Source organism: Mytilus californianus, unplaced genomic scaffold, assembly GCF_021869535.1.
Source record: "Mytilus californianus isolate M0D057914Y unplaced genomic scaffold, xbMytCali1.0.p SCAF_11, whole genome shotgun sequence".
Taxonomy (NCBI): domain Eukaryota; kingdom Metazoa; phylum Mollusca; class Bivalvia; order Mytilida; family Mytilidae; genus Mytilus; species Mytilus californianus.
The window spans coordinates 9,786,461-9,930,639 of NW_026262593.1; the positions used below are offsets into that span (position 1 = coordinate 9,786,461).

The following is a 144,179-nucleotide window of genomic DNA, read 5'->3' on the forward strand; positions in this document are numbered from 1 at the left end:
AAGGAAAATGTACACAACATTATATTGCTTTCTCGAATGTCCACAATCTGTGCTTCGAATATCCTGGAGTTTTTCCAGCACTTTTAACTCAGATGGAGTCCGAATGTACTTTCCCGCGGATTTTTCTTTTTCAATGTTATAAGGCTGCTAATTTGGTTTCTGAGGAATTGGCCTTAATATCTAGAAAATAATTCGCAAAAGCGCATGCATAAGTAAACTATATATTTTCTTATGTATGAGCGTTCCTGGTGAAAGTTAATTCCGAAAAGTGCTTAAGACACATCAAATTGTTTTTATCTTCATATCGATGAAGATAGGTGAGTCATTCCTTATTTGTTCTTAATTATTTTCAATTTAAATCCATTGACCAGTTTATATGATATTCTTATGATCCAAACAACCATCGTATGTGTTTATCAACGAATAGTAACCATGTTGATAGATTATACCATTTATAATTGCAATTAATTGCCATGAAAGTAACAAACACCGTCATCTTTTAACCAAAAGTGCTTTAATAGAAGTGTTACGGATAAATATGTAAATCTGACACAAGAACATTAAAGCGAATTTTTTACTACTTTAACATGATAATCTAAAAGATTGGCTTGACAATTTATGTGTTTGCTTTATGTAAAACAATAAGAAATTAATTTGTGTTGATATAGTAAACGTCAGATAATCATTGTATCTGTTGATAAATTAAACATTTAATTTTGAAGTATTTTCTTAAACATCGATCATGTTTGACTGAACCCTATCCCCTGGAAAAAAAACTTTATATATTTCCTTGGTTAATCTGTGACAGTCTCTGTGGTCAGAAAACAGGATACATAATTTTAACAGGATTTCACTATGTCAAGCGGAACAGAGTATAATACGTTGGTGTTCAATGCTACAAAAACTTTGATTTATTGCACTAAGTAAAACCTTTTTACTATAGTATCCATATCAAAATATTATTGAAGTATACCAGATACATTTGGGGTGTACCTCGCCTGATAAATAATTCAGTATTGGTAGGCTAGCTTCGTTCTCCAAATTAGATTTGTTTAAATCTAATATCTCCATTTAAGTAAAATAGTTAATACTAGAAGTAAACACTCAGTTGACTTCATTGTGAAAAAAGTAAGATTGAAATATATTTATATATAATGATGACTATATTTGATTGTATAATAGCTGCCAACAAATGGCGTTGTAATAGATTTGCACAGAAAAAAAAGTATGCCTGCCATCCAAAAAAGTGACACAAAAAATACTCCTGCGAAACAAGTAATAAAAAGCCACGATAACTTAAAACTTTCAACTTATTATTCAAATGTACGTAGTACCGCTACTGTATACTGTTTTCTACAACGGACTTTGCACACTAATATTTGTCTACCGATGAGGGTCTGGATGGGGTTTACATAGAGAACAATAGGCCAAAATATAGAAGAGAGAAAAATTGAAAAAAAAAATAATAATAAATAGATAATAATGGGGTGCTAGAGAAAAATAACAAAAAAATAAATGCAAAAAAGGACCTTACAAGTAAAAAAATCAGATATGTAGACCCGTATCCAGATCCTCATATATGGTCGAACAACCAATGGTTAAGATGTTTTTCTGTTTTTGTTTTTGGTATTTTAAGATCCCCCATCATCTCTTATCATTGACGTATACATTAAATTTCTCGTTAATGTATACCTTAAATCTCTCATTGACATAATACAGTATACCCTTCATCTATTAATGGCATCTACCCTATATCTATAATTGACGCATAAGTCATATGATCTATTCTAAGTTAAAAAAAAACATAACAGGAAATGAACGTCCGAATGACCTCTTGGTAGGAGATCTTCTTTTTACTATGATGTATTCTGATCTTATTAAGTTCTAAAACAATTGTTCGACATTTATTAGCCATGCTGAGGCTACTTTATATTGGTTGAGCATACACACTATAAAACGTCTTACATCTCTTATTGACATATATAGTTTAAGTAAAATACAGCTAATGTACTTCAGAGTGATTTCTTGGTGGGAGATTGTTCCCGACTATCATGTATTCTTAGCTTAATAAAATATAAGGATAAATGTTGGGTACTAATTAAATATTTAAATAGAGTCTACTGTATTACTGTTACACAGCGGTTTAGCATTGAAAGTTAAACATTAACACTATGAAACGTCATGGAACGGACAATATTTGTTATTTGGATCTATGTATAATGCTTCATTTAATAATGTTTTAAACAGTACTGTACATTATAGTTGATTTAGTTATGTTTGTTTATTACAGGCAACATTCTGTAGAAGTATATTCAAATAGGTTATCCATAGTACTCTATACTATTTCATTTTACACAATAGTATAGGTTACTCTTTCAGCACTGCAAATAATGCAGATTTTAATCGCCAGTTTTTTTGTTGCCTACATCTTTATTTTGTTACGTCAACGAAATTTTCTGTCAACTGCTGTTTTAAGTTCTCAGTTCTTCTTCTTCGGTAAAAAAAAAAAATAAATAAAGAAGGCTTTTGTGATTTTGCTTTATATTATGGTGAATAGTTGTGTTAGGTATTTATACCACATTAAACTTTTCCTTATTTTTATATATATAGTAAACATTATACTATCATTTCAGCCCTGTCGTAGAGTTTTCCCACTATGCAGTATTTTGTAAACTCGGATAAAGCGTAATTTTCCGATTTTTTACTTTTTCATTATCAAACACTGGAACGCATATATTTAATGCCCGAATGACGATATTAGCAAATTTACTATAAAATCAAAGAGTAATGTATCAGTTTTCATTTAATATCAAAATTCATTATCACATGAAAATACATATTGAGTGAATTGGAAGAATTTCAATTGCATGTGACATTTTTTTCAATCTAACCGTCTGTCAAAGTATATCAAATTTCTTATATACATCACCCGTAGTCGATTTTGACAAGAAATAATGGAACAACCAATACTCAAGAAGTTTTAATGTATCAAAGTTTGAAGGAATATATCAATCAACTTTAAGAAGCCTTTTTATAATACTCATCATATAGCAGTTTACTATTCAATGTTCATCTCAATCAGTAAAGTTGCACTCCCTTTTCCTATTTTTCCCTGACTTATGAATTTCTGTGTTTTTCACAATGAATTAAATCATGTGCATTTTCTTAATTTTGGTGAAAAGGAATATAGATTTATATCAATGTTTGTGTCCAGATGTTTGACTTAGTACAGTTGTTAAGGTTTAATAACTTTTGAGGTGTTTTTATTCTTGTTGAGATTTTCGAATAGACTAATTTTAAACCACATTGGAACACATCCGAAATAATCCGGAAAATGATGGGCAGTCCTGATTCCATTAGAGTATATCATATGTCGTGTTATAAAGTCTATACATGTTCAAGAAGAATACAGTTTGATACATTTGAATTAGGGAAGTACCAATGCTCAACAGCGTGTGCAAAGCATTCCGCGGATGATTACACTTGCGTTAAAACACGGCCCATGGCATTACTATTATACTGGTCCAAATTTATATTCTGCAGACAAAAAACATGCAACATCGATCATGTTTGACTGAACCCTATCCCCTGGAAAAAAAACTTTATATATTTCCTTGGTTAATCTGTGACAGTCTCTGTGGTCAGAAAACAGGATACATAATTTTAACAGGATTTCACTATGTCAAGCGGAACAGAGTATAATACGTTGGTGTTCAATGCTACAAAAACTTTGATTTATTGCACTAAGTAAAACCTTTTTACTATAGTATCCATATCAAAATATTATTGAAGTATACCAGATACATTTGGGGTGTACCTCGCCTGATAAATAATTCAGTATTGGTAGGCTATCTATTACACATTGGAACACATCCGAAATAATCCGGAAAATGATGGGCAGTCCTGATTCCATTAGAGTATATCATATGTCGTGTTATAAAGTCTATACATGTTCAAGAAGAATACAGTTTGATACATTTGAATTAGGGAAGTACCAATGCTCAACAGCGTGTGCAAAGCATTCCGCGGATGATTACACTTGCGTTAAAACACGGCCCATGGCATTACTATTATACTGGTCCAAATTTATATTCTGCAGACAAAAACATGCAACAAGATAAGCAATTAAGGCATGTCGAGTCATTTGAGCGTTCCGATTATGTTTTATATGACGCAATTACCAGTCCGACAATCCAGTGGTAAGTTTACTTGCTATTGATTACCTCAAGGACAAGCCGCTGCATCATTCAGCATGCATTGTTAAAAACTTGCTGAAATGAAAAATTGAACTTGCTTCGGATGCTTCAAATCAGTCGGAGCATGATTTGCTTTCCAAAAACTAACAGAAAGTCTACACGATGATCTTTTTATGAAAAGAAAGCATTTGAGGTGTCGTATAATTTACTAGATACAAATTGATCCTTTCTTCCAGAACCTTCATGATGCGGAAAAAAAGCAGTTTTCGATCGTTGGAAATTTCAAATTATTACTATCCCTCTCATCAGAATTTAGTTTTTCTACAACTTTACAATTTATCCCTACCTCTCTGATAAATATTTTTGCCTGGTTACTAGATGAAAATTATATTTATATGGAGAATGATTACAATGCACTCTCATGTGGTACTGTACTGAAATGTAAACCTTTATCTAAGTGTGTGATATTCCTGCACTATAAACCAGTACACCCCTAATCAGAGATGGTATGAGTATTGTACAAATTCTTTAGATAAAAAGGTACATCAATTGTGGAGATTTGGCAAAGGACGACTTTAAAACTATTATAGCTTGTTTTGAAGACTTCGGGTGTTTCGTGGACGTGTTTCATCGGTATGATGTGTAACATTCTACAAAATCGACAGAAAGAATAAAGAGATCTATTTCATATGGTGGTAGATCTAAGGTTCTTCGAGTCATTGAAGGCAGATCAATGAGAGATTGTAATAAATTTCTTTGTGCGTCTGATAAAAAACAGGGGTTGAAAAGATTTGTAGATGACCGTTTGCGCTCCCGCTCAACAATGATTTTTATTTGCAAGACCATGACGAAATATTCCTAGCGGGATCTTTTCAAAATCTAGAGGCTGTAAAACAATGCTATGCCGAATCAATAAGTGACTGTAATCAGTTGTTCAGTATGCACAGAAAGAGGCAGATATAAGAAGTATTCTGACGTCTCTGTTTCCTAATGAACAGATGGTAAAAAGTAATTTCAGGGGTCGCATTGTAATAAAATAATCACACACTTATGATTTCCTCCTTGTATAAGGTATTTTCCTCAGATGTCAAACATGATGAATTGTGGTTTCGGACTGGATGTGTTTTTACAACTAAAGACGCGAGACGGTTTTTACCTGCATGTTCACGACATATGCAAAGTTATTGGACCAGTAATGTCTGGCACACTACCAGCTGCCCACGCTTTTACGGGATGCGACACGTCTTCTTTCTTCGGAACTGGCAAAAAAGACAGTCATAATGCGTCGAAACAAAACCCATACATTTTTAGGTTTATCAATCTAGCTGTTTCTAATATTGACACATCTTTTGCAGAGGAATATTAACTCACCGCGGATCTAGACCCTAGAAGCAATGCCCATTCAGTACATGGTTATCTCAATAAACTCAAGAGTGAAGTCGGAGCTATTTAATGATGCTTCTTTGGCGAGACTACCCCCTTCAGAGGTATCATTCAGACAGCACATTTTTCGAGTTTCACTTTAAGTGAACGTTTGGATGAATGCTATAGGAAATAGCTTCATAGATCCAGTATATTTTGACTTTTTACAGGACCTTGTTTGTACACGTAAAGTCAAAACAATTTGTAGCAAATCTTGCGTTTGCTACGAACAGAACTTGTCGTGCACAAGCATTTGTTGTTGTCAGGGCAATGGTGATTGTACAAACCAGCTTACTCATCAAATTGTTTTAAATGATTGCTACGATAAAGATTGTGACTAAACCAATAATCTCAATGCCTAATATTTCATTTTTTTCTGCTGCTAGTGGCCTCAGACTTGATGGAGTTAGGGACCTCTCTGTTTAAAAAAAACATAACCAAACCTGCCAGTGGTTTCCGATCTTGACGAGGTTGGTGCGCTTTCATACCAACTGGAGATATTGTTATATTGAATATTTAGGAAGTATTACATACCATGATATCCACATATTTTTTTATAGTATTCCGTTACCTTTTCAAATGAACGTGCATATTGATGTATAGAGTTAGTGTAATATATACATAGAAATCTTCCTTTTTAGCGTAATATCTCTGTGAATCGTGTTTGTTTGTAATTCACATATATATCGGACTCTAAAATCGGTTTTAGTCAAGTCTCTATATATTCCATTGTTTGTGTTGTTTTATAACAAAGGGGACACAAGTTTCCAATATGGTATTGCTCTTGTACTGATTGGCCTATTTGAATAAAAAAAAAACCTTCATATGCTATCGAGTTCATGATTACATTTATGCATTAAGACTATTTTTTATAGTTCAAATATTCTTTTGGGTTTAAATAATCAATAATGAATTTCATCATTTTTTTTTCATTGAATCATGAACCGGGTGTTAACTTCACAGTTCTTATTTCTTCTTTGTTCTTTATGGCATGTTAATAAATTTTACAAAAATATCTTTATATGTTATCATATATTATTGTATAGCTGAATATTAAATATATATATTTTTGTCGATAATTTTCAAAAAATTGCACCACTTTGGCACTCTTCGAAATGCCTTAATCAAAGGGTATTATATTTATCTTCAAAATAAGACCAAAATTAGCCGTGAGGTATTTCGGTCCATTAAATTTTGAAATTTACCTTACTTGTCACCGTACTAAAAGCAGGGTTAATATTTAGGGAGAGATGAATCCTACTTTGTACAAAATCACTCTGATTCTAACAAAAAATTTCTCTGAAACTTGCATTATCAAGATGCTTGATTTCTTGATTGACAACATATTTGCTACGTTTGGAGGACGTGTTTTTCAACAAGCAATCGGCATTCCCATGGGAACCAACTGTGTCCCTTTTCTTGCCAACTTGTTCCTTCATTAATATGACTTCATACAGGAACTTCTTAGGAAGAAAGAAAAGAAGTTAGCAGTATCCTTTAACTTTACTTTCCGCTACATAGATGATGTTCTCTCACTCAATAATTCAAAATTTGGTGACTATATTGAACGCATCTATCCCATCGAACTTGAGATAAAGGATACAACATATACAGTTAAGTTTGCCTCATATCTTGACTTACATTTAGAAATTGACAATGAGGGTCGGTTGAAAACAAACCTTTATGACAAAAGAGATGATTTCCAATTATGAACTTTCCATTTTTTTTTATGTACCAACATTCCAGCAGCGCCTGCATACGGAATATATATCTCCCAGTTGATACGATACTCCAGGGTTTGTATTTCATATCATGATTTCCTTGATAGACGGTTGCTGCTCACAAGGAAGCTATAAAACCAAGAGTTCCAAGTGGTGAAGTTATTCATCCCTTCGAAAATTTTACGGAGGCCATCACGAGTTGGTTGACCGTTACGGAATATCCGTTTCACAAATGATAGCGGATATATTCCTAAAGTCAAAACTACAATCTCTTTCCCATTTCCCGAACGTGACCTACCGAATTAGACTTATTACCGGGTGTGTACTAACATGAGCAACACGAAGGGTGCCACATGTGGAGCAGGATCTGCTTACCCTTTTGGAGCACCTGAGATCACCCCCAGTTTTTCTTTTTTTTGTAAGGCGTTTATTGGCAAAAACTACATATATAAATCATCATAGTAAGTAAGTCCATTGTACATCAGCAAAATCGAGACAAGTACATATAGTTAATATTTTGAATCATTTGTAAATAATAATAATGGTAAAAAAAGAGAAACTTACCTGGGCAGTTCAATTTGGACTTTTGAATATATCCATTTATTAAGTTCTTCCCAAACATCATCAAAAACCTTTGTGCATTTATTGTTTTGTGAGACTTTAATTTTGTAGAGTAATTTATTTGTTCCAAAAATTCTGTGATTAATCCTGTATTGGAGCCACTGAAATTTTGAATTTTTAGTAATGTAAAAAGGCAGTCTATATACTTTATCCCAAATAATATTATGTCTATTTAGGATTACGGACCACTTTTCCTGTGATGTGATATTTGTTATTTTTTCGTTTAAAACATTGTACATGTCTTTTGATCATTTCGTAGATTTCAAAAATATAGCAGTAGTAGTTAGTATAATTGGCACATAAAGCTTTAAAAGCTGATTACATTTAATATTAAGACTTTTCATTTAGGAATTAACTGCTGGGATTACTCCTTGAAATATAAGAAAGATGGTATCAGTATTATATGTTTTTTGAAATTCCGGCCAGTTCATTAGATGCCCATCATTATCAATTAAATAATTTATTAGCCAGACTCCCTTTTCAGTCCATTTTTTATACAGAGGGATTTGATTACCAATCTAAATTTGTTTATTATTCCAAAGATAAGATGCGGTAAAATCATATTCGTTCTTAACAGCTATTTAAGTTTGGAGTTCAGTCCAAGCATTACAAACCTCCTGCCAAAATGGATTTCTTACTTGTGTTCTTGGACCAACAAAGAGCAATTCATTTAATTTTTTTTTCAGAACAAGTTAGTAACTTACAATAATTATTAGTCTGTTTAATCATTCTTCTAATCCAAGTTAGTTTTAATCCTTTTATATATTGTTTTAGATTTAACATGTTAAGTCCACCCAGTTCATATATTTGAGCAATTGTTTCTCTTTTAATTTTGTCTGGTTTACCATCCCAAATAAAATAAATTATTTTTTTAATAAATTGATTAAGTAATCCATTGTTAAGATTTGGTAAAGTTAAAAATAAGTGATTGAGTTTTGAAATTATAAGACTTTTAATTATAGTAATTTTTCCAATTGGGGATAAATATTTGTTTGACCAACTTTTCATCTTTCTTTCTATCTCTTTAAGTTTGGGTTCGTAACTTAGTGTTTCCATTTCTTGTAAGTCAACCGAATATTTAATACTCAGGAGCGTAAATCTGTTGGAACCCCACTCCAATCCCCACTTTACACACATTGTATCTTGGCTATATTTCTTTTTCCCAATCCAAACTACCTTTGTTTTCTCTAAATTCATCTTGAGACCAGACCATTCAGCATATAATTCTAAAACACAAAGAGATGCATCTAAGGATTCTGATGAACCATCTAAAATAAGCGTGGTGTCATCAGCATATTGCGATATAAAAAATTCTGAGTTTTCAATAGTAATACCTTTAATATTTTCGTTTTTTCTAAGTAGTATTCCTAAAATTTCAGCGCATAACAAAAAGATGTAAGGGGATAAAGGATCACCTTGCCTGCAACCTCTCTCAATTGTAAAAAAGTTTGAAAGAAAAATATTCTGTGTTACTACTGATTTAGTATTTGTAAAAAAAAGTTTTAACCCAGTGTTTTATGGAATTTCCAAAGTTGAAAAAATCAAGAACCTGTTCTATGAAAATCCAGGAGATAGAATCAAAAGCCTTTTCAAAATCAATGAGGAGGAGAATGCCTGGGATATCATTTTCTTCGGTGTAGTGTAGTAAATCATATATCAATCTGGTATTTTCACCAATAAATTTACCAGGTATAAATCCTGTCTGATCATTATTTATTAAGACTGATAAAACCGATTTTATCCTTTCTGCAATGCAACTTGATGCTAATTTGTAAATAGTATTTAAAAGACTGATTGGACGCCAATTTTTCATGTATTGCTTTGGTTTGTCACCTTTTGGTAGTTATAATACCTTGTTTTTGGGTTATAGACATTTCTCCTTGATTATAACCATATTTAATTGATCTATGTACAAATTTACCTATATCTATCCAAAAAAAATTCAGGAATTCATTTGTGTATCCATCTGATCCAGGGCGTTTCTCATTTTTCATTCTTTTAATTGCATCAGTCAACTCTATAAATGATATTTCCCCTTCTAAGGACTCTTTCATATTATCCGATTATTTTGGTATATCTTTATGGGGTATAGCATTATTCAAATTAATAGATTTTACTGTCTCTTTTTTGGAATATAGATTTTTGTAATAATGTTTGGCTTCGTTTAGAATTTATTTTTGTTTTTAATTATGTTTCCTGATTTTTCAATTAATTTAGGATTTGTTGTATTTACGTAATTGTTTGTCTCTAAATTCATGAAATACTTTGATGGTTTCTCTCCTTCTTCTACCTTTTGTGTTTTAGACCTTATATATTGACCCCTCAACTTATTTTGTCTTAGAATTTTGAGATCTGTTTTCTTTTTTTCAATCTGTTCCAAAATTTCATCTGTTTGGGTTATTTCTTCCAACTTGTTTATATCTTCAGCTAGTAGATATTCTAATTTATTTGTTTCTTTCTTTTTAAATGAGGCAAATGATTTGTTTTCCCCCTTTCAGTAAATAATGTTTCTAACAATAATTGATCACTAATTGTGAACTCGATATCACTAGAGTCTACTAAGTTTAGGTTTTCTCTGTTATATACAAGAGAAGCATATTGCTCTTTAGTTTTAATTATAACCTCTTTAACAATATGGACATAATCTGGATCATACAGAAGAGAATTGTTAAATTTCCACAAACCCCTCCCAGTACTGAAGTTATTAAGTTTTATTTGTAAAATAATAGGCGAGTGATCTGATCTATAACTATTTTGTATCTTTAAGTCATGTATATTTGGGTAAAAGCTCTGTGAAACTAAAAAATAAATCATTCAGAGTATACATGACACATATGGTTTGATAACATACTTTAAATATAAAATGACTGAAAAATATCCCACACAACTGACAATAAGTAATGAATATCTAACCAATGTATGTTATGTAGTAATGGTCTGGTCTCTGATTCAAACATGATACTAATAGTAACCCTGCTGCTATGAGTTTCTATAACTATATTTGCCAATAAAATAATAAACAAAATAATAAAACATGGAAAAGAAAAGAAATGAAAAAAAATTGAGTAAAAAAATGAAAAAAAATGATAAATATGAGTAAGTTAAAAAATACAAAATATACCTGCAAAGGGTATAGTCACCCAGTTTACTGAAATTACCATTTATGCTCTGCTGGAGGTTTTTTTTGTAATACTTCCATCAAAGGTTAACCATACGAAGTGTACATTGAATTGACAATATAACTAGATTTATGAGTAAATCAGCTGCACTCTTCACATAATTCTTTTCAAGTTTCAATTTGTTGATATTTTTTAAATATACAACAACTCTTGTTTCAAATTTTTTTTCAAATTCAATTAATATTTTTCGAGTTATTTCCCTTTGATTTGAAAAAGTTAATTTGTGTTAAAATCCATTGTTCGTATATCAAAAATTTCAAGAAAAATCATTTGACCCATAAGCCTTTAGTTTCCGAAACAGCGAATTGTCAAGTTTATTAACAAACATGCTAAAGGCAAACGTAAAGCTAATAAAAAAAAAAAAATTTTGGTTCAGATAAAAAACAAAAAAAAGATAAAAGAAATTTGCAAGTCAAAATAAGCTAATAGCTATAATCAAAAAGCAGAAAAACAAACAAACAAAAAAGCAAAGAAAAAAACACAACTTAAATGGCTAAAAAAAAAGCGCACAACAAAAAAAACCAAAAAACAAACAATAAAAAAAAAAGAAAAAAGAAATGCAAAAACATAAAACAAGCACATTGTATACTCAACACGGTGTGTCACATTTTTACTTACTGTTCTTTTTTTAAAACCTGAAATATATATAATGAGTATGTTATTTTGGAAACATGCATACACATGTGTAGATCTAACTAGCTTGTGGGAAAACACTGCAAAAATTAAAATAAATAACAAGAGAGAGCATATATACATTGTATTCACTTTTTATTTAATAGATATAGGAAGATGTGGTATGAGTGCCAATGAGACAACTCTCAATCCAAGTTACAATTTATAAAAGTAAACCATTATAAATCAAGGTACGGCCTTCAACACGGAGCATTGGCTCACACCGAACAGCAAGCTATAAAGGGCCCCAAAAATCACTAGTGTAAAACCATTCAAACGGAAAAACCAACGGTCTAATCTATACAAAAACGAGAAACGAGAAACACGTATGAACTACATAAACAGACGACAACTACTGTAATCAGAATCCTGACTTAGGACAGGTGCAAACATTTGCAGCGGGATTTAACGTTTTAATGGTACCAAACCTTTTCCCTTTTCTGAACCAATAGTATAACATCACAATATAGAAAAACACACTATAAAATATCACTTGGAAGGCTTAACTCAATCATAAAACGTAAATTAACACACAATGAACGAATAAATTTGACCTGTTACACCTGAATGCAAATACACAGTTAATAAAAAATTACAAGGGATAAATAATAAAAGTCAAAAGTAAATAAACAGGTTTAAACAAAGTTAAAGTATGATATCACTGTGAAATTTCAAACAATTTATAGAAAATCATCACTTTTGAAGAAACCTGCGTCATATTATACACAGGTAAATGAAAATAATTTTGTTGTTAAGTATACCTCTTCTTCTGTGTGTATAAAATCTTCCGTTTAGGAATACCAAAAAATTTCTTAAATATCAATAAAACTAATCCAACACTTGGTACATATGGGGTAAATATCAACAATAAAAATATACAATTAGTGCTAGATAAAACTTCCTGTACAGGTCCAAGAACAGCATCTAAGGAAAAATGAAATAACTTTGATGTTCATAGTACGAAGAAGTGAAAATTTGTAGTAATGAAATACCAAATAATCAAAGCTGGTAAGTACATCTCAAAGATAGTCAATATATTTTCAAAAAGTAAATTAAGTGTAGCATGGAGGCAAAACAAAAAACTTAGTAAGGTAAGCAACAGAGAGCATCCCTCCTTAGAAACCAATTATCTTTTGAGTTTGTACGAGTTTGTAGGAGAATACGGGTCCCGATAACCTTGATTCTAGTTTGCAGATGTTCCTCATTCCTAATTTTGTAAGCCATCTTTGCAAGTTCATGCCTCGATTCTTTCATGACTGGGGGTAGATAAAAAACAATGCGCATTCGTTTGTCAGACAAATTGTAACCTTTAGATATGGCGTACTGTTTGTCTGCATAGTGCATAAAGCGGATTATAATAGAAGCAGGCCTTTTAGTTTGGTCAGATGTTTGCCTTGACGGAATACGATGGGTGTTGGCAATCGGGAAGCTATAAGCCTTTTCTTTATCGATTTTTAGGTCTTGAATGAAAAATGTATTAAGCACCTCGTATATATCTTCATTTTCACTTTCCGGTATTCCACGAACAAGGGCGTTGTATTTTCTTTCATGTTTTTCTAGCAAAACCTGTTGCACATGCAGAATTGCATTTTTTTTCTAGACTTTGTCTGAATAGATCCAACTTTACCCCCAGTTTTTGGTGGAGTTCGTGTTGCTCAGTCTTTAGTTTTCTATGTTGTGTTTTGTGTACTATTGCTTTTCTGTTGGTCTTTTTTTTTAGCCATGGCGTTGTCAGCTTATTTTTCGAGTTATGAGTTTGAATGTCCCTTTAGTATCTTTCGCCTCTCTTTTGTATTACAATAAATTTGCTCTTATCCGGAATATATTCATCTAATTTGCCGCCGGACGTTTAACAGCCATACATCCTTTGATACTTGTTTATATAGTTTTGGGTTGCTTTCTAAAAGAGGGGCGAAAGATACCAGAGGGAAATTCAAACTCATAAATCAAAAATAAACTGACAACGCCATGGCTAAAAAAGAAAAAAAGACAAACAATAGTACACAAAACACAGCATAGAAAACTAAAGACTAAGCAACACGAATCCCACAAAAAACTGGGGGTAAATTGTTCTGTTTCGTGTGCCGACCTAATTTGAAAGTGTTTAGTATGGGTCAGGATTGATTGTTGAACGTATATATGTAGAAGTAGAAGGGGTGCCAGAACAGAAAAGCTCTCACACATTATAACTCACTACTATCAACCTGCTGACTAAATAGGATGCCATTGTGTTCTGTAGTGGTTGCTGTACCTGTATATATATAGGATGAATGACCGGACAGACAGACAAACTGAATGCAATAAAGAGTGAGGGTATAATAAGGCATCAAGTAAAGGTCAGATGGTACCTCTAAGTAAAAGATCGAAGACACCTGCTCCTGTGGGGCGCGAACTTACAACGGTTAACCTCAGCGTTGAAAGGCTAGTGATAGCTTTATATGAACTTCTTAGACCACTCAGCCACCAAAGCCCATCCCGTTTTCTTAATTGTGGTATAATCATGATTAAGCATCAATCAAAGGTCCGATAGTACCCTTCAGTAAAGATATTCTAGCTCAAAAAGATCAATCTTAACCACTAATACAATTTGAATGACTTTAGTCAAAGAGTTTTTAGGTGAATCATTGTTAGATAATTTTTGTATATTGTTTAACAAAAAATAGCCTTCTAAACCCATATGTTGTGCTTGATAATCAAATGCAACTGTAGTTAGAGATGGATAAAATGAAGCAGAGAGAATTTCAAAACGGGGGAACCAAAAAACCATAAGTCGATTAAAAACAAACGAACACTAAACATAAGACTGAAGATTGAGCAACTCCCAACACAAACTGGTGGCGTACACAGTTTCTCAGTAAGGTTTAATAGTTCGAGCACCACTGGTGACACAAGCTTGGTTTATTTTTTCAAAATAAGAAGATGAATGAAATCGAATTATTTTATATTATACAATGTTGGATTGGTGGATTGTCTCTTGTGTAACCATTAGAAATCACAAAATGTATAAATAGCAATACAATGAAAATAGTTTATTTTCAATACTTGAAATATTTCAATACATGTAACAACATATAAATATTTTATTTACTTAAAAATAATAAACTTCCTGAATTAATACCTTATACCACATTGTACAATATTGTTAAAAATAATGTTTGTCTCATGTCCTAGTTTTGCTTCCTGCTTTTCATAAATGCCTCTGAACCGGCAAATCTGTTTTTTCATACACAAATGACAACATATTTATACAATAGATATAAAAAAATTAATACCCAGAAATTTAATTTGCACAAACAGACAAAATAAAACTGAGTAGAAATGAATCCAGTATCTACATGTATTAAGAGGTAATAGTACCAATTATCGGTCGTCCTATTGTCTGTATCACTTTGCTCATATGACGGTTTTTTGACGTCAAATACGTTGACCCGGCCTTAATAATTTAAGGACATATCGCTGACATCAAAATGAATGATTCGACTTGATAAGTTTGACCCGAACTTCCGGTTTGCTAGTGAAACAAAGAAAACACTTGATTTTTATGAACATTAAATGTGGCTATGTCATTTTCTTATATATATGCTCACACTTGTATACATTAAGTAATTCCTTTCGCAATCGTAAAGCAATTATGCCATACTATTCTGTTTGGGACTCCTATCTTTACCAGAATATATTTCAAAGTGACTTTGTGATATGACGACAACCATAAAACCATTCACAATACACCGATGTCCAGTTCCTTTTATGAATACGTTTACCCCACATAAATTGATGTAAATGACTTCATTCAATAATAGCATAAGCATTGGGACATTTGAGATGTTCAAAAATTCATGCTGATGAAAGTCGTCTATGAACAGACAAGAAAACATGGACCGTTTTAAAATGTTTAGTCCACTGCATCAATTATATCATATACGTCCTCCATATCTGGTGAATCTCTGATTGGATCCTCCGACAAGTAAGCTTCCTGAATGCCTTGTGGGAACAAAGGCTTCATGAACAGACTGTCGAAAAAGTTCTCATGCATTGTTTTCATATTTTGTTCCTTAGCACAAGTTGAGCATTTGGTATTTGAAGACATTTCTCCCAGAATTTCACAAAAACTACATAGAATTTTCTGTTCTTCGGTTTTAACGTCTTCTAACAGATAAGAAAATTGCTTTTGAACCACAGCTGATTGATTCATTTCATCCAATCTGTTCAAATCATCAGAAAGTACATCTTTCCTTGAATTAGTTTTTAAAGTATACTCCATCTTTATCCGTTCATTCATGTTAGCTTCTTTAATCCAGAAGCCATTTTTGGAATGTTTAAATTTCGTTGGATTCTTAACAAAGAAATAATAGAATTGACTGGTCAGATGTTGAGTCTGGTTCAGGACATTCTCAGATTCTGAGTCCTTGATTCTCTCGGAAAACTTTGACGATTGTGTATCCGACTCTTTCATTGAACTTCCTTTATTATCTGTACTCCTAGAATCACTGAGTGTTAGATCACTGGACGTAGAGCTTGTTGACTCCATGTCAACAGAACTGTCATTATAACCTGAATTTGCCAGCAAATGACATTCAGACTCGCTCTTCTTTTCCTGGTCATCCATTTCATCACCGACAAGAGAATCACATGTCTCAGAGAGACTATTATCGTCACCATTTCCTGATTTGGTAATTATTTTGTGTGTGGTATTTGATGCAGAAAATGATGTAAATGAGCACCTTAGTTTCTCACTGGCTTCAATTTCTCGAGAATCACTTGAACTATCGTCTTTAAACAGATCAGGGTCAATCATAAACAGGTAGTCAGCTTCTTCATCCTAAATAACATAAGGAACATTGTAGATACTCATATCATACTATCTAAATCAATCCCCCTCTTCCGAATTTTTTTTTTTTTTTTATAAAAGATACATTCAATACTTGAATAAAGCATACTTTGCGAAATTATGTTAAAATTGTTTCAAGTTTAACATTTATAAATCAAACTTTTTTTTTTGCTGTTTAGTATGTTTATTATTTGCATGTGACCTTCAAGCATACTGTTGACCTCCAATAATTATGCATACAATATATACCACAACCAATCAGGATGCTTTTATCCAATTCAAGCATTTCACATCATATCATACTGTAAATTCAGAAATTTTTCAATTTTTTATCAGTAAAGGTTTTGCAAAATCATAAAAAAAAACCAACAAAAATACCGAACTCCAAAGAAAATTCAAAACGGAAAGTCCCTTAATAACTGGCATTTCAAACTTTTGTATTCAGCATTTCTGGAATAAGAATTAATCCCCCATTTTTGTCTATTGTTCAACAATCGATATAACAGAACTAGATACAGACTGAATGCTGTAAGCGAGATGTCTATTGGTTATTTGTGTTGTTGGTTAGCTGTCTTATTGACATATAACCTACATCTTCTTTTATTCTTTACATTAAACTTACTTCTGTTGGTTCCTGACTTTTTTCTATATTTCTTTTTAATTCTTCCATTTGTTTTAGGACAACGTCAGATTGATTTAACAACTTTAAAGCATCCCGGTCTTCTTTCATAATTCTGTTGAATTTTCGTTTAGATACTATGTATCTCATTTGTATCCTCTCTACCCAGAGGACTCCAAACAGCCAAGGCGGGTCAGAGTGTCTCTTTCTGGGGACTGTGGCTGAAGCTTTAGATCCCTTTGCTTTTGAAATCTAAACAAACAAACAAACAAACAAATAGATAAATAAATTAGCATACTAAAATAAAAAATCGAATACAAATTACAGAAAATATGTATAAATTACTTGATTTTGATCTCAACTGATCACACAAAATTGAATATAAGTAATAATCACCCTAAATAAAGGGTTTGGTTAACTATATTTGTCATGAAAAGATAGGAGATATTTGGCTGTATCTATTGATTTTATTCACAAGGTTATTTGGGGCATAAATCTGAGACAACAATCATTAATTTTTGTTTATTCATATTAATCTATTCTTACCTCTTGGTTGTTACTAAGTTCCAGTAGGTACATCAAGGTTGAACTTGTGCTCTCTCCCGATGATGAATTCGAGATTGGCATTGGAGTGCTACCCATGTCGCTAGCCTGTGTAAATATCGCATAAAATAAACAAACAAACAAGTTTTACCCAGACCTTTGCAATAAGTTAAGTTATGAGAAATAATTCATGCATCTATACTATAGTTTGATTTTATTTTAAAGGGAGTGAAACGTTCAAGAAACAAGTTTAAAAATTTACATCTTCGTAAGTTTTTAGATTAATGGTATTGTCTGAATCTCATAGAAAGGTAAACATTTTAATCATCTGATTGGTTTTTGAAAGAAAAAAAAAGATATTAATTTATCAGGGTACCTTGTTCGTGAAAGCTGTAGCAATAAGGTAATAAATAAATAATTATCATAAAAAAAAAAAAAAGAAAAAAAAAACAATTGAAAGAGAAAATAACTTCCTTCTGATTGGTTGTTTAAAGAAAAGTAAATGTTTCTATCTTCTGATTAGTCATTTAAAGAAAGTGAAAAAATAAAGATCTTACACCAGAAAGGATGCAAGACTGAAATTTGAGAGAGCTTTGAGTAAGACCTCAATATATGATGGGGATGGTCTGTTAAGAGATGATAGGAAATCTAACCTTAGGATCAGTCATGTGTAATTAAGTTTGAATTGAATCAATAGTTCCCCAGTAGAAGACTTAAATTTGTTAATGACAGATTATCAACAGCAGCCAAGTTATGGCAATAGCTAATAAAGGACTTTTGGTCAGATGAGCTGAAACGTTTACCTTGTGTTTGGTTGTTGCCACGCCCCCTCTAGTATTTCCAGATGTCCACAAAGACATAGGGCATGATAAAACAGTCATCGGCTGATAAAATCCTCCCATCACTTGTGGGTAAAATGATAAACCTGTAATCAAAGGATAGAAATAATTAAAAAAAAACATGATCACAACATATAGCATGAATACGACAAAATGACATACTGGTAAAATCTTCTTAAAACGATAAAATTGTCATGACAAAAAAAATAATAATAGAAGCACATGTCTATACCTGTTGGCACCTTAGAAGCACGTAATAATGTATTTTTCATTTTACTATTTTTGACTTTTTCAAAGGTTTTGTCACTTTGATTTTGCCAAGAGAGATAACTTTAAAGCATACAATATTTCATTCAGGGGAAGATAATTAACCAATTAAACCACATTATACGTTTTCGTTGTATTTGTCAAAATGAATTCCTCCTATATTTCAATATAGCATTGGTTAATTTTGCACTTTATATTCAGTAAGTGAGTAATGGTATTTCATTGCAACCAACATAATAAAAACTAGATGTGACGCAATAAAAGCTTTGAACCATTAATAGGAGTGAGAATTTGAGAATGAAAGTCTGTATACATATTATTTTCAGGAAACCTGTAATTTCAGCAAAAATCAGCGGAGCGGAACAAAATGTAAACTTGATCTGTAACTTATCTTAATAAACTCACATATTAAAAATCAGCTGAATTTGTGAAGGCGTTTAGAAAAAAAGTCCGTATAGCTGTTATTTTCATGAAATTTTCAGTCTAAAGCCTGCAATTTCGGGAAAAATTCAGCGGTGCGGAACCATAAGTTAACTTGATCTGTGACTTATCATAGTAAACTTGCATACTAAAAATCAGCTCAATATGTGAAGGCGTTTAGAAAAAAGTACGTATAACTGCTATTTTCATTACATTTTCGAAGTCCAGAGCCCATAATTCCGGCAAAAATCAGTGGAGTGAAACCAAACGTTTTTTTCAACTAACCTGATTGTGGATAGTAGGGCCACTGCATGTTTCCTGGTTTGCCATCAGTGATTGGAGGTTGTTGTGACAACTGGACAACAGGCATGTGTCCACCGTGATACATTGCCCCTGTACCCTGTGTCAAACCAATTCCATACATGTTATTAAAGGCTATTTTGGGCTGTCCACTTGCTGGTTTCATTACGAGACCTGCTGTTGTCATAGGAAAAGGTGGAGACAACATACTTACATCCTCTGTTTTGAATGACTTAAATTTACGGGTTTCATCGAGATCAGTGAAATGTCCCCGTTTTAATCCCTTTGAAGATTCCTGTTGCACACTGTATTTACTGGTCATGTTGAGTAAAACCTGAATGCTATCTTGTTTTGCCTGTTCTAAATACATCTTTTCCTGTTGTTTTGTATGTTCCCGAAGTGTCTCCTGTGTCAATGACACGAGAACATTAGGTTCCTGAATGGCTGAATCTATTATCTGTGCTTCTCGACTGGTCTCCTCAACCATTTCGTCTGTGTGACAAGAAGGACTAAGGACCATATCTTCTTTCTCAGATACAAGAACCTGCAAGAAACAATTCTTCTTTGACAAAAGAGCTAACACGTAACTTCAAAACTACTACCTTTTGTAGTCTTTTGTTAGACTATTATTTAAAACAACACTTATTGTTAGGGATGGTTGAAAAAATAATCTCTATTCATTCTAATTTTTTCATAATCATCAAACTAAAATTCATATAAACAGCATTGAGATTGCTAAATCTATTTCAACATAAGCTAGTAGACTTAAGATGGCATTATTTTTGTGTCTCTTTTGCTAATACAGCTTGTCATGTTTTCAAAACCTTGTCCATTCTTGGCTTTAAATGTTTTGAGTCTGAGTCCTTCAGTCTCAATTTTTGACAATAATTGTATAAGTGACATTTGTACAAATCAATTAAGGTTTGAATTTCAGACAATCACTTTATAAGTGATATTTGTGAAATTAAGGTGTGAATTTAATACAATTACTGGATAAGTGATAAAAAAGTTTTAAATTGTATGAACTTTTGACTTGAACAAAGTGGGGTGCCAATAATCACACATTGAGAAAAGTTTATACAACTTAGGGTTGAGATCTCACAAAACATGTTTAACTCCGCCGCATGTTTGCGCCTGTGCCAAGTCAGGACCCTGTGGCCTTTGTTAGTCCTTTATGTTTTTTTAAATTTTAGTTCATTAATATGTTTCGGAGTTTAGTATGACGTCCATTTTCACTGAACTAGTACACATTGTTGTTTAGGGGTCAGCTGAAGCCCCCCTCCGGGTGCGGGATTTTCTCGATGTGTTGAAGATCCGTTGGTGGCCTTGGGCTGTATTCTGATCTTTGGTCGGGTTGTTTTCTCTTTGACACATTCTCCAATTCCATTCTCAATTTTATTAATGAGATCTAAAATTGACTATGGATGTGGAAAGAACAATCCAAAGAGGAAGAAGAATAAATTTGTGCAATTGTCAAGAACATATCATAAATGACCATTTGTAAACGTACTCCCAAAAGCAAGAATTCAATTTATTGCATAGCAATATAATATTTCCCACAGAAAGTAAACAAAATTTAGCGTGCAATAAGTATAGATTATTACATGGCATTTTTCATATCAGACCCTTTATCGGCCCTCGTTCATGATATCAGCCCAAGAGCCGTAGGCTCGAGGGCTGATATCATGAACGAGGGCCGATAAAGGGTCTGATATGATAAATGACATGTAATTATCTTTTTTTCATATACTTCAACAGAAGAAATACAGACAAGAACTATTAATTAAAATTTTGTCTTTCCATGAATTTTTAGATAATAATTTACAGACAACCAAATACAAATTTCTTAACTTTAATTATTTTTATTGATATTACAAGCATTTTATTTATCTTGTCACAACAGTTATCATGAACTTAGTTTGAAAATATGCTCCTCAACCATTTTGTGAAAAGTCTTAAATCACTTGCGGTTTTCCGCTCTGTGTTGTCGTTTTTGAACAAATTTCCGGAAATGCACGACCTTGCATGTGATAAACGTCACGGAAATTAACGGAAAGGCATGTGATAACATTCCGGAAGCAGTCAATAAAGGTTCCTTTATCAGCCCGCTGAGGAAATTCTTAGGAATCTGATCAATAAACCTAGTAATCCTTTCATAGCCTTTTAATATTTTTAAATGTTATTGAACTGTAAAATTTTAGTAATATTTTATACAAGTATATGATAAATTCTAATATTGCACTAGTGCAATAAATCTTAAAAATTTATGACGTCAACAACGACAAAATCTTAGTTTAAACCAATTTTTACTTTCAAATATTATATTGCTATACAATAAAAGGGTTATTGCATGAATATTGGGGAATATTGTCCCTCGTAGAACATATATTGCACTCGCAAGCTCGTGCAATATAAAATTCTACTCGGGACACCTATAATATTATTTCAATAACATTTCGCATGCAACAATTAATCAATCAATCTTAAATTGGTACAAAGTTTTTAATCGATTTTTGTTTTTTTAAATTTATAGATTTTCGTAGAACTAAGTTTACAAAGATGAGTCTCCATGTAAATTGATTGATTGCTGTTTTGTCAACGTATATGTGTTCCGCCTTACAGACTTTGTGATAAACTATGCCATATTATCTGTTCTTGTTGGAACAAATGTTCTATAACATTTATTCCGTAAGGAACAAATACTGTAATATTTGTTCCAGTGGAAATAATATTACAGAATATTTTTTCCACTTGGAACTTATATTATGAAGGAACTCATATTTTTTTGACAGCTTGCTTCGTGTCCAGTGTCCCAGATGATAGTGATAAAAAGCAGCAGGAATTTGGACTATCACTGTAAACAATGGTTATATCCATGGAGATAATCTATTGTAAATGTTAAGTCTTATTCCTAAAAAAAGTTATGGCCCAAAAACACAGCTATTTTCATAATGCATTTCTTTTAGACAATAAATTCAAATGAAAAAAATCGCTCCTGGTCTATCCCAAAAGATTTTTACAGTGTAGTGTACTACTTTTGGGACAAATAATATCAAAATTATAGAAAAGTCTGCCAGCTCTGACTCAAAATATGGACAGTTCTATGGGGTCAATAATTCAGTTTGACAGCTTCAGACATACTACTTTTTGACCTTTTTTTAACTGGACCAATTTATAACTTTACAAAAAAATTGATCATCTAAATTTTTTTTAAATTTTATCCCTCTACTTAATATTTCATGCATAAAATATCAATAATTAAATCTGGAAAGTGTATGAAAACAATTTGCAAATGATACACTGTCCACACTGGGGATTATATTTGTAGACAACGAAAATCAAATGACGATAACTATGGATTGGATAATTTTTTCCCCCTCAACTTTTAAACAAGGACAAATGTGACGAAATATAGATGACATCAATTCAGTAATCATTGTGAAGTTTTCAGTAATTTGAAAAATACAACTGGATAAATTTTTATATTACTCCAAACTACCATTCTAATATTTTTTTAATTTCTGCAATCTTTTTTTAATATAATATCCCATATTTTCATTCCATGAGGGATTGACACAAATCAATGCTCACATTATTTTGTGAATCTAGAGTTTTTACTTTATAAAAGTCATTAAAATCCTCATCACACTATATCATTCACTACTTCAAAAGTTTTTTGAATATAAAAAATACCTTAGTGCTGCTACAAAAACTAGGTGGTTTTGGATATGGAATGTCGACTCCAAAATCTGTTACTTCATCAGAATCTGTAAAGGTATCAAAACCATAACTATGCGGTGATTATGACTTTTAGAATAAAGAATAGCAATAAAACGTGTCAACTTGTTAAATATCAATAAGAAGATCTTTTAAGCGTAAATATTTATATTAAGTCTTATAAAAAAATCTTTGGGAATTCACCATTCCAAATTCTAATGCATTCTGGGTAATTAGGTGTACACCAAACCTTACGATTTGTTAACAGTGTGAAATCATTTTCCAAAAATCTTTTAGATTCTGAAATGGTGCACATATAAATTTCTATAAATATTATACCAAAAACATTATCAAAGTTTTCATTGTATAACTACTAAATTAGTTATACCAACCAATGAAATTACTTCCGTCTGTTTTACTGTCATTACCACTTCTTTTGTCTGATGATGATGATGATGATGATGAATAGGTTTTCGGTTGGCTCGTCAAAAATCTAAATATAAAAGACACGCTGACTTAAAAAATCTAATATATCTAAATTTGGATAAAATGTTCTTTATTGTTAACTTCTTGATTTTATATTGGACGTACTGGATGGCTTGTTTTAAAGCTTGGAAATTTAAAATTTAAGGGTGCATTTTCACAATTTAGCAAACATAGAAAGGCCTTTTGTGATGTTATATCTCTGAGAAACATCATAATTTCACAAAATGAAACTTTATTTAATCTTAAAGGACTAATCTGAAAATCATCAAAATCAAAATGACTCTTATCTTTTTTAAAACTTGCTATGTATACAAATTAGATAAGGATACATAAATGCAAACTTGAGTTATCATGAGACTTATGAATCAAAGTATGGGAGCACTTCAAAGACAGTTTCTGTCTACTCAATGGTTTTGTGCCTTCTATTTTCCCATCTTTATGCAATTGAATGACACCTGACAGGAGACTATTGTGATCTAATTCAGACTATTTACTTCATCATTTAAAAACTTTTCAAAAAAGGTTATCAAACATTGAAGTTTTGTAATTAAACTTTACATTCAGTAACACAGAAAAACGATTGTTTACTACAATTCTACATGGCATTTCAACTGCAAGTAAACAGCTGTACCAGGTGCCCTTTAATGTCAGTCACTTTTACATTTGACATTTGCAGTGGCCAGACAATTAACACTTATCTTAGTTGTGTCATACTTTCTTTGAAAAACGTTGCAAGTGAGACAATTGCAATTGTGAATATTTTACAACAATTTTACTTGTGTCATTCACAGTTCTTTACGCTTGTCTTTCGTCAAATCAAATGAAAGTCATCATTCTGTTATGAGTGACCTTTTGATTTGTTTGTGTAGCTAAATTGTTAGTTATGGCTTACGTTTTGATGTTGTTTGCGTAGCTAAGTTGTTCGTAAGTTCCTGTTAATTTGTCATCCAATATCGCATTAGACTGCTCATCTCTGGACGCAGACTGTAAACATAAAATCGGTTACGTCTTTGTTTATAATCTCAAATGAATAAATAGATAACCAATTGTATTTAACTAAGGGGTTATCCCTAATGGAAAATATTATGATATATTCTACTCTTTTATTTTGACAATTGACTTAGTAAATGCTGTTTCTGAATACATTGCAGGTGAAATTCTGCTAATTTATTTGACAATCTATTAGGTAAATTCTGTTTCTGAATAAAACGCAGGTGAAATTCTACTAAATCAGTTTGACAATCAGCTTTAATAGTAACTTCTGTTTCTGAATAAATGCCGGTGAAATTCTACTAGTTTATTTTGACAATTGACTTAGTAAATGCTGTTTCTGAATAAAACGCAGGTGAAATTCTTATTTTGACGATCAACTTTTATATGTTTATCAAGTGGAAGGAAATCACTGCATTTTGAATTAAACTACAAATTTGACTGGCAAAAATTACTCTTTTCAGACCCTTGATTGCTTTCATTTAATTTTCTTAAAAGGTACCACTGGCTATTGTTAAATCTTGCAGTTGTAATATATGAAAGAATGTACGTTTATTATGAAAATGGCATGACAGGTTATTTTTTACAAAATTACCTGAAATTTCTTTTTAGCTTCTTGTGTTTTGATTGAAGTCTCCTTCTTGCCACAATCTTAAATTAATCATTTTAGAAAATTAAAATAGCCTGACATTTTGAATCTTCAAGTACCAGAAATAAATGCTGGTCAACACAATTCACTCCTCCCTTTGTTATGTGAATGATGCTTTGTGTTTTCTCATTTCAATATAAGAATAAAAGAAATTTGAAGTATATAGATATAAGAAGATGTGTTATGAGTGCCAATGACACACCTCTCCATCCAAGTCACAATGTATAAAAGTAACCCATTATAGGTCAAAGAACGGTCTTCAACACGGAGCCTTGGCTCACACCGACAGCAAGCTATAAAGGGCCCCAAAAATTACTAGTGTAAAACCATTCAAACGGGAAAAACAACGGTCTAATCTATATAAAAAACGAGAAACGAGAAACACTTATGAACCACATCAACAAACGACAACTACTGAACATCAGATTCCTGACTAAGGACAGATGCAAACAATTGCAGCTGGTTTAAATGTTTTAATGGTACCTCACCTTCACCCTTATCTGAACCAATAGTGTAACATCACAACATAGAAAGACACACTATAAAATATCAATTGAAATGGATTTACTCAATCAAAAGACATATTAACACAAATCATAAACTGAACGAAAAAATTTGATCTATAATACAATGTAAATACAAAATCAATAAAATAAGGGATGAATAATTAAAGTAACAGTATTATACCGCTGTGAAATGTTAAACAATTTCACAAAAACAACAATAACCTTAAACAAAAATCCGCCATTTACAATAATATTATACACAGGTAAATGAAAATAACTTTGTAGTTAGGGATACTGTTTAAAAGAAGATAGGAAATATCTTTAAAAAATAAATAATTTTGATGGTTATAGTTCGAAGAAGTGAAAATCTATAGTAATACCATACACTTATCAAAACTGGTATAAAGACCAGATATAACCCTGAATAAGTAAACATTAAATAACAAAAAAGCATTACAAATAGTATCAACAGGTCAAATTAACAAGAAAGTACGATTTAACAGCTAGTTAAAAGCCAAAAAAAAATTAATAATAAAAAATCATGCATCAGAGACTAAAATCAACTAAAACACATCCAAGGGATTTAGTATTTTAACGTCATATACAGTCAAAGAAGACATGATTAGTGCAATGCCAAAAATAAATGTATCGACAGGATAAGTCATTTAGAAAACAACCTCATGACACAAATAAACTTAAGCAGCTAACCTCCAAAAATCATTCAGATTACAAAATGAAATAGGAAATGCACAATGACATAATGAAAGCGAGATTCTGTTGATGAAAATCAAATAATAATCCTGCAAGTAATTTAGCAGGAGTTACTCATACAAAATACTCCCTCTTAGTAACTATGGCAAGTATCAATACTGCTGTTACAATTACGAACAAAACGTAATAAAACAGGGCTCTCTAAGTAATCTTTTCTGTGCTACTGCTGCTGCTTAGGAATATTGTATAGCAGAGAAAATTTAAATAAAACGACTTTCAATTTAAAATAAATAAATTATGAAGAATATTTTCCTTACATAACAAACAGCTTTTTTACAAAAATTAAAACTTGAGAAATTAGAACTTTTCTTCTGAAAACTAACAAACTGAAAGTGCATGATAACCTTCTTTAGGAATATGTCATGACTAAATGGGGAAAACAAATTTTCATTGCATGACAATGGTTTAAAAATAGTTATTTTACTTAAATTCATTAAAACACATCAATCTGAGATAGGAGGTTGAAGTTGGAAGTTTTCCCCATATGTTTCGCTACCATGTATTGATTTATATTAAATGTTCGTTTGTTAATGACCTTACAGGACTTTACAGACTGGAAAGATTCCCCTTATGTACCTTTGTCATGTATTGGTTTTTGTTACGTGTTTGAATGTAAATAGCATTATCAGAACTTTGATTAACATATTAACATATTAAAAAGGTTCCCCATATGAACCCTTGTCATGTATTGTTTTTCTTAAGTGTTTGAATGTAAATAGCCTTACAAGGACTTTGATTAACATATTAAAAAGGTTCCCCATATGAACCCTTGTCACATATTGTTTTTTGTTTAAAAGTGTTTGTTTGCAATTGTTCATATATGGACTTTGATTAACAGATTGGAAAGGTTCCCCATATGTACCCTCATCATGTATTATTTTTTTAAGTGTTTTCTTTTGTAATTGCTCTTACCAGGAGTTGGACTAACAAATTGGAAAGGTTCCCCATATGTACCCTTATCATGTATTGTTTTTGTTATGTGTTTTTTTGCAATGGCTCATATATGGATTGACTAATAGACTGTAAAGGTTCCTCATATGGACCCACCGTCATCATGTGGTTTTTTTTCTGTTGTTATTGCTCTTACTAGGACTTGGACTAACAGATTGGAAAGGTTCCTATACATACCCTCGTCATATATTGTGTTTGTTAAGTGTTAGTTTGTAATTACTCTTACTAGGAGTTGAACTAACAGATTGGAAAGGTTCCCATATGTACCCTCCGCGTATATTGTATTTTGTTAAGTGTTTGTTTGTAATTGTTCTTACCAAGAGCTGGACTAACAGAAACTTCTTCAGTCGGTTCTTCTACAATGTTTAGGACCATAGATCTAGCTTCATCTACTACTGGCTGAAAATACAAATTATTTCTATATACAATGACCAGCAGCGTGTTTGTGACTTCTGTAAAATCGGTATTTTCTCATAGGGTTTGTTTTTAGATATTATAGTAAAAAATATCCTATTGTGTATAATTTGGATTTTTTTTACGAACGCTCAAAATCAAAGAAATAAAAATGTGAAAATAAAACTCACGAAACAGGTTTGGCCTTAAAATTGCAATTGATTTTACTTCAAATCCATGACATATAATCGACAAAAAGTATTTCAATCAATGATTGTTGTTCTAAATACTATAGCTGTTAATTAGCCTACGGGTTATGCGGCCCAGTAGTGACCTTGAAAAACAATCAACACAGATGCATGGAGCACATGAGAAATAAGTGAGAGGAAAGAGCAACCTTTTTTATTTTTTTTTTTATATTTTCTTGCGTTCCTTTTTATTTATTAATCTTTGGTATATCAGCTGTTAATTCATTAGTTGTGTTTGAAAGATTTCTTTCTGAATTGGTTAATACTATATTACTACCACAATGTTCTTTTTTCGTCACAGTACATCACTTTGCACTTGCAATGTGTTTGCTGGGTCATTGCATATGGAAAAAATTACTCACCTGTAGTAACAATTTTATGACTAATCAGTAATTTTTGTGATATTGTTCTTGATAAAAATTACTCACCTGTAGTAACAAGTTTCTGGTTAATCAGGGATTTTGTGATATTATTCGTGGTAAGAATTATTCACTTTTAGTAACAATTTTCTGATTAATCAGAGATTTTTGTGATATTGTTTTTTTAAGAGTGACTTACCTGTAATAACTATATTCTGATTAATCAGAGATTTTTGTGATATTGTTTTTTAAGAGTGACTTACCTGTAATAACAATTTTCTGATTAATCAGAGATTTTTGTGATATTGTTGTTTAAGAGTGACTCACCTTTAATAACAATTTTCTGATTGATCATAGATTTTAGTGATATTGTTTTTTAAGAGTGACTCACCTGTAATAGCAATGTTCTGATCAATCGGAGATTTTTGTGATACCGCTCTGGTTCCTCAGCAATACAATCCTGACGTGGTGGTGGTGGTGAAAAAACATCTATGTTTTGTGGTCCCCTGTTATAAAGCATTGATAATTTCATCTTTATGGCTAGTATGGCCACATGTGTAAAGAAATAGATGAAGTAAAATATCAGTAATAAACAATGAGAATGTTTTTAAGAGGAAAAACAAATGGGCGTTGATGTTTTTTATCTACTTGTTATAACACGTGCAAAAGTTGTTAATTTGATCTTTCTTTCTATTGGTTCCCTTCCATATTATCACTTATAGTTTTGACCTTTCCATACAGTTTCCTGTGAATGTAAGTATAATCAAAGCCTACGATCCTTGGTGTAAGTGTCTCCATGGCAATCATACCATAACTCCTAAATAGTTTGCACAATTGCATAAAAAAAGTGTTAGTAAACATCACAATAATTCATTAAAATTTTATCGACAAGCTTACTGCCTACATATGGCTGACCGTGTTTACTTTGACCCAAAGTTACATCTATGAACCTCGTAAAAATTGCTAATTTGTAAAAGTAAAAAATTAAGTGGTTTGGTCGATCAGATTGGCACGAAAGAGGAGTTTCCCATTAAACCCCAGCCTCCACAATTAATATGAAAGGAGATCTCTTATAGATTACTACACGTTAAGTAAAATTTCAAAGTTAATATACTTGGTTCCATGAAAGGGACCACCAACTACAATATATTTTCAAACCTACTTAATGACAGTATGCTGGCCGATGATAAATTCCAATCTTTTGGACCATGGATTAATAAAACTGGACCATTCTGTCTTTACATAACTCCAGTCCCCATTGTGGGTCCGAAATCTAATCTTTGGACTACTGATGGTTGTGCCCTTTGAGCTTATTACTACAGTAGAAAAAAACAAACAATGTACTCTTAAACTGACATTACTTCAAAAATCTTTAATACTTCTTTTATTTGGATCCACAAACATTTTTTTGCACTCAATACATTTAGTAATAAAAATTTTTGACCAGAGGACATTATGACACATTTATTAATACGAATCTGTGTCCAGATGAAATCATGCCACACTCAACACTATATTTCGATATTCAGTGAACAAGGATCAAATCAGCAGCCAAAAGATGGATCAAATTCACACTCACCTTGTCTATAAATATTATAAAGCTGTTCAAATTCCTCTGGATGATAGAAATCAAATATGGACATTCCAACCATATCTTGTGGTAAATATCCCAATAATGGTATGGCACTGAAAGTTACTAAGCAAATTCAAATGGACCTTTTCCCGATGTAAGCATTGAATGTGAATAGATCGAGAACAACACAAATAAATGTACAAAACTCAAGACGACCTTTTCTTTAAATTGTATGCACTAATAGTAAAAATGTTTTAACGGATAACCTACTTTATCAAAATATACATCTTTAATTTTTGAACCTGCACAGACAGATTTTGAATTGCTATATTCACGACAAGACAGCAATTCTATATTGAATGTCCACATGAAAAGAGCAGACCAGCGCACTCGAAAACTTAAATTTGACAAATAGGTGTTAAAAGTACAAATTCAAATGTCAATTGTAAGTAAAGGTAAAGTGTGTAATACTGTAGTGTGTATTTTGATGTATTTTATCAAACGTAAAACATTGGTGATGGAACATTGTAAACACAGGGCCCCTTGTGCATACTTTCCTGGGTTGTACAAGGTAAATTGTATTCAGGTGTTTTGCAATAAATGTATTTCAAGTAAAACAAAATGTGACAAATAGGTATATTTTCTGAAATTTGTAACATGGTAAGGACTTTGTGGAACACTCCGAAATTTGGTAAGCTAAAAGATCGTTAGATTTTGTATGTACATGATTTTTCCATTTTTTTTTATCATGAATATGCAGCAAAGATTAACATTATTTAGATGTCAAGTTCACAAGCTTCTAATGCAATTATCTCGATAAATACTGAAAATAAAGGATCATGTATTTGTATATATATTTCTAACAACACAGTTTAACGAATAATTTCTTTATAATATACGATTATTGTTTAGAAATAAATAATTTTAATCAGTATCGTCACCGGCATTGTTTTATCATTGATTTTCTTGATTTTTTCATAAAAAGAGTGAATTTTCTATTGTTCTCTGTCACTAGATTTCCCACCGTATGGAAGAAACAGATATCATACATTATGATACAAATAGTGACCTTAACTTGTTAAAAGACTGGTTTATATTTATAAGGGTTCATTTGAATTTTTTTACTTAACTCTGTATTGCTAGGTGTGTGAACATAATTATACATACTTTGGGTGTATATATGTGTAAGAACAGAAGAGACTATGTCTTGTACCAAAAGTTTTCTTCTCTGTAGACATTTCTGACCAATCTGTAAAATTGTATAAAAATAAAAAACTAAAAAATGTATTTATGTCACAGTACAATACTACCCATATGTAACCAAGGTAATGGCTGTTCATGAATTGACCTTACAGGATAATCTAGAATTTATTAGGATATACCTTTGCTATTATCCTTCACTTAAAATGTGTATGCCCAATATCCATTAAAAGTTAATCCCTTTGTTTAATTATTCTTTGAAATTTCAATCCTGAAAATTAGATTTAATGGCACCACACTGCTTGCACTATCACATTTATAAGTTCAGTGAACTGAGGAATCTGAGTCAAACCCTATTTAGGTATATATTTATTTGTAATTAACATCGTAATGAAGACATGTATGAGACCATAACTTCTTGATTAACTACCTTAATTAAAAATTTTAACCTACCGTATAGCAAAACTTAAACCGAATACAGTACAGACACAAGTATGAAGGGATAGATGGATTAACTTAAATAAGGATGCATATACAAGAACATATAATACCCCTGTTTTGGAGTTGAAAATTATTGTCTTAAAACATGTTGAAAAATACAAGAAAACACAACCACATAAAACAAGTTCAAGGGTCATAGTTTACGAAAGTATGTATTAGTAAAATAAGATGATATGGAAATTAAAAAGTATAAATATAAATAAGAAGATGTGGTAGGAGTGTAAAACTCATTATTTCAAAATTTTACTTAACATTCTCTCATTTCTCGCTAAAGGTAACCAATATTCAATCTTACTTTTATTATATGCAGAGTTCAAAGGTTGACACTCCAATAATAAGAAGTGCTTGGATTTGAATTTGTCTGAATTAAATTTCTTCATAGAAACTGATGCTTGAAATGATGTATACTGATCTTTCTTTTCAAGGTTGAAACCACTGTTCAGTGATTTGAAGTGCCTGAAATAAAATCAAAATAGCTTTTAGTTGTGCATTAAATAATAAAAAGAAAACTGGATTCCCTTCAAATTTGAGTAAAAATCAATTTCTGAGCTTTGCACATGTTATAGTGACCTCAGTTAATAAAAGTTTAACTGGTTCAAAATAATACTTCAGGGCTATACTGTAAACCAACTAATTTTCAGGATACCTATTTTTTCATGATTTGTAGTGCTTGAAATAAAATAAAAATAGCTTTTAGCTGTACATTGAATTATAAAAAAGAAAGAACAAAGACTTTTTTTCACATTTCTTTGGATTAAAAACAATTTTCAGAGCTTTGCACATTTTTTAGTGGCCTCAGTGAATAAGACCATTCAAGATTCTCTGGGTCAAAATAGTACTTCAGAGCTATACTGTAAACTTTTTTTCCAGATAATTTTTTCCATGATTAACCCTTTCTAATCTGTTCCGCAGCAATTTATGTTTTCATGATTTTTTAACTGTCTTGGTGTATTCATAGTAAGAAACGATCCAAGTTTGAAATAGTCACAATTTTAATTCTTACCAAAGTCACAAAAATAAATCGCTCACCACTATGAAGGATTACAGCATGTAAAATGAAATCGTTACAGCTGAAAAATATTTTGGTCTTAAATAAAACATGTGTCCTCATCAAAGGTGTTTTTTGTCAAAATACAACTATAGAGCTCTTGAGTCAAAACCGCACATAGCTTGGTTGTGTCTTTAAATCATTTACATATACTTTTTAAAAAAACAAAATTGCCCACCATTTCAACATTAGACGATGAAAAGAAGTCTTACCTTAATCTACAGTATAAAACCTTTGTAAGTGCTTCTGAGATGGCATTGCCATCTTCATCAACTAAAAAAACAAGTCGTGATAAAATATCCTTGTAATATTAATCAGTCAATATCTATCTCAATCAAATGGCATTGTTGAGCCAATCGGTCAATCTCTATAAAGTTAGCTTTTAATTATTCTTAAATGCATGATGATCACTCAGTTTAATGGTTATCTTAATGTTTATCTTATAATAGCAAGAATGGGTTTATTCCCCTATATTTGAAAGACAATCCTTTAACATGTTTAATTAATGAAATATTTCTTCTTTCTATATGAATTTGGTTAACATGTTATGGATGTGGGGTGTACATCAATGAGGTATAAATGTTAGGGGACAAAAAACCAATGTCTTTATAATATGTCAATCACACAAGTTATAGAGTTTTGAAAAGTTGTGAATAAATCTTAACAAACGATAACGAATCTGATATCAATTACCAATTGCCTTAAATGACACTAAAAAAGGTAAAAGGATATCTAATGACAAAAGCTTCTTAAGAATACCATCATGTCCTTTTTTAATCAGTTACAAATTTTAGAAACATTACTTTTATTGTTCATTCTTAAAATCCTATTATTGACAACAAAATCTGCCAGATAAATGAGCAGTTATATATTACACCTTGTATGATCTTGACATTTAACAACTATTAATTATATGACCAGCAATCCCCGACTACACCTTGTGTGATCTTGATATTCAACAACTGTTCATCATATGACCATCAATACCAGTCAAGCCACATTTATAAACATAGAAGGAAGTAAATTCAACCATGATGACCTATGCTGATCCTTTATTATTATTCTATCATAAGCTGTTTCACTGCCTTAACTGAAACTTATACAATTGCTAGCATCGCATTTTCTAGATCTGTTCATCATATCATTATTTAAAAATTACTAACTGTTGATTGATTGTTGGTATTCAATGTAACTTTTAGCTATATCCTGTGGGCCAAATTTCATTCGTGGAGGAAGCAGGTGTGCCTGGAGAGACCACCGGCAGGAAAACTGACAATCCTAGTCAATTAAGATTGGTGTCAAACGTACCTGCCATGTGCTGGGATCGAACGCACAACCTCAGTTCTGACAGACCAGTGGTGAAGTAGATTAACTTATAATACCACTCAACTACCGAGCATCCCTTTGAAAAATATCGCTTGTCTGTTGACCTGACAATGATGAGCAGGTAAACAAATCACAATAAGTGATCATTTATATCATAAAATACTACTATAAATGAACTTGAAAAAAAAATCTGTAAAAATAGAAAGAGCAGATACTTTTCCAACGAAAATATCTGAACAGAATTTTGAAATAGGGTAGTGTGTTTTGATATATATGAATCACAAAATTCAAATGAAATCATGAAACGTCAAAGCCTTACAGTGGCCTCATCTTCCGTTTTTAATTCACATTTTTAATAGATTTCGTGCACTAGAAAACTCCAACATATTAGGTATTCAGTCTGCCTCACTTGTCTAAATTTACGAATGCACCTGCCTTAATTTATCTGTAAATTAGTTAACAAAATCTGCTGGGTTCTAACAGTATCAGAAAACATTTTAAGTTTTAATAGGCTATTTGTAAAATATTTTGATTGAATTATGTAGAGCATAAGCGTTGCCATTATATTTTTTGGCCAGTGAATAGATAAACACAAACAAAGTTTCATCATTAAATATTTTTTGGGCGACAGTTGTACTCTATATCATTTTCAAGCACGCAAAAGTCAAATTGTCATCATTATGTGTAATTTCTGCATACTATAGCATTTATTGTCATTGTATGGCTGTTTAACTCATGAAAAAAGGTATATTTTGCCAAAAAAGCAATGTTTTATCAAAAAACATAATTCAACATTTACTTATGAAAATCAGATAATTTGAAATATGTTTAATTTGAGAGCCAATTTGGTCCCAAATCTAGCATCCTCCTCTAGAAAACAATATAGTTACATTTAAATGAAAAACATGTGTCAAATTTGTCAGGATCGTCTAGGACAAAACTGCTGTTTACAGTGACAACATCTTTTCTGTGTAAAAAACTGGTCAACTCTCGCCCAATCCAACTGTCCTGTAAATTAAAATAACACTTAATAAATATGGTACGTCTAAAAGAATTTTCTGGATTTACATTACCAAGGAACGCTTAAACCAAAAATTTGAAATTTAAAGAAGTTTAAATAGAGGGATACTCGAGGAGATAAATAATAAAAAAGCATCGAAAACTAAAAGTTAATTTTACGTTAGTGATATCAGTACTATCTTATAACACTTACCACAGGGTAACCTAGAATCTTCCTCAGACTTGGTGAGACCTGTACTATCTTCATTTCTTTTGTACTAACTAGAATCTGTAAGTCATCCTATAAAATAAAAGCATTTTTTACATTGGAATTTTAACATATTCAGAAAAAGATTCAAAAAGGAAAATTGTTTAAAGTCAATACTTAAGTAGCTGGTCAGTTTTCGACAAATAAATCCTTCTAAAAATTTATCACCCTACGACACTTCTATGAGATTTTATAAATGATAGGGTTTCATTACTTATACTGCTAAACCTTAGATTATCGAAAGTTAAACCATCATTATCATGTGACTTCCTGGCACTTACCTAGAAAAAATACAAAATCCAAATTTGTCTATCGACGATAATGGGATCTCTATGATGGCATGATGTTTCAAACATACAACAACTCATAATGATATGTTTTTCTACACTGAACAAAGAAGGAGAGATGATAATAAAAAAAACATAACAAATGGAAAAACGGACAACACCATGCCAAAAATAGTAACGACAAATTATGTAAATAACAACGTATTTACCCTATTCGCAATTATGTGCATTTTGTAACTAAGTAATTGCGTCTATCCAAAACATGTATCGTTAAGTGAGAAAGTAAAAGTAGCCTACCACAGCCTTGAGTGACAAGATATTCATTTCCAATTCACTTTCTGATGTACTACAAATACTGATACACCTCTCTGATGATACATTCTTGTCATCTGAAAATAAAAACATTCTACTAATAAGGCCAAACAAAAATATAAATGTGTTTAGAGTTTTTTCCTAAACATAAATAGGGTAGAGAAAACTTTTTATTACTTTATTTTTTTCACCCGAAGTTTATGGAAACCACATGTAATTTTGTTATGATTTACTATTAAAAAAATGCCAATAAAGAGTTAATGGGATTTTGAGACATAAAAAAGAAAAGGTATGAAAACCCTAAACACCGTGTTTTTAATTTTGGCCTTAGTTTAATTTCATCAATTTGCATACCTGCATACAGAAAAGAGTTAAAATATATAAGTTCATAAAGACAAAACTAAAACTAATTGGAACCATAAATCATGCCTTTTGCAATATTTTCTTTAGAACACATATTGTTTACCTTCATAAGCAAATATGTAGCCCCAGACTAAAGATACTGTTGACCATACACAGTTAGTTGATCTCTAAAAAGCAGATACAATTACCTTCCTTATTCTTTTGTATGGAGTTGATGACATGTCTTAATGCCCTAAGAGTTGACCCCTGGGCACCACTTTGTGCTGCAGGATAGACTATCTGTTTCAATTTTCTCAGATACTGCTTCAGTTTTTCTTTTGTCTTATCCTTCTGAGTGGTACTATTGGCAAAATCACTACTGCTCATTCAAAGAAAAAACAAACTATTGTCGACATAGAGTATTGATAACATATTAACGTCTGTGTTAAAAAGGCACCTACGTTTTAATATTGTATCTATATTGTGTTAAAGATCAAACTTATTCGTTCAGTGTATGTTTACTTGTTTTTGTTTAAATGTCTTTTAGATCGAGTTAAGCCATTTCAATTGATATGCTATAGTGTGTCTTTGTATGTTGTAATGTTACACTACTGTCTCAGGTAAGGGTGAAGGTTGGCGCCAGTGAAAACGTGTAAACCCGCTGCATTTTTATGCACCTGTCCTAATACAGGAGCCTGTTGTTCAGTGGTTGTCGTTTGTTGATGTGGTTCTTAAGTGTTTCTCGTTTTTTTATATAGATTAGACCGTTTGTTTTCTTGTTTGAATTGTTTTACACTAGTCATTTTGGGGGCCCTTTATAGCTTGCTGTTCGGTGTGAGCCAAGGCTCCATTTTGAATGCCGCAGTTTGACCTATAATTGTTAACTTTTTATACCTTGTGACTTGCATGGAGAGTTGTCGCATTGGCACTCATACAACAGCTTCTTATTTATATAGGTTACAGAAAAGACATCATTTAATATTTATTGCAAAAAAACAATAATAACAAATTATCAGTTGAAAATGTTGATATATATCACTGACATGTTAACAAGGTCCTACAACATTTTGTTTGAGGTTGAGAAAAAATTAATACTGATTATGATGCAAACAAAGCAGTACATGTTCATGAGGGTTTGGATTTTCATAAATTTTGACACATATAGAAATTCATTTTAACAAAAACTGAAGTTTTTTTCTGGATACTTACTATGGACACATATATACTTAAATAATATCTGTTGAGGCTTATCTGAAAACCCACTTCTTGGACAAACCTATATCCATTGGTTGAGGGAGGCTTCTTGAGATACTAAACTATTACATACCTACATCCACTGGTTGGTATAGGCTCATGAAGACACTCACTTAAATATTACATACCTACACCCACTGGTTGAGGGAGGCTCAAGAAGATACTCGCTTAAATATTACATACCTACATCCACTGGTTGATGGTGGCTCCTCTGGAAATTCACTATCACTGAGAGACATACTATATGAACCACTGTTACTGCTCATAAATCTGAAATCACACATTAAAAACATATTTAAATCTTCATGAAGGGTAAATCTTGCAAATATTTGTAGTCTGCATACATCTATCAAAAGGTAGTTGAATAAAAGTGTAGATGAGATGAAAAGTCAGTTTAAATTTTTAATGGGTTTCTTGGTGTTTCGCCTTCAATTTATGCTGTCAGTGTTAATGTAAATGTGTTATGTCGACTTCCACAAATTAAGTACATGAAATACAAAAGAAAGGAATAAAAAAAATAACAATTTTGATTGGGGAGCTATCTTCTGATTATGCAGGAGCTTTTGTTCATTTTTTTTTAATTCAAAGGTATGATAAACTTATTGATGTCTAAAAAACACTTTAATCCTAGACTGCTTCTAAACGTAAGTGCAAAGAAAGTCTAATTTTCAGTATAATATGAAGAGAGAAAAAACATAATCATTAAACATTTTGATCATGAAAGAAACTTCTATCCAGGTTCCATAACATTTTGTATTTAGACTTCTTTTTCTTGTCAAAGATTTACTTTTACCAGTATTTTGCATTTAATGGATGGTAAACCATTATACAATGTAGTTTTATATATCTTAACTGTTAGTTGGTGATATGGTGGAACATTGCTTTCCTAATTTAATCCATTTATAAAAAAACGACTAAATGAGTTAGCAATGAAAACAAAAACTTTATCATTCATATTTTCATTTACACTCGGATTTAAATATAGGTAACCAATCGGTCTCAATAATCAAACTGGTATGCTAGCTTACTATTGACATAAAACAGAAAAGTGAAAGTTTCAAGTTTTATTTAAAGTTAGAGCTGATTTTCTAATGCTTGCAGTGTAAGATTTTGGTTGTCTTGCTTGCTTTGGTTGTATAAACGTTTGCTCAAGCATTGTTTTTTAGATTGACATCTGCAAACAATATAGATAGGCGGAGTTAAATCTGCATACATTATATTTATATGTGTTTGGACATTATCATGGAGGTAAGGAACACCCAATTGTACATGTAAACATTACATGACAAATATTATTCACACATATTATATATATCTAATAAGCTGGATTTTATAACATAACAAAAATAATCATTTATATGGGAAATTGATACAGTCTGTTTGTTTACTTATTAAATAGGATTTAGACAGGCACTGCTTTGTTACCCTTTCTTGATAAATGTGACTTGGTATTTGGCCAAGTCAATTGCATGAATAAGTTTTGCAATTTAAACCAACCTGTACGATGATCTGGATGGGGTTTACAGAATAGAAAATAATGGGCAAAAAGTGCAGAGTACAGGGCAAATAAAATAAAAAAATATTATGATAATGGGGTGCTAAAATATAATTAATAGAGAATAATGGGCAAAATAAATAAAGAATAGAAAAAAAATGTTCTAAAAATTAAAGAGTACAGAAATAAAGGACCAGTCCCTCTATATAGTTTGGTATAGCTTCCCTATGGTAGGTTAGTATAGAAGATGGACAAAAGATACCAGAGGGACAGTCAAACTCATAGATCGAAAACAAACCGACAACGCCATGGCCAAAAATAAAAAGATAAACAGACAAACAATAGTACAGATGACACAACATAGAAAACCAAAGACTAAGCAACACGAACCCCACCAAAAACTGGGGGTGATCTCAGGTGCTCCGGAAGGGTAAGCAGATCCTGCTCCACATGTGGCACCCGTCGTGTTACTTATGTTATTACAAATCCGGTAAATAGTCTAATTCGGTAAGTTCGGTAGTATAGTTATCAACACAGATGTATTGTTTTTAAGAATACCCCAACACAAGAAAGAAATCAGATAGTTTTCATTGGGCCAAGATTGAAACTGTTATTTTCTAAAACTTGTCAAGTTATATTTTATGCATCTTACTTTTGGTGGTTTCATGAAATATCTATATCTATAAAGATGATCTCAATGATTTTTAATAGAAATAAAGCAAAAAAGCTTTTAAATGCAAAATTCAGCATGAATACGCCTGAGAACGTTATTATTGTACCAGATTGCAATACAATACTAAATGCAAATTTGTGTATATATATACATATAAGATTTTTGTATTCAAAAGATCAAAATTATTTCCTTCTCAAAATTGGTTCACAAACGATTATTTATCCAAAACATTATATTTGGTGCATTTATCATTGGTAAGAATATAAAGGTCAGCAAAGAATCATTCAGTTTTGGCTTTTTATTATTGTAAATTCAGAAATTATTTCGCGGATTATCGCAATAATAAGAAATCGCATCCTGATATCTGATACATATATCTCCATGCAGATTTTTATCAAATGGCAATAATTAATCTCGCAGTTTTGTTCATTCTTAAAACAACGCAATTATAAATGCATGCAATCATTTTTGAATTTAAAACAAGGTTCAGAACTTGCCTGAGAATTAATTAGAAATAATTAAAATGATAATGTATCTTATGTTAGAAAATCAAGCTTATTGGCATGACACGGGTTAGTTCTTCTCATATACTTTATGATGGTATAATACATGTACTAAACCCCTAACAGGAGGGATTGTGCCTGATATTCATATGATAAAGACATAATCTTTCAATCAGTTTAATTGAGGTCTGGAGCTGTCAGGTCAGTAACTGCTAGTAGTCTATTGTTATTTATGCATTATCGTCATTTTTTTTGTTTTTTTTTTTGTTTCCTATTCTGACATTGGACTCGGACTTCTCTTAAACTGGGTTTTACTGTGCGTACTGTTGTACGTTTGTTTTTTCTACATTGGCTAGAGGTATAGGGGGAGGGTTGAGATCTCAAAAAAACATGTTTAACCCCGCCGCAAGTCAGGAGCCTCTGGCCTTTGTTAGTCTTGTATCATTTTTAATTTTAGTTTCTTGTGTATAATTTGGAGTTTAGTATGACGTCCATTATCACTGAACTAGTATACATATTTGTTTAGGGGCCAGCTGAAGGACGCCTCCGGGTGCGGGAGTTTCTCGCTGCATTGAAGACCCATTGGTGGCCTTCGGCTGTTGTCTGCTCTATGGTCGGGTTGTTGTCTCTTTGACACATTCCCCATTTCCATTCTCAATTTTATTATTGAATATGTTTGAATAATATTTGTCCTGTAATATGTTTACATGTACAATTAGGTGTTCCTAACCTCCAGGTTAACATCCAATCAAATTTAAGTTTACAGTATACAGGTTTAACTCTGCCTATTTATATTGTTTGCAGGTGTCAATCTTAATTACAATGCTTGAGCAAACAAAGCAAGGAATCTACCAAAGTTTTACTCTACAAGCATTAGGAAATTAGCTCTAATGTGCATATAATAAGCCCTTAACTTGAATTGACTTCTGGCCATGAACCCAGGCTACTGCAAGAATATATAAATGTTCTAAAAATGGATTCAGACAATGGCAATATAGTCATTCCTTTTAAAAAAACATTAGCAGATATACAGTATTCGAAAGAATATATCCCCAAGTAAAACGGTCAATACTTTTTTTTCAATATAACAAATATTGTTTATTTACATTTATTTTGATGGTTTATCATATACAAGTAAGGAAGGGTGTTGTAACTGTCCATGAAGCACCTATCCCCTAAAGACCAACAAATCAGGATGTAAAATAAACTGTTGACACAGATATATGTCCCACCTGTATGTAATTGTGATAGAGAGAATTGCAAATGTTGAAATTCAAATAGCAGTACAGGGCCAAATAGTTGTCGAGGAAATGAGATATTACAATGCTAATACAACTACATACCAAATATCATTGACTTATTACGAGTCAGTTTCCCTTAAACTGACTTAATTACAAACTTTAACATGTATACTATGCTGAAGTTTCAAAGTCAATAGACCATGACTAAGGCGACATGGCCCCATGGAAATTAGATTAACCAATGCTTGTACAACTGAATACTAAATATCATTGACTTATCATATAACTAAATAATCTCCATGGCGATGAGATGCGCTTATGCTTATATACCTGCATACGGTAGTGACTCTAAAATAGCGGTCAAGGAAAATAACATGTCCCTATTTGTATATTGATACAATATACGAATTAAGAGATATTATTTCCCTTGACCCCCATTTTGGAAACTAAAATAGTTTAACTTTTTTACTTCACCAACCAAGCTGAAACACTTGGCACAAACAAGTCTAATAAGAGCTCCTAACTAGATTGAAGATAGAAATAAGAAGATGTGGTATGAGTGCCAATGCGACAACTCTCCATCCAAGTCACAATGTGTAACATTTAAACAATTATAGGTCAAAGTACGGCCTTCAACACGGATCTTTGGCTCACACCGAATAGCAAGCTATAAAGGGCCCCTAAATGAATAGTGTCAAAAAATTCAAAGAGGAAAACTAACGGTCTAATCTATATAAAAAACGAGAAACGAACCACTGAACAACAGGCTCCTGACTTAGGACAGGTGCAAACAAATGCAGCGGGTTAAAACGTTTAAACAGGCGCCAACCTCCACCCTAACCTGAAACAGTAGTGTAACATTACAACATAGAAAGACACACTTTGAAATATCAATTGAAAACTCGATCAAAAGACATATTAACAAAAACAAATAAACATACACTGAACGAATAAATTTGATCTATGACACAATATAAATACAATAGTAATAACAAAACGGGATGTAAAAAAGACAACTCTAACCTGGGACAAAATGGCGTTAAATACAATAATGTACACAGGTAAATATAAATATGATAATTTTGTTGTTAGGAGTACGGAAATATTTTTTACAAAATAAATAAATTTGTTGTTCATAGTACGATCACAGAAGTCAAAATTTATCGTCATACTTAATACTTATCATAGGTGGTACATATTAGAAATAGTGAGACAAGATATAACACAAAAGAATTAAATATTGAATAACAAAAATGCATTACAAATTGTGTCAGCAGGTCAAATTAACACGAAAGAACGATTTAAGAGTACTCGCAGTTAAGCTAGTTAAAAGCCGAAAACAATTAATAATAAAACAAAGCATGCATCAGGGACTTAAATCAATTAAAACACATCCCAGGGATTTAGTGTTTTAACGCCATGGTCAGTCAAAGAAGCCTTGACTTGTGCAATGCCAAAATAAAAGTATAGACAGGCAGTAGAATAGTAAGGATTTAACCTTAAAATAAACATATATAGATAAAGCAATCTCTATTTAGAAAATAAACGTGGATGTGCATCTAAAACCTCTAAAGAATTTTTAACACTCCAAAATAATAAATACCATTATTTTCATAAACATTATTACAAAAGTTAATAACAAGTTTTTTGATAGTAGTAAGGGGTTGTTTGTAATTTAGGTAACCAGTACATATTCGGGACTTTCAAATGTTCGGAAGAGGCTTTAAGCTGGGTTGTGGCAGTGATATGCTTGTTGACAATTTGACTTCTGTGGAGCGTACGGACCTGAATGAGGAAGAATCGATAATTTCGTTTTTGAGAACTTCCATGTAGTATATGCGTCACACCACCACTACATTGTTGACTGCTTTGTCTGCCGGTACGAACAAAAACCGCTTTGCGAGAACTTGGAATTTATTTTTTTTCATTCTAGAAATGGGTATATCATGAACCCTATTATTAATTTCAGAATTGTCTTCAAAATGAGATATACGAATATCAACAGTATTCATAATTTTATTCTGATAACTGTCTAGAGATTTTTTTATTATATTTTTCACGTTTACACCAATTTTTACAGTAGGCAGACAGATCGTCTTTAGTTACCTGATGACACTTTTTCTAATCTATAATAAATGGAGGACGATAGTTTGGTCCTTTCCTTTCTTAAGAAAAGTTTTGACCACAAGATCTGATTTAAGCAAGGCTTAAAGAAATTACAATTGTTCAGAAACAACCTTCCCCATTTCCATTCTCAATTTTATTTTCTATGGTCAGTGGTCAGTACAGTTGATATAGTGCACTTGGAACTTCAAAATGGTGATAAAAGGGAAATAACTCTTGCTCAAATTTCGTCAATCGAAAATTATCTTTACCCCTGGCACCCATTATTTTAATTATAGATAAAAAGTACAAAATTTCCTTCATTATGAGAGAAAAAATTCACTTATAATACATCACATACATGTAATGAAGACACGTCACATGGACTGTTTTTTTTTTTCTTCCGAAAAGGTGATAATTAATACGAGATGTTTCTTGAATCATTGGCCAATGGACAGAAACACATTTGTTAACATATGTTGCTGAAGGTCAGGACTACTGCAGAATCATATGATGACTTTTCTTACTGAAAGGGAGAAGCGGTTAGACTTAAAAGAGAAGTGATTGTTTGCTTGCGGTGTTGTATCATTATGTTTGATTTTTTACAATACCGGTAATGTATTTTGTAAAAATTTAGAATCGTTTGATGTACGCTCATGACCAAAAGTGAGAGAAAATACTTGAACTTGAATATCTGATTGAATGTTATTATTAAATTGCATAACATGGGCTCGATAGAATATAAGAAAAAATTCACCTAAACGCAATATATTGTTTGAACTACCAAAAGAAGAGATGAGACTTGGAAAATACAGCTAACAAGCTAGTTCATAAGGATTTTGATTGCATTAAGGCCAATATTTATACAATTACCCCAAAAAATAATGAGACACATGGAATATATATAGATTTATGTGGTCACTGCGACTTTGAGATGAGGAACAGCAATAAAAGCGTTGTTCCTTTGCCTTTTGTGTGTTTTTTGCTGTGCATGTGCTGATTTTGTGTCATGGATTGATACCCCATGTCCTTTTTTCTATCTTACAATTGGTTTTCTGTTTAAAATGCAAGAGAAGATTGATTGTTGATTACCTAAGGTCAAGTGGCAAATATTTAATGCAGAAAGACAACATAATTTTGTAAACTGCAAGTCAGGATTTCACATAATTTAATAACAGTTTTTCAACAGTGTTAATGGGTTGATATATAACCCAGATCTCCTTTTATTAAAACATATATCTTCTAAGATATGGAAATTTTGTTTGATACTGTGCAAAGGGAAATAATCCTGACAATATCAAAATGATTGTCTCCCCTGATAACATTCCATTGTTCTATATAATGTTATATCTTAATAATTGTATTGTCATAAAAATCATTAATTGATTGTATGAAATTACAAACCCTCAGTGTATAAAGATTTTTTTATTTCTATGTAAGATTATGTTAGGTTATATACCTCTTGTTCCTCAAACAGTAATGTTTTGTAATATTTTCTAAATTTCTAGCCCTGATCTTTCTCTTCCACCAAAAACGTTCAGCAAAGAAACAGTCCTCAGTTACACAAATTGAGTTCTACAATTATCTTTATTTACTTACCCACTGAAAGAGCTATAAGTTGAATCAATAATTTTGTGATTGTCCATGTAGCTAGATTATGTTCTAATGTCGGACACTTTAGTGAACCTAAAAAGACATAAACAAACTATTAGATATTTTATTTCACAAATAATTGAATAAATAAGATATCTCTCTCCTGTATGTTATTTTGATAGTACAATATAAATGTTGAAAATAAAAAGGCAATACTTTAACATGTGAAATATGAAAACAAAAACATTCAAAGTCGATAAAACATAATATTCGACTTTGAGCGTTCTTGTTGAAGATAAAGCCAGAAAAGCGCTTCGGACGCATGACATTTATAACTTGCTGATTTCATTTTTTAAAGTACTAAGTCAATATCTCTGCTGGTGGACTATCAGTCCCCAAACAAATCATCAGCCAAGTAGTCAGTACTTCGGTACTGACATGATTTATAACAAACCTTTCTAAAATTGTCCGTTAATAATTTTTTAAATGATTAGAAACTAAGGTTTCAACTCCTTCAGTCAAAGTTGACCTTTCAAATATTCGGCTTTGAGCGCTCCTGATGAAGGTAAATCCAGAAAAGCGCTTCGGACGCATGAAATTTATAACGTGTTGATTTTATTTTTTGATGGTATATGGGCAAATAATTTCCATGTAAATGATAATACCGATGCTAATACAACTGCGTACAAATCATTGACTTATGCACAAGTGGTTCCCCTTAAACTGTCCTAATCACATACTTTAGCATGTTAACAATCTAAACGTTTCATAAAAAGCAATGACAGACGGGGATGACTTACAGATGTCATACACACACACACACATACACATATATATAATATATATATAAAGATCCATTTTGTTACATCTTGTGATCCGTTTATTTGGCAATCGCCAATGGCAGGCAGCAGGGTTTAAGAACATCCGTTGTTCGACCTGTTAGTCAAATGCGTTTTGTTTAAATATACTTTTTCACTTTTTTTGGTCTTTTGGAAAATGTTGTTTGTGCTGTATTTAGACCCCTCTTCCAAGAAATTGTTTTGCATGCACACGTATGAAAATTTGAAATATTATACAAGCTTTGATTGGTTAGTGCTGTTTATTGGGAATGTATTTCCACGCAGTTCTTGTAACATCTTAACTGTAGTCACCTTTGGAATTTTAAAGTTGTGCAAGCTCATATCGCAAATTATTACTATTTTTATTTTAGGTATGTCGTTGCGCCGGGTTTGGAAATTTTAGAATTGTACTAGCGTCTCTATGATGTTCTGGTAAAACTGTTTTTTGTATAGAATTCAAAATTGATGTAGTTTTATAATCAGAATAGGTTGATAAGATTCATTTTACATCGTGATCATACTGATGAAGGATATCTGTTATAAATATTTATAGTTACATTTGTTCATTTTATTGTTATCTTTTGGTGATGTTGTACCCTTTTAGATTGGTTATATATACATAAATATATATAAAAGATAAGCATTAGCACTGTGTTTTGTGCTGTCTTATTTTCTAGCCAACTTAAATCGTAGTCAAGTTGCCTAGAAACTAAGACAGGAAAAAACACAGTACAAATGTATATTTTTTTTTTATCAAAGGCGAAAAAATAATTTCTCTAGAGATTGGATTCGACAAACAATTGAGGATCTTTGATTTTGTGGATTTTGTGGATTTGCCAAAGTATGCACACAAGACTACAGAAAGTTGGTACTTCGTTTAACATTTTTATTCATGGTTTACCTATTCCCACAAATTCCATAAAAATGTGTATCCCACGAATAATAATGAATACACAGGTTATAAACAAGGCTGTACACAAAACGTGTTAACATTATTTACGACAGTTGTAGAAATAGTATATCTACATCTAATTCATCCTTTCAAATCTCTGTCATACAATGTACATGAATATCTACACCTGGAAAAAAGTATAGCACCACCTAGATTTTTTCATAGTCCAAAATATTATATCAGACCCCCGAAAGTGAATATGAATTAGGCCATTTTGGTTTTGACAAGACCAAATGCATAAATAAATTAAATAAGTGAATAGTTACGATTAACACCCTTACACGACAACGTCCATACCGAGTGAAACCACCGTTCATACAAGTCATTAAGCCAACCATCCTCTCCTTCTATTAATAAACATTAAATGCGTTGTTGTGGTAGTATTTACATATCCTGCTGCAAACTCAAGCTAATTTTGAACAAGTGGTACTCTCCCGATTATCTATATCAAGATTTGCACAAGGAATAACAAAGACTCCTACGACAACACATGGAGAAAGCATCGTCGATTTTTGTGAACGGTGTGCAGGCTTCACTCGATATTGAACATTTTTGTGTTTATTGTTACCATGATACATATTGTTGTTTCCATTAAAACGGGAACTGTGAAATTGGAACTTTTGTTATTTTTTCAACCTTTTTATTTTATGCATGCCTGTGGTCTTGCCATCAACAGAATTGCATAATTCATTTACTTGAAGCCTTGAATAATATTATATGTTATATTTATAACATTTTAGTTTGTCAGAAACATCAGGACATACTTTTTCCAGATGTAGAAAGCTACAGTTGTAGAATGTCAAGATCGCACAAAGTGTCAGGGACTTTACTGGTATTGGTGCTAATATAATTTACAGTTATTGAATGTCAAGATTGCACAAAGTTTTGGGACATGCACTGATTATATAAATATATAATGTCAATACCATGATGAGCATTCCCCTTTCTTCTCAATTTTGTAACCGTGAAATAAGTTGAATCGAATAAAAAAAAGGTACACAGAAGAACATACAATCGTTACAGTAATAATCAATTCACCCTGTTCAAGAAAAGCATTTAACACTACAACATGTACAACATAAACAAATGTACAATATAGGTATCATTGGTATATAAATATGGCCTTCAAATGTTAAGGTTTCAGTCTATCTAATGAAGTGAAATCCAGATAAGAACAAAATTTATAAAGGCTTAGCATTTGGTCAATAACTCTGCTGGTGGACTATTAGTATCTAAGGGAATAATCAGATATAAGTGAGTCAGTGTTATAATACTGAAATGATTTGTAACTACATGTACGTTTATAATATTCCCCGTTATTAAATTAAGAAATAATTAAGAAACAAAGGTTCCAACCCCCTTGGGTAAAGTTGAGTTTAGACAATTTGACTTTTTATTTTAAGGACCTTTTGGTCTTATAGTTTCTAAAGTTTCATTGAACGTATCTATACATCCCTACACATTTATCTATTATTGTTGAAATGAGATCTCTTCTTTGTTTTATCTCCATAAAATCAATATCAGCATTATCAAATCCTTTACTCATTCATTGTCATTAGTTTCAGTCTTCTGCTAGAAAAACAAAGTCAGGGAAAATTAGATTTAGTTTACATGTACCTATTTCAATTATCAGACATTACTATTATGACGATTTCTATATTCATCTTATAACCTTATGCATGTTATATAGAATTTGTATGCAGCTTAAGACCCATCCGTTCAGAAATGGTGAGTCCAGATTTCAGAGATTACTAGAACACATTCGCGAAATCGCGGGTATTTAGAGCTTGGTTGAAAGTATGTAAACTGTTGTAGGATGAATTTTTGTAAAAGATTTTATGTCTGGAGAATTTCAGAAAAGGTATCAAACTGAGTCATAGGCACTTGGAGACAGGACAACTATTTTAAGCCCTTTTCCTTTTTTTAAAAGTCCGTTATTTTCTTGCTCTCTGTTAAATTCCATGATTTTCGCGTTTCTGTATACTATGAACATACATATAATATAAATAAAGTGTGTTTGCTTTTAACTATCATTTTCAAGTTTCTTCTCCAGCTACGGCGATCACTGCTATATTATATAGAGATTCTCTATATATTTTAGGATTATAAACATAGTATACATGCAGAATAACGCGAAAATAATTGTCCTGTCTCCGCGTAACTATGAAAATTATGTTTTAAGAGGGAAGTAAAGGGGGGTATCTGCACAGAAGAACGCGAAATAAAATTGCCATTTCACTATGAGCGAACAATTAAAAATTTCTTGCACATTGATCTTTTTATCGATTTCAAGAAACACGATGAATAACGAATCCTTTTCACGGCTGCACGTGAAATAAAAACTTGCAAAACACATTACACGATAATAACCCTTTACCCCCTCTTTTAAAGTTTAAAATTGGAAGTCTTGGGTATGACTTAAAAGTCGGTCTGATGACGGAAACAATATCCGGACGCCTTTTTCTTCGTTTTTCTCCCAAAATAACGCAAACTGAATAACCATAAGAGAGGATGACAAATGCGACTATGCATGGTACCTATAGGACACAAAGGCATGATGATTAGTTTATTGGGGAAGGAAGAGAAGCGACACACAAAATAAGGTCTTCTCGTTTAATAGTATAGATTCCTCCTTAATGAGAACAATCATATAATCACATGTTTATACACATGCGAGTTTTCTGGTATTGAATTTGATGGTAGTATAATTTATAGCTGTTATCTGTTGTGATATTCACACTGACAAATTTGTAGCTGAATAAATGCTTACAACGAGTTTAACCCGCCACATTCTGTAGTGGTTGTCATTTGTTTTGTTGCTGTGTAACAAATTTGTTTTTCGTTCATTATTTTGTACATAAGTTAGTTTTCTTGTTTAAATTAATTTATATTTGTCATTTCGGGGCCTTTTATAGCTGACTGTGCGTTATGGGCTTTACTCACTGTTGAAGGCCGTACGGTGATCTAAAGATGTTCATTTTGATGTCATTTGGTCTCTTGTGGAGGGTTGTCTCATTGACAATCATACCACCTCTTCTTATTTTTACATTTACATAATATCTATAAATATACTGGCAGGTGGTGTTGTTAATATTTCGATACCCTTCCTTTTTTAAATCTCAATTTATAATTACAAACAAACAAGTGTTCGTGATTATCATGATTAGCAACAAGTAGACCGGCCAAGGCGAGTGATAATTACAAAGTTAGCCTCTAACAAGTTTATTTAGAGAGAATTACAAGCCATTTATCATGTTTATACAATCGAAAACCATATTTATCAAACATTGCCTACTGTTACTAATAGCAAGCTCATTATACGTATTAGTGGACTGCTGACTTTAAATAATGCTCTCCAATACTCTAATATTAGCAGTTGTACTTCAGAGTAGAATTCATAAAGTCATAAACATGGTAGAGCATCTAAGATGACACATGACCTTGTACAATGGCAAAATTTGTACAGAATATTAATGCAAAAAAAATGATAGAACATTTTAGATTTTTAAAACTCTATTAATAACCAAACACATATACATTTTTGAGTTTGAATAGATAAACGTTTAGCCTTAGTTGACGTTACAGTATTGAGTAAATTACTTGACAGCTGTCATCATCCATTAAATTTAGAATGGTAACTTTGGTATCTACATGCATGTACCATGTGTATTCTGAGCTTGTTCAGGATAGTGAGTTAAAGAAAGATTCCTTTGTGAGAAATTAGAGCACTACCAATTCACTTAGGGATCTACTCTGGGAATGTTCAGGACAGTAAGATTATAAAAGAAAGATTACTTTGAGCAAAACAAGGGCAGAACCAAGTCACTTTTGGATCTTTATGTAAGATGTACTCTGAGCTTGTTCAGGACATTGAGATAATTAAAGAAAGAATACTTTGAGAGACATTAGAGCAATACCAAGTCACTAAGGGATATACTCTGAGAATATTCAGGACAATGACATAATTAAAGAAAGATTACTTTGAGCAAAACAAGAGCTTTGGGATCAACATGTTACATTTACTCTGAGTTTGTTCAGGGTTTGGATGAAAAAAGAGTAATACTTATTCTGAACCTGCACACTGCACATAATTTTAATTGAATATGAATAAAAATTTAGTTGGCATTTAGGGAGAAAGTCCTTTTGTCATATGTCACTTTGATTTTCCATTTCATCAATAGCACTATCATATTAATAGGCAACCCGTTCAACATGCTATTAAAATAAAAGATAAAAAGTACACTCAGGTAATCCTACCTAACCTGATTTATTTCATTGGGGTTAATGGTCATGTTACTGATTGATATACTGATACTGTTTCCCCTGCTACGCTTACAATGATCTGACAATACTCTGCACTACTTTCTGTTCTGGTACTTATTACATCTGCCAATAAAATGTCAGCCCTCAAATGGTTGAAGGCGTGTATCTTTACGTCAGGATCAGAGGGTCCCGAAAGGTCTTTTAAACAGAAGGTAGAATGTAGCATTGTCAGATTCTTGTAAGAGAAGTTTGGACACAGTATTTGTATTTCAATCAGATGTATGTCATGTACAGTTAAAGTCGTAATTGTTTCTCTATATTCTACATGTGTATATAAAAATAAAGTGGAAAAAATGTACCTTAATATATGTTTTTGTACCTCCTTTTGTTATATTCTATGAGAACCTAAACAGACAGTTGGCCTTATAACAATAAAAAAAAAATCCAGGTTAAAAGGGATGAATACTGTAACTATTGAACATGTTTTTAAATTGAAAAACTATCAACCAATTTCTACTTAATAAATTAAACATGTCAAAAAGGTATATTTTCTATACTAGTGAACAAAAGTAACGATACACAAGTTTGCACTCTAATCTATCATGAGATATAATTAATAAGAAAATCTGTTAAATTATTCAATGAAAAACATTCATTTTCAAAGCAAATTGGAAAGTGAAAAAATACCGTGTTATTGAACACAGGGGTCAAATTTATTTTGCAGAAAATAATGACAAAAGTCGGCACTTAATTTCGAAGATGAGAATTTAGTATTCAAATATCTGCAAAGGCATTCAAAATTTTAGGCAGACCATGTTTAAGTTTAAAGTTTTAAGTTCTAATATCGATTTTTGAATTTTTGGGTGAAAATACGATTTTTAAAATAACAATAATTGCAACAACAAAAAATTCGCGCATTTGCCATAAATCAATAATTTTGATAAGAAAATAACACTCTGTAAATATTAGACCAATTGGGCAATTATTTACCTTGGTACAGCGTATCCAATTTCATTATATATGGAAAATACATTGCCTTGTATCGTTTCTTTTGTTGACTAGTATATGTTCTACTTACCAGTACATTAACAAAATAAGACTTGGAATGTAAAGAAAAAACATTATACAGGTGCACGCAATGTCTGATATTGTACACATTTTCTAACAAAGTTTTGCAGTAAAATCCAGAACAATTACACAACATACAAATATGAGAGATATATCTTAAGCAACTTACCAGCATAAATATCTACTGACAATTCAGTAAGAATACTAAATTTCACAGTGTTTAACCCATGACTTAAAAAAGGTAGAGCGATAATTATATTTATCACTTTAAGGTTGAAAATCAGGTGCAAAAGGTGTAAATGAATTTGAAAAGGTCATCATATGAAGCTAAACAATATTAGCTTCTTGTGTAATTTGTTAAATGGACATGTAGCAACCTAATATACCATTATATATATTTTATTTCATAATCCTATATTCCTGTATTGATTCATGAAATATTGTTCCCCAAGACAATATTTCATGACTTTGTATCATAAAATCTCCTAGTCCCTATCTATGAAATAAAGCCCAGAGAAGGACAAATTTCGATATGAAATTTTGTCCATATACAGACAATATTTCATTGATGGGTAATATAAAATATTGTCTTATTAAAGGGAGGATATCCAAAGTTATTTATTGTGTATATTGAGATATTTCATAGATGAATTGTCATGAAATATTGTCACATGAAAGGGAGGTTATAAACATTTAATATTTTGGATTATGATATCATTAAGTTATTTTCATTAGATTGGTAATAACAAACAAACCTGCATAATTAATGTATGCATCAGTTTATGGTTATACACATACTTTTCTAGAAAAATAATTTAAAAATTCCAGAAAAGCAGAGGATTACTCAGGGAAGACATTACTGGATTAAGAAATATTTTCATGGACAGTATTTCACAGTAAAATATCGTCATTGACAGAATTTCACAGTGAAATATTGTCCAGAAGGAGAAGACAAAATTTCATGGACAAGGACATTATTTTCTGCTACATTCACTAGCCAGGGGATTATTACTTCAATTAGTGATTTCTTAAATCACTGATTCAAGTAACATTTTGTTTAGAAATGTTGCAATTAAGAGTTGTCTTTCTTTGATAATAACATATTTTAGTAGTACAAATAAATCACAAGACTAAGTGATTTCATTTTATTGTAGCTTTAAATATATGATATTTATGATTCTGGGACTAGTTATGGTGCTAAAATTATCAAAACTAATATCTATGTTTATAGGAAGACCGGTCATGTCAGGTGGTGAGATTCATGCGTCCCGGCTCGTGGCTACGTTAACTCTTCTGTGTATAAATAAAGCAAATGCAAAAAAACGTTTACTAAACATTTTTTTTTTACACGTTTTTATTGTTTGGGATGACATTTGTGTACAATTTAAATTATGAATTTCTTCCACAAATACCATGAATATTAAGTCGTATCCATATTAGACAATGAACACTTTGTTCAAGTTAAATATCTCTTTGGTTTTCTTTATAAATCCAATTTGATTGACAACGACTTATAACACAATGTTTAGCTATTCACATAGTACAAAATGCTATATGAAACGTGTTTACCAACGTAAATTGTCTTTGTTTACTTTTTCTTCTGTGGATCTTTACATCCTTTACGATAACCATACAATCTGATGTTCAATAGTTGTCGTTTGTTGATGTGGTTCATAAGTGTTTCTCGTTTCTCGTTTTTTATATAGATTAGACCGTTGGTTTTCCCGTTTGAATGGTTTTACATTAGTAATTTTTGGGGCCCTTTATAGCTTACTGTTCGGTGTGAGCCAAGGCTCCGTGTTGAAGACCGTACTGTGACCTATAATGGTTTACTTTTATAAATTTTGACTTGGATGGAGAGTTGTCTCATTGTCACTCATACCATTACTTATATCTAATCACATGATGTATATAGAACGGTTCCACCACCAATAACATACACACTATAAACTATTTACACTGGGAATTAATGTTTGGCTTCACTCATTATTTCAACACTTAAAACTGTGCATTTTCTTATTACACTTTTACACGTTTATAATAGATCTCGCATAAAACGCGAAAACTTTCAAAAGGCGAAACAGGTTGATTTATTAATCAAATTGCCATTTGGCAAGTATACGCAACAGTCAAGATTTTGTTTGAAATCGTACATAGCATGACAAATAAAAATTGTGTGACAATAAATCCCGTCGTTATTGCTGAAATAATTGGTCAACTCTTTATACATTTAATAGGAGTTATAATATTATAAATACAGCTTCAATTTAGTGTGACGTTACGCACAATACTGGTGTCACTTGACGTTACACGTAAAACGTCAATATTGCATGAAGTTGACGACGTTACTTTGATTTATAATACGAGCAATGCTAACACTATGATATGAAAAACTAAAATACAAAATAACACCTATATTTGTGACTATTTTAATTCATTTATACATTGTAAAATGCTGAGATGAATGTCCTCATGTAATTGAATATTTCTTGTGGCGTCAATTTCGGAACATATATAAACTATCGATTTTGTTGGAACAATTGCCTTTTTTTCGATACAAGTTTATATGATAGTGGTGATGATGTATTATTATCATAATACAATCCACTGATAACACTTGTCCCAGTTGGCAATATGGAGCCCCACGAATCTGTTGTGTCGACACCAAGAACGTGAGGACAATCCATAACTTTTATTAGGTAGTAATCATTGTCCGGGTCATCTGTGTAAACGGCAATGACTTGTCCTGAAGAGACAAGATCAGATAATTCTTCCGTCTCAATTTCGGGGTTTGTGTCTTCATTGTTATCAACTACTCTCGGGGTTTCATTAATCATTTTTACTTTCGTAAAACTCCCCGTGTTTGAAATGTTTTCACATTCTTCATAAAAATGACTGGCACATTTGTCACAAGAAAAACATGATAGTTCCCTGATTAAAATATCACCACGGTTATCCCTAACAATAACTTGGTGTACTAATCTTAGGTTTGATACAGGTTTGTAAGATAGGTTTGTATCCCTCGGGATTGTTTCCACAAATCTTATGTTTGATACAGGTTTGTAAGATAGGTTTGTCTCCCTCGGGATTGTTTCCACAAATCTTATGTTTGATACAGGTTTGTAAGATAGGTTTGTCTCCCTCGGGATTGTTTCCACAAATCTTATGTTTGATACAGGTTTGTAAGATAGGTTTGTATCCCTCGGGATTGTTTCCACAAATCTTATGTTTGATACAGGTTTGTAAGATAGGTTTGTATCCCTCGGGATTGTTTCCACAAATCTTATGTTTGATACAGGTTTGTAAGATAGGTTTGTCTCCCTCGGGATTGTTTCCACAAATCTTATGTTTGATACAGGTTTGTAAGATAGGTTTGTCTCCCTCGGGATTGTTTCCACAAATCTTATGTTTGATACAGGTTTGTAAGATAGGTTTGTATCCCTCGGGATTGTTTCCACAAATCTTATGTTTGATACAGGTTTGTAAGATAGGTTTGTATCCCTCGGGATTGTTTCCACAAATCTTATGTTTGATACAGGTTTGTAAGATAGATTTGTCTCCCTCGGGATTGTTTCCACAAATCTTATGTTTGATACAGGTTTGTAAGATAGGTTTGTATCCCTCGGGATTGTTTCCACAAATCTTATGTTTGATACAGGTTTGTAAGATAGATTTGTCTCCCTCGGGATTGTTTCCACAAATCTTATGTTTGATACAGGTTTGTAAGATAGGTTTGTATCCCTCGGGATTGTTTCCACTAATCTTATGTTTGTTACAGGTTTGTAAGATAGGTTTGTCTCCCTCGGGATTGTTTCCACAAATCTTATGTTTGATACAGGTTTGTAAGATAGGTTTGTCTCCCTCGGGATTGTTTCCACAAATCTTATGTTTGATACAGGTTTGTAAGATAGGTTTGTCTCCCTCGGGATTGTTTCCACAAATCTTATGTTTGATACAGGTTTGTAAGATAGGTTTGTATCCCTCGGGATTGATTCCACAAATCTTATGTTTGATACAGGTTTGTAAGATAGATTTGTCTCCCTCGGGATTGTTTCCACAAATCTTATGTTTGATACAGGTTTGTAAGATAGATTTGTCTCCCTCGGGATTGTTTCCACAAATCTTATGTTTGATACAGGTTTGTAAGATAGGTTTGTCTCCCTCGGGATTGTTTCCACAAATCTTATGTTTGATACAGGTTTGTAAGATAGATTTGTCTCCCTCGGGATTGTTTCCACAAATCTTATGTTTGATACAGGTTTGTAAGATAGGTTTGTATCCCTCGGGATTGTTTCCACTAATCTTATGTTTGTTACAGGTTTGTAAGATAGGTTTGTCTCCCTCGGGATTGTTTCCACAAATCTTATGTTTGATACAGGTTTGTAAGATAGGTTTGTATCCCTCGGGATTGTTTCCACAAATCTTATGTTTGTTACAGGTTTGTAAGATAGGTTTGTCTCCCTCGGGATTGTTTCCACTAATCTTAAGTTTGTTACAGGTTTGTAAGATAGATTTGTATCCCTCGGGATTGTTTCCACAAATCTTATGTTTGATACAGGTTTGTAAGATAGGTTTGTATCCCTCGGGATTGTTTCCACAAATCTTATGTTTGTTACAGGTTTGTAAGATAGGTTTGTCTCCCTCGGGATTGTTTCCACAAATCTTATGTTTGTTACAGGTTTGTAAGATAGGTTTGTCTCCCTCGGGATTGTTTCCACAAATCTTATGTTTGATACAGGTTTGTAAGATAGGTTTGTCTCCCTCGGGATTGTTTCCACAAATCTTATGTTTGATACAGGTTTGTAAGATAGGTTTGTCTCCCTCGGGATTGTTTCCACAAATCTTATGTTTGATACAGGTTTGTAAGATAGATTGTCTCCCTCGGGATTGTTTCCACAAATCTTATGTTTGATACAGGTTTGTAAGATAGGTTTGTCTCCCTCGGGATTGTTTCCACAAATCTTATGTTTGTTACAGGTTTGTAAGATAGGTTTGTATCCCTCGGGATTGTTTCCACAAATCTTATGTTTGATACAGGTTTGTAAGATAGGTTTGTCTCCCTCGGGATTGTTTCCACAAATCTTATGTTTGTTACAGGTTTGTAAGATAGGTTTGTATCCCTCGGGATTGTTTCCACAAATCTTATGTTTGATACAGGTTTGTAAGATAGGTTTGTCTCCCTCGGGATTGTTTCCACAAATCTTATGTTTGATACAGGTTTGTAAGATAGGTTTGTATCCCTCGGGATTGTTTCCACAAATCTTATGTTTGTTACAGGTTTGTAAGATAGGTTTGTCTCCCTCGGGATTGTTTCCACAAATCTTATGTTTGATACAAGTTTGTAAGATAGGTTTGTCTCCCTCGGGATTGTTTCCACAAATCTAAATAGTCTTCTTTTACAAACGGATTTAGTTTGTGTCATATGCATAACGGCAAAATCATATAGATCGGATGCATTTTGTATTGTCGTTCGTCCGCGTAAGACGGCTATATCTGCCTGTCGCTTTAGAAGTCCACCGGCGGCATCCTGGGGGCCTGAAAATATGAGGAAAATTACTTTATTATAATACCTGGACATTTTCTTATCTTCAGTTGCTATTTACAAAGACTGTCAATGTTTTAAGATGTAAAAGAAATGCGATTTTGACTCCTGTAAACATGCATACAATTTTCTGTTACAACACGAAAAGAAGTATGTCACCCGAGACGAAGTCGAATGTGATGTATGTTTGATTGTGGTTATCAACCTTATATATATTTGTATGATCCACATGTCTTCTTTGTATTAAATAATGTATCAATTGGTGCCTTTTTTATAATTATACAAAAAATAACTTTCTAGCTTTAATTGTTGATTCTAGTAGTATAGTCTCCTGATTTTCGATCATCAAAATTTATTTTTTTTGTTCTTCCGTTTATTTATTTGTTTAACTTTGAATAATGATGTGTCTTATCAGTGTTGTAACTTTTCTATTATGTACGACCACGTATCTCACGGAAGGTTATATTGCTATTTTATATCACCCGCTAAAATAACGACCATTGCCAAGCCAAAAATATAGTTCTGTTGGCTGAGCTTATTAATGTTGGATGAAAATGCAAACAATGCAAATAGCCTATTATCAAAGCATGACGCGTTCTTTGAAAAAATAAAAATATTAAAGTGTTAATAATTTCCCCCCAAAAAATATTACCTTTTGCATGTGCGGTTTCAAAATAATTTCGGGTGAAATTGCTGTATCCAAAATCCTTACAGGTCCGGCTTATATCACCAAAGCAGTGGCGACTTTTGTATTGTGCCGCACATCCATCCGTAAACTCGTGCATTGTATGGACCGGGTAAGAGATAGATTTTAAGTACTCTGTAATATTCTTTCGAACTTCATGAACAAAATGTTGATCATGCTGCTGGTCACTACTTTTCACAAAAAAATGTTCGGTAATTATTTCAGGAAACTCGGAGGTACTCTCAACACCGTCATATTCAAGTAAAGCGTGGCGATGTATTATTGTTACATGAATAGACACTTCCGTCTTTTGAAAATATGAACTTTGAAGTTCTTTTAAATCCGTACAGCGGTAATTTTCTGAAAAGTCATGTACACAGACGCAATGATTTTGTGGAAGATCAGTTAGAAGTGTTTGGTATTGTTTGTTTTGCCACGTTGCTCTATGCTGATGTAGTGGAAATGATTTTAGTTTGTTAATACCACATTCTCCACAATCTCTTTTAAGGCAAGATATTTTGTGGACATTATCTTCTTTGTTACATAATGTGACATCTACAATGTCGCTTATGTAATCATAAACATGAACATTATTTTCATCATATGCATCATTCTCGTTCAATAACTTTTTCCGAAAATTCATACAACTTTTAAATGCGCTTTTGGTTTCTACATGGTTCATGCAGCAACAGGTTTGTCTATCTTTCGGACGCAATTGACGAATGAAATACGGTTTACAATTTTCAAAAGAACGCTGGGACAATTTTATGCATGGATATTCAGCAGTAAGATCAATGTATACTTCTATATATATAGCATGCTAGCCAGTGCTTGTGTATCATCCATAGTGTCAAATGCACTTGCGATACCACACTGCTATCTTACTTGATGCTGACACGAGAACGACTTATTATATTTGATTATATCTTTGCATGAACCCCCTGAGGGGTTCACGCTTATATATTGGCGAGTTTTGGAAGTGTCTATGGGTCACTCGATATCCTTGGAATGACGATTCTCGGAATGTTTCGAAAATTTTCCATTATTTATACAGGTAGTTATTTATGTCTTTGATACGGTCCCTCTATGGATAGGCTACCACGTGACATTGTATATTTCAACAATCCGGCTAGGTTCATTTGTAGATTTGAAAGTAAGGTTGCATTCTAAAATTCAATTAAATATTCATTGTTAAGGTAAAACTGCGACTGAATTTGTCCCTTATAATTATAGAATAAAATTAATATTGTAATGCATACGTGCATTATGTCTCACAGGTTCGGACGCATGAAATTATTAAACGTGTTGTTTTCAATTTTTTTATCATTCATTACATTTATGAAAATTATATATGACGTATGAGCACCAATGAGCAGGGGTGCGTACCCAAAGTTAGCTAAATATCTAAATGTTAAACGGTCGTGAATGAACTTGCGTGCTTTCAATTCACAAGGGTTTTAAATCCTTGCATCTCATACATACAAAAACGTTATTAATATTTTACAATAATAACAAAATTAATTACTATTTATAAACTTTGACATTTTCAAAATGCCAAATCTTTTCTACCCAAAGAATAGATTACTTAACTTCGTACTTTATTTGGCCTTTTTAACTATTTTCATTCGAGTGTCACTGATGATTCTTTGTAGACTTAACTCGCGTCTGGTGTACAACATGTGAATCCTGGTATCTTTTCATATCTACATGTCTTTTTATATAAATTGGTTCTTTTGAGAGTATGTTCAGGTATTCATAAAACTTCTGAAAATAAGATATTGTTCAAAACAAAGTTTCCCTGTAGAATATTTGGATTGATTTAAGTAAAATCAGGAATTCATAAAAATTTGAGATGTTTTATGAGACCAGTCTGATTAAAATCAAACCTCTCAGTGCTAGATGTAGATAGAAAAAATAGTTATAATCAGACTGTTATCAGAACAAAATAAGTCTCTATAAGAGGTCCAAATGAAGCTGGTGTGTTACTCTCAAGAAAAATATACGAAACCTTCTTATAAGTTGCATGCCACAGGGTTTCACTTCACATGGAAATGGACTTTGAATTTATCTATACAACATGTACCATGAGTACAGACAACTTTAATAACGAGTTGAGAATATGAAGGCATTCATGTAGGAAACCAAATATAAAGATATGATAGATAAAATAAATGGATCCAGATTATAAAGCAAATGGAGTGCTTAGATTTATATTGCGATTGGTTTGTGCAATTTGCATTATACATCCGGTTTGTATAAACTGGGATTTACAATAGGATTATGAAAAAATGATGTACAATCCCAAGTATAAATGAAACAGTCGAGCTTAAAATGTATATTCAAATAGTAGCTGTATAAACACTTTTCTATTCACAACTATCCGGCACTGCTTTCAACTGACTTGTGTAAGAATGTACACACTATTACATATTTTAATAAAGGTAGTTTAACTTCATCATAATCACCTTCTATTCACAGTCAATTATTTCGATTCAAAAGCAAACAAAAAAAATCAGCAACAATCTTTTGGTGACCAGTCAGCGGTCTTAGGTTCACGTATTGCTTTTCTTTTTTTTAAAGAAAGCAACTTGTTTTATTTACATGAATATAATTATAAACCTAATATCAGCCACACTTGCATTGTGTATCATACTATCTTGAGCTGTTTAGATATTAACTTTTAAAAGAACATAAAAATGTGTTATCGCTTGTATTAAAATGTTTAAATCTCGAATCGGTGATTTTATTGTCATGTCAAATGTTGATTCCCATTGGAGATCTTGATTAGAATAAGATAGTGTTCTTCTTCTAAAGGTACACATGTTTAGATAAAATAGCTTTCTCTATGAATATCAGTATACCTGCATATATCCAAGATGCTATCTGTTAGTAACTTCAACAAAAAATTTGATAAAAAACTCTTGAATCTTATTCAAATAAATGTATGCACGAATATTGGCTATTATTGTTTAGGTCTTTTTTTAAGTTATATAGCTGTTCAATTGTTTCGGTTCTTATACATCCTAAAACACCCGTAACTTATCATTTCATCTAGACGTCTAGTATGTGTTATACATATGATAATCTTTCAGTGCTTTAGACTATTTTCTTATCTTTTTAATGAAATCAAACAAAATGTTTCCTATTTAATTAAATAGTAGTTTCAAAAATCTGATTGCAAATTTGTCTGCTGCAACTCATATAAAGCCTTTTTTGTAACGAAAAAGTTAATTATGCGAAAATACTGACTGGGAGTGTGATGAGATGATTAAAGCTGTAATTTTTTTCCTTGACAACATTTATGTACGTTTCGGCAATAAAGTGTATCGACAGGTTGTAGGTATTCCTATGGGCACCAATGGAACGCCTGTAATAGCAGACTTGTTTCCTGTGCATTTACTGTAACGAATCACAGTGCATGACCAAACTCAGTAAAGACCCTGCTAAATTCCATTTAATTGATAAATTAAATAACATTTACCGTTATCTGTGATATTTTTGTATACAATCTGTCGATAGCTATATTTTGGCACTGCATAAGGTAATGTTTTTCTCTGACTGTTAATGACGTCTTTACTCAAAATCCATTGAAAGTTGGATGTGTACTTATTGATATTTAAGTCTTAGATACATAATTTTTTTATTAGGTCTTATTGGCTTTGAACTAGCTTTCAGTAACTGCGAGTTCTCTCAAATCTGTACTTTGTGTCTTTTTTATTAGACGTTTTTGTTCTTTGTATCTATCTGATGAGTTAAACCCTTTTCAAATGATTTTTATAATTTATTCTCATGTTGTGTTGTTACATCACTGCCCCAGGCCAGGGGGTATTGGCTCGTCCGCAAAAATGTTTACACGACCACATTCGGTATGTACCTGTCCTGAGTTAGGAGCCTGTAATTTTTTTGCTGTGTAATAGTATCTGTTTTTCTATATTTTTTTTTTCGTTTGTTGTATTGCACATAAATCTATTAAGTTTACTTGTTTGAATTGTTTTACATTTTGTCATTTCAGGGCCTTTTATAGCTTACTATGCGGTATGGGTTTTGCTCATTGTCGTAGGCCGTATGGTGATCAATAGTTGCTAGCCTTCTACGTCATTTGATCTCTGGTGTAGAACTCTCATTGGCAATCATACCACATCTTCTCATTTTGATATCCAACGTACATTCCTGGTGATAATGATATGAAAAAAAGGTTAATAAAAATTAAACCAAAATTTGACTACATGGGTTCATAGCTGACATGAAGTTCAGTCAACTGTAGTAGTATGTAGGGAAAGTTCAGTTCGCTTTGTTGGGGTAGAGCCGTGACATCATCTCATTGATTTATTTTACTAGTATGTTATTTTATAAAACTATAATAGATAAAGAAATCAGAACAACAAAAATGACTAAAAAAAGAAATATGAATAATTCAACATGTCGATAAAAGAGAGGCTAAAGATACCAAAGGGACATTCAAACTCATAAGTCGAATATAAACTGACAACGTCATGCCCCCACCCCCCTTTCCAAAGAAAAACTATAAAAAGACAAACAACAGTATACAAAACACCACATTGAAAACTAAAGACTGAGCAACACGAACCCAAGCAAACCCGGTGGTGATGTTATGTGCTCCAGAAGGTTAAACAGATCCTGCACCACATGTGGCATCCGTCGTGTTTCTCATACAAGTACAAACCCGGTGATGAGTCTAATACGGTAGGTCACATTCGGGGTAAAGGAGGACGGGATTGTTGTTACGACTAGTGGAACATATCCGTCGTCATTTGCACAACAGATATTCCATAACGGTCAACCAACTAGTGATGGCGTCCGTAAAATTTTCGAAGGGACGACTTTAATTTCGATACTTGGAACTCTTAGTTTAATAGCTTCCTTGTGAGCAACAACCCTGAATCAATGAAGTCATGATATGAAACGCAAGCCATGGAATATTGTATCAACTGGGGAAATATAATTCATATGCAGGCGCTTTTGGACTTTTAGTTTCTGATGGAAACAAACACCCGGGGATAAAATTTTGCATAAATTTTCAAAAAATAAAAATTCTGCCAAATTTATGTAAAAACAATTTCAAAAAATTTCCCCCCCCCCCTCTCCAAGGCTCCGGGTTGAAGGCCGTACTTTGACCTATAATGGTTTACTTTTACATATTGTGACTTGGATGGAGAGTTGTCTCATTGGCACTCATACCACATCTTCTTATATCTATTTTGCTTCATAGCAATGGAAAGTTCACAATTGGGAAGCTGAAATCATCTCTTTTGTCGTAAAGTTTTGTTCTTAACCGACCCTTATTGTCAATTTCTAGATGGAAGTCAAAGTATGAGGCAGACTTCATTTTATCTCAAGTTCGATGGGATAGAAGCGTTCAACATAGTCACGAAATTTTTAAAATTATTTAGTAGTGATAGAACATCATCTATATAGCGGTAGGTGATGTTAACTTATTTTCTTTTTTTCCTAAGAAGTTCCTGAATGAAGTCAGCCTTGTATGAATAAAGAAAGATTCTGTTAACTTATGTGTTAGCCCCTCCTTCCCCCTCTAATCATCTTTTATCATTGATGTATACCCTATATCTCTAATGTATATCCTACAACTCTATATTGTATATCCTACATTTCTCATTGGCGTATTCCTACATTTCTCATTGGCGTATTCCTTACATCTCTGATTGACATAATGCAGTATACCATTTACCACTAATTGACATGTACCCTACATCTTTTATTGACGCATTGGACATTTGATCTAATTTAAGTAAAAACACATTGAAAGTACGTCCGAGTGACCTCTTGGCGGGAGATTTTTCTTTTAATATGATGTATTCTTAGCTTAATAAAATCTAAAACAAAATGTTTGGCACCTATTTACCATAATGAGGCTACTTTATAGTGGTTTAGTATTCACACTATACTGATGACAACTCTCATTGACGTCTATATAATTTAAGTAAAATACAGCACATCTACATCAGAGTGACCTCTTGGTGGGAGATTTTTCCTGATTATGATGTATTCTTAGCTTAATAAAATCTAAAACAAAATGTTTGGCACCTATTTACCATAATGAGCTACTTTATAGTGGTTTAGTATTCACACTTTACTGGTGATAACTCTTATTGACGTCTATATGATTTAAGTAAAATACAGCACATCTACGTCAGAGTGACCTCTTGGCGAAAGATTGTTCCTGACTATGATGTATTCTTAGCTTAATAAAATCTCAAACAAAATTAAAACTTTCGACACTAATTTAAAGTGCTGAGGTTACGTTACAATCGTCACGTTGGATCAGACAGAAAACTGGAAAGCTGCAATGAATGTTTATGTGTTTTATCACAAGATAATATCACTTTAGATAATGTTGAAGTTGAAAAACTTCTTGGAATTCATATTGATAAAAATCTATCATGGTCAAATTAAATTGATAAAATATGTGAAACTATTTCAACCAGAATATATACCTGTTAAAAAGGTTGAAACGTTATTTACCGTCAAAGGGTCTTATTCCTTTTTACAATAGCTATATATTACCCATTATTGACTAATGTTGTACAGTATGGGGTCTTACCACAAACTGTAATCTGGAGAGGATACATAAGCTCCAAAAACGTGCTGCAAGATTAGTTTTATCTGTTTCTTTTGATTTTCCATCAACATTAATGTTTAAAAAGCATGAATGGATGACTATATTTACAAGAATACAATATTTTCAAGCTGTGTTAATGTTTAAATGTATGAATGGTCTAGGACCTGATTATCTATCTATTAAATTTACTGCTTTTACTGATCTTTATAATTATTGTCTCAGGTCGACAACATCAAGACTTCATTCTGAATTTTTAAAATGAACATTTAAATATTCTGGTCTTATTACCTGGAATAATTTACCAAATAATATTAAAGAAATAAATAATTTAGATACATTTAAGATCAAATGTTCAAACTATTTTCTAACTAACTGTACAGAATGAAGATGCTTTATTCTAATGTATTTTTTCTTCTTCTATTGAATGCATATATACTTATTCAATATTTAAGCTGCTATGTATAACAGTATTATGTATTTTATTTTGTTTGTATTTTTTTTTCTTTTTTCTTTTCTATTTGTATTAATAGTTTTTGAAGGCCTCATGGGAGATTAACATGTAATTGTTAAATGTGTTACCTTCGTTAAATAAAGAATTTTATTAATTATTATTTACGTTCATGTTTAGTAACAACGCAGTACAATCACACCTTGTTTTTCTAATAAATTCGTCACATCTCAAATACTCCCTCTGTTAACCCCTTTTATGTCTTTCATTATGAAGAAATTCAATTTCAATAGACAGTGAAATATGTTTGGTCAGATAAATGTAGTAACACCCCAAAGAGTAACACTTTCAGTTTTATATAAATGAATAACTGATAAAAAGTAACATATTGCTGTTCCCTCTTAAAGGACGCTGACACTATGGAATTTCTTTTAATAATTGTTATCATGTTTCATGTATACAAACTTTTGAATGTTAATTAGGTGCAAATGTGTAAATAATCGGATTTATAGCATCTATACTAGCATCAGTGGAAATACCACATTTGAAGATAAATAGAGATTAATTGGTTTGACAAATAACTGATGCATTTACGACTGTGGTTTAACCACCATCTAAAATAAATACTGACGTCTCAGCCGATTAGTTTCAAATACTTATGATATAATCAAGCAAGTGATAATATCAACCTAATGATATATTTAATCTGAATTTCTCACCCTTTTCATATATCATGGAGCAAGAAATAGTCACCTATTCCAGCGGCTCATCCCGATTTTTTCGCCGATTATATGTGCTTTCTATACAAATGTTCACCTATTTTGAAAAAAAAATCAATCACTTATATTTCAGAAAATAAAAGAGGTAATTACATTATTTTTTGGATTTTAAGTTAAAGTTATGCAAAATTTTAACAAAACCTGTGACACAGCCCATTTACTGTTACTTGGCCTTAATGCACATTTCCAAGATGTATGACGTTGATTTTGGAAGAGTAGGACATAGCTGACAAGCTTTAACAGAAATTGGACCAAAAACTGAAGAGAGAAAAGGCATAAAAGAGATTTTTTTTTTTCAATTTCATTTCAAAGATTTTAAGCTACCTCATAATGTTTTTATGGGAGCTGATGTAAACCTTTATCCATAAATTTCCCAAAACTTTGACGAGAAATGCTAACAGTGTTGATTTCCAATTTCAAGGGGCATGAGTTTCACAAAAATAATCGTACAGCCAAGATTTTTGAATTCATCCCAAGATAATGCCTGTGTAACCAATTAACATATTTTCCCTTAATTTGATTAAGACTGTAGGCGAGGGACTGCTCTCAACGTTGCATGGACGGACATTAACATTTCAATAGTCAATGCTATGCTTCATGGCGGTTAACAAAAAATCAAAATGAATCATTCAAATCCTGTCAATGGGTTGTTAGATTCATCTGCATTTTTCAAGGCTGATAGAACTTGACCTAATGAACGCCTCATGTCAAGTTTGCTCTAAATGCTTTAGTTTTTGAGATATAAGCCAAAAACTGCATTTTACCCCTATGTTCTGTTTTTAGCCATAGCCGTCATGTTTTTTGACGAAACAGAAAATTAAACACAAACTTCATTCTAGATACCCTAAGGTTCATTCAGCTTAAGTTTGGTTGGAATTGGTTCAATAGTTTCAGAGGGGAAGATGTTTGAAATAGTTTACACTGGACGGACGACGCCGGGCGCCAAGTGATGGCATAAGCTCACCGTTCCGAAGGTGAGCTAAAAAGAAAAGCCATCAGATCACCTATTTAGCATTGTTACACACTTAAGGGACAAGTCCTTCAAAGATCTAAAATTACCAAATTCTTTAGAGCTGATATTGAATTTAACCTGTCCTGGAAACAACATATCCACAGAGTCTACCAAAAAATAAAAAAAAAAAAAAAAGTATGCTAGGATTCTTAAAGTCATAAGAAACGAGTTTTTTGAAATTTTAATGTTATCGAAATTATTGAAGCAATGCATGCATATATTCTACATTAAATCTTGTATGCACGTTTTTTTTTTTAATATTTATTACGAATCTATAGCGTATTATCGACAAATAATATTTCATTCAATGATTGTTGATAGCAAGCTAATTAACTTTCGAGCTTGTTGTCGAAGTTTACCGGGTCGTGACATTGATAAACAATAAACACAGAGCACGTGGAAAATTTGACAAATAAGTGAATTGAAAGAACCAAGACATTTGTTTTTATATTTTATAATGCGTTCCCATTTTATCAATTAAACTTTTCCTTAACAGTTGTCGTCTGTTTATGTAGTTCATACGTGTTTCTCGTTTTTATATAGATTAGACCGTTGGTTTTTCCGTTTGAATGGTTTTACACTAGTAATTTTTTTGGGGCCCTTAATAGCTTGCTGTTCGGTGTGAGCCAATGCTCCGTGTTGAAGGCCGTACCTTGACCTATAATGGTTTACTTTTATAAATTGTAACTTGGATGGAGAGTTGTCTCATTGGCACTCATACCACATCTTCCTATATCTAGTTAAATGATTTGTTGTATTAAATTTGTTTTTTAAAAATCTGTTATTACTATTTACCTTCCAGAGCACGTGTGTTTTACATTCTTTCATCACGGTTTCCCCCTCGCACTTGCGCTGTGCGGTATCCAAAGTTATAACGAGAGGTTTCGTGGTTGAGGTCACTGCATACGGGAAAATATCGACGAATTAGTGTCTGGGAAGTCAATAATTCAATATCGGTACATTTATGCAGATTTTGATAATATAAAGGATTTTCTTTAAAAAGAAAGTTCACGTTCACTTTTTTTATAGTAAAACGTAGCCATGAAAAACATATTTTTTTTTAATTTGAAGTTTCATATGACTTTAAGATTTAAACGTAGAACATCAAACAATGATACAAAGACGAATACGTTACAATAGTCACATTTAATTTCACGGCCGACACTCGGCTAACCGAGAGATTGATCGGTTAATCTATATTGAGTATGCGGCTATATGGGCGGTTGGTCTGTTAATCGGGTCGGTTATACGTCTGTTAAGAGTAAAACGCACAATTTAAATGTTCAACTCTGTTAAATATACAGATTTTTGGCATATTATAAAAACCAAATAAAAAAAAAAAAAAAGTGTCTGACAAAATGTTATCTATCATAGAACATTTTCCACATGTAAAAACATTTCATAGTCTGCGCAAACTTCAGTAAAACTAAAAGGCGTTGCGCAAGTATGTGGTATTTATGCTTATACGCATAGCAATTGTTTTAATAAAAGGCGAAACAAAAAATTTTAAATATCATTTAAAGGACACAAAATAGTACTTTGGTTCTAAAAAATAAATTGACATTAGTAAATATTTCATAATTGTAATATAACGTGAGTAATACCACGTTTTAATGACTATTAGGAGAATAAAGTCTGTTAATGGGTTGGACAATTAAAATTGTGTCAGTTAAGAGTTATTTAGCCACGACAATAGTTTTGCTACCTTTATAATTTCCCATTAAAAAAGTTAAGAATGAGATGTACTTGAGTAAATAAAAATGACAATACGGTGCAACAGTATCCTTGTAGTAAGGCCATTTTTATTTTGACTTTCTTTGCTATTTATTGAAAGGTGTGTCACTGTAATATAGCGTGATATGGATTGGCCGCTGGAATATGCATGAATTTATTATTAATGTTTTCAATCAGCCTTGATTTTTGTGTCTGTTCAAAAAAGCACGTTCAAAAATCTGACTGAAAGTGTCTGTCTTATACAACACCGGGTACATATAACGTGTTGTCGTTCTCATATGGACATGATATTTGCCACTGGACGTTAAACTCTAATTCGTCAGCATCATCCAATTAGTTCTTTTGTTCTATTACTTAATCATATGTTGTTTACAAAACATTCTAAAGAAGTAAATGGAAAGAAGCGAATGCAGCTACATTTGATTGTCTTAAGTTTTAATTCATTTTATTTCGTTTAGTTCCTTTCTATATATACATAAGTGCAGAGGAGAACTGCAGTTGTGCGCTTGTAAAATTCTAGCATTTGTCACCAAATTGAGTACATCGCAATCCGTTACTGTTTCAACCACCCCCTCCCCCTGAAATTTTGTTTTGTTTGCACTTTACAATATTTACTGAGCTATCAGATTCAGCGGTTGACAGGAGGCCAATGTTTATCGGACTCCAGTCTCAAATAACATATAAAGTGATATACAGTAAAAAAATTGCAAAGCATCTATATAGACATCTTCGCTAGCCAAGGGTTACGATCCCCTTCCCTCCTCTCCAGCCAAGGGTTACGATCCACTTCCCTCCTCTCCAGGAGAGGAGGGAAGTGGATCGTAACCCTTGGCTAGCGAAGATGCTATATAGATATCGTTGTCTATACTATTAATTTAAAAATAAGGAGATGTGGAATAAATGCCAAAATTGTTTTAACAATCATCTTGGAGGGTCTAAATAGTAAAAAGGGGTGTTTCATGCCTGTATTCTTAAACAATTGTTATTTTTCTCTCTTTTTTAGCAATGCATCACTCTCTACTGTCCTTATCTATTATTCTATATTCTGCGTCTCCATCCAGATTCTCGTGTATACCATGAGGGTCCGGATTAGGGGTGTTGTTTATTTCTGTATTCTTTAAATTGTTATGTCACTTTTCTCTACATTTTATTTATTTTTCTCATTATTCTTTCTCTATTCTTTAAATTTTAGCATCCCAATATATTTTACTTACTGATGTTTAGTTACATTACGACGTTTATCTCTGATATAAAAAGCAGATGTGGTATGATTGCCAATGAGACAACTCTCCACAAGAGACAAAAATGACACAGAAATTAACAACTATAGGTCACCGTACGGCCTTCAACAATGAGCAAAGCCCATACCGCATAGTTAGCTATGAAAGGCCCCGAAATGACAATGTAAAACAATTCAAACGAGAAAACTAACGGACTTATTTATATATAAAAAAAAATGAACGAAAAACAAATATGTAACACATAAACAAACGACAACCACTGATTTACAGGCTCCTGACTTGGGACAGGCACAAACATACATAATGTGGCGGGGTTAAACATGTTAGCGGGATCCCAACCCTCCCCTAACCTGGGACGGTGGTATAACAGTACAACATAAGAACGAACTATAAAAATGATGTATATACTGGTTACCAATGTAGATGACAAATTGGTGTCATTCGTAACAACGAAACAGAATTCACATGATATATGCGACCATTCTTGAATGAAATTAATATTACTTTAATATTAGGGGACGACCATTTGATATTCTGGGGGGGGGGGGGGGGGGGGCCAGGAGGATTTTGAAAATAAATAACTCAGCCTTGATAATCACAAAAATAAATGGTTTGTTCTGCGGTAGTTTGAAAATAAATTACCTGACTTGCAATGTATTGAAAATAAATAACTCAGCAGGTCTAATTGAAAGTATGAGATGGCACCAGATTCTTCATAAATTCATCTTTTTTCCAAAAAAAAAAAAATCGGGAAACACTTCCCATATCTTTTAATAATAAAAGTATAAGTTATAGATATTTCATATCTTTTGGATAGTTTTGCGGTGTTTCGTAAATTATACCATAGCTTTTGTTGAAACCCCCGGCAATAACCTCACGAGACGAAGTCGAGTGAGGTTGCCGAGGGGTTTCAACAAAAAACTATGGTATAATTTACGAAACAACGCAAAACTATCCAAAAAATATGGAATATCTGTTTTAACCTATCGCATCTTTTGTTGTTTAAAATTGTATATTTCATATATTTTTGTTTGTTTACTTTAAAAATAGTTTTGATAAGAATCAGTTAAATAACCCTTTTCGGGCCTTACACATAAAGCTCCGCCTACTTTCTAAAATAAGCACGGGCTTCTGAAACAGCGGGAAAATCAGTAAGACGAGATGTTTCAACAGAGATGGATGCACATTTACATTGGTGACGGATAATGTTACAGACGAACAAATATTAAAGGAATTAGATGTTCTGGATATGGACGCAAGAGACCACAGATTAAAAGTTGAACTGCAACGGGTTAGTTTTTTTTATTTTATCAAAATGTTTGAATGTTTTAATTTTTTAATATTCATATATAATTCTGAGGAAAGTAATTTCACAAGAATCTTTTTGAGAGTTTGGATGAATCATTCTACATTTTAATTTGTACCTGAAGCCCAAGTCGTACATAAATTAAAACGGATTTCAAAATGTTCATAATTAAAATCACTTGTTTACTAGCAATAATTTACATAAAAAAGTAAGCTTCATTTAGAAAAACCAGACGCCATCTAATTTTAACATTTCAACATTATTGTTATTACTTGAGCAACCTCGTTAAAGTCTAGATGTCAGCAATGTATAACACATCGGGTGCGGGTCCAGGATTCTGAAAGGGGGATCTAGCAAGCCAACATTTTGAGTAATACAATGAAAAAGTCTATGCATTTACCAAATATGAAGCTCCTTAAAAGGGGCTTGCTCCCTGCCCTCCCTCCAAAAGCCGTCTCGGTAAATTCAAATCTATACATGTAGCTGTAAAGTGAAGCCTATGGAATACATTCCAAGTATAAATCTCAATAACCGAAAATCAACTTATATTTTCCAGTATAATATATACACATTTATATATTTTTTTAAACTTTATTTGTTTGTTTATTTGTTCTAGGAGCGATTTTTTTTTCATTTAAAATATAGGACAACAGAGTTGGTGTACGTGGGTTCGATTCCCACCCTAGGCATTCATTTATATCGGCTGGTGCAAAGCGGGCAGTTTAGCTTAGTGGCCCCGCACTGACTCTGTTGTTCAAATGTCAAAAAATTCAGACAGCCAGGTCTTGCTATCTTTCTTTTTCTCGAAGACCCTATACAACAAAACCATGGTATAATTGTGAAAATTATACCATAGATATCTATGGTATAAATTTCGGTTATTGAGATTTATACTCGGGTTGCATTCCCAAGGTTCCATTGCACAGCTATAGGTTAAATATTATTTAAATATACTTGAAATGTCAGAAAATTGGTTTCATTTAACCTGAGGTTAATTGTCTCAGGAACACTTACCTCACTTTTATTAAATCAGGGCCGTAACTACATAGAGACAAATGCCTCATGTAGGAAATTTCAAAACCAAACGCTTGTCTCCATATCAAATTGTGTTCACCGTGAGTGCCTTGCAAGAAGCAAGTTCTGTTCTCCCTCAGATGTAGCCCCTGATTTTTCGGGATCAATGTTTCTTATCTATTTGTCTTTTGTTCATTGATTGCCCTTCTGTATTCTGTTAGTGTTGCATTCATTTTGTAATTTAGTAATTTTATTATTAACTTGATCATGAGTTTAAAAAAACACAGCAGCCACAGACTTAACTATGTGAATTACATTATTGCTTTATCATACATATTTGTCTTTTGATGTTGTCCCTAGAAACTTAAGTCTTACACTGAATCTATAACGTGATTTTGCTTTGAGACCAAAATATTGTCAAAAAATTATTAAAACAGAACTTGCATTTTCAGTTTAAGAAAGGGTCTGGGGAACACCCAGAAAGCATATTGCATCATTTGTTCTATAGCTTCTTGGGCCTTCAGCGGTTCAAAAACCCTTCAAAAAAAATGTTTGCCAATACTTTTAAAAGAGCCTTAGTTACAGCCAAACTTTAATACTGTGTATGTATGCAATACATGTATATGCATTGGGGAATATAGAAGATTCATTTCTGAAGAGGATAATAATTAATTCTGATTAAATGGTACATAATGACTGGACTATACATGTATTATTTATAATTAACCTATAGCTGTGCAATGGAACCTTGGGAATGCAACCCGAGTATAAATCTCAATAACCGAAATTTATACCATAGATATCTATGGTATAATTTTCACAATTATACCATGGTTTTGTTGTATAGGGTCTTCGAGAAAAAGAAAGATAGCAAGACCTGGCTGTCTGAATTTTTTGACATTTGAACAACAGAGTCAGTGCGGGGCCACTAAGCTAAACTGCCCGCTTTGCACCAGCCGATATAAATGAATGCCTAGGATGGGAATCGAACCCACGTACACCAACTCTGTTGTCCTATATTTTAAATGAAAAAAAAATCGCTCCTAGAACAAATAAACAAACAAATAAAGTTAAAAAAAATATATAAATGTGTATATATTATACTGGAAAATATAAGTTGATTTTCGGTTATTGAGATTTATACTTGGAATGTATTCCATAGGCTTCACTTTACAGCTACATGTATAGATTTGAATTTACCGAGACGGCTTTTGGAGGGAGGGCAGGGAGCAAGCCCCTTTTAAGGAGCTTCATATTTGGTAAATGCATAGACTTTTTCATTGTATTACTCAAAATGTTGGCTTGCTAGATCCCCCTTTCAGAATCCTGGACCCGCACCCGATGTGTTATACATTGCTGACATCTAGACTTTAACGAGGTTGCTCAAGTAATAACAATAATGTTGAAATGTTAAAATTAGATGGCGTCTGGTTTTTCTAAATGAAGCTTACTTTTTTATGTAAATTATTGCTAGTAAACAAGTGATTTTAATTATGAACATTTTGAAATCCGTTTTAATTTATGTACGACTTGGGCTTCAGGTACAAATTAAAATGTAGAATGATTCATCCAAACTCTCAAAAAGATTCTTGTGAAATTACTTTCCTCAGAATTATATATGAATATTAAAAAATTAAAACATTCAAACATTTTGATAAAATAAAAAAACCTAACCCGTTGCAGTTCAACTTTTAATCTGTGGTCTCTTGCGTCCATATCCAGAACATCTAATTCCTTTAATATTTGTTCGTCTGTAACATTATCCGTCACCAATGTAAATGTGCATCCATCTCTGTTGAAACATCTCGTCTTACTGATTTTCCCGCTGTTTCAGAAGCCCGTGCTTATTTTAGAAAGTAGGCGGAGCTTTATGTGTAAGGCCCGAAAAGGGTTATTTAACTGATTCTTATCAAAACTATTTTTAAAGTAAACAAACAAAAATATATGAAATATACAATTTTAAACAACAAAAGATGCGATAGGTTAAAACAGATATTCCATATTTTTTGGATAGTTTTGCGTTGTTTCGTAAATTATACCATAGTTTTTTGTTGAAACCCCTCGGCAACCTCACTCGACTTCGTCTCGTGAGGTTATTGCCGGGGGTTTCAACAAAAGCTATGGTATAATTTACGAAACACCGCAAAACTATCCAAAAGATATGAAATATCTATAACTAAACAAATAATTTAAAAATTGTATGTTTTCGAATATTATAAATATAGTTGTGAAAATAAATAATCAGTCCCTTGCTTTAATGAAAATGAAAAATCTTGCTTCAATAGTGCAGAAAATAGATAATCTGTCCTCTTAGTATACAAAAATAAATAACCGATCCAAAACAAATCCTCCTGCCCTCCCCCCCCCCCCCCCCCCCCCCCCCCCCAGAATATCAAATGGTCGTCCCCTTACACTTTTCGAAACCATTTTTATCAATTTCCAATTTCCATTGTCTAAATTTATGTTTCATTGTTCATGTGTTGTTTCTGTATATTTTAGCCACTCGTCTTGAGCCTACCCATTTGATCCGATAACTCCCCATAATGCAATCAAATTATATTTTCATTGCCATTCATAACTCTTAACAGACCAAATAACAGACCGGGTTTTATACATCCGACCCATTAACAGACCAGATTTTTAATAAAAATTGATTAATATCACCAAAATACAGATTTTCGTGTAGATTTTTCACACAATGATATTAATATGGTTAACAAACATAATGCCTGTCTTTTTTCGATGTTCAAAATATTGCATGCAAGTAATTTCAGCCAAGTTGTCATTTTGTGTACATTTTGTGCGTGTAAAATGTGTATAAATTTATTGATGAGTAACCCGCCTTTTCATTTTATTGATTGTTTATCGAAGCTAGAAAAAAAATAATTACACCACTGGATTCAGTACATTGAATTGTTTTGTCAGACATGAATAATTTTTATGACAAAAATATATTTAAAAAGTTATACAATGAAATATACTGAACTTGCAAGTATTTTCTCGATAACACCTGATTAACAGACTTTAGCCAACCCAATTAACAGACCAACCGCCGATATAGCCGCATACTCAATATAGATTAACCGACCAATCTCTCGGTTAGCCGAGTGTCGGCCGTGAATTTAGACTAGTAGTGTGCAACAGTATGGAACCTGTTTATAACAAGATCAGAAAAAAATGTTGAGATGGTCCAGCGTTGATCTGCCTGTTATGCCACCAACCGCTATAGAAACATCAATAGTGTGGGGAGTATGTTAGAACTGGGTGGAAATCACAGGGAGACAGAAACTACAACTAACGATGTTCTTCAAAGTAATGAATAATCTTATGGATAAACCATGCGATCAAGATCGGACACCAATGACAACTAGTACAAGATCAACATATACCATGAAATTCAGGCAATACCCAACAAAGACCAATGGATTTCAGTACAGCTTTTTCCAAGAACTCTGACAACCTGGAACTCTTTATTCTATTCTACCATATAGTGACCGCCTTCAACAAATTGAAGATTATGTCACAGGAGGAAACTTACAACAAGACATAGATTGATATATATACAGTCTTTAAAAAATACGAAAAAAAGAAAAAAATGCTTTGTATAATTAAGTATGATGTAATAGTTGAGTTAATATTGATGCTTTGAAATTGAAGATTTGAAAGAGTCTACTGAAGTGCAATTTACAATGTTATCTGGTAGTTTGTTCCAGTCGGTAATAGTTCTTGGAAAATAGAATTCTTTTCTGTACTGTGTTTTGTAGGATGGAATTTGGAAGCTGTTCGGATTTGAATGTCTTGTTTGTCTTTTTTGTGGGATTAATTTATTATTTTTAGGTATTGCAACATTTTCGTGTTCAATTTTATAAAGCATAACCTATCTTGAGTCTTTTTTTCTGTCAGAGAGGCTGCACCATTCAAGATGTTGTAACATGTTACCAACGCTTGAGGTGTTTCTGTATTTGTTGGTAAAAAGACGCGCAGCCCTCCTTTGAACTTTTTCAATGCTATCTATGTCTTGTTGTAAGTATGCATCCCAAACAGAGCAAGCATACTCTAGTGATGGTCTTACTAGGGACTTATATGCTTGCTCTTTAATTGATGTTGAGCTTATGTTCAGGTTCCTCCTTAGAAAGCCTAGGGTGCTATTAGCTTTCTTGCATATGTTGTTTATGTGCACATCCCATTTAAGGTTGGAACTGATGGTAACCCCCAGATATTTTGCTGTTGTTACATGTTCTAATGAGTGATTGTGTAATGTGTAGTTAAATGTGATTGGTTTTTGTCGAGCCTTCGACTATAGTCGAAAAAGCGAGACATAGCGATCCTACATTTCGTCGGCGTCGTCGTCGTCGTCGTCGTCGGCGGCGGCGTCCACAAATATTCACTCTGTGGTTAAAGTTTTTGAAATTTTAATAACTTTCTTAAACTATCCTAGATTTCTACCAAACTTGGACAGAAGCTTGTTTATGATCATAAGATAGTATCCAGAAGTAAATTTTGTAAAAATAAAATTCCTGTTTTTCCGTATTTTACTTGTAAATGGACTTAGTTTTTCTGCCAGGAAACATTACATTCACTCTGTGGTTAAAGTTTTTTAAATTTTATTAACTTTCTTAAACTATCCTGGATTTGTACCAAACTTGGACAGAAGCTTGTTTATGATCAAAAGCTAGTATCTAGAAGGAAATTTTGTTAATCTTTTGTACCTGTTTATCCGTATTTTACATAAATGGACTTAGTTTTTCTTCCAGTTAACATTAAATACAGTCTGCAGTTAAAGTTTTTAAAACATTTATTAGATTCATAAACTATCCTGGATTTATATTAAACTTTGACAGAAGCTTCTTACAATCAAAAGATAGTATCTAAAGGAATATTTTTGTTGATTTTTTCCTCATTTTTGTTGAGCCTGCGATTAACAGCAAAAGTAGGCGAGACACTGGGTTCCGTGGAACCCTTACGAATTTTTTATTTCTGGTGACTGAAATTACATTACACTTATCTGGGTGGAATGCCATTTTCCACATAGTTTCCCACGATGCCAGTTTGTCAAGATCTTTTTGTAATGTGGATGCTTCGGAATTTGATTTTATTGCCAAATACACTATTGTGTCGTCTGCAAATAAACGTACTGTAGATGTAAGACCAGTTGGAATGTCGTTAATATAATACAGGAAGAGACTTGGTCCAAGAACTGACCCCTGTGGAACCCCTGACTCAACTACAACATACTCAGATGTTTCCCTCTCTAGAACTACCTGTTTACGATTGCTTAGAAAATTTTGTATTCAGTAATTTAATTCCCCCTGTATCCCGTAAGGGTGAAGCTTATTAGTTAGAAGAGAATGTTAAACTTTATCGAATGCTTTAGAAAAATCCATGACCAAACTATCTGTTTTTTTACCGTTTTCCATGTTAAGTGAGACATCATCTATAAATTCAAGTAGTTGTTTCGCAGGATCGACCTCTGCGAAATCCATGCTGTAGGGGAAATGAAATGTTGTGATTATCTGCATGTGTCATGATGTGTTTAACTACTATGTGTTCTAACAGTTTGCAACAAATACATGTGAGAGATATAGGGCGGTAGTTTTCAGGGTTATATTTTTGGCCTTTTTTGTATACAGGAGAGACATTGGCAGTTTTCCAGTCATCTGGAACAACACCTGTTTAAACTGACTTCTCAAAGATAATGGTAAGTATTGGTGCAATTTCATGTGAAAGTTCTTTTAAAAATCTTGGTTTAATTTCGTCTGGTCCTGCTGCTCTGTTAGGATTTAAGTTATGTAAAAGTTTTTTGCCACCTACAATAGCTGAGCATCACTCTTGTCTATTTCAAACTGTGCAATCCTCCTGTTAGCCTATAAGGACAATTAATGGACTGGAACTGTACCAGATGGGTTTATTTTCATGGTATACTGGGATAGAAGCCAGTTTGGTTCAGTCAAGATGCATGAAAAGCAAATGGGTAGCCCCTTCTCCATATTTTTTTCTCTTTTCTTCGTTATTCTCCTTTGATCCTTTGATACCAATAATCACTTGTATATGTATTTTTGGGTTATTGGTCAGCGTATAGATGTAGATGTGGGTGTCCGAGAGATCTGAAAAGAACTCTCATATTACAACTCTCTACTTTCAACCTGCTGACCAAATAGAAAGTCATTCTGTTTCGTAGTAGTTGCTGTGCCTCAGAAAAGTGTGACGGAAATATAAACTGAACCAATGGACGAACAAACAGACAAGGTGAATCCAATATACAGTGAGGGTACAATCAGGCATCACGTAAAGGTCAAATGATACCTTTTAAGTAAAAGACCAAAGGCACCTGCTCCATTGACTAGTGATGGCTGTAGATGACCTACGTGTACTTGAACCACTCAGCCTACAAAGCGCCATCCCATTCTAGATTGGAGTATAATTCAGCATCAATAAATTGTCAGAAGGTACTTTCAGTAAAAGATAATTCAGTTCAAAAACAACAATCTGCATCCTGAACATAATTTGTATGGCTTGAGTAGAAGATTTCTTAGGTGATCCACTGTTACATAGTGTTTGGTTTATTATGTTAAATACAAACAATAGGGTTCTAAACCAGTATTTTGCGATTGATAATTAGATGCAACTGTAGTCCAGATTGATAAATTGAAGGGGAGAGGATTTCAAAATGCGGGAACCAAAACCCATCAGTTGATTAAAAACAGAGGAACACTATACACTAAAGATTGAGCAACTCCCAACACAAACTGGTGTATACCCAGTTTCTCAGTAAGGTTTAATAGTTCGAGCACCACTAGTGACACCAGCTGGCTTTCTATTTTCAAAATTTGTTGATGAGTAAAATCAAATGATTTAATGATTTCATATACAATGGTGTATTGGTGGATTGTCTTGTGTAACCCCAAGAAATCACAAAATTTATAATTTAAGAACAATACAATTTAAATAATTTATTTTCAGTACTTGAAACATTTCAATACATGTAACAACATATAAATATTTTATTTACTTACAGATAATAAACTTCATGAATAAATGCAACCTATCGCATTGAAACAAAAATCATTTTGAACAATATTGTTAAAAAGTATTTTGATTTAATGTCCTATTTTCGCTTCCTGCATTTCAGATGAACTCTGAACCTGCCAAATCTGTTTTTCTTACACAAATGACAGCATATTTATACTATAGATTGAGAAAATTAATATCCAGAAATTTGTATAAAAAGACAAAATAAAACTGAGTAGAAAAGACTACAGTATCTACATGCATTATCCAGTAATGATACGATGAATACTGTCAGCATTTTTACTATTTTTATTAATCTAATATTGTCCTCACTTTTAAGACATGTCAAAACAAATGTTTAAACTAATGATTTATTTCTAGGTTTTCGTTTTAAACAAAAGTCCATAGCAATTGACTTATTGCACAACTCCATTGATATATCTTAAAACATATTCAATACTGTTATCAAATGAACATATATTGGGTTAATGATTCCTGATGAATATCTAAAAATAAATCTATCAATGAAAGCCTTAATAAATTTCGACTAAACGTTAGATTGTCATAAATGGTTATCTCCACTTCATAAAGCCTCAAATTTTGTTTATTTGTTATCTATGCATCAACTATGCATTAGTGTCAATGTACAAAACAAAGTACAGAGGTTCCCTGTTCTGTTTGTCTTAAGTCCATTGGCAATTGATTAATGCATATTCAGGATATTTTACTTCAAAACTTTTGAAAACCTGATAGTAAACTGCTAACTTCAGCCTTGATATGTGTCATAGAATGCATCAAAACCATGTTAACTATTGTTTGTTTGTTATTCAATAATTCCAAATGTGCCCTATATCCATAATTTCTATTGAAATATTCATTGCCACATTTTCACTGACATTCATGACATTAAGGCAATTAAAAACTGTAGGAAAACAAACTCACATCTGTACACAATTATTCATATACATTTTCTCATACATGACATATACACATCTGCATACTTACTCTTTACTCATCAAACAACATTAATACAAAATAATTACACATGTATATATATATTCTACATTCAATCTTTACAATCTGATTGCCAGAAAGCCGGTCATGAGACCAAACAGCACTTTATGATAAAAGAGCTGTTGTCAATGATTTTACATGATAAAACAATAATCCAGTTCTCCATTAGAGGGTAATTGAGACCCATACTGCATTGTACTTTTGCATATATACTTCAGTCTAATCTCATTGAAATCTTTCAGAGTGTATTGAATTTTTTCAAAACTTTTTTTTTTACAGTGCAGTGTTTCTTCAATTGACCAAGTGTTAAGTTAAAGTTTCAAGACCTACACAAATAAAAAAAAATCACTAGTAATTTAAACTGGTACTGTGCATGTGTGATTACTCATTTTCATGGTTCAATATAAACTGTCAACAAAATGAGTGTGGTTTTGTCATTTTCTTTATCTAAGCAATACGCTATATGTTTTGCCTACACACTTGCATGCATGGTTTTAAGTAATTTCTTTCACAATAGTAAAGCAGTGATCCAATCCTGTTCTGTTTGGGACTGCTATTTTTACCATAATATATTTTAAAGTGACTTTGTGATGTTATGAACACCATAAAACAATTTACAATAGACCAATTTCCATTTCCTTTTATGAATAAGTGTACCCCCAGGTAAATTGGTGTAAATGACTTCATTCAATAAGCATTGGGACATTGGAAATGTTCAAAAACGCATGATGGTGAAAGTGGTCTATGAACAGACAAGAAAACATGGACCTTTACAAAATGTTTAGTCCACTGCATCAATTATATCACACAAGTCCTCCATATCTGGTGAGTCTCTGATCGGATGCTCTGACAAGTAAGCTTCATGCGTGTCCTGTGGGAACAAAGGCTGCATGAACAGACTGTCAAAAAAGTTTGCATTCATTTTTTTCATATTTTGTTCTTTAGCACAATTTGAGCATTTGGTATTTGAAGACATTTCTTCCAGAGATTCACAAAAACTACATGTAATTTTCTGTTCTTCGGTTTTTAAATCTTCTAACAGATAAGACAATTGGTTTTGAACCACGGCTGATTGATTCATTTCATTCAATCTGTTCAAATCATCTAAAAGTACATCTTTCCTTGAATTGTTTTTTAAAGTATACTCCATCTTTATCCGTTCATTCATGTTAGCTTCTTTAATCCAGAAGCCTTTTTTTGAATGTTTAAATTTCGTTGGATTTTTAACAAATAAATGATCGAATTGACTGTCCAGATTTTGAGTCTGGTTCAGGTCATTCTCTGATTCTGAGTCCTTGTTTCCCTCGGATAACTTAAACGATTGTGTATCCGACTCTTTCATTGAACTTCCCTTATCATCTGTACTCCTAGAATCACTGGGTGTAAGATCACTGGACTTATAGCTTGCCGACTCCATGTCAACAGAACTGTCATTATAACCTGACTTTGGCAAGGAATCACATTCAGACTCGCTCTTCTTTTCCTGGTCATCCATCTCATCGCCAACTAGAGAATATTGGGTCTCAGAGAGACTATTATCGTCACCATTTCCTGCTTTGGTAATTGTTTCGTCTGTGGTTTTTGATTCAGAAAATGATTTCAATGAGCACCTTAGTTTCTCACTGGCTTCAATTTCTTGTGAATCACTTGAACTATCATCTTTAAACAGATCAGGGTCAATCATAAACAGGTAGTCAGCTTCTTCATCCTAAATAAAATAAGGCACATTGTAGACATTCATATCTATACTAACTAAATCCTCCCCTCCCCCCTTTCCGAAAAAATATATAAAAAATACTTCATACTTTGATAAAGCATTCTATTTGACATTATTTCCAAAATTGTTTCATGTTTAACATTTAGAAATAAATCTTTATTTTTTATGTTTAAGTATGTTATAATTTGCATTCAACCTATATATGTAAATTTTGACTATAACAATAATTATAAAATATACACCACAAACATTGAAGATCAGGACTTATTTACTTATGCATTTCATGAGATACTGAAAATGCAGATATTTTGTAATGTGTTCATCATTGTGAAAATTGCCACCGGACAGATTTTGCAAATATATAACTGGCATTTTAAATTTGTATAGCAATAATTGTATTGAGCATTTCCCTAATACACAATAGTTAATCTCACATTTTTGTGTCTATTGTTCAACAATCGCAGTACATGCACGCAAAAAATTCTGAAATTACAGTAGTTGTCTCATGTGCAATCATCATGATCATTGGATACTGAATTTACAGTAATTGCCTCATGTTCAATCATTGGATATTGAATTTACAGTAATTGTCTCATGTTCATTCATTGGATACTGAATTTACAGTAATTGTCTCATGTTCAATCATTGGATATTGAATTTACAGTAATTGTCTCATGTGCAATCATTGGATATTTCTCAGTATTTCAAGTAATGATTGTCTAAATGATATAAATCTTTTTATTGTCCCAGTTTAATTTGATAGGTGCATTATGTAGGTACGCTCCATATCTTTAATTTGATAGGTGCATTATGTAGGTACACTCCATATCTTTAATTTGATAGGTGCATTATGTGGGTACACTCCATATCTTTAATTTGATAGGTGCATTATGTAGGTACACTCCATATCTTTAATTTGATAGGTGCATTATGTAGGTACACTCCATATCTTTAATTTGATAGGTGCATTATGTAGGTACACTCCATATCTTTAATTTGATAGGTGCATTATGTAGGTACGCTCCATATCTTTAATTTGATAGGTGCATTATGTAGGTACGCTCCATATCTTTAATTTGATAGGTGCATTATGTAGGTACGCTCCATATCTTTAATTTGATAGGTGCATTATGTAGGTACGCTCCATATCTTTAATTTGATAGGTGCATTATGTAGGTACAGTCCATATCTTTAATTTGATAGGTGCATTATGTAGGTACAGTCCATATCTTTAATTTGATAGGTGCATTATGTAGGTACAGTCCATATCTTTAATTTGATAGGTGCATTATGTAGGTACACTCCATATCCTTTTCTTTTAATCACCAATTAAAAGCCTAACAAAACTAAATACAGACTGAATGTTGTGAGCTGATGTCTATTAGTTATTTGTGTTGTTGGCTTGCTGTAACATTGACATGCACACTTTCTTTTCTTCTTAACATTAAACTTACTTCTGTTGGTTCCTGACAACTTTTTTCTATATTTTCTTTTAATTCTTCCATTTGTTTTAGGACCACGTCAGATTGTTTCATCAGCTTTAAAGCATCCCGGTCTTCTTTCATAGTTCTGTTGAATTTTCGTCTAGGTAGCGTGTATCTCATTTGTACCCCTTCTACCCAGAGGACTCCAAACAGCCAAGGTGGGTCAGAGTGTCTCTTTTTGGTGGCTGTGGCTGAAGCTTTAGATTCCTTTGCTTTTGCAATCTAAACAAACAAATAAATAAGTCAGCATATTAAACATACTTAGCATATTCATCTAAAAAAATTATAGAAAAAGTGTGAAAATTTCTGGATCTTGATCTCAACTGATCACAAAAAGATGAATATAATTATTAAGTACCCTAAATACTGTGTTAGGTAAACAATTTTTGTAATGAAAAGATAGAAGATATTTGGCAGTATCTATTGATTTTATTTACAATTTTAGTGATAGGGTAATTTGTGGCAAAGGTTTCCGATAGCAATCCTTAATTTTTCTTCTTGATATTAATGTATTCGTACCTCTTGATTGTTACTAAGTTCCAGTAGGTACATCAACGAGGAACTTGTGTTCTCTCCTGATGATGAGTCTGAGATAGACATTGCAGTGTTACCCTTGTCACCAGCCTGTGTGAATATCGCCTAAAAATAAACAGGTTTTACAATGATGAAGTATAGTTATAAGAAGTCATTCATACATATCTTCCTATATCTATATGTACTATATTTTGATCTTATTTTATAGGAAGTGAAATGTTCACAAGAAACAAGTCTTATGTTCGTAAGTTTCTAAATAAATGGAATAGTCTGTTTCTCATAGAAAGGTAAAAAATTCTATCATCTGATTGTTTATTGAAAGAGATGAAAACATTACTACCTTCTGAGTGGTTGTTTAAATAGAAGCAAACATTTCTATATTCTGAGTAGTCATTAAAGAATTTGAAAATTTAAAAATCTTACACCAGAAAGAGTGCAAGACTGTAAAATCTAAGACCCCTTAAGGTAAAACCTCAGTATGTGATGGGGATGGTCTGTTAAGAGATGATAGGAAATCTAACCTGAAGATCAGTCATGTGTAATTTAGTTTGTATTGGATCAATAGTTCCCCAGGGCTGTTCTATTAAAACATACATGGTACCCAGGGAAGGTACTTTAAAAATGGGGTAACCACCTATAGAGGCAAATTAAAATTTCACTTACATTTCAACTATGTACAGATGACACCCACCCATAGTTGAGATTTGGAAGTGCCTTCCCTGGGTCCCATGTATATTTTTATGGAACAGCCCTCAACAGATTTAAAAAAAAATTTATGACAGATGGCAAAAGCTGATTATTGCTTTTTGGTGAGATGAGGTGAAATGTTTACCTTGTGTTTGGTTGTTGCCACACCCCCTGTCCATAAAGGCATAGGGTATGATAGCACAGTCATCGGCTGATAAAATCCTCCCATTACTTGTGGGTAAAATGATGAACCTGAAATCATAGGATTTATTCCATTAAACAAAATGATCACAACATATAGCATGAATAAGACAAAATGGCATACTGGTAAAATCTTCTTAAAACGTTAAAATTGTCATGAAAAGAAATAAAAAGAGAAGCACATGTCCATACCTGTTGGCACCTGAGAAGCATGTAATTATCTATTTTTTAGTTTACTACTTTTGTTACATGAATATGGGGTGTTTTAGGCAATAAAATGGACATGCATCAGGTACTAGCATCATTATATTATTTCATACAAAAATACTGAAATCTTCACTATCTTAGCATTTGATTTGTGCTAATTTTAAGACGGTTTTTGTCTAAAATGGAAGTGGCCGCACTTGTGTTCAGTCTTAAGATTTATATATATGTTGTATTTGATAATACATAACATATATAAAATGTTGAGACTGAACACGAATGCAGCCACTTCCATTTTAGACGGAAAAACCATCGGAAAACTGACGTTTTATGGCAAATTTGAGAGATTTTTTGTATTTAAGCTTGAATTTGAGTGTTTTTAATGGCCAAATCAGTTAAAATCTTAAACATAAACTAATTGAATCGACTGAAGTAGACACTTGAGTGTTTAAAAAATGTCAAAAATCTTTCATCAGATGTTCTCAGAATTTAAAGCCGAAATAAGCCCTTACTGGACCTTATCCTTTCTAAACAACACGTTAATTCATTATTGTAAAAATTCACTGTATTACAAAAATTTTGTAAAAAAGTAAGAATTGCAAAATCAAACCTTTCTAACCTTTTGTTTCATTCATAAAAATATCATGAACTTGTCCAGTGTACAGTTTGATGGTCAATTGAAGCACACAAGTGTGTAAAAAAGAATATGTCTGTATTGCATCGTTTTTCAATCTCTCATTAGCGTATTTAAAGAAATAGAAAGTTTGGGCTTCAAAATTCAACAAAATTATTGACTTTATACAGAAAATAAATCTTCGTAAAGCGTTTATTTATTAACATATAATACACGGATACATAGCAAAATCATTTTTGAAAACATCGAATTCCCTCACAAAATCTTATCACACACTATAGAGAGATAACTTTTGGGCAAAAAATATTTCATTCAGGGGGAGATAGTTAACCAATTCAAACACATTTTACAATATCTAATAAAAAGTAAGAAAAAGAAAATATTCATCCCATCTTTTTTTATTTAATTTAAATATCCCTAAAAGATATCAATTTCTATTAACAAGTTTTCGTTGTATTTGCCAAAATGAATTCCTCCTATGTTACCAATATAACTTTTGTTAATTAAGCACTTTATATTTGGTAAGTGAGTAATGGTACGTCATTGTAACCAATGTAAACCTTTTTTTTCAACTAACCTGATTGTGGATAGTAGGGCCACTGTATGTTTCCTGGGTTGCCATTAGTGATCGGAGGTTGTTGTGGCAACTGGATACCAGGCATGGAGCCACCGTGATACATTGCCCCTGTACTCTGTGTCAAACCAATTCCATACATGTTAGGAAAGGCTATTTTGGGCTGTCCACCTGATGGTTTCATTACAGGCCCTGTTGTAGTCATGGGAAAAGGTGGACACAACAAATTGACATCCTCTGCTTTGAATGACTTAAATCTACGGGTTTCATCAAGATCAGATGAATGTCCCCGTTTTAATCCTTGTGAAGATTCCTGTTGCACACTGTATTTACTGGTCATGTTGAGTAAGACAAGATTGCTATCTTGTTTTGCCTGTTCTAAATATATCTTTTCTTGTCGTTTTGTATGTTCCTGAAGTGTCTCTTGTGTCAATGACATCAGAACATTAGGTTCCTGAATGGCTGAAAATATTATCTGTGCTTCTCGACTCGTCTCTTCCACTATTTCTTCTATTTGACAAGATGGACTAGGGACCATATCTTCTTTCTCAGATACAAGTACCTGCAAGAAACAAATATGGTTGAACTTAATTTCAAAACTACTATCTGCTTTTGACTTTTGTTAGATAATTAAACAATAATTATTGTGGGACGGTTAAAAAAAGAATCTTAATTCATCCTATTTTTTCATAATTATCAAGCTAAAATTAACATGATATGCATTGATTTTGGTTGATTATTACATAACATAAGCTAGTTGATCTTAGATGGATTTGGCTATTCTTTTAAGTTATCTTTTGATCATATAGTTCATGGATTTTGCTTTTTTCAGAAAAAATTATTTGTATCAGTGATATTTAAGCAATTAAGGTGTAAATTTCAGACAATCATTTTATAAGTGATATTTGTGAAATTGAGGTGTGAATTTCATACAATCAATATTGGATAAGTGATACAAAAGTATTTAAATTGTATGAACAAAGTGGGGTGCAAAAAGTCACACATTAAGAATAAATGGAGAATGTGTCCCCATGGACACAGATGATGTCCCCTCTTGCATACAACATTATAAAGGGACATAACTCAAGAACAATAAAAGTGACACTACCCAAATTTGTGGTTGGGGCAAACTTAAGATACAGAACAGAAACTAAAAATTTTGTAATTTTTCCATTGATAAAGGGGCACAACTCTAGAAAGGTTAGAGTGACGCTACCAAAATTCAAACTTGATCTGTATTTTGTGGTAATAAGCATTGTGTATAAGTTTCATAATATTTGGTTGAGACAAACTTAAGTTAAAGATCGGAAACTAAAAATTTTGCACTTTTTCCATTTATAAAGGGGCATAACTCAACGGTTAAAGTGACGCCACTAAAATTCAAACTTGATCTGTGTTTTGTGGTAATAAGCATTGTGTATAAGTTTCATAACATTTGGTTGAGGCAAACTTAAGTTAGAGAAAGGAAACTATAAAAAATTTGTAATTTTTCCATTTATAAAGGGGCAGAACCCTAGAACAGTTAGAGTGACGCTACCAAAATTCAAACTTGATCTGTATTTTGTGGTAATACGCATTGTGTATAAGTTTCATAACATTTGGTTGAGGCAAACTCAAGTTAGAGAACGGAAACCAATTTTGGGACGTACAGACGTACTTACGTAAAGACAGACAAGGGTAAAACTTAATGCCCCCTCCACTACGGCGGGGGCATAAAAATTTACATAGCTTTAATAAGATCTAAAATTGACTATGGTTGTGAAAAGAACAATTCAAAAGAGGAGGAAGAATATGTAATTTGTACAATTGTGGGAATTTCAGAAAATTATTGTTTAAAAGATATTTGTGCAATTAAGGTGTGTTAAGAACATATTAAATGGTCCTTGTCAAGAACTGACTACAAATGACCATTTTTAAACATACTTCTAAAAGCAAGACATCTTTAATCTTTCAAAAACCATTTTCCATACATCAATCAATTTTTGTACAAAGTTTAAAATCCATTCTTTTTTTTTAACTGATTTTCACAAACTTATGTTTAACAAAGATGAATCCTTAACAAAGATGAATCTTTATGTAGATTGATTTTTGTGAGGGATAAAAAGCAGCAGGAATTTGGACTGCCACTAGAAAAAAATGGTTATATCCATGGAAATAATTTGTTGTGGCTTTTAAGGCCTATTCCTGGAAAAAGTTCAATAATTTTAATATAATACCCAATGCCATTAGAGGTTTGCACACATCATTTTCTGAATTTAGAGTATTTGCATTATAAAAATCATTAAAATCCTCATCACAATACATTATTTACTAATACAAAAGGTTTATTCTGAGATTGCTCTAAGTATATAATAAATACCTTGGTGCTGCTACAAAAACTAGGTGGTTTTGGATATGAAATGTCGACTCCAAAATCAGGTACCTCATCTGAATCTGTAAAGGTATTAAAACCATAATTTTGACTTTTAGAATAAAGAACAGCAATAAAACTTGTCAGTTGCAAAATATCAATGAGAACATCTTTTCACGTACTAACAACTGAACATTTTATTTTTATTCCAAAACATATTTTCCTACATTTGATTTAATTTTCCATGTCAAGCAAAAATTAATAAATTGTCAAAATTAAACTGTATAGGAAATGACTTCTGATCAATTAGTCCACAGTTTTTCATGACACGTTTCTTCTTTTTAAACAACATGTGCTTCAAGTTGCTTATTTATTGAATGAGACTCTTTAATTTATCTAAACACTGTTATCACCGCTAAGTAAAGTGATACGATGAGTCTTACAAAAAAATTCTTTGGGAATTACCCATTCCAAATTCTAATGCATTCCGAGTAATATTTTTAAGTGTACACCAAAACTTACGATTTGAAAACAGTGTGAAACAATGAAATTCCCCCAAAACTTTTAGACATGAATTGTAAATTTCTATAAATATTATACTAACCAATGGCATTACTGTTGTCTGAGTAACTGTCATTACCACTACTTTTGTGTGATGATGATGAATAGGTTTTTGGTTGGCTCATCAAAAATCTAAATATAAAATACACACTCACTTAGCAAATCTAATATTTCTAAAGTTTGGATAAAATGGTCTACATCGTTAACTTCTAATATCAATATTGAATATGCAGGATGGGAAATTTCACATATGTAGTTGCATTCAAGGGGTAAGTACATTCTCACAATTTACCAAACACATAAAGGCTCTTTGTGATGCTGTTTCTCTGAGAAAACATTCTAATTTCAGACTAATCTGAAAATCATCAAAATCAAAAGGAGTCTTATCTTTATAAAATTTGCAATGTGTACTAATCTGATAAGGATACATAAAAGCAATCGAGTTATCATTAGACACAAGAATCAAAGCATGGGAGCATTGGAAAGGCAGTTTCTTTACTCAATGTTTTTGTGACTTTTAGTTTCCCATCCTTATGCAACGGAATCACACCTGACATGAGACTATATTGATCAAATTCAGACTATTTACTTTACCATTTAAAAACTTTTCACAATAGGCTATCAAACATTGAAGTTTAGAAATTTAAACTTTTAATTCAGAAACATAGAAAAAGAATTTTTTACTACAATTCTACATGGCATTTCAACTACAAATAAACAGCTGTACCAGGTGCCCTTTAATGTCAGTCGCTTTACATTTAACATTTACAAAGACAATGCAGTGGCCAGACAATTAACACATAGGTGTGTCATACTTTCTTTGAAAAACGTTGCAGGAGAGACAATTGCAATTGTGAATATTTTACGACATTTTTACATGTGTCATTTACAGTTCTTTATGCTTGTCTTTCGTCAAATCAAATGAAAGTCATCATAAAGTTATGAATGACCTTTTGATGTTGTTTGTGTAGCTAAGTTGTTAGTTATGACTTACCTTTTGATGTTGTTTGTGTAGCTAAGTTGTTCGTAAGTTCCTGATAAGTTGTCATTCAATATCTCATTACGCTGTTCATTTCTGGTGGCAGACTGTAAACATAAAGTCAGTTACGTCATTGTTTAGCAATCAAATAAAATAAGTAAATAAATATCCAATCATATTGTTGTTCTCATTTATAACTAGGGGGTTCTCCCTAATTGAATATATTATGAAACATTCTGCTCATATTTTTTGACAATTGACTTATAAATTCTGTTTATTAGTAACTTCTGTTTCTGAATAAAATAGGAGGTAAAATTCTGCTAATTTATTTTAACAATTAACTTTAATAGTAACTTCTGTTTCTGAATAAAAAGCAGGTGAAATTCTGCTAATTTATTTTAACAATCAACTTTAATAGTAACTTGTGTTTCTGAATAAAAAGCAGGTGAAATTCTACTAATTTATTTTAACAATCAACTTTAATAGTAACTTTTGTTTCTGAATAAAAAGCAGGTGAAATTCTGCTAATTTATTTTAACAATCAACTTTAATAGTTATTTCTGTATCTGAATAAAACGCAGGTGAAATTCTGCTAATTTATTTTGACAATCAACTTCTCAAGAACTGACCACGCCACTCTTCATTTTTAAAAAAGAAATAAAATCTGTAAGTTTCAAGTTAATCATAAATTACGAGAGATTATGGATATATCTTCAGGTTTTTTTCTATTTATTTAGCGACAGGATATCACAGCTTTATTAGTTTAACTACCAATTTTACTTTTTCCAGACCCTTGGTTGCTTTCATTTATTGTGTTTAAAAGGTACCACTGGCTATAGTTAAATCTTGCAGTTGTATTATATTAAAGAATGTATTTTTATCATGAAAACTGCATGAGCTATTTTTTTTTACAAATATTACCTGAAATTTCTTTTTAGCTTCTTGCGTTTTGATTGAAGTCTCCTCCTTCATGTCCTTGTCGCCATCTGAAATCAAAAATTTGAAAAATAAATTTTTTGACATTTTGAATATAAAAATACAAGAAATCAATGCTGTTCAACAAAATGTATTCCCCCAGCCCCCTTTTTAATGTGAATGAAGCTTGGTCTTTTTCATAACAATAAGATTAAGAGAAATGTGAAGTAGAATTCACTTAGAAAACAATCTAATGACACAAATTAACTTAACTGACACTTAACTAGCAGTTTGCACCCAAAAATCTTTCAGATAAAGACTAAAATAGGTGCACAATAACATTATGAGAGATTTTGTTGTTGACAATAAGATTAAAATCCTGCAAGAAATTTAGCAAGAATTACTAATACAAAATACTTACTCCCCCTTTTGATATCTATTGCAATACTAGTAGCAATACTGCAGTATAAATTGTGAACTATTTCACCTTGGACAGAAATAGCTTTGTTTACAAAAATTAATACTTGAAAATTGGAAATTGTCTACTGTATCTAACAAAATGATAATTCATCATAACCTTATGTGTGATGTCTAAATGGTTAAAAAACCTAGATTTTCATTGCATGTCAATGGCTTAAAAAATACTTCTTAAATTCATAAAACAAAACAATTCTGTTTCAGTTTCATACTAAAAGGTCAAATTGAAATTTGGAATGTTTCCCCATATGTATACCCGCCTAGTATTGTTTTTTGTAAAAGGTTAGTTTGTAAATGCTTGGAAAGTTGCCCCATACATACCCATCTTGTATTGTTTTTTGTAAAGGGTTAGTTTGTAAATGCTTGGAATGTTGCCCCATACATACCCATCTTGTATTGTTTTTTGTAACAGGTTAGTTTGTAAATGCTTGGAATGTTGCCCCATATGTACCCATGTGATATAAAAATGAGGAGATGTGATATGATTGCCAATTATACAACTATTCACCAAAGTTAAAATGAAGTGATAGAAAGCAATTATTAGCCACCATACAGCTTTCAACAATGAGAAAACAGATGTATTGTTTTTTGTAAAGAGTTAGTTTATTATTGCTTAAAATGTTTCCCCATATGTACCCCTGTGACATGTTTTTTGTAAACAGCTTGTATGTAAATGTCCTTACCAGAAGCAAGACTAACAGATTGGAAAGGTCCCCATATGTACCCTCTTCATGTAGTGTTTTTTTGTGAAGTGTTAGTAATAGCGCTTACCAGGACTTGGACTGACAGACTGGAAAGATCCCCCATATGTACCATTGTCAAGTGCTGTTTTTTTTGTGAAATGTTTGTTTGTAATAGATCTTACCAGAGGACTTGGACTGACAGACTGGAAAGATACCCTATATGTACCATTGTAATGTATTGTTTTTTGGGAAGTGTTTTTTTTGTAATAGCTCCTACCAGAAGTTGGACTGACAGACTGGAAAGATACCCCATATGTACCATTGTCAAGTATTGTTTATTGTGAAGTGTTTGTTTGTAATAGCTCTTACCAGGACTTAGACTGACAGACTGGAAAGATACCCCATATGTACCATTGTCATGTATTGTTTATTGTGAAGTGTTTGTTTGTAATAGCTCTTACCAGGACTTAGACTGACAGACTGGAAAGATACCCCATATGTACCATTGTCATGTATTGTTTATTGTGAAGTGTTTGTTTGTAATTAATCTTACCAGGAGTTGGACTAACAGAAACTTCTTCAGTAGATTCTTCTACAATGTTTAGGGCCACAGATTTAGCTTCATCTACCACTGGCTGAAAATAAAAATTTATTTCTATATACAAAAACAAACAGCGTTACTTCATTACTTATGAAAATCATGAAAAATAAACATTGATCAATAAACTAAAAACATTATGTAATGGCCATTTGACCCAAGTCAGACATACATGTTCACAACAACTTTGACCCAAGACTTATCATCAACCTCATAATATTTGACGGGACATTAACAAGTTTGACCCTATTTTTTTTATTGATTGGATATTTTTGTGATATTGTTATTGTTAAGGTGGTTCTATAAAAAACAAACCTAGGACCCAGGAAAGGTAACATAAATTTATCACTATGAGATGGTTGGATATATTATTTTGTACATGTTTAAAATGTATGCAGGTTTCTAAAAATACTTCAATGGGTGGTTAACTCATTTTCAAAGTGTCTAGTATGTTTAAAATTGAAAGCCCTTAAAAATTACTCAACTGTAGTAACAGTTTTCTGATTAAGGGAATTTTTTGATACTTTTTTTGTTAAGAATTACTCACCTGTAGTTACAACTTTCTGATTAATCAAAGATTTTGTGATATTGTTATTTTAAGAGTTACTTACCAGTAATAACAATTTTATGATTAATCAGAGATTTTTGTGATATTGTTTTTTAAGACTTACTTACCTGCAGTAACAACTTTCTGATTAATCAAGAGATTTTTGTGATATTGTTTTTTTAAGAGTTACTTACCTGTAATAACAATTTTCTGATTAATCTGAGATTTTTGTGATACTGTTCTGGTTCCTCAGCAATACATTCCTGACGAGGTGGTGGTGAAAAGACATCTATGTTTTGTGGTCCCCTGTTATAAAGCATTGATAATTTCATCTTTATGATTATTATGGCCACATGTGTAAAGAAATAGATAAAGTAAAATATCAGTACTAAAACAATAACGATGTTTTGAACAGGGAAAACAAATGGGCATTGATGTCTGTCACCTACTTGTCATAACACTTGCTAAAGTTGTTAATTGGATCTTTCGCCCTATTGGTTCATTCCCATATTGTCACTTATAGTTGTGACGTTTATATATATATCTTTATTCTCATAAACCAAAGTACAATGGTATAGAGACATATATACAAATAAATTAACATATGCAGTACAAATTTTGAATACAAATGTAAAGTAGAGACATAAAGGAGTTACCCAGGAGATTCTAGGCATTTAATAATTATTCTTATAAACTTGCACAGCTTGTTTAATTCAGACGGGTTGTTGCTATTCATTAGACCTTGAAATTTTCAAATATTTGGTCTGTTTACAAGATGATGCTTTAGTAGCATTTGTCTACTTTCGTCTATTACCGAACATTCTAAAATATAATAGAACTCGTCGCCAATATCACCGGAATTACACCAAGTACAAATACGATTTTCTCTCAAAATATTTTGCCATCTACCAATTGTGATAGGAATTTTTGTGTTCAAAGTTCTAAATCTACAAAAAGGAGCAATATTTTTGTTATCTAAAATATCAAAGTAGGTTTCGAAATTTATACTAATTTTGAACAATTTATAATTTAGAGCTTTTGGAGAATTCTGTAGAGTAGCGTACCATGTCTGTCTGAACTGGTCAGTTAATCTTAATTTAACAGTATCATACAACCAGTTTTCGATACAGTTTCATGTGAATGTAAGTTTAATCAAAGCCTATGATCTTTGGTGGTAAGTGTCTCCATGGCAATCATACCATATTCCCTCAATTTTTTACGCAAAATTGCATAAAAAAGTGTTCGTAAACATCGCAAAAATTCACTGAAATTTTATCAACAAGTTTACAGAATACACATCTCCCAAGAAGAATTAGCTTCCTGACCGTGTTTACTTTGAACCATAGCTACATACACAAACCTCGTAAAAACTGCTGATTTGTGAAAGTAAAAATAAGTTGGTTCAATTAAGAACAAAAGAGGAGTTTCAAATTTAACCCAGCCTTTACAATTAATATGAAAAGAGATCTCTCATGTACTACTTCAAGTTTAGTAAAAGGTCAAAGTTAATGTAATTGGTTCCACAAAAAGGACCATCAATTACAAAATATGTTCAAACTTACTTGATGACAGTATGCTGACCGATGATAAATTCCAATCTTTTGGACCACGGGTTTATAAAACTGGACCATTCTGTCTTTACATAAATCCAGTCCCCATTTTGGGTTCTAAATCTAATCTTTGGACTACTGATGGTTGTGCCCTTTGAAGTAACTACTACAATAAAGAAAACAAAAACATACTCTTAATTTCAGTTCATTTATATGTTTTGAAGTTTAGTATGACGTCCATTTTCACTGAACTAGTACACATTTTTATTTAAGGGCCAGCTGAGGACCACCTCCGGGTGCGGGATTTTCTCGCTGCGTTGAAGACCCATTGGTGGCCTTCGGCTGTTATCTACTCTTTGGCTGGGTTGTTGTCTCTTTGACATATTCCCCATTTCCATTCTCAATTTTATTTTAAACTGAAATTACTTTTAAAACCATAATATTTCTTTAATACAGATCCAGTAAAAATTTGTTTGCATTCAATACATTTATTAATAAGAATTCATGTCCGGAGGACATCATGCCATATTTTTTATTAAGAATCTGTGTCCAGAGGACACCATGCTACAATTTTTAATAAGAATCTGTGTCCAGAGAAAATCATGCCACACTCTCACTATATTTCCATATGCAGTGAACAGGGATCAAATCGGTAGCCATAAGATGGGTCATATTTACACTAACCTTGTCTATAAATATTATAAAGCTGTTCAAATTCTTCAGGATGATAGAAGTCAAATATGGACATTCCAACCATGTCCTGTGGTAAATATCCCAATAATGGTATGGCACTGAAATACACCAATCAAAATTAATGTAATAATGGTATGGCACTGAAATACACCAATCAAAATTAATGTAATAATGGTATGGCACTGAAATACACCAATCAAAATTAATGTAACAATAATCACCAACTGATAAAACAACATGATTTATGTTAGCTTTTAGGGAAATTTCTTTTCTAAATTACCAAAATAGGTTTTTCTAAGTTTGACAGAATAAATCTAATAGTTCATATTTTTATTTCCACTTTGAGAACACCACCTTGTGTTGTCAGCCCTCTTTTGAATCAATATATGCTGACAATGATCAATTTTAAATATTTAAATAGTTAGGATAAATACTGACTAAAAATATATACATCAAACATTTGATCAGTACGTTTCTTGGTGCTGTTTCAATTCTACCTTTATTTTTGATAGCTAAAGAATAATATAGCCTTCAAAATTGGTTTATATGAACATTAATCCTTTTCAGTTTGACAGTCAATACGTTTATATCCATTTCTGAAATACATCCAGAAATTATCTTAATGTTTTTTTTTTATTTTGCAATTATGTTTCACAATTCAAACTAATAAGAAAATCAATCATTCGAAGCAATCGATTACAAACATGTATGACACAAATAGTTAGCTAAACTTGTTAGAAAGCCAGGAAAAAGGGATGGTTTAAAATTATAGGGGTCTATTTGAATCTTATTTCTTAACAGTGTCATGTGTGTATAGCTTCCTAGGTGTGCGAACATAATTATACATACTTTGGGTGTATATATGTGTAAGAACAGAAGAGACTATGTCTTGTACCAAAAGTTTTCTTCTCTGTAGACATTTCTGACCAATCTGTAAAATTATATCAAAATAATACACTAAAAAATGTATTTATGTTACAGTACAGTACTATTCGGTGTCTTCTGGCTATTCCTACATGGGAGATTATGGGATGAACAATAGATGTTGTTATTTCAAAATATGTTGTTTTAGTCATTAGAGTCTAATTAGGTCACATGTAACTTTACCTGTGGATATTAAATAAAAATAATTATTTATATGAAATTTATGTAAAAAAAATGTGTTTTTTGTTGTTGTTTGCTTGCTCATTGTTGAAGGTCGTACGATGACCTATAGTTGTTAATTTCTGTGTTATTTGGTTTGTTTTAATGACAATTTAGTGTACTTTTTGGTGCTTTGTTTCAATGAATATGTAGTGTATTTCAAAATTTAGTGCTTACTAGTTTCAAACAAAAATTACTACATTTTTAATATATTCATATTTCAATTGATTTCATTTACTTGTGTTTATTAATGTTTTGAAATTTCACCGAAATTATTTCAATTGCTTGTTAATAACATTGTGCCTATAAATAATTATTAGATAAAATATTGTAATAGAAACTACTTTTTCTTTATTTTCCACAATATTTACCTGGATGTACCTTAGTTCATTAGTTAAGTATTGTTACAACATAATCCTTCATAATCCCTTTGTTTACATACAAATTCTGGGAACTCCAACATAAAATTTTACTATTTTACCTATAAAATTCAAAATGTAGGAATAGCCAGAATAAACCTACTATTCATATGTAATCAAGGTAATGGCTGTTCCAAAATAGAGCTTATAGCAGATCAAAAACTTTAACAATACTTATAGCAAAACTTTAACCTTATACGGGATAGACACAAGTATAAAGTGATGAATGGTTAACCAAACAGACAGATGCATAGACCAGAAAATATAATACCCCTTCTTTGGAGTTGAAAGTTATTGTCTTTAAAAAAAAGAAAGAAGAAAAAAGCATGTTCAAGTGTCATAGTTTCAGAAAGTATGTATTAGTAAAATCAGATAATGATATTCTCAATATTTCAAGTTTTTACAACATTTTACTCAGAATATATAAAAACTTTCCTTAATTTCTCACTCACAGTAATGAAAATTTCAATCTTACTTTTATTATATGCAGAGTTCAAAGGTTGACACTCCAATAATAAGAACTGCTTGGGTTTGACTTTGTCTGAATTAAATTTCTTCGTAGAAGCTGATGCTTGAAATGATGTATACTGATCTTTCTTTTCAAGGTTGAAACCACTTTTCAGTGATTTGTAGTGCCTGAAATAAATTCAAAATAGCTTTTTGTTATGCATGTTATGCATTCAATCATAAAAAGAAAACTGGCGTCCCTTCAAATTTGAGTAAAAACCAACTTCTGAGCTTTGCACATTTTATAGTTACCTCAGTTAATAAAACATTCAAGTTTCTCTGGGTCAAAATTATACTTCAGGGCTATACTGCAAACCAACTAATTTTCCAGATACTTTTTTTCCTGACTAACCATTCCTACCCTATTCACAATTATTTATTTTCCTTTTTTTCATATAATTTCTTGTATTCATAGGAAGTAAAGATCCAGTTTGAAATATTCACAATTTTTCTTCTCACCTAAGTTGATAAATCAAATCACTCACACAAGTTCATGTAGTTGGCTTACAGCATGTACAATGAAACTACAGCTTAAAACGGTCTTAAATAAAACATGTGCCCTCATCTTAGTTCTTTATCAAAATACAACTATATAGCTCGAGTCAAAACCACACTTCATAGCTTAGTTGTGTCTTAAATAAAATTTACATATACTAATTCAATTGCCCATCAATTGAATATAAGACAATTGACTTAACCTATAGTATATACAACGTAGATAACCTTCTTTGGTGCTTCAGATTTTGATGAAAAGATTTCTTACCTTAATCTACAGTATAAAACCTTCTTTGGTGCTTCTGAAGTGGCATTGCCATCTTCATCAACTAAAAAAAAATAAAACAAGCCGTAATAAAATAACCTTGAAATGTTAATCAGTCAATCTCTATCTCAATCAAATGGCCTTGTTGAGCCAGTTGTTCAATCTTTATGAAAGTAAGCTTTTAATCATTCTTAAATGCATTATGATCACATCTCAATTTAATTGTTATCCTAATATAATAAACTGCTTCGCTGAGCGCAGCTAGATACGCCTGCAGAGGTCCAACCCTGAACAGTTGGGGCAAAAATGGACACAATATTCAAGCTTGATACAGGTCTGAATTTGGATTGTAATTAAATATTTGACATATTATAGGTTTCTGAAAAAATGTAGTCAAAGAACTTGAAATTGGTTATATAAATTGAATTTATATTCAATTAAAGATTTCTTGCTGTTGTGTAATACACTGCACTGTTGCGCAATACTTAGTAAATCTGTTGTCAGACTATAAACAAATAAAGTTCAATTTCTTCTCAATGTCATATTTGAAATTTATGAGAATCAATAGGGAGATTACATCAATAGCTATAAATAATTCACCAAAGTTTCATGAGAACTGCTGAAAGCAATTTTGAGAGATTGTCCAAAAGCTGGAGAATCCCCCCTTTTTTAATGAATAAAACCCCATAACTCAGAAATGTAAAATCTAAAATTTATAAAATTCTAAAGGGAGCTTACATCAACAGATATAAACAATTCACCAAAGTTTAATGAGAACTGCTGAAAGCATTTTTTAGTTATTGTCCGAAAACTGGAAAATCACCCTTTTTTATGAATAAAACCCTGTAACTCGGAAACGGTAAAACTAAAATTTATAAAAATCCAAAAGGGAGCTCATGTCAATGTCAATAGATATAAACAATTCACCAAAATTTCTTGCAAGTTGGTGAAAGCATTCTTGAACTATTGTCGGAAAACTGGAAAATCCCCCCTTTTTTAATGAATAAAACCCCAAAACTCTGAAATTTATAAAAAACGAAAGGAAGTTCACTTCAATAGATATAAACAATTCACCAAAGTTTCATGCATATTGGTTAAAGCTTTTTTGAGTTAATGTCCGACATGTTGACGACGGACGGACAGACGGTCAACGGTATACCATAATACGTCCCGTAAACGGGCGTATAAAAATAAGAAGATGTGGTATGATTGCCAATGAGACAACTCTCCACCAGAGACCAAATGAAATAAAAGTTTGCAACTAAAGGTCACCATACGGCTTTTAACAATGAGCAAAACCCATACTGCATAGTCAGCTATAAAAGGCCCAGAAAAAGACAAATGTAAAACAATTTAAACAAGAAAACTAGCGGCCTGATTTATGAACAAAACCATGAACGAAAAACAAATAAAATATACAGCAACAAACGACAACCACTGAATTACAGGCACCTGACTTGGGACATGTTTATCTTATAGTGGCAAGAATGGGTTTATTCCCCAATATTTGTAAGGCAATTATTTAAGTCAAGAAACATTTCTTTTTTCTACAAGAATATGGCTCATGGCTAAGATGTCATGGATGTGGGGGTTTAAATCAATGAGGTAAAAAATGTAAGGGGACAAAAAAAACAATGTTTATTCAATATCAATCTCTAAAAGTTTTGAAAAGTTAAGAGAAATTTAACATACAATTAAGAGTCTGCCATTAAAACGAATTCCCTTTAATGACCCTTAAAAAGTAAAGTGACACAGCTATTTCTCCACTCAAGACAGTTAAATATTAATATTTAAAGCGCGAGGCCTGCCGAGCTTTTTAAATAATTAAAATTTAACTGTTGAGAGTGGAGAAATATCGTAATACACGTGGTATAGTGGTGGAATGTGTTTCTCTTATGATTTTTATCCCTCTTTCAAAGATTTGCAGAAAGTTGTGTTTTTTATATGCAACATCATCAGGCATAGTCGCCTTTTTTCATGAGGTTACAATAGGAAAATTCAGAAGAAACAAAGAAAATCTGACAACATAATCAAATTTCGACCAAACATTTACCAAGAACAGATATGTCACTAGTGAGCAGTAATATTTTTCTCACATCGATTAAAAAATGTGAAAATAGCACAAAAATTAGAGAACTTCTCTTTTTTATTACTAGCAAGTCCTTTAATAAGCAGTAACCAATTTTAGAAACATGACTTTTATTGTTCATTCTTAAAATCCTATTATCAATGATTATTGACAACAAAATCTGCCAAATTAATAAGCAGTTATTGATGACACCTTGTATGATCTTGACATTTAACAACTGTTAATTATATGACCACCAATGCCTGACAACACCTTGTATGATCTTGACATTTAACATCTGTTAATTATATGACCATCAATACCAGTCAATTCACATTTATAAACATGTGAGGAAGAAAATTCAACCATGACAGCCTATGCTGATCATTTATAAGTCTCTCATAAGCTGTTTGAAAGTCTGAAACTTATACAATTACTTACATAGCAGTTTCTAGATCTGCTAACCATAATCAAGTTTGAAAATTACTGATTGTCGATTGATTGTTGGTTTTTAATGCCCCTTTCAGCACTCATGGTTATATTGTGGTGGCCAGGAGTCAAACGCACAAGCCACGTGCAGGGTTCAAACGCACCTGCCACATGCAGGGTTCAAACTCGCATCCTCAGTGCTAAGTGCTTCAGTAGATGAACTATTAAGACCACTCAACCCCCAAGCCCCCCTTTAAAAATGACTGCTTGCCTGATGACCTGACAATGACAGAGCAGGTAAACAAATCACAAGTAAAGATCCTTTAAATGGTCTAAACCTACTATTAGATCTATTAAAAAAAATCTGTAAAAAAAAAGTGATGAGATACTTGTCTGAACAGAATTTTGAAATAGGATAGTGAGTTTTGATACATATGAATCACAAAATTCAAATAAAATCATTCAATGTCAGAGCCTTATAATGGCCTCACCTCCAGTTTCTAATTCAAATTTTTAATAGACTTTGAGCCCTAGAACACCCCAACCTATGAGGTATTCAGTCTGCCTCACTTGTCTGAAATTTAGATAACACATGCCTTGTTTTATCTGTAAATTAGTTAACAACATCTGCTCAGTTTTTGGAAGTCATTAGCAAGATTTTCTCTATTTTCAGTTAAAATAGGCTACTTGTAGAACATTTTGATTGAATTATATATATGATGAGAGTTGTCAATATAATTTTTTTGCAAGTGAAAAGATAAAAAAAAAAATCCTCTTTAAATATCTTTTTAGGGCTACGGTTGTGCTCTATATCATTTTCAAGCATGCACAAGTCAAATTGTCATCATTTTGTGTAATTTCTGCATACAATAGAATTAACTGTCATTTCATGGCTGTTTAACCCATGAAAAAAGGTATATTTAATCAAAAAAGCAATATTTTATCAAAAAACATAATTCAACATTTGATTCTGAAAATCAGATAGTTTGAAATATGTATGATTTTAGAGCTAATTTGATCCCAAATCTAACATTCTCCTTTAGATAACAATATACTTACATTTAATTGAAAAATTTGTATCAAATTTGTCAGGATCGTCTAGGACATAACTGCTGTTTACAGTGACCACATCTTTTCTGTGTAAAAAACTGGTCAACTCTCGCCCGATCCAACTGTCCTGTAAATTAAAATAACACTTCATAAATATGGTACGTCTAATACAATTTTCTGGATTTACATTCACAAAGAAAAAATCTTAAACCATTATTTGAAATCCGAAGATGTTTAAATAGATGAATACTTGAGGAGCTAAATGAAAAAAATAGCTATAACTAAAAGTCAATTTCACTTTAGTGATATCATTACTATCTTATAACACTTACCACAGGGTAACCTAGAATCTTCTTCAGACTTGGTGAGACCTGTACTATCTTATAACACTTACCACGGGGTAACCTAGAATCTTCTTCAGACTTGGTGAGACCTGTACTATCTTATAACACTTACCACAGGGTAACCTAGAATCTTCTTCAGACTTGGTTAGACCTGTACTATCTTATAACACTAACCACAGGGTAACCTAGAATCTTCTTCAGACTTGGTGAGACCTGTACTATCTTATAACACTAACCACAGGGTAACCTAGACCTGAACTATCTTATAACACTTACCACAGGGTAACCTAGACCTGTACTATCTTATAACACTTACCACAGGGTAACCTAGACCTGTACTATCTTATAACACTTACCACAGGGTAGCCTAGAATCTTCTCCAGACTTGGTGAGACCTGTACTATCTTATAACACTAACCACAGGGTAACCTAGAATCTTCTTCAGACTTGGGGAGACCTGTACTATCTTATAACACTAACCACAGGGTAACCTAGACCTGTACTATCTTATAACACTTACCACAGGGTAACCTAGACCTGTACTATCTTATAACACTTACCACAGGGTAGCCTAGAATCTTCTTCAGACTTGGTGAGACCTGTACTGTCTTATAACACTTACCACGGGGTAACCTAGAATCTTCTTCAGACTTGGTGAGACCTGTACTATCTTATAACACTTACCACAGGGTAACCTAGAATCTTCTTCAGACTTGGGTAACCTGTACTATCTTATAACACTTACCACAGGGTAACCTAGAATCTTCTTCAGACTTGGTGAGACCTGTACTATCTTCATGCCTTTTGTACTAACTAGAATCTGTAAGTCATCCTATAAAATAAAAACATTCTTTTAACATTGGATTTTTAACACAATCAGAATAAGACTCAAAAAAGAAAATTGTTTAAAGCCAATATTCAATTAGCTGGTCAGTTTTCGACAAATAAATCCTTGTTAAAAATTATCGCCCCATGACACTTCCTTGAGATATTATAAATGAATTGGTTTCATTACTTGTACTGCTAAACCTTAGACGTTGGATTATGAAAAGTAAAACCATTATCTATCATGTCTATCATGTGACTTCCTGGCACTAACCTAGCAAAAATATGCAAGTAAGGGAAAAGCCGACAAATACCATACTCAAAATAGTAGCGACAAACAATGAAATAATAGCACATTTGCTATTCTGTAACTAAGTGAATGCTTATATCCAAAATGTGTATCGTTTAGAGTGAAAAATAAAGTAGCCTACCACAGCCTTGAGTGACAAGATATTCATTTCCACTTCACTTTCTGATGTACTACAAATACTGATACACCTCTCTGATGATACATTCTTGTCATCTGAAAATAAAAAAATATAAGTGTTTAGAGATTTTGCCTTAACATAAATAGGGTAGATAGTCAATGATAGTTATTTTTTAAATCAATTTTTTTTTACCTGAAGTGAATGGAAACCACCTGCAATTTTGTCATGATTCCCTACCAAAAATGTCAATATTTATAAACTTTTGAGACATAAAAAAAAGCGAAAGTATGGAAACCATAAACATAAGTTTTTTTTTTATTTTGGCCTTAGGTAAATTTCTTCAATATGCATACTTGCATACAGAAAAGAGTAAAAAGTAAGAGTTCAAAAAGTCAAAACTAAAACTAATTGGAACCATAAATCATGCCTATGGGTATATTTTCTTTACTACAACATATTATCAACTGACACAAGCAAATATGTAGTCCAAGACTAGAGATACTTTTGACCATACACAGTCAGTTGATCTCTAAAAAGAGATACAACTTACCTTCCTTATTCTTTTGTATGGAGTTGATGACATGTCTTAATGCCCCTAAAGTTGACACATGGGCACCACTTTGTGCTGCAGGATTAACTATCTGTTTCAATTGTCTCAGATACTGCTTCAGTCTTTCTTTTCTCTTATCCTTCTGAGTGGTACTATGGGCAAAATCACTACTGCTCAAAAAAAGAAAAAACAAACTATTGTAGACATAAAAAGAACATTTTTACCCCGTCAGATTTGCTCTAAATGCTTTAGTTTCAGAGATATAAGCCAAAAACTGCATTTTACCCCTATGTTCTATTTTTAGCCATGTCAGCCATCTTGGATGGCAGGCGGGGTCATTGGACACATTTTTTAAACTAAATACCCTAGTGGCCAAGTTTGGTTGAATTTGGCCCAGTAGTTTCAGAGGAGAAGATTTTTGTAAAAGTTATCTGACGACGACGGACGCCAAGTGATGAGAAAAGCTCACTTGGTCCTTTGGGCCAGGTGAGCTAAAAATAAAAGAACCTACATGTAAACAAGGGACCCACTTGCACATTTTTGTTTGAGGTAGAGAAAAAAATTAATAATGATTATGATGCAACAAGGCACTATGTCATGTATGTCATGTATGTGTTCATAAAGTGTTGATTTTCATATTTTTCAACATCAGAAAATTTATTTTAACAAAAACTCAAGATTTTTTCTGGTTATTCACTATCCTTACATATATATCTGTAGGAGCTTTGTTGGCTAATCTTGAAACCCACTACTGGTACAAACCTATATCCACTGGTTGAGCATGTTGAGGGAGGCTCATAAAAATACTCACTTACCATCATGACCATGCTTACATATTACATATCTACATCCACTGGATGAGGGAGGCTCCTGAAGATACTTAAATATTACATACCTACATCCACTGGTTGAGGGTGGCTCCTCTGGAAACTCACTATCACTGAGAGACATACTGTATGAACTACTGTTACTGCTTATAAATCTGAAATCACACAAATAATCTTATTTAAACCTTCGTGAAGGGTAAATCTTGCAAATGTTTGTAGTCTGCATACATCTATCAAATATGTCAAAAGATAATTAAATAAAAGTGTGGATGCGATGAAAAGTCAGTTTCTATATCGAAATAAATTTGTAAAGGGTTCTATAGTGTTTGGCCTTGAACTTGTGTTGTCAGTGTAAATGTAAATGTGTAATGTTGACTTCCAAAATTTAAGACCATGCAGTATCTAAAAAAGAATAAAATAATTAACAATTTTGCTCAGGGAGCTATCTCCTGGTTCAGTCAAGTTTTATAAAATTTAAAGGTAAGATAAATTTATTGATGTCTAAAAAAAATTAACCCCAGACTGCTTCTAAACATGCTAAATGTAAGTGCAAAAAAATCCAATTTTCAGTAAAATATGAAGAAATAGAATCTTATAAATATTTTATCATGAAGAAACGTCTGTCCAAGTTTCAAAACATTTGATATTGAAACTTCTTTTTCTTGTCAAAGATTTACATTTACCAGTATTTTGCATTTATTTGCTGGTATTGAAACCATAATAAATTTGTGAATTTATATTGATCATAACATTAGGCAGTGATAAGGATGTAAGCCGGACCACTGCTTTCCTAATTCAATCCATTTATAAAAACGACTGAACATGCTGAATGAATCTTTCAATCGAACATTAATCAAAAACAAAAAATATTTTATCTTTAAAGCTTTTCTATAAAAGCATGCAAAGCAAACCTTTGATCAACTTGCTTGCTATGTTTGTTTGGATTTTTGTAAACAATAGGTAGGTAGTCTATTTCAGTCTGTTTACTATATACTGGAATTGATTGGACAATAAACATTAAACAAATGTTAAACTTCATTTAAATGTTAAGTTTCACATTGTATGTTAATTTTTATTGTCCAATCAAATACCAGTATATATTAAACAGACTGAAACTCTGCCTACCCTTTTGTTTAAAAACATCCAAGCAAACATAGCAAGCAAGTCGATCAAAGGTTTGCTTTGCATGCTTTTATAGAAAAGCTGTAAATAAGAATGAAATAACAGTGAAAAAAGCCCTAATTCATTCAGATATTAACTTACACAAGGATTTAAATAAAGTTAATCAAACTTGTCATGCTGGTATGATAGCTTACTATTGATGCAGGTACCCAGGCTACTGCAAGAATATATAAATGCCCTAAAAATGGATTCAGACAATAGCAAAGTCAATCCTTTAAAAAAAACAAACATATTATCAGGTCAACAGTATTGGAACCCCCCCCCAAGTAAAAAAGATCAACACATTTTTTTCAATAAAACAAATATTGTTTATTTACATTTATTTGATGGTTTATTATAAACAAATAAGGATAGGTGCTATAACTGTCCATGAGAAACCTATCCCCCAAAGACCAACGGATCAGTATAAATAAACTGTTGACACAGAGATATGTCTCACCTGTATGTAATAGGGATAGAAGAATGCATATATATGTTGAAATTAAAATAGCAGAACTTTGAAATGGAAAATATGCAGAATATTGGAAGTAAAAGAACAATGACAGAAAGTACAGGGCCAAATAGTTTCCATGGTAATAAGATATTCCAATGCTAATACAACTGCATACCAAATATCATTGACTTATAATAAGCATGATAAGTCAGTTCCCCTTAAACTGACCAAATCACAAACTTTAACATGTATACTATGCTGAAGTTTCAAAGTCAATAGACCATGACTAAGGGGGCAGGGCCACATATAATCTCCATGGAAATGAGATTAACCAATGCTTGTACAACTACATACCAAGTATCACTGACTTATCATAAATATCCAAATAATCTCCATGTAGATGAGATGTGCCTATGCTGATATACGTGCATACAGCATGTACAGTAGTGACTCCAAAATAGCGGCCAAGGGAAATAACATCTCCTTATTTGTGGTTGTTGTATACAAATAAGGAGATATTATTTCCATTGGCCACCATTTTTGAAATGTAAATGGTTGATTTTTTACTTGACCAACCAAGTTAAACCAAGTGGCACAAACAAGTCCTTACAATATACACCTTATCGCTATTTGTCCGCCATTACTGGACATCACACAAATTCTCGTAAAATTTTGACGCCATAATAGAAAATATCTGATGCCACAATGGAAAAGTGATTGTTGTGTGACGTCAAAAGTTCGAGCGGGACAGATTCTCGGGTCAAGCGGGAATAGCGATAAGGTGTATTCATGTGTCTGTAGAGCTGATTCAAACAAGGCTTTAAGAAATTCAAATTATTCAGAAACAACTTTTTCTACGGTCAAGTGGTCAGTATAACAAGTTGAATTAGTGCATTTAGACCTCCAATATGGTGATAAAAGGGAAATAACTCTTGCTCAAATTACATCAATCAAAAAATATCTTTACCCCAAACCTTATTTAGCTTGTATAAAAAAAAGTACAAAATTTCCTACATTCAATGAACATGTACCATAAACAATCCTTATTGTATGTTTCCTTTTCATGATGACGAATGCAAAGATCCAGATGTATCAATATTAATTAATACAACACATTTTTAAATAACACAAACACACACATATATGATGTTTGGTAGTTTTTCTCCAATTTGTTTCTGTATTTTTCTGCTCCTTAATACTTGAGATGGATTTCACACTTTGAACAAACTTATGATCATGATGATAGATAAATTACTGTCGTCACACTTTATACATCATCACATACATGTCATCAAGGCACATTGACTCTTTTTTCTTCCAAGAAGGTGATAATTAATATGATATATGTTTCTTGAATCATTGGCCAATGGACAGAAACATATTTCTATCTCAGTACAATGTATATGTGTTGACTTGACATTCATAGTCACACAATGCTATTTTTTCACTAGTCTAGCTAGTATTACCATCTTTAAAATATTTAGCACTGTTGCAGATTTAAAAGATAAAAAGAAAAAGAAATAATCATTCATCAATTTTAGTTCATTGAGGAAAACTAGTCTATTTATGATATCCATTTATTCTCATCAAAAAATGTATAAATTTAACAAATATTTTGATGTACTTTCTCATGTAGCAATGACCACAAGTAACAGAAAATAGTTGAACATGCATATCTGATTGAACATTATTAATAAATTGCATAACATAGGCTTGATATATAGAATATCAAGAATGGTTGCCTCAGAAAGGACGATACATGTAATATAGCTACCATGCCAGTGACATAAGGATTTTGATTGTGTTTAGGGGAATCTTTACCCAAACAAAAGAAGAATGTGTCTGAGGACACGAATGCCCCCAATCAAGCTTTGCAATGAAAATGGGATGGACAGAAGGACGTACGGTCAAGGGTAACACTGAATGCCCCCTTTGCCTAGGGGCAGGGGCATAAATATAATGACACACAAGAAAAAGATGTAGACATTTGTGTGGTCTTAGCAATTTTTTTTCTTTTTCATATGCAAGAGCAGATTGGTTTTTGATAACTCACGGTCCAGTGGCAAATATTTCATGCATATTTGGGAAGAAAATATAATTTTGTAAACTGAAAATCAGAATTTTAAGCATAATTTAATAACAATATCTCAACAGTGTTAATGGGTTGACAGTTACCCCAGATCTCCCTTTATTCGATCATATATATAAGATCTGGAAATTTCATTTGATACTGTGCAAAGGGAAATAATCCTTGCAAAATTATAAAATTATTGTCTTCCCTTATAACATTTTTTATCTCATCTGCATGCACTAACTATACATTGTTCTATAATGCTGTATTTCACTGAGTAATAATTTCCTCGTCTTTAAAAGGTGGTTGTCATTGTATGAAACTTCAAATAACTCTGTTATTAAATCAATTCAAGCCAGAGTCTATGATATGTATAAAACGACTTTTTATTTCTATGTCACATAAAATTTTAGGTTCTAGATATATTAGACATGTTAGAATTGTATTCTTATATGTTGTTCGTCAAACAGTAATGTTTTGTAATATTTTCTAAATTTCTAGCCCTGAACTCTTCCTCCACCAAAAAGTTCCAACACGGAAACAGTCCTCAGTTACACAAATTGGGTTTTACAACTAACTTTATTTACTTACCCACTGAAAGAGCCGTAAGTTGAATCAATAAATTTTTGATTGTCCATGTTGCTAAATTATGTTCTAATGTCGTACACTTTAGTAAACCTAAAAAGACAAAAAATCTTTTAGTAGATCAAACATCATAAAAAATTAGTGAAAAGATACTGTTAATCTATTCATCATTTTGACCATGATCACAATATTGATGTATACAGTATATGCATGACTTTATAAAGTGCCAATTTCATTTCATTTTGTTGGAACAGTTTCATTAATGGTTTATCTATACACACAAATTCCACAAAAAATGTGTACCACACGAGAAATAATGAATACACACTATGTAAACACGGCTGTACAGTACACATAATATGTTAAAATCATTTACAATTGACAGTTGTAGAAATAAGATACATCATGTACATTTTGAATCTACAGCTAACTCGTCCTTTCAAATTTCTGACATATATGTACATAATTATATACACCTGGAAAAAGGTACCACACCACACTGATTTTTCTCATAGACCAAAATAACATATATATTATATTAATTATGGCCCCAAAAGTAGATGTATATGAATGAGGCCATTTTTGGTATTGAAAAGACCAAATATATAAATAATTAAATAGGTTAATGGTAACACTTAACACAACAACGTCCATACCGAGTGAAACCACCATTCACATGAGTCACTGAAGCTAACCAACTTTTCCTTAAATGGATAAAACATTGAGTTTGTTGTTGTGGTAGTCTTTGCAAATCTTGCTGCAAAGCTTGAGCTAATTCTGAACTAGTGGTTCTCTCTCACGTACCATGAAGATAAATCATGTCCCAGATATGCTCAATCAATTATTCATCTCAAAATTTGCACAAGGAATAGAAAAGACTCCTACAACAACACATTCAACATTCAAACCATATAGAAATCATCAGCAAATCTTTTGAACGGTGCCAATTTCACTCGATATTGCAAATTTTTGTATTTATTGCTACAATTGACACATATTCTTGTTTCCATTAAAAAGGGAATTGTGCAATTGAACTTTTCTACATGTAGGCACCCATAGTTCATTTGTAGTTGAATATTGTCAATTTTTAGTACCCAAGGCATCCAGTCTTCTTCGACTAAACTTTTTTCAACATGTTCAACCTTTTTGTTTTATTTATGCCAGCTGTGGTATTTGCCATTAACAGAATTGCATAATTCATTTAATGTAGCCATAAATAATATTATATGTTATACTTAAAACAATTTAGCAAGTTTAGTTTGTGAGAAAAATCAGGGTCGCGGTGATGAAATACTTTTTTTCTGGTGTATAAAGTGCTCATGTTTATACATGGGACTTAATTGGTATTGGTGCTAATATAATTTACAGCTGTTGAATGTCAAGATCGCACAAAGTGTTAGGACATGAACTGATAATATGAATATAACACCTTGTGTTCTTGTTTATCATGTTTATATCATGATTACCATTCCCCTTTTTTCTCAATTTTTATCTGTGAAAAAAAGTTGAATCGAATAACAAAATGGTACACAGAAGAACATACAATCGTTACAGTAAAAATCAATTAAGCAATTTCAGCATGTTCAGGAAAAGCACTTAACTACAATAAAGGTATTATCTGGTACATATATAAATATAGCCTTCAAATGTACTAGGTTTGAGCCTTATCTGATGAAGGTAAATCAAGAAATGAACCAAATTTATAAAGGATTAGCACTGGGTCAATACCTCTGCTGGTGGACTATTAGTATCTAAGGGAATAATCAGATAAGTGAGTCAGTGTTCCAGTACTGACATCATTTATAACATACGTTTCTAAAATTCTATATTAAATAATGAAATAATTAAGAAACAATTTTTAGGTCCCAACACCCTCAGGCAAAGTTGAGCTAAAATAAGTTGGCTTTACTATTTAGGGACCTTATGGTCTTATAGTCCATAAAGTTTCAACATATTTATCATGTCTATACATCCATTGACATTTATCTAATTATCATGATTATCATGATTATTGTTGAAATGAGATCTCTACTCTCTTCTTTTTTTATCTCCATAAAATCAATATCAGCATTAACAAATCCTGAACTCATTAGTTTTAGTTCTCTGCTAGAAAACAAAGTCAGGGAAATTAGATTTAGTTTACATGTACTTAATTCAATTATATCATATTATGAAATGGTCACGATGAAGACTTCTATATTCATCTTATAATCTTATACATGTTATAGAATCTTCATGCAGCTTGGGACTCATCTGTTTGGAAAATGCTGTCTCCAGAATTGATAGATTAATCTTAATGAGAACAATCATATAATCACATGTTTATATACATGCGAGTTTACTGGTATTATAATTTATAACTGTTATATTTTAACTTATGATCATACATTCTGACAAATTGTTACATGAAAAAATGCTTACATAACATCCATAAATATACTGGCAGGTGCTGGTTATTAATATTTTGTTAACCTTCCTTTTTTTAAATCACAAAGTGTTCATGATTAGCATGATTAGCAATAAGCCGACTGACCAAGGCCATTGATAATGACATAGTTGGGCCTGAATATTTTTTTAAAAAGAGGATTATTCATCATGTTTATACATTTATATTACATGTACATTGTACCATCATGACCATATTTATCAAACATTTCCTACTGTTCCTGATAGCAAGCTCATTATGCTTATTAGTAAACTGCTGATAGGAGATAATGTTCTCAAATACTTTAATATCCATGATATCAGCAGCTGTACTTCAGAGTAGATTTCATACAGTCATAAACATTGTAGGACATCTAGGATGAGACATGAGCTTGTGCAATGTCAAAATTGGTACAGAATGTCAATACAGAAAAATAATAAGAATACTTCGTCTCTATTCACTCTATTAATTAGCAAACACAAATAAACATATTAGAGCTTGAAATTATTTCATATCAACCAGTATTGCCCAGTAAAAGCCGGGTTTTCCCAGCATTTCCCACTGGGCTGGACAATACTCATAAAACCTGGGTTTTTGCCAACCATGGCTTGACAATGCTTGAATAGACTTACTCTTAACCTTAGTTGACTTTACATTACTGATTTAATTACTTGTCAGTTGTTATCAGCCATTACGTTAGTTGACGTAACAGTACTGATTTAATTACTTGTCAGTTGTTATCAGCCGTTACGTTAGTTGACATTACAGTACTGATTTAATTACTTGTCAGTTGTTATCAGCCGTTACGTTAGTTGACTTAACAGTACTAATTTAATTACTTGTCAGTTGTTATCAGCCATTAGGTTACTGATTTATTTACTTGTCAGTTGTTATCAGCCATTAGGTTACTGATTTAATTACTTGTCAGTTGTTATCAGCCATTACGTTAGATGACTTTACAGTACTGATTTAATTACTTGTCAGTTGTTATCAGCCGTTACGTTAGTTGACATTACAGTACTGATTTAATTACTTGTCAGTTGTTATCAGCCGTTACTTTAGTTGACTTAACAGTACTGATTTAATTACTTGTCAGTTGTTATCAGCCGTTACTTTAGTTGACTTAACAGTACTGATTTAATTACTTGTCAGTTGTTATCAGCCATTACGTTAGTTGACTTTACAGTACTGATTTAACTACTTGTCAGTTGTTATCAGCCATTACATTTAGAACTGGTTACTTTGGTATCTGCATGTGTATGTACATTGTACCATGTGTATCCTGAGCTAGTTCTGCATGTGTATGTACATTGTACCATGTGTATCCTGAGCTAGTTCTGCATGTGTATGTACAGTGTACCATGTGTATCCTGAGCTAGTTCTGCATGTGTATGTACATTGTACCATAGTGAGTTTAGAACTGGTTACTTTGAGATAAACAAGAGCAATACCAAGTCACTTTGGGAGATCTACATGTACAAATGTAACATGTACATGTACCCTGAGCAGCTGAGCTTGTTCAGGGCATTCAGTTATAGAAAGTTTATAGAATGAAAAATGAGCAATACTAATTTTGAACCCATGTTAAAAGGGATCAATATTATTACTATTAAAAAAAAATTTAAATTGGAAAACTATCAACCAAGTTCTTACTTCTATTTAATAAATTAAATATGTCAAAAAGAATATGTTCTTCTTGCAAGTACATGTACATTGAAGAAATAAGATTTGGAATGTAAAGAAAACATTGCACTGGTGCACTCTAAGTTAGATATTGTACACCTTTTCTAGCAAAGCTTTGCAGTAAAATCCAGAACAGTTATCTGGTTATATATAATTACCTAACATGCAAATATGAGAGATATATCTAAAGCAGCTTACCTGCATAAACATGATAAATCTTTACTGACAATTCAGTAAAAAAAAAATCTCAGTGTTCAAATCATGATTTAATAAAGGAAGGGCGATAATTATATATAACTTAATCATATCATCACTTTAATTAAGAATGTTTTGTTTTAAATTGGGAATCAGAAGCAAAAGGTGTAAATGAATTGGAAAAGGTCACTATATAATACTCAACAATATTGGTTTCTTGTGTGGTTTGTCAAATGGACATGCAGCCACAATGTACGTAATAAAGACTCTGGTGGTCTCATTGGCAATCATGCCACTTCTAATATTACTATTTTATTCCTATATTTATATATTGATTATTAAAAATACTTTTAACTTCAGCATGTTCAGAAATCACTGATGTAAATAAATGGGCACTGAACACTAATTAAGTATCAAAGTACATGCAGGGGTCACCACACCAGGCGAAGTCGTTCTAGGACTCCCCACTTCGCTCTAGAGAAGCTCCAGCATGTCCAGGGAGAAGTTTATATTTAAATATGTCGCCCCCGATTTTCAGTAAAATTCCCCAATGTCGCCTCTTGATTTTAGAAAAATTCTCGATCCAAAAGTAAACGGTCTGATAGTTGACGAAATACAAAACATGTTATCCCCTAATTCAGTATGATTTGTCCCCGGAATTATATTCCATCATTAAAATTGCTTGAAAGGATGTACTATAAGCATGATAAGCAAGAAACAAGAAAAATACTCGATTTCGCGATGTTTGTTTATTGTCCGCCATCTTTGTTATTAAATAGTAGATGGCGCCCTTTTATCTTTTCAAAACTCTCATCATTTACATAATCCATATTAATACACAATTTTAATTTTGATTATCTTATATTTACTGTTAATTATCAAAATTTGATACTTCATTAAAACTTTCTTATTTTCTTTTCAAATGGTTCATAATGTAAACTAGATTCGGCTTGTATTTAAACTACGTACAAAATCAAGTAGTCAGCCGGGAACCAGCACAACGATGTATAAACTACAAAATGTACTCGGTTTTCGTTCAGGATTATGTGTAACAGACCTCTACATGCGCTTTGTTTTAGCTAAAGGTCCTTTAAACAATATTTTGATGAATACTATTCTGACATCAGACTCTGACTTCTCTTATACTGAGTTTTACTGTGCGTACTGTTGTGCGTTTGTTTTTTCTACATTGGCTAGAGGTATAGGGGAGGGTTGAGATCTCAAAAAAAATGTTTAACCCCGCCGCATTTTTGCGCCTGTCCCAAGTCAGGAGCCTCTGGCCTTTGTTAGTCTTGTATCATTTTTAATTTTAGTCCCCTGTGTATAATTTGGAGTTTAGTATGACGTCCATTATCACTGAACCAGTATACATATTTGTTTAGGGGCCAGCTGAAGGACGCCTCTGGGTGCGGGAGTTTCTCGTTGCATTGAAGACCCATTGGTGGCCTAGGCTGTTGTCTGCTCTATAGTCGGGTTGTTGTCTCTTTGACACATTCCCCATTTCCATTCTCAGTTTTATATCATGAATTTGCTAAAGGACGGCACTATTTAACTTCCAGTCGTATATTTTTATAAAATATTAAGTACAATTTTTTGCAGCTTCTCGCACCGTAATTGTTTTCGATTTACAAGTACTTATTCAATTTCTGGTAATGAACAATACTACTTTTCTGATGTTTCTTTTTGTGATTCTGTCATATTTAAACACTCGTGAAGTGTTCTAGAATAATTTAAATGTATTTCACAGGGGCAACTTGATGCTGGGAAACAGGGTTTTACATGAAAATACCGCAAACAATCGCACACGATTTGAAATTAACAAAGTTTTACTATACGTTTTCAACAAGTGTCCGTGACTAACAAGTTTTCTTTCTGAATTCCTATTAAAAATCATTTAAAGAGCAAATATAATTTTTAATTATGATCTTAGCAATGAAAGACAGTGAAGCCTATTGAAGAGATTTTAACTTACTTATCAATTGATTATTTATATTATTTTGTTTTCTAAAGGGTTCTTACTTTATGAAACACAATTGTGAGCAATCCAAAACATACTTTTGTTTGGAAAAATCTTTGAGATGCGGCAAAATTTGACCAATGTTAAATCATCAATTCATTCAGACCTAAAACAAACGTAGCTGCACAACCGTAGCTCTTATGGTCCTTATATTTTTTGACAATTTGCATATATGTGGGTACAAATGTAATTCAGACCACAAGCATGGCAAGGACATACTACCTTAGCAGTTGTCATGCAAAAATGCTTTGAAAAATAACAAAAAGGTAGAGATGCTTGGAAAATTTGATTCTTAAAAAGGATTACCACGATCCTTCAATTTTCCCTGAAGTCTCCCTGTTCATTTTAACAAAATTTCCGTCCATCAGAGAGCTAAAGCAATTAAGACCTTTAAAACATAAAACATTTTGTTAAAAAAAAAACACCTACCTACCTATATGTAGCCACTTTGTAAAATGTGGGTAGGGGTGTGGGGAAACAAACATTTTTTAAGGATGGCCTTGGATGAACACATTAATATTTATAATGATCTTTATGAACTAACCTGCTTTCTGTAAACATGGTAAATCATTTTTAAGTTATAAAATACACTTATAATATAATATTATTTAATAATCAATGTTTAAATGTCACCAATATGTGCTAATATTAAAATTTCAAGTGTTATTCAGTCATTACAAGTGTTATTTGAATCATAACGGTGTTATTCGGACATTCGTGTTACCCAACGCATAATGGAAACTTTTAAATAAAATTGAGAATGGAAATGGGGAATGTGTCAAAGAGACAACAACCCGACCACAGAACAGACAACAGCAGAAGGCCACCAACAGGTCTTTGTCTATTCCTTAAATAAACGTAGGTTAAAAAACTGATAAATTTTGGTATCCTCATGTTAGTGATCAAGGTCTATTGAAACCGGCACATACTGTCATTTCCCACCTCAATTTTCACCAAATTAAATGTTCCTAGTCCAAATAAATATGACTCTTGAAAACCTATTTCGATTTTTTGCTTTTGACAAAAGTTTTGTCACAGCAAATAAATAAAAAAGCTGGAATAACCGTTTCACAGATGATATCGGATATGTTCCTTATGTCGTAACTACAATACCCTACCCTTTTCCAAATTAGACCTACCGAATTAAGACTATTTACCAGATTTGTAATAACATCAGCAACACGAAGGGTGCCACATGTAGAGCAGGATCTGCTTACCCTTCCGGAGCACCTGAGATCACCCCGTTTTTGGTGGGGTTCGTGTTGTTTAGTCTTTAGTTTTCTATGTTGTGTCATCTGTTCTTTTATTTGTCTGTTTGTTTTTTTATTTTTGGCCATGGAGTTGTCAGTTTGTTTTCGATCTATGAGATTGACTGTCCCTCTGGTATCTTTCGTCCCCCTCTTTTCAAAAGGTCATGATTATTTGGACTAAAATGTTCAATGTCATATTATGCATGTTATAATCAATTGCTATAATTATAAAATGCAACCACCTCATCGCATAAACTTACTTGCCTGTAAATCGAAAATTAAATATGTTGTTAATGAAGCAACGTGAATCCAGAAATCGTGTGCATCAAAAATTTATATAATGATCGATCGGTTCACATGGATCATATGAATAACATTATAAATTATCTGATAATTAGGTCGGTGCTATTTACACATTTATACAAAGCATATCATTTGTATTTTACCCCTATTTTGCATTGCGAACGATTGATCATGTCTTGAGAAGCACTCAGCCGTGAAAACAAATTTTTGCCAATCTCATACCATTTTTAGTCATTCGCCATTTTTGTTGTTGACAAAATCATACCGTGGTCGATTCCGACTGTCACAAAGCCCGGATGTGCGATCACTAAAATGTTTTACTGAGGGAGCATCTCAAAAGAATAAAACAACAATTTGCAACTACCCATGGGTAGGACTTCATCAAGGTGGAAGAATTGGTATCAAATGGGCTTGAATCAATTCGATCAAGAAAGGAATTGGCAGCTATAAAAAAAAAACTCTCTGCTTTAGATTTTCTTTCAAAACGGAAGCAATTTAGATAGGGAAGAATGTTTACAATAAAAAATCCAAGTCTACCTGTATAATGCCAAAATCTTATGCACTTGAAAAGTCAGATGAAAATCAAAATCAAGCAGAATCAGACTCTTATGAAGCTCTTGAAATGCAAGGTACAGGAGATGATGAAATCGAATCATCAGGAGATGAGTCTGACGAGTTTGAATTTATAACTGTTAAGCTTTAAGGTCCTGAAGGGTATGTTGATGTGTGATCAGTGAACTAAATTTTATCAGTTACATATACAGTACACAAATTATTATATATATATATATGGTAATGAAATAAATCTGATCAATGATGGTAAAAATATATTATCATTTGACTGTTGTAATGTTTTTCTAAACATTTAGTCCCTTGAAGGACAATGAAGGATGCAAACTACTTATATCCATGTGCAAAAAAAATTGATCCCCCCACTTTGAATTTATAAAAAAATTTGAACCCCCCTTTCCACTTACAGAAAAAACTTGATCCCCCCTACATTTTGACCAGCTCCAGCCCCCCCCCCTCTCCCCTCCCAGGTAAAAAATTATAAGTCCATTACCAGTCACAAATGTATGTTAGTTTTCTGTAATAACCCTATAGAGTTTATAATATCTTTGACTGGTTACAGGCAGAATTCATGTTGGTCTTGAAAGCGGTCTTCACATTTCTGTAGTCTTTTTTGTCTATTTTTTAATTTTGTTGCCTTATATTCACTACTTTATATCAAAGCACCCCATTAATATAATATTCATTATACTCTATTCTTTATTTTTTGGCCCATAATTCTATTTTCTGCAAACCCAATCAGACCCCCATCCACACATGTTCACACACAGGTTTCCCCAAGTATTGTAAATTAAATAGTTCTCCTCTTGAATTATACAGAAAAGCAAGTTTCTCTTAATATCACGCAAAAAAAATACCTGATTTTCGGTTCAAAACACATACATGTACACGTTTATGTGGCTCGTCTTAACATGTTTGAGACGACCCCATTTCACATTCATGCGGCCCGGCTCGTGACCACATCGCCCTCCCCCTCCACCGTTTTTCTTTTAATCTTGAATTGGTTTTAAAGTTTAAAAAATGTGCATGAATAATGCAAATGTAAAATAAGCTAAACTTACATTTTGTTTTTCCTGTTAGGGATGACATTTGAGTACAATTTAAATTATAAATTCCTTCCACAAATACCACGAATATTAATGTTCGGTGTCTGATCGTAACCACATTAAACAATAAACACTTTGTTAAAATTTACTTTCTCTTTGGTTTTCTTTATAAATCCAATTTGATAGACAACAACTTCTAACACAACGTTTTAGCTACGGACAACTATAGTACAATGCCATGTGAAACGTGTTTACCAACGTGAATATTGTTTTTGTTTACACGTTGTGAATAAATCTCGAGAAGTATAGAATGAGAATAAAAGCGCGGCAAATTTCAAAAGGCGAAAAGGTTGATGGCAAGGAAAAAGTTGAACAAGTCTTTGTTCGAAATCGTAAACAAATAAAAAAGGTGGTGCCAATAAATCGCGTCGATATTGTTGGTTTTTTATAAATCGTGCCTTGGACTATTATACTATAATTTTTAATGACAGTTGTTACTATTTTTCTGTGTTTTTGTCTATTATCTTGCAAATTGTAATGAGATAGAAAGAAACTTTAAAAAGCAAATATGATCAACAAGACATGATCTACAAATAGGTCAGCATAGACAAAATTGTCAGTTGTCTTCTTTTAGGAGTTACCGCCTCGGTGGTCTCGTGGTAGCGTGGCGGGAGGTCGTAGGTTCGAACCCCGGCCGGGTCAAACCAAAGACTTTAATATTGGTATTTTCTGCTTCTCCACTAAGCACGCGGCATTAAGGAGTAAGAGTAAATACTGGTCGGCTCAGAGTCAGAATAAGGTGACATGTCTTCCTGCTTACCTTGTGATTCTTTTTGGTTTATAGCTCTTCAACGTTTTCGTTCCTTATACATCATTGGCTTTCAAATATTCGGCTTTGAGCGTTCCTGATGAAGGTAAATCTAGAAAAGCGCTTCAATAGCATGAAATTTCTAACGTGTTGTTTTTAATTTTTTTGTGAACTAGCACGTTAAAAATCCGTCTCAGCGTGTCGATCTAGTACACAGCAGGGTAAATTCATATTACATTAACATGTTCTTGGCCTGAATATGCATATTAATTTGCCACTGGACGTTAAGTAGCCATCCATCAACATCACCATCTTATAGGAGTTATTTACCCTTGTTTGTGTTTTGAGCACGGGTGGGGGGGGGGGGGGGGGGGGGGGAGAGTCATCAACATGGGATTTTGGGTACAGTTGTGTAGCTGGGATTTAAAAAACACCCCATTCATATATTGAATAATTGTGAATTCCCTACCTATACATATATTTCACAGCGAAATCATAACCCATTCAGTGAAGATCGTTGCACAACAAACTGAAAAATTATGACCCATTGATATATCACAATTGGTCAATTACTACCTATTGATATATTTTCTCGGTAAAATTGAACCCCATTGATATATTTGACGTATCAAAAAAGAGACCCATTCTAGCGGCACATATGTATATACCTTCATATAGGAAGAGACCCCCCATGGTTTTGAGCAAAAACTATAAAAGATAGAGAGAAACTGTATACAGAAAAATGATCAGCAATTCAATTTCAACAAAAAGAGATTAAAGTCATTAATTATTTTCATTTTTGAAGATGTGCATAGACCTAAGAAAGCGAAACAAGCTTTTTAGAGCCTCTAGTTGTGCTATAGATACAAGTAGGATAGAGACATTTCCACATTATATGTATATTCAGTATGACAGCCAGTTCTTAAGGTATCATCCATGGTGTCAATTGTACTTGAAATACCATACTGCTATCTTGCTTGATGCTTACACGAGCAGGATTTGATTATATTGTTTTATATATACATATATATAATTATATAAACGCATAAAAAGTGTACAAAGCAATTCATTATCTGCTGAGATACGATATGCAGTTTTGTCGAGCCTGCGAGACATTCCGTAATCGGCGTTGGCGTCGTCAATATTTATGTTCAGCCTGTGGTTAAATTTTTTGTTAAAACATCACTTAATTTGTAAAACCTTTATGAAATTTTACAGAATATAGGCAGATACTTTTTTTATGATAACAAAAGTATCGGTTCCAGAGCATAATTATGAAAATTTACTTTTAATTTTTCCGCATTTTACTGAAAAGAACATTGTTTTTATTAGTTAACAAGTAGATACTGTTTGTTACGCATCAATTACTTTGTCAAAACTTCATCGAATTTTATGTAAAAATGTTAATACCAACTGTTCGATTTTTTTTTGCACCAGATGCGCATTTCGACAATTAATGTCTCATCAGTGATGCTCGAGGCCGAAATATTTGAAAATCCAAAACCTAATAAAAACATTGGAAGAGCTGATCAAAATAAAACGTACCTAAAGTATAGCCAATTCCGGACAAAGAATCAGAGCTTTGTATGGGGGAGATATATTCCTTTATTTTTGAATGATTTCAAAACTTTTATAACAGTCAGCAAATTTCAGTCTAAAAATTATATTTTTTTTCATTTTTCAGTATTTTACCATTTTTTTGGGGCAATTAACAGACGGTCTTGAATTAAATATTTTTCACCTGCTACATTTGTAAACTTTCATAGATTGTTATGAAACTTGGACAGAACCTTATCTTCCAAGATCAAGAAAAACATTTAAAGAAAAGTTTGATTTCTTTTAAATCCTGTATTTGACTGATAAATAGATTCACTTTTTATAGTTTAACCGACAGCAGCAATCCCAGGCGAAACACAAGATTCCACGGAACCCTTTGAGTATATTTATATCACACCTGACCATCTATGAAACTTTATTATTGAATGTACTTGTCCATTAACGAAATTTGCGCACAAAAGGGGAGAAAACTAGATTAAGTCATAATAATCAAAAGAACGACACTATTGAAAATGTAGACTTGCTTTTTTTTATATTTCGAAAGGTTTGGATCTGTGGTCGATTGATTGTTTTACCCCACATCTCCTTTTAAACATATTTCATAGTAACAACTATTGGTCATTAGATTCCAAAATCAACACACTGAATAAATTATACATGAAAAAAAATCAAGAAATTAGACTTTAAAGTATGTTGCTATTGATGAGTTTTAATGACAGAAATAGTATCTCTCTCTCTGTCTCAATAAATCGTTAGCTTCCGCCTGCTGGGAGGTCCCTTGCCCTGTACCCACTGAGGACCCTCAAACCTCTCGCCGAAGTTCGGGCGTACACTTAAAAATGGCTTAGCTACGCCACTGTCTATAAATATTTCGGATAACAGATATCCTTAATCAATATGATGATGATGTAAAATGAATCATATCAATCTATTCTGATTTAACTATAACAATCTTTCAATTTATACAATTAAAACCGAACACCGTGAAGTGAGTTCAACAGAGGCTGCTTATTTACAGTCTGAGTATTCAGTATTTGCTTGCAAGTCAGACACCGTTTGTTTCCGCATCCCTTGCAAGAGCCCACAGACGAAGAGCCTGAAATAGAGGATAAATCAGCTCTCACAAGCAAGTCTTTAAGGCTTTTTTGGCCTGCGGAAAGCCAGTATAGGTGACTCGGGAAAGATCTTGGATAGTTTAGGATGTTTTTCAATTTCTTTCCAATTTATCCTCTATATCAGGCTCTTCGTCTGTGTGCTCTTGCAAGGGATGTGGAAACAAACGATGCCTGAATTACAAGCAAATACTGAATACCCAGACTTTTAACAGTCACTCCACTGGTACGGAATACACTATATTTTGCAATGTTAATTGCAAGACTACAATTGCTGTGTATCTTCTACAGTGTAAATATTTTAAACAGTATGTTGGCGAGTCAGAACAGCCATTTCACAAACGTATGAACGGCCATCGTAGCGACTATGAATGCAAGCCAAACCTTCCTCTCAGTCGACATTTCAGATCCCCTGGACACACTGAGCCAGATCTCAATCGACTGACCATTACAATCATAGACCACAACACTGTTTGGTCTAGGGAGGATAGACTCGCTCGGGAAAGATTTTGGATATGAAAATTAAAAACTTTGGCACCAAATGGGATTAATGAAAAGGTGTAGTTATAATTCGGCAGTGCTTTTCATTTGGGTTATATTACATTTATTACGCAGTCTCTGTTGCTATTCCTTTACCTCTGCCAATTCTAAAATTGTAGAATTATACCAGTTTAAATCGCAGGGTGCTATTCATTTGAGATGTATAAGTACGCAGCCAAGTTCAATTACTTAACCTTTGTCAAAATTATTGTTTTTCAATCATTATCAAACTGCTATCTTTTTAGGAAGTGTAAATAGCAGCCTCTGTTGTAATTACTTCACCGTCGTCAAATTTGAAATTTGAGTATTATACCAGCTCAAATCGGTCAGTGCTGTTCATTGGGAATGTATTTCTATGCAGTCTTTGTTTTAATATCTTAACTTTCGTCACCTGTGAAATTTTAGAAATGTACCAGTTCATATCGCACATTACTTTTTTTGTTAGAAGCATATCTATGCAGTCTCTGTTGTAAATACCTAACCTACGTCATTTTTGAAATTTTAGAATTGTACAAGCGTTGTTGTGCTCGATTTTAATTATATAAACTTATAGATTGTTATAGTTAAATCAGAAAAGATTGATATGATTCATTTTACATCATAATCATACTGATGAATATCCGAAATATTAATAGATAATTACATTTAATGTTTCTTTTTTTTTAATATTGGTGCTGTTTTGTTCACTTTTTAGGCGTTTATATAATTTATTTATTGTGTAGATGTATCGTTACTCGTAACGATCAAGCGCCCTCATAAGACTAATATCTAAACGTTATAAATATATAATTATATATATAATTATAATAATTATATATTTAATTATAGTATATGATTATACACCTATTATCAGCCAAACTTGCATTGTGTATCATACTATCTTGAGCTGTTTAGATATTCACTTAAGAACAAAAAAAAATGTTTTTTCACTTGGATTTATTGAATGTTATTCAATTATTTTAATCTCGAATCGTTGATGTTATTGTCATGTCAAATATGTATGCCAATTGAAACTCTTGATTGGAAAAATATATTGCTCTTCTTCTGAAGGCACCAATGTTAAGATCAGGGATTTTTCTTTATAATTATCAGTAGATCTGCATACATCCCAGTTCCTGTCTGTAAGTACCTTTAACAAAAAAATCTGATAAAAATCTCTTGAATCAGATTTAAATAAATGTATGACTGCTGTGGATATTCAATATCACATTTTGAAAATAATTTAGAAATGAATAAATGGGTACATAATACGCCTGTTTCTGAAATAATTAACAAACTTCAAGTTCTCGCAAAGCGGTTTGTGTTCGTACCGTCCGACAAAGCAGCCAACAATGTGGTGGTGGTACGACGTAAATACTACACCGATGTTCTAAGAATGAAATTATAAATTCTTTTACATTCAGGTTTATGCGCTCCACAGCGAGTAATGTAGTAAACAATCATATCATTACCCAATCTCCGGCGCAGAGTTCATATCCGTTCCGTACATGCTCCGCAATACTACACTTAATATGAGTGTAGGTGGCACGGTAGTATTTCCTGGCCCATAAGGGATAATGATAGCCTTTTTAGAATTTTCACCACTTACTAACACTGCTAAAAATTCTACATTCACAGTTTACTGAAGTACTTTCATTTTACTATTCAGAAATGAATTTGAATATGTATCATGACCGTTTACTTTTTTTGCTATCTTTAAGAACCTAAGGCCACTAGTGCTTTTAGGTCTTTTATCGTGCAGTGAATACACAATTTAAAAAAATTCTCAAAAATTCATTTTCATCTGTATGTAAAATTATTTCATATTTTTCTACACCTGATTAATCCCTCAGTTTGGGAAAGTATGTTCAGTTGATACTGTATTTTTTGTCCAATCATAATGTTCAGATACATTGACTTAAGTAGGGTACACAAAAGAGCAACCTAAATTCTGGAATGCAAATACTACCGTGCTACCTTAACCAAGACATTTCAAACTTGAAATCAGTCATGACACCTATGATGCATAGCCTTATTACTATGTAACATATTACAATAAAGAATACTAGTCTGCACTTATTTCTTACCAAAAAAAAAATGAAAGATTACACCCCTACCCCAGCTGGCAGATTTTCATTTTTTTTCATCTTACCATTTTTACTTAAGGAGTGAACAAAATCCAAATATATGATGTTTCAAATCAACACAGAAGTCAAACATGGTGATTCAGGAGGAATTATTGGATTGCCAACTCTATTTATAGTTAATCTGACTGAAAGAAACAGTTTAAGCACCAAATCATGAAAAATCATATTAAAGTCCATTCCACATTTTACAGCATGCCTTACATTACTTTAAGCATTTCCAGATTATGAAGGCAACACAACAAGATTCTTTAGATGGCAGTTAACTATCATTCTGAAATCTTTTTGACAATATATGTACTAGAATATATCTCTAAGTTGACTGTTTGTCTATTTCTCATGTATGCATTAAGTTAAATTATGTCCCCTTACATAATCATTTTACCTTTATTGTGCTTTTCATTTTCAGAAAATCAAAACAATTAATGACATTTGCATGGAAAATGAATAAACTATTTAATCTTGCTGATAAACAGTCATAATTACATTCTTTGTCAAAAAAAATGTCTTGTCAGTGTAAAGAAACCCCTATTGCTATCTCTTTTTCAGTCAAATATGAGGGCTAAATGAATAAGTAAGGACCCCTTAACCACTTGCTGGTTCCAAAAAAGCTCATACTGGTGTCATGTTACCACAAAACTACAAATTAAACCTAAAGAAAACTAGTAAAGCTGTACTTGTGTGGAAAAAAATAAGAAATTATGCAATTTATTTATTTCGGTGAAAATAATAGGATGTACAGGCAAATAAAATATGTCGCGTCTCAAATTCCAGTGGTTGCACATGTGTCAGACACTGCGAAAAGTTTAAGTGAGCGTTTATAATTAAAAATGTATTGCAAGTTACATAAAAATAATGAAGTTCTACTTTCTAGGTAAATTTTTACTTTATTACCCACAGATCAGGCAAAATTTGCTGAATCAGCAATTTTCACTCCCAGGGGTGGAATTTAAGGGCTGTTTTTATCATAGTTGCCCTTAATCAACTTTTTATTGATAAACTTACAAATTGCATAGGTAAAAAAAAATCCTTCATTGATTTAGTGTAAACATGTATATCCCCCTTAACCAAGACATTTCAAACTTGAAATCAGTCATGACACCTATGATGCATAGCCTTATTACTATGTAACATATTACAATAAAGAATACTAGTCTGCACTTATTTCTTACCAAAAAAAAATGAAAGATTACACCCCTACCCCAGCTGGCAGATTTTCATTTTTTTTTCATCTTACCATTTTTACTTAAGGAGTGAACAAAATCCAAATATATGATGTTTCAAATCAACACAGAAGTCAAACATGGTGATTCAGGAGGAATTATTGGATTGCCAACTCTATTTATAGTTAATCTGACTGAAAGAAACAGTTTAAGCACCAAATCATGAAAAATCATATTAAAGTCCATTCCACATTTTACAGCATGCCTTACATTACTTTAAGCATTTCCAGATTATGAAGGCAACACAACAAGATTCTTTAGATGGCAGTTAACTATCATTCTGAAATCTTTTTGACAATATATGTACTAGAATATATCTCTAAGTTGACTGTTTGTCTATTTCTCATGTATGCATTAAGTTAAATTATGTCCCCTTACATAATCATTTTACCTTTATTGTGCTTTTCATTTTCAGAAAATCAAAACAATTAATGACATTTGCATGGAAAATGAATAAACTATTTAATCTTGCTGATAAACAGTCATAATTACATTCTTTGTCAAAAAAAATGTCTTGTCAGTGTAAAGAAACCCCTATTGCTATCTCTTTTTCAGTCAAATATGAGGGCTAAATGAATAAGTAAGGACCCCTTAACCACTTGCTGGTTCCAAAAAAGCTCATACTGGTGTCATGTTACCACAAAACTACAAATTAAACCTAAAGAAAACTAGTAAAGCTGTACTTGTGTGGAAAAAAATAAGAAATTATGCAATTTATTTATTTCGGTGAAAATAATAGGATGTACAGGCAAATAAAATATGTCGCGTCTCAAATTCCAGTGGTTGCACATGTGTCAGACACTGCGAAAAGTTAAAGTGAGCGTTTATAATTAAAAATGTATTGCAAGTTACATAAAAATAATGAAGTTCTACTTTCTAGGTAAATTTTTACTTTATTACCCACAGATCAGGCAAAATTTGCTGAATCAGCAATTTTCACTCCCAGGGGTGGAATTTAAGGGCTGTTTTTATCATAGTTGCCCTTAATCAACTTTTTATTGATAAACTTACAAATTGCATAGGTAAAAAAAAATCCTTCATTGATTTAGTGTAAACATGTATATCCCCCTTAACCAAGACATTTCAAACTTGAAATCAGTCATGACACCTATGATGCATAGCCTTATTACTATGTAACATATTACAATAAAGAATACTAGTCTGCACTTATTTCTTACCAAAAAAAAATGAAAGATTACACCCCTACCCCAGCTGGCAGATTTTCATTTTTTTTTCATCTTACCATTTTTACTTAAGGAGTGAACAAAATCCAAATATATGATGTTTCAAATCAACACAGAAGTCAAACATGGTGATTCAGGAGGAATTATTGGATTGCCAACTCTATTTATAGTTAATCTGACTGAAAGAAACAGTTTAAGCACCAAATCATGAAAAATCATATTAGAGTCCATTCCACATTTTACAGCATGCCTTACATTACTTTAAGCATTTCCAGATTATGAAGGCAACACAACAAGATTCTTTAGATGGCAGTTAACTATCATTCTGAAATCTTTTTGACAATATATGTACTAGAATATATCTCTTAGTTGACTGTTTGTCTATTTCTCATGTATGCATTAAGTTAAATTATGTCCCCTTACATAATCATTTTACCTTTATTGTGCTTTTCATTTTCAGAAAATCAAAACAATTAATGACATTTGCATGGAAAATGAATAAACTATTTAATCTTGCTGATAAACAGTCATAATTACATTCTTTGTCAAAAAAAATGTCTTGTCAGTGTAAAGAAACCCCTATTGCTATCTCTTTTTCAGTCAAATATGAGGGCTAAATGAATAAGTAAGGACCCCTTAACCACTTGCTGGTTCCAAAAAAGCTCATACTGGTGTCATGTTACCACAAAACTACAAATTAAACCTAAAGAAAACTAGTAAAGCTGTACTTGTGTGGAAAAAAATAAGAAATTATGCAATTTATTTATTTCGGTGAAAATAATAGGATGTACAGGCAAATAAAATATGTCGCGTCTCAAATTCCAGTGGTTGCACATGTGTCAGACACTGCGAAAAGTTAAAGTGAGCGTTTATAATTAAAAATGTATTGCAAGTTACATAAAAATAATGAAGTTCTACTTTCTAGGTAAATTTTTACTTGATTACCCACAGATCAGGCAAAATTTGCTGAATCAGCAATTTTCACTCCCAGGGGTGGAATTTAAGGGCTGTTTTTATCATAGTTGCCCTTAATCAACTTTTTATTGATAAACTTACAAATTGCATAGGTAAAAAAAAATCCTTCATTGATTTAGTGTAAACATGTATATCCCCCTTAACCAAGACATTTCAAACTTGAAATCAGTCATGACACCTATGATGCATAGCCTTATTACTATGTAACATATTACAATAAAGAATACTAGTCTGCACTTATTTCTTACCAAAAAAAAATGAAAGATTACACCCCTACCCCAGCTGGCAGATTTTCATTTTTTTTTCATCTTACCATTTTTACTTAAGGAGTGAACAAAATCCAAATATATGATGTTTCAAATCAACACAGAAGTCAAACATGGTGATTCAGGAGGAATTATTGGATTGCCAACTCTATTTATAGTTAATCTGACTGAAAGAAACAGTTTAAGCACCAAATCATGAAAAATCATATTAAAGTCCATTCCACATTTTACAGCATGCCTTACATTACTTTAAGCATTTCCAGATTATGAAGGCAACACAACAAGATTCTTTAGATGGCAGTTAACTATCATTCTGAAATCTTTTTGACAATATATGTACTAGAATATATCTCTTAGTTGACTGTTTGTCTATTTCTCATGTATGCATTAAGTTAAATTATGTCCCCTTACATAATCATTTTACCTTTATTGTGCTTTTCATTTTCAGAAAATCAAAACAATTAATGACATTTGCATGGAAAATGAATAAACTATTTAATCTTGCTGATAAACAGTCATAATTACATTCTTTGTCAAAAAAAATGTCTTGTCAGTGTAAAGAAACCCCTATTGCTATCTCTTTTTCAGTCAAATATGAGGGCTAAATGAATAAGTAAGGAACCCTTAACCACTTGCTGGTTCCAAAAAAGCTCATACTGGTGTCATGTTACCACAAAACTACAAATTAAACCTAAAGAAAACTAGTAAAGCTGTACTTGTGTGGAAAAAAATAAGAAATTATGCAATTTATTTATTTCGGTGAAAATAATAGGATGTACAGGCAAATAAAATATGTCGCGTCTCAAATTCCAGTGGTTGCACATGTGTCAGACACTGCGAAAAGTTAAAGTGAGCGTTTATAATTAAAAATGTATTGCAAGTTACATAAAAATAATGAAGTTCTACTTTCTAGGTAAATTTTTACTTTATTACCCACAGATCAGGCAAAATTTGCTGAATCAGCAATTTTCACTCCCAGGGGTGGAATTTAAGGGCTGTTTTTATCATAGTTGCCCTTAATCAACTTTTTATTGATAAACTTACAAATTGCATAGGTAAAAAAAAATCCTTCATTGATTTAGTGTAAACATGTATATCCCCCTTAACCAAGACATTTCAAACTTGAAATCAGTCATGACACCTATGATGCATAGCCTTATTACTATGTAACATATTACAATAAAGAATACTAGTCTGCACTTATTTCTTACCAAAAAAAAATGAAAGATTACACCCCTACCCCAGCTGGCAGATTTTCATTTTTTTTTCATCTTACCATTTTTACTTAAGGAGTGAACAAAATCCAAATATATGATGTTTCAAATCAACACAGAAGTCAAACATGGTGATTCAGGAGGAATTATTGGATTGCCAACTCTATTTATAGTTAATCTGACTGAAAGAAACAGTTTAAGCACCAAATCATGAAAAATCATATTAAAGTCCATTCCACATTTTACAGCATGCCTTACATTACTTTAAGCATTTCCAGATTATGAAGGCAACACAACAAGATTCTTTAGATGGCAGTTAACTATCATTCTGAAATCTTTTTGACAATATATGTACTAGAATATATCTCTTAGTTGACTGTTTGTCTATTTCTCATGTATGCATTAAGTTAAATTATGTCCCCTTACATAATCATTTTACCTTTATTGTGCTTTTCATTTTCAGAAAATCAAAACAATTAATGACATTTGCATGGAAAATGAATAAACTATTTAATCTTGCTGATAAACAGTCATAATTACATTCTTTGTCAAAAAAAATGTCTTGTCAGTGTAAAGAAACCCCTATTGCTATCTCTTTTTCAGTCAAATATGAGGGCTAAATGAATAAGTAAGGACCCCTTAACCACTTGCTGGTTCCAAAAAAGCTCATACTGGTGTCATGTTACCACAAAACTACAAATTAAACCTAAAGAAAACTAGTAAAGCTGTACTTGTGTGGAAAAAAATAAGAAATTATGCAATTTATTTATTTCGGTGAAAATAATAGGATGTACAGGCAAATAAAATATGTCGCGTCTCAAATTCCAGTGGTTGCACATGTGTCAGACACTGCGAAAAGTTAAAGTGAGCGTTTATAATTAAAAATGTATTGCAAGTTACATAAAAATAATGAAGTTCTACTTTCTAGGTAAATTTTTACTTGATTACCCACAGATCAGGCAAAATTTGCTGAATCAGCAATTTTCACTCCCAGGGGTGGAATTTAAGGGCTGTTTTTATCATAGTTGCCCTTAATCAACTTTTTATTGATAAACTTACAAATTGCATAGGTAAAAAAAAATCCTTCATTGATTTAGTGTAAACATGTATATCCCCCTTAAGGTGGCACGGTAGTATTTCCTGGCCCATAAGGGATAATGATAGCCTTTTTAGAATTTTCACCACTTACTAACACTGCTAAAAATTCTACATTCACAGTTTACTGAAGTACTTTCATTTTACTATTCAGAAATGAATTTGAATATGTATCATGACCGTTTACTTTTTTTGCTATCTTTAAGAACCTAAGGCCACTAGTGCTTTTAGGTCTTTTATCGTGCAGTGAATACACAATTTAAAAAAATTCTCAAAAATTCATTTTCATCTGTATGTAAAATTATTTCATATTTTTTTACACCTGATTAATCCCTCAGTTTGGGAAAGTATGTTCAGTTGATACTGTATTTTTTGTCCAATCATAATGTTCAGATACATTGACTTAAGTAGGGTACACAAAAGAGCAACCTAAATTCTGGAATGCAAATACTACCGTGCTACCTTAACCAAGACATTTCAAACTTGAAATCAGTCATGACACCTATGATGCATAGCCTTATTACTATGTAACATATTACAACAAAGAATACTAGTCTGCACTTATTTCTTACCAAAAAAAAATGAAAGATTACACCCCTACCCCAGCTGGCAGATTTTCATTTTTTTTTCATCTTACCATTTTTACTTAAGGAGTGAACAAAATCCAAATATATGATGTTTCAAATCAACACAGAAGTCAAACATGGTGATTCAGGAGGAATTATTGGATTGCCAACTCTATTTATAGTTAATCTGACTGAAAGAAACAGTTTAAGCACCAAATCATGAAAAATCATATTAAAGTCCATTCCACATTTTACAGCATGCCTTACATTACTTTAAGCATTTCCAGATTATGAAGGCAACACAACAAGATTCTTTAGATGGCAGTTAACTATCATTCTGAAATCTTTTTGACAATATATGTACTAGAATATATCTCTAAGTTGACTGTTTGTCTATTTCTCATGTATGCATTAAGTTAAATTATGTCCCCTTACATAATCATTTTACCTTTATTGTGCTTTTCATTTTCAGAAAATCAAAACAATTAATGACATTTGCATGGAAAATGAATAAACTATTTAATCTTGCTGATAAACAGTCATAATTACATTCTTTGTCAAAAAAAATGTCTTGTCAGTGTAAAGAAACCCCTATTGCTATCTCTTTTTCAGTCAAATATGAGGGCTAAATGAATAAGTAAGGACCCCTTAACCACTTGCTGGTTCCAAAAAAGCTCATACTGGTGTCATGTTACCACAAAACTACAAATTAAACCTAAAGAAAACTAGTAAAGCTGTACTTGTGTGGAAAAAAATAAGAAATTATGCAATTTATTTATTTCGGTGAAAATAATAGGATGTACAGGCAAATAAAATATGTCGCGTCTCAAATTCCAGTGGTTGCACATGTGTCAGACACTGCGAAAAGTTAAAGTGAGCGTTTATAATTAAAAATGTATTGCAAGTTACATAAAAATAATGAAGTTCTACTTTCTAGGTAAATTTTTACTTTATTACCCACAGATCAGGCAAAATTTGCTGAATCAGCAATTTTCACTCCCAGGGGTGGAATTTAAGGGCTGTTTTTATCATAGTTGCCCTTAATCAACTTTTTATTGATAAACTTACAAATTGCATAGGTAAAAAAAAATCCTTCATTGATTTAGTGTAAACATGTATATCCCCCTTAAGGTGGCACGGTAGTATTTCCTGGCCCATAAGGGATAATGATAGCCTTTTTAGAATTTTCACCACTTACTAACACTGCTAAAAATTCTACATTCACAGTTTACTGAAGTACTTTCATTTTACTATTCAGAAATGAATTTGAATATGTATCATGACCGTTTACTTTTTTTGCTATCTTTAAGAACCTAAGGCCACTAGTGCTTTTAGGTCTTTTATCGTGCAGTGAATACACAATTTAAAAAAATTCTCAAAAATTCATTTTCATCTGTATGTAAAATTATTTCATATTTTTCTACACCTGATTAATCCCTCAGTTTGGGAAAGTATGTTCAGTTGATACTGTATTTTTTGTCCAATCATAATGTTCAGATACATTGACTTAAGTAGGGTACACAAAAGAGCAACCTAAATTCTGGAATGCAAATACTACCGTGCTACCTTAACCAAGACATTTCAAACTTGAAATCAGTCATGACACCTATGATGCATAGCCTTATTACTATGTAACATATTACAATAAAGAATACTAGTCTGCACTTATTTCTTACCAAAAAAAAATGAAAGATTACACCCCTACCCCAGCTGGCAGATTTTCATTTTTTTTTCATCTTACCATTTTTACTTAAGGAGTGAACAAAATCCAAATATATGATGTTTCAAATCAACACAGAAGTCAAACATGGTGATTCAGAAGGAATTATTGGATTGCCAACTCTATTTATAGTTAATCTGACTGAAAGAAACAGTTTAAGCACCAAATCATGAAAAATCATATTAAAGTCCATTCCACATTTTACAGCATGCCTTACATTACTTTAAGCATTTCCAGATTATGAAGGCAACACAACAAGATTCTTTAGATGGCAGTTAACTATCATTCTGAAATCTTTTTGACAATATATGTACTAGAATATATCTCTTAGTTGACTGTTTGTCTATTTCTCATGTATGCATTAAGTTAAATTATGTCCCCTTACATAATCATTTTACCTTTATTGTGCTTTTCATTTTCAGAAAATCAAAACAATTAATGACATTTGCATGGAAAATGAATAAACTATTTAATCTTGCTGATAAACAGTCATAATTACATTCTTTGTCAAAAAAAATGTCTTGTCAGTGTAAAGAAACCCCTATTGCTATCTCTTTTTCAGTCAAATATGAGGGCTAAATGAATAAGTAAGGACCCCTTAACCACTTGCTGGTTCCAAAAAAGCTCATACTGGTGTCATGTTACCACAAAACTACAAATTAAACCTAAAGAAAACTAGTAAAGCTGTACTTGTGTGGAAAAAAATAAGAAATTATGCAATTTATTTATTTCGGTGAAAATAATAGGATGTACAGGCAAATAAAATATGTCGCGTCTCAAATTCCAGTGGTTGCACATGTGTCAGACACTGCGAAAAGTTAAAGTGAGCGTTTATAATTAAAAATGTATTGCAAGTTACATAAAAATAATGAAGTTCTACTTTCTAGGTAAATTTTTACTTTATTACCCACAGATCAGGCAAAATTTGCTGAATCAGCAATTTTCACTCCCAGGGGTGGAATTTAAGGGCTGTTTTTATCATAGTTGCCCTTAATCAACTTTTTATTGATAAACTTACAAATTGCATAGGTAAAAAAAAATCCTTCATTGATTTAGTGTAAACATGTATATCCCCCTTAACCAAGACATTTCAAACTTGAAATCAGTCATGACACCTATGATGCATAGCCTTATTACTATGTAACATATTACAATAAAGAATACTAGTCTGCACTTATTTCTTACCAAAAAAAAATGAAAGATTACACCCCTACCCCAGCTGGCAGATTTTCATTTTTTTTTCATCTTACCATTTTTACTTAAGGAGTGAACAAAATCCAAATATATGATGTTTCAAATCAACACAGAAGTCAAACATGGTGATTCAGGAGGAATTATTGGATTGCCAACTCTATTTATAGTTAATCTGACTGAAAGAAACAGTTTAAGCACCAAATCATGAAAAATCATATTAAAGTCCATTCCACATTTTACAGCATGCCTTACATTACTTTAAGCATTTCCAGATTATGAAGGCAACACAACAAGATTCTTTAGATGGCAGTTAACTATCATTCTGAAATCTTTTTGACAATATATGTACTAGAATATATCTCTTAGTTGACTGTTTGTCTATTTCTCATGTATGCATTAAGTTAAATTATGTCCCCTTACATAATCATTTTACCTTTATTGTGCTTTTCATTTTCAGAAAATCAAAACAATTAATGACATTTGCATGGAAAATGAATAAACTATTTAATCTTGCTGATAAACAGTCATAATTACATTCTTTGTCAAAAAAAATGTCTTGTCAGTGTAAAGAAACCCCTATTGCTATCTCTTTTTCAGTCAAATATGAGGGCTAAATGAATAAGTAAGGACCCCTTAACCACTTGCTGGTTCCAAAAAAGCTCATACTGGTGTCATGTTACCACAAAACTACAAATTAAACCTAAAGAAAACTAGTAAAGCTGTACTTGTGTGGAAAAAAATAAGAAATTATGCAATTTATTTATTTCGGTGAAAATAATAGGATGTACAGGCAAATAAAATATGTCGCGTCTCAAATTCCAGTGGTTGCACATGTGTCAGACACTGCGAAAAGTTAAAGTGAGCGTTTATAATTAAAAATGTATTGCAAGTTACATAAAAATAATGAAGTTCTACTTTCTAGGTAAATTTTTACTTGATTACCCACAGATCAGGCAAAATTTGCTGAATCAGCAATTTTCACTCCCAGGGGTGGAATTTAAGGGCTGTTTTTATCATAGTTGCCCTTAATCAACTTTTTATTGATAAACTTACAAATTGCATAGGTAAAAAAAAATCCTTCATTGATTTAGTGTAAACATGTATATCCCCCCCAAGACATTTCAAACTTGAAATCAGTCATGACACCTATGATGCATAGCCTTATTACTATGTAACATATTACAATAAAGAATACTAGTCTGCACTTATTTCTTACCAAAAAAAAATGAAAGATTACACCCCTACCCCAGCTGGCAGATTTTCATTTTTTTTTCATCTTACCATTTTTACTTAAGGAGTGAACAAAATCCAAATATATGATGTTTCAAATCAACACAGAAGTCAAACATGGTGATTCAGGAGGAATTATTGGATTGCCAACTCTATTTATAGTTAATCTGACTGAAAGAAACAGTTTAAGCACCAAATCATGAAAAATCATATTAAAGTCCATTCCACATTTTACAGCATGCCTTACATTACTTTAAGCATTTCCAGATTATGAAGGCAACACAACAAGATTCTTTAGATGGCAGTTAACTATCATTCTGAAATCTTTTTGACAATATATGTACTAGAATATATCTCTAAGTTGACTGTTTGTCTATTTCTCATGTATGCATTAAGTTAAATTATGTCCCCTTACATAATCATTTTACCTTTATTGTGCTTTTCATTTTCAGAAAATCAAAACAATTAATGACATTTGCATGGAAAATGAATAAACTATTTAATCTTGCTGATAAACAGTCATAATTACATTCTTTGTCAAAAAAAATGTCTTGTCAGTGTAAAGAAACCCCTATTGCTATCTCTTTTTCAGTCAAATATGAGGGCTAAATGAATAAGTAAGGACCCCTTAACCACTTGCTGGTTCCAAAAAAGCTCATACTGGTGTCATGTTACCACAAAACTACAAATTAAACCTAAAGAAAACTAGTAAAGCTGTACTTGTGTGGAAAAAAATAAGAAATTATGCAATTTATTTATTTCGGTGAAAATAATAGGATGTACAGGCAAATAAAATATGTCGCGTCTCAAATTCCAGTGGTTGCACATGTGTCAGACACTGCGAAAAGTTAAAGTGAGCGTTTATAATTAAAAATGTATTGCAAGTTACATAAAAATAATGAAGTTCTACTTTCTAGGTAAATTTTTACTTTATTACCCACAGATCAGGCAAAATTTGCTGAATCAGCAATTTTCACTCCCAGGGGTGGAATTTAAGGGCTGTTTTTATCATAGTTGCCCTTAATCAACTTTTTATTGATAAACTTACAAATTGCATAGGTAAAAAAAAATCCTTCATTGATTTAGTGTAAACATGTATATCCCCCCCAAGACATTTCAAACTTGAAATCAGTCATGACACCTATGATGCATAGCCTTATTACTATGTAACATATTACAATAAAGAATACTAGTCTGCACTTATTTCTTACCAAAAAAAAATGAAAGATTACACCCCTACCCCAGCTGGCAGATTTTCATTTTTTTTTCATCTTACCATTTTTACTTAAGGAGTGAACAAAATCCAAATATATGATGTTTCAAATCAACACAGAAGTCAAACATGGTGATTCAGGAGGAATTATTGGATTGCCAACTCTATTTATAGTTAATCTGACTGAAAGAAACAGTTTAAGCACCAAATCAAGAAAAATCATATTAAAGTCCATTCCACATTTTACAGCATGCCTTACATTACTTTAAGCATTTCCAGATTATGAAGGCAACACAACAAGATTCTTTAGATGGCAGTTAACTATCATTCTGAAATCTTTTTGACAATATATGTACTAGAATATATCTCTAAGTTGACTGTTTGTCTATTTCTCATGTATGCATTAAGTTAAATTATGTCCCCTTACATAATCATTTTACCTTTATTGTGCTTTTCATTTTCAGAAAATCAAAACAATTAATGACATTTGCATGGAAAATGAATAAACTATTTAATCTTGCTGATAAACAGTCATAATTACATTCTTTGTCAAAAAAAATGTCTTGTCAGTGTAAAGAAACCCCTATTGCTATCTCTTTTTCAGTCAAATATGAGGGCTAAATGAATAAGTAAGGACCCCTTAACCACTTGCTGGTTCCAAAAAAGCTCATACTGGTGTCATGTTACCACAAAACTACAAATTAAACCTAAAGAAAACTAGTAAAGCTGTACTTGTGTGGAAAAAAATAAGAAATTATGCAATTTATTTATTTCGGTGAAAATAATAGGATGTACAGGCAAATAAAATATGTCGCGTCTCAAATTCCAGTGGTTGCACATGTGTCAGACACTGCGAAAAGTTAAAGTGAGCGTTTATAATTAAAAATGTATTGCAAGTTACATAAAAATAATGAAGTTCTACTTTCTAGGTAAATTTTTACTTTATTACCCACAGATCAGGCAAAATTTGCTGAATCAGCAATTTTCACTCCCAGGGGTGGAATTTAAGGGCTGTTTTTATCATAGTTGCCCTTAATCAACTTTTTATTGATAAACTTACAAATTGCATAGGTAAAAAAAAATCCTTCATTGATTTAGTGTAAACATGTATATCCCCCCCAAGACATTTCAAACTTGAAATCAGTCATGACACCTATGATGCATAGCCTTATTACTATGTAACATATTACAATAAAGAATACTAGTCTGCACTTATTTCTTACCAAAAAAAAATGAAAGATTACACCCCTACCCCAGCTGGCAGATTTTCATTTTTTTTTCATCTTACCATTTTTACTTAAGGAGTGAACAAAATCCAAATATATGATGTTTCAAATCAACACAGAAGTCAAACATGGTGATTCAGGAGGAATTATTGGATTGCCAACTCTATTTATAGTTAATCTGACTGAAAGAAACAGTTTAAGCACCAAATCAAGAAAAATCATATTAAAGTCCATTCCACATTTTACAGCATGCCTTACATTACTTTAAGCATTTCCAGATTATGAAGGCAACACAACAAGATTCTTTAGATGGCAGTTAACTATCATTCTGAAATCTTTTTGACAATATATGTACTAGAATATATCTCTAAGTTGACTGTTTGTCTATTTCTCATGTATGCATTAAGTTAAATTATGTCCCCTTACATAATCATTTTACCTTTATTGTGCTTTTCATTTTCAGAAAATCAAAACAATTAATGACATTTGCATGGAAAATGAATAAACTATTTAATCTTGCTGATAAACAGTCATAATTACATTCTTTGTCAAAAAAAATGTCTTGTCAGTGTAAAGAAACCCCTATTGCTATCTCTTTTTCAGTCAAATATGAGGGCTAAATGAATAAGTAAGGACCCCTTAACCACTTGCTGGTTCCAAAAAAGCTCATACTGGTGTCATGTTACCACAAAACTACAAATTAAACCTAAAGAAAACTAGTAAAGCTGTACTTGTGTGGAAAAAAATAAGAAATTATGCAATTTATTTATTTCGGTGAAAATAATAGGATGTACAGGCAAATAAAATATGTCGCGTCTCAAATTCCAGTGGTTGCACATGTGTCAGACACTGCGAAAAGTTAAAGTGAGCGTTTATAATTAAAAATGTATTGCAAGTTACATAAAAATAATGAAGTTCTACTTTCTAGGTAAATTTTTACTTTATTACCCACAGATCAGGCAAAATTTGCTGAATCAGCAATTTTCACTCCCAGGGGTGGAATTTAAGGGCTGTTTTTATCATAGTTGCCCTTAATCAACTTTTTATTGATAAACTTACAAATTGCATAGGTAAAAAAAAATCCTTCATTGATTTAGTGTAAACATGTATATCCCCCCCAAGACATTTCAAACTTGAAATCAGTCATGACACCTATGATGCATAGCCTTATTACTATGTAACATATTACAATAAAGAATACTAGTCTGCACTTATTTCTTACCAAAAAAAAATGAAAGATTACACCCCTACCCCAGCTGGCAGATTTTCATTTTTTTTTCATCTTACCATTTTTACTTAAGGAGTGAACAAAATCCAAATATATGATGTTTCAAATCAACACAGAAGTCAAACATGGTGATTCAGGAGGAATTATTGGATTGCCAACTCTATTTATAGTTAATCTGACTGAAAGAAACAGTTTAAGCACCAAATCAAGAAAAATCATATTAAAGTCCATTCCACATTTTACAGCATGCCTTACATTACTTTAAGCATTTCCAGATTATGAAGGCAACACAACAAGATTCTTTAGATGGCAGTTAACTATCATTCTGAAATCTTTTTGACAATATATGTACTAGAATATATCTCTAAGTTGACTGTTTGTCTATTTCTCATGTATGCATTAAGTTAAATTATGTCCCCTTACATAATCATTTTACCTTTATTGTGCTTTTCATTTTCAGAAAATCAAAACAATTAATGACATTTGCATGGAAAATGAATAAACTATTTAATCTTGCTGATAAACAGTCATAATTACATTCTTTGTCAAAAAAAATGTCTTGTCAGTGTAAAGAAACCCCTATTGCTATCTCTTTTTCAGTCAAATATGAGGGCTAAATGAATAAGTAAGGACCCCTTAACCACTTGCTGGTTCCAAAAAAGCTCATACTGGTGTCATGTTACCACAAAACTACAAATTAAACCTAAAGAAAACTAGTAAAGCTGTACTTGTGTGGAAAAAAATAAGAAATTATGCAATTTATTTATTTCGGTGAAAATAATAGGATGTACAGGCAAATAAAATATGTCGCGTCTCAAATTCCAGTGGTTGCACATGTGTCAGACACTGCGAAAAGTTAAAGTGAGCGTTTATAATTAAAAATGTATTGCAAGTTACATAAAAATAATGAAGTTCTACTTTCTAGGTAAATTTTTACTTTATTACCCACAGATCAGGCAAAATTTGCTGAATCAGCAATTTTCACTCCCAGGGGTGGAATTTAAGGGCTGTTTTTATCATAGTTGCCCTTAATCAACTTTTTATTGATAAACTTACAAATTGCATAGGTAAAAAAAAATCCTTCATTGATTTAGTGTAAACATGTATATCCCCCTTAAGGTGGCACGGTAGTATTTCCTGGCCCATAAGGGATAATGATAGCCTTTTTAGAATTTTCACCACTTACTAACACTGCTAAAAATTCTACATTCACAGTTTACTGAAGTACTTTCATTTTACTATTCAGAAATGAATTTGAATATGTATCATGACCGTTTACTTTTTTTGCTATCTTTAAGAACCTAAGGCCACTAGTGCTTTTAGGTCTTTTATCGTGCAGTGAATACACAATTTAAAAAAATTCTCAAAAATTCATTTTCATCTGTATGTAAAATTATTTCATATTTTTCTACACCTGATTAATCCCTCAGTTTGGGAAAGTATGTTCAGTTGATACTGTATTTTTTGTCCAATCATAATGTTCAGATACATTGACTTAAGTAGGGTACACAAAAGAGCAACCTAAATTCTGGAATGCAAATACTACCGTGCTACCTTAACCAAGACATTTCAAACTTGAAATCAGTCATGACACCTATGATGCATAGCCTTATTACTATGTAACATATTACAATAAAGAATACTAGTCTGCACTTATTTCTTACCAAAAAAAAATGAAAGATTACACCCCTACCCCAGCTGGCAGATTTTCATTTTTTTTTCATCTTACCATTTTTACTTAAGGAGTGAACAAAATCCAAATATATGATGTTTCAAATCAACACAGAAGTCAAACATGGTGATTCAGAAGGAATTATTGGATTGCCAACTCTATTTATAGTTAATCTGACTGAAAGAAACAGTTTAAGCACCAAATCATGAAAAATCATATTAAAGTCCATTCCACATTTTACAGCATGCCTTACATTACTTTAAGCATTTCCAGATTATGAAGGCAACACAACAAGATTCTTTAGATGGCAGTTAACTATCATTCTGAAATCTTTTTGACAATATATGTACTAGAATATATCTCTTAGTTGACTGTTTGTCTATTTCTCATGTATGCATTAAGTTAAATTATGTCCCCTTACATAATCATTTTACCTTTATTGTGCTTTTCATTTTCAGAAAATCAAAACAATTAATGACATTTGCATGGAAAATGAATAAACTATTTAATCTTGCTGATAAACAGTCATAATTACATTCTTTGTCAAAAAAAATGTCTTGTCAGTGTAAAGAAACCCCTATTGCTATCTCTTTTTCAGTCAAATATGAGGGCTAAATGAATAAGTAAGGACCCCTTAACCACTTGCTGGTTCCAAAAAAGCTCATACTGGTGTCATGTTACCACAAAACTACAAATTAAACCTAAAGAAAACTAGTAAAGCTGTACTTGTGTGGAAAAAAATAAGAAATTATGCAATTTATTTATTTCGGTGAAAATAATAGGATGTACAGGCAAATAAAATATGTCGCGTCTCAAATTCCAGTGGTTGCACATGTGTCAGACACTGCGAAAAGTTAAAGTGAGCGTTTATAATTAAAAATGTATTGCAAGTTACATAAAAATAATGAAGTTCTACTTTCTAGGTAAATTTTTACTTTATTACCCACAGATCAGGCAAAATTTGCTGAATCAGCAATTTTCACTCCCAGGGGTGGAATTTAAGGGCTGTTTTTATCATAGTTGCCCTTAATCAACTTTTTATTGATAAACTTACAAATTGCATAGGTAAAAAAAAATCCTTCATTGATTTAGTGTAAACATGTATATCCCCCTTAAGGTGGCACGGTAGTATTTCCTGGCCCATAAGGGATAATGATAGCCTTTTTAGAATTTTCACCACTTACTAACACTGCTAAAAATTCTACATTCACAGTTTACTGAAGTACTTTCATTTTACTATTCAGAAATGAATTTGAATATGTATCATGACCGTTTACTTTTTTTGCTATCTTTAAGAACCTAAGGCCACTAGTGCTTTTAGGTCTTTTATCGTGCAGTGAATACACAATTTAAAAAAATTCTCAAAAATTCATTTTCATCTGTATGTAAAATTATTTCATATTTTTCTACACCTGATTAATCCCTCAGTTTGGGAAAGTATGTTCAGTTGATACTGTATTTTTTGTCCAATCATAATGTTCAGATACATTGACTTAAGTAGGGTACACAAAAGAGCAACCTAAATTCTGGAATGCAAATACTACCGTGCTACCTTAACCAAGACATTTCAAACTTGAAATCAGTCATGACACCTATGATGCATAGCCTTATTACTATGTAACATATTACAATAAAGAATACTAGTCTGCACTTATTTCTTACCAAAAAAAAATGAAAGATTACACCCCTACCCCAGCTGGCAGATTTTCATTTTTTTTTCATCTTACCATTTTTACTTAAGGAGTGAACAAAATCCAAATATATGATGTTTCAAATCAACACAGAAGTCAAACATGGTGATTCAGGAGGAATTATTGGATTGCCAACTCTATTTATAGTTAATCTGACTGAAAGAAACAGTTTAAGCACCAAATCATGAAAAATCATATTAAAGTCCATTCCACATTTTACAGCATGCCTTACATTACTTTAAGCATTTCCAGATTATGAAGGCAACACAACAAGATTCTTTAGATGGCAGTTAACTATCATTCTGAAATCTTTTTGACAATATATGTACTAGAATATATCTCTAAGTTGACTGTTTGTCTATTTCTCATGTATGCATTAAGTTAAATTATGTCCCCTTACATAATCATTTTACCTTTATTGTGCTTTTCATTTTCAGAAAATCAAAACAATTAATGACATTTGCATGGAAAATGAATAAACTATTTAATCTTGCTGATAAACAGTCATAATTACATTCTTTGTCAAAAAAAATGTCTTGTCAGTGTAAAGAAACCCCTATTGCTATCTCTTTTTCAGTCAAATATGAGGGCTAAATGAATAAGTAAGGACCCCTTAACCACTTGCTGGTTCCAAAAAAGCTCATACTGGTGTCATGTTACCACAAAACTACAAATTAAACCTAAAGAAAACTAGTAAAGCTGTACTTGTGTGGAAAAAAATAAGAAATTATGCAATTTATTTATTTCGGTGAAAATAATAGGATGTACAGGCAAATAAAATATGTCGCGTCTCAAATTCCAGTGGTTGCACATGTGTCAGACACTGCGAAAAGTTAAAGTGAGCGTTTATAATTAAAAATGTATTGCAAGTTACATAAAAATAATGAAGTTCTACTTTCTAGGTAAATTTTTACTTTATTACCCAC

At 32.2% G+C, this 144,179-nt stretch overlaps 4 protein-coding genes, 1 long non-coding RNA gene and 1 pseudogene across 7 annotated transcripts; all 6 read right to left on the bottom strand.

Annotated features, from left to right (window-relative positions):
• Window positions 1-14,920: 14,920 nt before the first annotated feature.
• On the bottom strand, window positions 14,921-17,902 carry LOC127719519 (putative uncharacterized protein DDB_G0281733). The gene is made up of 3 exons (XM_052225674.1): window positions 17,805-17,902; window positions 17,262-17,510; window positions 14,921-16,630 (listed from the first exon to the last, which is right to left on the bottom strand). The coding sequence occupies exons 1-3, from the start codon at window positions 17,898-17,900 to the stop codon at window positions 15,704-15,706; spliced, it is 1,272 nt and encodes a 423-aa protein (XP_052081634.1). The 5' UTR covers window positions 17,901-17,902; the 3' UTR covers window positions 14,921-15,703.
• A 730-nt stretch (window positions 17,903-18,632) lies between these two features.
• LOC127719520 (uncharacterized) lies at window positions 18,633-24,814 on the bottom strand. Its single transcript, XR_007990347.1, has 5 exons — window positions 24,723-24,814; window positions 23,737-23,837; window positions 23,321-23,394; window positions 19,613-20,171; window positions 18,633-18,726 (listed from the first exon to the last, which is right to left on the bottom strand). It is a non-coding gene; the product is annotated as an uncharacterized LOC127719520 (long non-coding RNA).
• Window positions 24,815-25,403: 589 nt separating this feature from the next.
• On the bottom strand, window positions 25,404-30,340 carry LOC127720782 (period circadian protein-like). Its single transcript, XM_052227535.1, has 5 exons — window positions 30,277-30,340; window positions 29,860-30,013; window positions 29,089-29,203; window positions 28,015-28,096; window positions 25,404-25,471 (listed from the first exon to the last, which is right to left on the bottom strand). The coding sequence occupies exons 1-5, from the start codon at window positions 30,338-30,340 to the stop codon at window positions 25,404-25,406; spliced, it is 483 nt and encodes a 160-aa protein (XP_052083495.1).
• A 4,875-nt stretch (window positions 30,341-35,215) lies between these two features.
• LOC127720783 (uncharacterized) lies at window positions 35,216-36,940 on the bottom strand. Its single transcript, XM_052227536.1, has 4 exons — window positions 36,763-36,940; window positions 36,197-36,288; window positions 35,559-35,645; window positions 35,216-35,353 (listed from the first exon to the last, which is right to left on the bottom strand). Exons 1-4 carry the CDS (start codon window positions 36,938-36,940, stop codon window positions 35,216-35,218), a joined length of 495 nt encoding a protein of 164 aa, XP_052083496.1.
• An 18,021-nt stretch (window positions 36,941-54,961) lies between these two features.
• Window positions 54,962-59,407, bottom strand: LOC127720784 (uncharacterized; annotated as a pseudogene).
• Window positions 59,408-79,831: 20,424 nt separating this feature from the next.
• On the bottom strand, window positions 79,832-119,685 carry LOC127719514 (period circadian protein homolog 2-like). Of its 3 annotated transcripts, none has more exons than XM_052225665.1 (23): window positions 119,432-119,685; window positions 109,934-110,020; window positions 105,725-105,811; window positions 104,830-104,999; window positions 104,283-104,374; window positions 103,772-103,858; window positions 102,692-102,809; window positions 99,139-99,199; window positions 98,344-98,504; window positions 97,156-97,237; window positions 96,298-96,404; window positions 95,626-95,779; window positions 94,258-94,369; window positions 93,472-93,553; window positions 91,765-91,829; window positions 90,859-90,950; window positions 89,908-89,996; window positions 89,313-89,386; window positions 86,957-87,515; window positions 85,486-85,592; window positions 84,639-84,758; window positions 84,090-84,341; window positions 79,832-82,626 (listed from the first exon to the last, which is right to left on the bottom strand). In XM_052225665.1, the coding sequence occupies exons 2-23, from the start codon at window positions 109,978-109,980 to the stop codon at window positions 81,700-81,702; spliced, it is 3,645 nt and encodes a 1,214-aa protein (XP_052081625.1). In that variant the 5' UTR covers window positions 109,981-110,020; window positions 119,432-119,685; the 3' UTR covers window positions 79,832-81,699. The 3 variants fall into 3 exon arrangements, with proteins under 3 accessions (XP_052081625.1, XP_052081624.1, XP_052081626.1); XM_052225664.1 differs by lacking the exon at window positions 119,432-119,685 and adding an exon at window positions 117,944-118,155; XM_052225666.1 differs by lacking the exon at window positions 119,432-119,685 and adding an exon at window positions 118,023-118,150.
• Window positions 119,686-144,179: the final 24,494 nt, after the last annotated feature.

What these genes read in the sequence shown, in the direction of transcription:
- LOC127719519 (XM_052225674.1), bottom strand. Translation starts at nt 17,900, where the DNA reads ATGGGTAGCACTCCAATGCCAATCTCGAATTCATCATCGGGAGAGAGC. An exon ending in AACTTAGTAACAACCAAGAG is followed by an intron (nt 17,511 to 17,804) that starts GTAAGAATAGAT and finishes TTGTTTGTTTAG; the next exon opens with ATTTCAAAAGCAAAGGGATC. An exon ending in AAAGTCAGGAACCAACAGAA is followed by an intron (nt 16,631 to 17,261) that starts GTAAGTTTAATG and finishes TATGTTATTTAG; the next exon opens with GATGAAGAAGCTGACTACCT.
- LOC127720782 (XM_052227535.1), bottom strand. Translation starts at nt 30,340, where the DNA reads ATGTCCATATTTGATTTCTATCATCCAGAGGAATTTGAACAGCTTTAT. An exon ending in TCAGAACATTGCTATTACAG is followed by an intron (nt 28,097 to 29,088) that starts GTGAGTCACTCT and finishes TTGTATTTTCAG; the next exon opens with CCAGTAGTAGATGAAGCTAG. An exon ending in TTCTGTTAGTCCAGCTCTTG is followed by an intron (nt 25,472 to 28,014) that starts GTAAGAACAATT and finishes GATTAATTTAAG; the next exon opens with ATTGTGGCAAGAAGGAGACT.
- LOC127720783 (XM_052227536.1), bottom strand. Translation starts at nt 36,940, where the DNA reads ATGAGCAGTAGTGATTTTGCCAATAGTACCACTCAGAAGGATAAGACA. An exon ending in CATACAAAAGAATAAGGAAG is followed by an intron (nt 36,289 to 36,762) that starts GTAATTGTATCT and finishes TTTTATTTTCAG; the next exon opens with ATGACAAGAATGTATCATCA. An exon ending in TCTTGTCACTCAAGGCTGTG is followed by an intron (nt 35,646 to 36,196) that starts GTAGGCTACTTT and finishes TTTATTTTATAG; the next exon opens with GATGACTTACAGATTCTAGT.
- LOC127719514 (XM_052225665.1), bottom strand. Translation starts at nt 109,980, where the DNA reads ATGGACAATCAAAAATTTATTGATTCAACTTACGGCTCTTTCAGTGG. An exon ending in AGACAACAGTAATGCCATTG is followed by an intron (nt 89,387 to 89,907) that starts GTTAGTATAATA and finishes ATACCTTTACAG; the next exon opens with ATTCAGATGAGGTACCTGAT. An exon ending in TGGCAACAACCAAACACAAG is followed by an intron (nt 84,759 to 85,485) that starts GTAAACATTTCA and finishes GTTTATTTTTAG; the next exon opens with GCGATATTCACACAGGCTGG.